This window comes from Bombina bombina, chromosome 5 (assembly GCF_027579735.1).
Source record: "Bombina bombina isolate aBomBom1 chromosome 5, aBomBom1.pri, whole genome shotgun sequence".
Classification (NCBI taxonomy): domain Eukaryota; kingdom Metazoa; phylum Chordata; class Amphibia; order Anura; family Bombinatoridae; genus Bombina; species Bombina bombina.
In genome coordinates, this window is record NC_069503.1 from 1,050,376,636 (window position 1) to 1,050,520,814 (window position 144,179).

The window sequence follows — 144,179 nt, forward strand, 5'->3', positions numbered from 1 at the left end:
TGAGGCATTAATCTCTATATTACCTCTTTTGTGTAAGAAAACTGCAGTTGGGGTCCCTGTCGGAGAGGTGTCTGATGCTCCTGTGGTGGTTCCTGTGGCTGAGAAGGTGGAGTAAGCTCAATCTAATCTTCAGGAGGTGGAACTTGCTGCATATAATGTGATAGCTGCTTCCAATGTTCTTGAAGCCCTGTTGCCCAATTCTGTGGATGATACTGTTGCTGTTCCTGGGACAGATAATTTTTCCTTCACTGAGTCATCTTGTGATCCTGCTCCTGATGCTGTTCTTGGTGAAGGGGAAAACATTGATTGGTCTGCTGTTGTATCCTCTGGTTCTGAGGAGGATATGGACACTGCAGGGAAAATTTTTGCCTCCAAGCGGAAAAAAGGTGCGGATTCTGATGGATGGGAGAGTCCTGATTTGGATCTACCAGTAGTTAAGAGTGTAGATCCAGATACGGCAAGTGATGCTGACTCTTTAATTTCAGAGTTTCCTTCTGTCTCTACTAAAGACGTTCCCTCTGACTGAAAGCCAGTGTATACTTGCTGAAGTTACTCGTGATGAGGCTGGCAAGGGGGAGCCTAGGAGGTCGGCACGTCACAGAGGCAGATTTAAAGGATCTCCTTTGAGTCCTAAGAAAAAGAAAGAAAGGAAGAAGTCCTGATGTTAATTTTTTGTTTTGTTTTTCTTTAATTAATTTTTTTGATGTTTCTGACCATTTCTCCCCTTAATGTCAGGTTTATGAAAACTATAGCAAGGAGAGCTGCAATTTTTAAGTTATTATCTGTATGTTCTGCTAATATTTTTTCTTTGCAGGAATGTGGTCTCTCTGAACATCCTAAATGTACTGACTGGGAATATGGTCCTAAAGTATGGTCTTGTTCTTCTGATAGGAATGGGGGGGTGGAAGTTTTGTTTAAGGGGTTTTGTTTTTCTATCCTTAATGTAGTTCATATTGTCCCAGGTCGGGTTCTTTTGGTTAGTTTTAGTTTTTGTGGGACTGTTTTTCATTTGTTTAATGTATATGCTTCTCCAAATAGGGTAGAACTTTTGCTTAATTTTGAAACATTAAAGTTTTTTCTGCTAGGTCGAGAGGCAACTTTTTTGGTTGGGGATTTTAATTGTATTATTAAGAATGGGGACAGAGAGGGTGGGAGTGATTGTAGGGTGGATAGCTCAGGGAAGTTTTTTTTTTTGATCTGCTTAAATCTTTCGGTTTGAAGGATGCCTTTGGGTCCGTTTCATTTTCAGGGGAGGGTTTTACTTTCTTTAGTGATAGTGGTGGGATAAAATCTTGAATTGATTTTTGTTTTTTATCTAAATTTCTATGTGTTGATGATGTTTCTTGAAAGCGGATGCCCTTTACGGATCATGCCCTTTTGATGTGTAAGGTGAATTGTGATTTGAAGATCAAGTATGGTAAGGGTGTTTGGAAACTGAATGTGGATTTGTTAGAAGAAAAGAAGATTAAGGGTCAGTTTGTTTGGATGTATGAAAGGTGGCATGAAAGAAAGTGTGATTTTAGTAATGTGCTTATGTGGTGGGAATGGTTGAAGGTGGAAATAAAGAGATTTTTAATTAAGAAAGGCTGTAAGAAAGCTAAAATGGAAAGGGAATTGTATGATAAATGGTATCTGGGGTTGTTGTATTTGTATGAATTGCGAAATTGTGGTATTGATGTGCATGAGGAAATTGCTGAAGCAAGAAAGAAAATTAAAAAGTGTATGCATGAAAAAGGAAAGAAAATTGTTTTTATGGCAATATTGGAGAAAATGGAAAAGGATAAGTCTTGTAGTAAATATTTTTTAAAGAAAGCTTTTGAAGGAAAGACTGGTTTTGTTGGTGTTTTTGATAAGGTTGAGTGTGAAATTGATGGTACGGATGGTGTTTTGCGTGAAGTTCCTGAGTTTTATAGTGAGCTGTATAAAGAAAAGACAAGATATGTTTTATTGGAAAAGGAGTTGTTGGAAGACATTGAGGTTAATTTGGAAAAATATGATAATGATTTGTTAGAAAGGGATCTAAGTTTGGATGAGATTGCAGAGGTTGTTAGGAGTTTTAAGAATGGGAAGTTACCTGGTTGTGATGGTTTGCCTGTTGAATTTTATTTTTTAACTTGTTTTTGGAATTTGATTGGGGTGGATATGTTGGATGTTTGTAAGTTTGTTTTTAGAATGAATGTTTTGCCTGTTTCAATGAGGAAAGGTTGGATTGTTTTGTTATTTAAAAAGGGTGATAAGAGAGATTTGAGGAAATGGAGGCCGATTGTTGAATGTTGACTATAAGTTTATTGCAAAGGTGCTGGCAAATAGAATACGTGGAGTGATTGGTAAGGTTGTGGGTAAAGAGCAAGTGTGTGCTGTTCCCGGGCGTCAGATTTCTGAAAGTTTGTTGTTACTACGTGATGTACTGTGGTATGTGAGGGAAAGGATGAGGTCTGTTGCTGTTGCTATTGTGGATTTTGAAAAAGCGTATGATAGGGTAGTGCATGATTTTATGTTTCATGTTTTAGAACGTTTAGGTTTTTCTGGTAAGATTATTGGATGGTTTAAATGTTTGTATTGTGATATAGTCAGTCAAGTTCAGGTTAATGGCTTTTTGACTGAGGAATTTTGTGTTAAATCTGGAGTGCGTCAAGGATGTACTTTGTCTCCTGTGTTATTTGTATGTGTCATTGAGCCATTGTTAACTAGTTTGAGGAAGGATAAATTAGTTAGAGGTGTGAGTGTTCCTGGTAGTGATGGAAGGTGTTTAAAAGTGATTGGGTATATGGATGATGTGAGTGTGGTATGTGAGACTGGTTTGAGGAGGGTGAAAACTTTAGTTGAATGTTTTTGTATGGCAAGTGGTTTCAGAGTTAATTGGAATAAGTGTAAAGTGTAAAGTTAAAGTAATGATAGGGAGATTGATTCCTGTGGATGGCCTGTGACTGACGGTGCAATTGAAGTGTTGGGTGTGAAATTTGATGTGAATTTGAAAGGCTTGGAAAGTTGGGAGAATGTTTTTGATAAAGTGAGTAGAAAACTTCAGTTTTTGTCTTTAAGAACTTTATCTTTGGAAGGAAAAATGTTAGTTATTAATGTTAGTTATTAAAAAATCGCTTTTCCGCCTCCTGAGAGGATTTTTCAGATAATTTTGAGAGTGTTGTTTTCTTTTTTTCTGGAGTTCTGGTATGGAGCGTTTGAAAAGAGATGTTGTTAAGAGTAAGAATGTTGGTGGTAAGGGTTTTCTAAATGTGGAGAGATTTTTGGCTGTGAAATATGTTAGTAGGTGTGTGGTTCTGAGTGGTAAGGATAGCATGGCTGGTTGTATGGTAAAGTATGCTTGTGGAAATGTTTTAAGACCATATGGTTTGTTTGAGATTGATAGAAAGAAACCGGTATATTTTGCTGTTCCGTGGTTTTATGTAAGGGTGGAATGTTGGATTAAAAAATATGGTTTGGAGAATGTTAGTAGGGAGATGTGGTGTGCAAACAAAATGGTGTTGAAAATGTTGGAGAAGAAGGAAGGTCTTGAGTTGATTGGGGGTTTGAATGAAAATGATAGTGTGTTGGTATGGAAAAATGTGTGTAGTAAGTATTTGATGAATAGGCAGAAAGATATTAGTTGGATGAGTGTGCATAAGTGTTTGCCGACAAGGGATTTTCGGAGAATGCTTCGTTTAGTGGCTTCAGAAGTGTGTCCTAGAGATGGTTGTTGTCAAAGCGAAAGTGTTATTCATTTGTTTTGGAATTGTGAGTATCCTAGAGATGTTTGGAGAAGTTTGAAAAAGATGATTAAGGGTCTGACTGAAGTGCAGTTTTTTACTTTTAATATGATAATGTATGGCTTGTGTGGAAGTGGTGTGGAAAATGAGAAAGCAAGATTGATATGGTTGTTGGCATGTTGTGTGAAGGAGGTGTTGTGGGATGTGCGTAATATTTTGATTTTTAAGAAAGAGGTAGTTACTTTAGGTAATTGTGTGGGCATGATCCGTGGGAAGTTGTTTTTGTATTTTTCTTTTGATAGGAGGTGATATGGGGAATTAGATTCTGAAGGCATCTGGAAGACAAAGAAGTGGAAGGATTGGATTATTTAGTTTTTAGGTTTTTTTTTCTCTTCAGTTTGTTTTTGTCTGTATTTGAAATATGTTTAGTTTTATTTTGTGTGATTATTTAAGTTTTATGTTTGCATTTTGATTTTTTTCTGATGACAAAAATTTGGGTCAATATTTCAGTTGTTTTGTAACAAGAGATATTTTGTTTGAATTTGTTATTATGATTTTATTTTGTATATATGCATATATGATTATTTTTCTAATAAAATAATTACGAAACAATAGTCTGGGGTTGTCATGTTCCTTTTTCAGAGGAAAATTGCCTGGTATTTTGGGGCTCGACTGACCTTACTTGGCGGGATCAGACTGATATACTTCAGGAAAATTTTCCTCTGTGAAATGCACACTTGTTTAAAAGAGACTGCTTCCGGGTGGTAAATCACCATAGAACTAGCTGATGAGCTGTTGTTCATTCCTGGTAGAACGCTTCTTTCTTTGAATGCAAATTAAAATGACCCTGGGGACGTCTCCCTATGGGTAATGGGGGAAACCAGACGTGGACTCCTTGCCCAGGGTGCTTAGAGGAATGTGGCTGCACCTCACTGACGAGGCCCATAGGAGACTGAAATGATCATCTGGGTTTGTCATGTTCCTTGTTCAGAGGAGAATTGCCTGGTATTTCGGGGCTGGACTGACCTTACTTGGCGGGATCAGACTGATATACTTCAGGAAAGTTTTCCTCTGTGAAAAGCACACTGGTCTAAAAGAGGCTGCTTCCGGGTGGTAAATCGCCATAGAACTAGCTGATGAGCTGTTGTTCATTCCTGTTAGAGCGCTTCTTTCTTCGAATGTTCTTTAAAGTTTACTGCCATTGATAAGGGAGATTTAAGCAATAGAGGGGGTGATGTAGACAAAATTCTACTTCAAAAAGAAGCAATGTGGATCTTTCTGCTAAAGACCAGATCTCCACTATGCCTTAATGATAAAGTAGATTATGTCTGCTTTTTATAGTTCTTAGATGAGATCTAGGATATATACTTAATTCTGTGGGTCTTTTGACATTGTAATACAATTTTTCTTATATGACATCAAAGGTAAAAAAGGTTATAATGAATGGTATCTAGTTTGAGGTGTGCGCCATAATCTATGAGAAGTTTTTAGGTTTTTCCAATTTTTGAAATAGTAGGATGTAAATATGATTTTTTTAGCATGTGAGAATCATTTTGATATGTACCTTTAATTGCAACAGGTAAAATTGCACAAAGTAGGCCGGGCCAATTAAGGTTTAAAAAGGCTGTTTTGAGTCTAGTAGATTACAGCCCTGACGAAGCCCCAGTGTGAGTCTGCCTTAGGGGTGAAACACATATGCTATTGGCAAAAAGGCTTTTTGTATCATGCTGCAATACAGATTGAGTCTGGACATCTTTTCAATGCAATACCCTAAATGTATTGGATTTGTATGAGTCGTAAATACAGAGTATGGTGATCAAGTGAAACTTCACTTTGATGCTGGTGTGAACATATACCGGGACTGTACTGGATTCGGTTTTACCCTGTTTTGGCACCCTAATGGGAGATCGCCACTTGAGAGGAAAAGAGTTTTTTTCTGTTTATTTACCTCCCACTGATCAGTGCCTCTAGAATACAAGTCGGTTTGGTGTACGTTACACCGGAGTTCTCTACATGCTGTCCAGTGACCTCAGAGAAGTAGGAGGGCTTAACAGATTAAATAAAGTTACTCATGTGTGTACAAGCTCCCATGAAAGGGAGTCCCAGGAGGGGAATATAAGCCGCTTCTAACACTTTGGTCATGTAAGCATTACAATACTGACTTTGCTAGTTCTAACACAATCTGGTTAAACCTAGAGTGCGGTGATAACCGCGGTTGTGCATACCGGAAGAAGTGGGCATCTACTTTATGATTCTGTGCATGTAAAGGCTATATTAATCATTTAACCTGGACGTTTATACACCTACCATTACTCTGCCTAATGTATTAATATAATGCAAGACACTCTGTACTATACTGTTGAATTTAGAGGCTTTTTATACGGCTCATATAAGATTGCAACATTAGGTGGTTTAATGTGAAACATTAGTTATCCTATATGTTTCTAAATACTAAGAAATGTACAAATGGGTTTGCAAGTAACTTTTTATAGAATGTGTAACAAAGAGACTTCTTTGGTTGTTTTATTGAACAATAAAATATATGATGTTTAATATAAAAGAGTGCTGAATTCCCTTTCTTTATCAAGAAGGAATTACTCATCCTTCTTATATTCTTCTTTAAAATTGTCCTATCTCTTTATTAGGGCCTGTACCATTTCCTTTTAACAAAAGTCTTTGAACACTATTTACCAGGTTGTAAGATCCTGGTTAGGGACATAAGATTTTCTCTCTCACTTTAAATTATATATATATATACACACACAAAACACAGAAGGGGACTGCACTCTCATACTGGACCGGGTATGCATCTCATGACCCTACAACATGCTCAGCACTGGGTGCTCACTGGCACTCACAGGGAGCTGTGCTGTCCCCAGAGTCACAGGTCTGGGTGCAAGAACCATAGGGAAAATTACAAAACAAATTAAAACAACACACAGAGAATATCCAGCACTCACTTACAAGCTCTCAGCTAAGATTTAAAAGCAAAAATGGAAAGGTTAGTTACCGCATCTGGCCAAATCGGACAAGCCCAGGTACCACGTCAAGGTCCTTTCCAATACCCGAGACCCTAAAACAGCCACACAATGCAAGCTCTCAAATCCAAACAAACTGGGAACAAGGCAAGGGTGCACAGGCTTATGTAATCACCCTAGACATATACAAAACACAGAAGGGGACTGCACTCTCATACCGGACCGGGTACACATCCCATGACCCTGCAACATGCTCAGCCCTGGGTGCTCACTGGCACTCACAGGAAGCTGTGCTGTCCCCAGAGTCACAGGCAGTTAACCCCAGACAGGTCTGGGTGCAAGAACCATAGGGAAAATTACAAAACAAATTAATACAACACAAAGAGAAAGTCCAGCACTCACTTACAAGCTCTCAGCTAAGACTTAAAAGCAAAAATGGAAAGGTTAGTTACCGCATCTGGCCAAATGGGACAAGTCCAGGTACCACGTCAAGGTCCTTTCCAATACCTGGGACCCTAAAACAGCCACACAATGCAAGTTCTCAAATCCAAACAAACTGGGAACAAGGGAAGGGTGCACAGACTTATGTAATCACCCTAGACATATACAAAACACAGAAGGGGACTGCACTCTCATACCCGACTGGGTACACATCCCATAACCATGCAACATGGAAAGGACCTTGACATGGTACCTGGGCTTGCCCCATTTGGCCAGATGTGGTAACTAACCTTTCCATTTTTGCTTTTAAATCTTAGCTGAGAGCTTGTAAGTGAGTGCTGGACTTTCTCTGTGTGTTGTATTAATTTGTTTTGTAATTTTCCCTATGGTTCTTGCACCAAATCTGGCCAAATGAGGCAAGCCCAGGTACCACGTCAAGGTCCTTTCCATGTTGCAGGGTCATGGGATGTGTACCCGGTCCGGTATGAAAGTGCAGTCTCCTTCTGTGTTTTTGCTTTTAAATCTTAGCTCAGAGCTTGTAAGTGAGTGCTGGACTTTCTCTGTGTTATATACAGTATATACAGTATATATATATATATATATATATATATATATATATATATACACACAAGTATGTGCAAAGGTATATGTACAAATTCTAGCATTAATAATCATTTTGAGATAGGCATATCATGATTTATAGAAATACAAATACACATTAATTTATGTGAAAATATCATATATCAGATTTTTTGTACAACAAATAAATAGAAAAATAACTTTCTATCAGATATTATGGTTTGTTCAGGTATAAATCTAGCTATTTATTGGACATTAACAGATGAAAAATAAAAGATTAGCTTTAGAGAAATGTGCTTGTTCATGGAAAGAAAATATAAATAAAGTTGGAAACAGAATATCCGCGACATTGATGAATCTTATTTAGCAACAGTCTGATGCTCATTGCGCCGTACTTGACGCGCGTGTTTTTGACAGACTTTTTAATAATTAAGGCCGTCGTATGTAGATTTGCGACAGTGATGTCTGGCGATGTCTGGTAAGCGTATTGACTCCAGAGAATGCATCGAGATTGACGCAATGATAAATCGGCCCGATAGATTTGACTTTTTATGTTTTTCTGTTCTAGAAGGACAAGGTAAGATGCATATTGGACAAATGTATTTATTTATACAATATTTTACCAGGAAGGATACATTGAGATTTCTCTCGTTTTCAAGTATGTCCTGGGTCCACAAAACATTGCATTGATACAATAGGGTAATTGATACAATAGGGTAAAATAAAATACAAAAACAATAATAATACACAATATATGCAAAAATTTAACATTGAACCGGTAGGAAATATATAATCAACCATGACAGGTCCATTCTGTTTTGAGATATGTAGAGAGGGATCTCTTAAAGTATATTTGGCTTGGGGAAGGTTTGAAAGTGTGCGGGAGGTCATTCCATAACTGTGGCACTCTGTAGGAATAGGAGGTTCGAGCTGCTTTCTTTTTGTATTGAGGCAAGCTAAATAATGTGCTGGTACTGGATCAGAGGTTGTAGGAGGTGGGAATAGCCATGGAGAGCATTCTGCTCAGGTAGGTTGGGAGCTTCCCAGAAAAGCTCTTAAACACAATGCAGGAAAGATAGAGGGTGCGTCTGGATTCTAGCGACAGACAGTTTAGTTCTTTTAGCATGTCACAACGATGGGTCCTGTAGTTACATTGTAGCACAAAGCGGCAGAACGAGTTATACAATGTATTAAGTTTATTAAGGTGAGTTTGCTGTGCAGGTGCATATACTACATCTCTATAATCCATGATTAGCAGCAGCATTTGCTGTACAATCTTTTCCTTTACTGTAGGGCTGAGGCAGGATTTGTTTCTGTACAGGGCACCTAGTTTTGGATAAAGTTTAGAGGCAAGTTTTTCTATGTGGAGGCCAAAAGATAGATTGGGGTCTAACAACATACCTAAGTATTTGAAAGAGTGGACTGCGATCAATGTGCAATTTGACAAATAATGATTTCCCTCATTTCCACAATCTAGCCTTTGATTTATGACAAGCTTGGTTTGCAACCCCAGGTGCAGAATCATATGTATATGGAGTGAGAGCAAGAAAGGCAACCACAAAAGCTACCTACGTAACATGACCCCTACCTTAAAAACCCTTAAAGGGACATGAAACCCAATTTTTTTCTGTCATGATTCAGATAGAGAATATAATTTTAAAAAACTTTCTAATTTACTTCTATTATCTAATTTGTTTAATTCTCTTGGAATCATTTGTTGAAGGAACAGCAATGCACCAATGGTTTCTAACTGAACTCATGGGTAAGCCAATCACAATCGATATATATATATATATATATATATATATATATATATATACCTAGGTTCTCTGCTGCTCCTGAGCTTGCCTAGATAAACCTTTCAATAAAGTATAATAAGAGAAGGAAGCAAATTAAATAATAGAAGTAAATTGAAAAGTTGTTTAAAATTGTATTCACTTTCTGAATCATAATAGAAAAATTTGGGGTTTCATGTCCCGCATATAATGACCCCTAAACATAGATCCCTAATGTTAGACCCTCCCCAACTAGACTCATTCCTAACCTAAGACCTCCAAAAACACATTTCGATTTTTTTTCTTTCTGAGGGCTAGTAGTAGTTTGGAATATTTTTGAATCCATGTATATCAGGGTTGGCTCTATAATTGGACCAGGCAGGACCATGGGACCCAAGCAGCATTTGAAAGTTGTGGCTTAAAAAAAAAAAAAGGAAAAAGACTTATTACTCTCATATGGGGTCCAATAGCTTGGAACCAACCTTCTCTCATGTGAAAGTTAAATCTGCTGCTTTTTAATGGCTACGGACTGTAGCGGATGATGGTTTTATTCAATGTATGAGGATGGAAAAAGATTAAAGAGAGAGTAATATATACATGTGTGTGTTTTACAAAATATTAAAGGGGCTGCACCCTATCATGAATAAACGTGTATGAAAATTGGAGTACTCAACTGTACTAGCCTAGTTAACAACACCCCCCCACGCTTCTGTCTGCAGCTCATCTGTGCCGAGAGCTTCATTTTCCTTTAGTGGGATCAGCTGCAGTTTAGTAATTTTGTTTCCTGTCTAAATGAATATAAATGTATAACCCAAAGTATTATATTTTACATGACCTTTATATTTACTCATCAGCTGCACAAACAGTACATACTTTAAATACATGCTATACAACTACAATTGTACAATTCATGAATCAGCACTGTGCTATCCCCTCAAGACTCTCCCTTTCCGGTCTAGCTAGTCTAGGCTGGTCACCTCCACCTCCCCTTTCCCCTTCCTTAGGGTCGTATCCCCTTTCCCTGAGTTGAGCGGGGTCTTTAAACCTCAAGGTAGCCCACTCTTCTCTAAGCCCCAAGGTAGTTCACTATCTAGCATTATTCTTAAAGTGTATGTAATGTTGTCCTAATGACATCTTGACGCACATCTTTTCTTTATCTTTGAGTGCGTTTTGCTCCTAGGTAATCTCTAGCTGGCCCTCCCTCTCTGACTCAGCTTGTCTGAGTTGGTCACTTCCCCTTCCCCTTTTCTCTTCCTTAGGGTCATATCCCCTGTTCCTGGGCCGGCTGGGAGCTTGTGGATGGTAAAGATCTCCTTGCTCAACCTGGGCCTGGGGGGTTCTGGCCGGCATCTGCCTCCACGGGGTAGTTCCACCTGCCTCCTTCTCTTGTGGGTAGCATTCTGGTCCTAATTTGACCGTTGCAATGGAGGGATAGGGGCTGGGTGGAACCTCTTGGCCTCACTCCTTAAGCACATGATCATTCTCGTTTTTAAGTGTAATTACTGTGCCTAACTGAAATGTGATAAACTCTGTTAGTCTAATTTAGCCATATACAGCCTTGTCTACCTAATACTCTGTTTTCAGGCTTGCTCCTTTGGTGGCCGACCGGTCACTCAGATATAACCAAACATGCCACACAACTCCAGGCGACAACCCAGGACTCCTGGGCCAGCTAAGAAAACGGTCCTAGACCATTTTACGCAACCAGTCAGGAGACCTGAAGAAGATTCGCATGAGGATCTAAGTGAATCGGAATCTGTAGACGAGAGGTCTCAACCTGATGTTGCTTCACTCTCACGATCTCAACACTACATCACAGAAGAGACCCTCAAAAAAATGTTTGCCCAGAAAACACGTTCCATTACAAAGGAAATTCAAAGGAGCCACGCTGAGCTGAAGAAGGATATTTCAGAAATAGGAGATAGGGTGGATTCCCTTGAGAGAAAGCATGATGACATCACCACGGACCAGTCCAACCTGCTAGCGTATTCTGAGTCACTGTCAGACCAATTAAGTCAACTTGAATTTAAACTAGCGGATGTTGAAGACTGTGCTCGAAGGAACAACATCAGGTTCTGAGGCATTCCGGAAGATGTCTCACCTACGGACTTACAGAATTATTTATCGGAGCTATTTGACAACTTGTTGGATTCTACTAAAGGTATGACTACCATGATGGAGAGAGCTTACAGAGATCTGCGCCCAAGAACTTTCTCACAAGACAAACCTAGAGACGTCATTGTTTGCTTTCACAGCTTCCTTTTTAAGGATAGGCTTATGCAGGCTGCTTTCCGCAAACCACCATTAGCAGAGAAGTTCCAAAATATTCAATTATTGCCGGATCTATCGGCCCACACACTGCAACATCGAAGGCGGTACCAACCAGTCACATTAGAACTTAGAAAGGAGGGCCTTAAATACCGTTGGGGCTACCCGGCCAAACTGATCATCTCAAAGGACAATCAAACTCACATAGTGTTCTCGCTGGCCCAGGGGTCCACTTTACTTGCACAGTGGGACCTTACAAAAGGTAGTCTAATGGAACCTGCTCCTGTCAAGGCAAAGTTGAGAGCCACAGCACCCGATTGGCCTCCTAAAGATCAGCGGCCTAAAAGACAAAAAACTCAGATATTGCAGGACTCTCGGGGTCCACCTATATCTCCACCTTGATCACCAGAACTTGCCTGGAGATGACTTAGCTCTCCTCATTTGAATCTCTCTTCCTCCTTCATGGAAGGCAGGTGACTCTCAACATGAGAAGACTTTACACCAGGTCTGACTGAAACCAGATTAATGATGTTTTAGGATAATCTGTTTATGTTTCTGCCTTTTTTGTTAAAGTTTGTGTTATAATAAGATGTTACACGGGGTCACTCTGGCACAGGTTGAATGATTTAGCCAAGATGGAGAGATAATGATTCTGTCATTGATGTTATGGTTATAGTTGGCTAATATTTTACTGTTATTACTTGTGTTTACATATTACTTCAATGATGGGCTTTTATTTAGATGTTTCTACTATATAGACACTTACGAGATTCATTTTATACACAAATGGAGTGAGGCCGGGCATCCTGGACCTCACTAACCTTGTTCCTCTTCTAGCTCTCCCCCCAAATAGGTAGCCCACGCCAGGGTTCTAATCAGGTGGACTACTTCCACCTCATAACCTAGAACAGCACTCAGCGACTTATAATTCATTTTGACACTCCTATTTCTACACCCCCTTGCTCCCCCCTTTCCCCCCCCTTTTTTTTCGTAATAATGGCAAATCGTCTTAGACTTCTTACCCACAATGTCAGAGGCCTTAATTCCCCCTATTTGCGAAGCCTCCTGACTCATGAACTTCGTTTCCACAACCCTGATGTAGTCTTTTTGCAAGTGACTCATTGGGCGATAGACTCACCTCAACGCTTTCATTCTTGCTCCTATTGGGTCCCTGACCACTCCCCTTTTACCAAGAAGGCTAGGGGTACGGTCATACTTCTGCATCGTAGAGTGGCCTATGAGCAAATACAGGTACTTAAAGACCTGCAGGCCAGGTACACTATTTTAATCTGTAGACTAAACCACACATTGCATACATTAGTATCTATCTACCTCCACAACTCCCGCCAGCCCGCATGCCTTCGTAGAATTCTCCAGATAGTCAATCAATACAGGCAGGGACGAGTCATACTGGCGGGTGACTTTAACATGACTTGGGACCCCACATTGGACCGCAAGACCAAGACCCCAGGCAGCAATAATCCTCAGGCAAACAGTATTTCTGCTAAGTTCCGGACTATAATGTCTCACCACGGCTACTTTGATGCATGGAGGGCCTTACATTCCAGGGAGAGAGACTACACTCACTACTCGCACCCCCATAAAGCATATTCCCGACTGGACCACATATTCTGTCATGCAGAGACTTTAGACTCGATCACATGGTCAGAGATTTCCCTAAGCTCCTGGTCAGACCATGATCTGCTTATAGCCGATCTACACCTCACTGACAGGCCATTCCCCAGAGCCAGCTGCTGCCTCCCACGTCATATCTTGGCGGACATCCCTTTTAGGGAGGAGCTAAGACGCGATTTATCTGAACTGCTTCGGCAGAATGACAATGGACAGACCCCTGATGATATTCTTTGGGGCGCCATCAAAGCGACGGTTAGGGGTCTCATTATCCGCAAACAAAGCCATTTAAGGAAGTTGGCCGGCCTAACACTGGCGCAGGCACACGCCAAACTTAGAACCATAGAAACTAGCAACTGTGCCTCTATTTCAACAGAAGTGACGGAACAAATTAAAGCTGTTAGGGATCATATTAGCTGATTGGAGTTAAAGCGTACCCAGCAAAATTTGTCTAAATTAAAACAACTCTTTTACCATAAGGGATACAGGGCCGATACTTTATTGGCCAACAAATTATGAAACAAGCATACTACTTCTCGCATTTCACAAATCCTCCATAACAATAAATTGCATTGAAACTGTCCCTAATTGGAGAAAGCTTTGCTGACTTCTACTCCAAATTATATAATATTGGTACCGTGGAGAACCCAACATATACCTCCATCCACGACATCAGACTTTACCTGTCTACCCTGAACTTACCCACACTCACGGAGGAGCAACAAAACACGCTCACCGCACCAATCTCATTGTTCGAAATCAAGCAAACCATCAAGCGCCTGAAGCCTTTTAAGGATCCTGGCCCTGACGGCTTCCCCGCCCAGTTGTTTACTCAAAGGTATTGGCTAGCCGTATTGGCAAGCTACTGCAGGGCTTAATTAGCCCTGATCAGGTGGGGTTTATCTACAACTGGGAGGGACCAGACAACATCAGATGCCTCTTAACATTATGAGCGAGTCCACCAGGATGAATAAGCCCTTCTCAGTCATCTCATTGGATGCTGAGAAGGCCTTTGACCGGGTTCGTTGGGAGTACCTGTGGGAAACACTCCAAGCATTTAATTTTCCTGATGCCACTTGCAAGGCTATCAAGGCTCTGTACTCGGCCCCAACGGCTACTGTCAGGGGCCTAGGATTCCAGACCCAGCCGTTTAGCATAGTGAATGGCATTAGGCAGGGGTGCCCACTTTCACCCATGCTATTTGCCTTAGCGATTGAACCTTTGGCTATGAAAATTCGGTCTGATGTGTCCTTACCGGGGATCAGACTATCGGGCTCTCTGCACAAAACGCACTGTTTGCGGATGATATCACCATATTCACCGCAGACCCTGTCAAAGCCATCCCTAGACTGCTGGATAACTTGAGGATATTTGGTGATCTCTCCTTCTATAAACTTAACCCACTCAAAACTGAAATATTTTGATGGGGCTACCCGCACACTTACATTCGCAAACTGAAGGATCAATTCAACTTCAAGTGGGTAACTGAGCGGATTACTCATCTAGGAGTAAAGCTGTCCAACAGTATTCCAGAAATGATTAAAGACAATTACCTCCCCTTACTAACAGAATTGCTTAATTTAAAAAACACATGGGATCATAAGTCTATATCATGGATGGGAAAAATAGCTTCTCTTAAAATGTCCTTCCTCCCTAAATTGACATACCTTTTTCGCTGCCTACCGATTAGAGTTCCCATGCACCTCCTCCTCCAAATTCAGAGCAAGATCACAAAATTCATTTGGCAAGGTAAGACCCTTCGAATTGCTCACAGAACCCTGCAACTCCCCATCCATCTGGGAGGACTTGCATCCCCGTCAGTAGTGAAATACTATGAAGGAGCTATGCTTATGCACATCTCCCAATAAGGGGGTACTCCATTCCTGTGACAGGTGGAGAAAGCTTGAACAGGCATCTTTGCCACCCAGTGTACTTCTTAGAGATGTTATTTGGACCCCACCACACTGCCGCAGAGCTCTGGGCATATGTAATCTGGTCGTGTTAGAATGCTTGTCTGTTTGGGACAAGATTAGGCATCGCCAGCTCATTGCTCCCCACTCCTCTCCCATAACCTCGGTAATTTGTTTATTCACAGGTTTGACTGATACTCACCCTAATATGTGGGCTCAGTTGCAGATTACTAAAGTCTCAGACTTTTGGTCTGCCACGCAGCCTGATGGGTTTACAAACTTAGCGCAATTAGGCCAAAATGCAGCCATACCTAAGCTCCTCTCCTTTGAAATGCTTAGGATTAAGAGTTTCCTGAAAAGCTGGGGATTCCTTCCCTCCTCCTCCCGCTCTCCTACCCCCTGGTAGTCCATTTGACAAGGAGGACGCAGGCTTGTCAGGCCACTTTCAATACACTAAAGCTTTCTAGAGGGCGTCTATCCGCCCGCATTGGCTCCACATTTAACTAGATGGGACACCCTCCTAAGCATTAATACTTCTACTGATTCTTGGCAAAGGGCCATTCTTCTGACAAAAAAAAATGAAGTGTTCTACTACATAATCATTGACCCTCTCATCTCTACATACTATTACTCACAATTTAGCTTCACACATGCTGAGATCAACTTGTCTTCTTTTTCTTTTTCTAATGAACAAGCTTGTTTTATAGGGCCAGAAGGCCCGATACTGTATTTGACTTTATCGTTGTAAAGGGGACCTGCATGTCCCCAATGGTTATGTTATTTCTCTTCAAAATCTAAATAAAAAAAATATTTCAAAAAATACCAAGCTTCAAACAGATCTGAGCAACTTTCTTGCCTATATATTCACCCAAAACTTCAATGTTAAGTCTATGGGATTTTGAACTCAAACCCCTGTTTTTTCAATCTCAAATATATCAAAAAGTAAATCCAGTTTTGTAGTGATTCCCAGTCCGAATATAACTGCCCAAATTTAGCTAGCTATATAATTCAATACTAAAGATACGGACTTCTGAAAAATCGAATTTATAATGGAAAGCCCTGACGAATTAAAACTATAGTATATATACAGTGTGTATATATATATATATATGAATATGTTATCAGTAAAGCCAGTTATTGGGTAATCCTAGAATTACCCGGGTAAAATGGATATTTCCCAAGCGACTGTGGGTAAAGCCCAATGTATGATCATAAATCCCGCTCAGAGTGCATCAAACATATATAGTATGCACTGTAATTCCCCCATCTTCACTAGCTCCCCTTGTAAACTATATTTCCCAAGGTTCACTTGGGGTTGATGCCAGAGTATCAGCGGGGTGCCTTCCTTGAACCCCCAAGACAGAGGCAAAAGAAACCACTTGGGTAATGTCTCTTTTACCCGGGTAATCCTAGGATTACCCGGATTACTTACTTTACCCGTAACATATATATATATATATATATATATATATATATACACATACATTTCCTTTATCCTTCTAGAGAATAAAACGCTGCTCTCACCAGTTTCTTGAGAATATTCCAATTTAATCACATCACATCACATGTTAATGAACAAATACCCCCAGACGTTTCGGTACCGGACTGGTACCTTTTTCAATGAGTAGTCAAACTGTATCCATATAATATATATATATATATATATATATATATATATTAGGCGATAAGCCTGCCCAGAGGGCAGTCTATGTTTAAAAAACAGTTAAAAAAAAAACAGTTAAACAGCTCTTTTACTTAAAAAAAATACCAATTATCCCCTAACATTAAAACCCGTCACCCAACCAACCCCCCCAAAATAAAAAAACCTAACACTAAAAAAAACCTAAGATATCCATTGCCCCTAAAGGGGCATTTGTATGGGCGTTGCCTTTAAAAGGGCATTCAGCTCTTTTACTGCCCTTAAAAGGGCAATCAGCTCTATTACAGCCCATTAAATCCCTAATCTTAAAAATAAAATCCCCCCAAAAATAAAAAAAATCCTAAAACTAAGCGCCAAATAGTTACTCAGCGTTCCTGAAGTCCGGCGGTGAAGGTCTTCTTCCAGGTGGCTCCATCATCTTCTATCTTCATCCGGAGTGAAGGTGGAGCAAAGCGGAGGTGCGGAGCTATCTTCCCCGATGCACGGATCCTTTAGTTTTTTTTTTTTTTTTTTAGGGTTTTTTTATTTTTAAGATTAGGGATTTAATGGGCGTGTAAAAGAGCTGAATGCCCTTTTAAGGGCAATGCCCATACAAATGCCCCTTTAGGGGCAATGGGTAGTTTAGGTTTTTTTAATGTTAGGTTTTTTTATTTTTGGGGGTTTGGTGGGTGGTTTTTTTTTTACTGTTAGGGGGACTTAGTATTTTTTAAACGTAAAAGAGCTGTTTAACTTAGGGCAATGTCCTACAAAAGGCCCTTTTAAGGGCTATTGGTAGTTTAGCATTAGATTAGGGGGTGTTTTTATTGGGGGGGGGGTTATTTTCATAGGGATTAGGTTAATTTTTTTATTTTTATTTGTTAATTTTGTTTATTTTTTTCTGTAATGTTAGACTTTTTAATTTTTTGTAATGTTAGATTATTTTTTTTGTAATTTAATGTTAGTATTTGTTATTTTAATTGTAATTTAGTAGTAATCAGGGTTAATTTAGGGGTGTTAGGTTAGGGGGCTTAGTAATTAAATTAGTTATTTGCGATGTGGGGGGTTGGTGGTTTAGGGGTTGATAGGTTAATTTGGTTTATTGCGATGTGAGGGTTTGTCGGTTTAGGGGTAAATAGTATAATTATTTAGTTGGCGTTGTAGGGTTTGTCAGTTTAGGGGTTAATATTGTAATTTATTTAGTTGGCGTTGTGGAGGTTTGTCGGTGTAAGGGTTAGGTAGTTTCTGTTGTGGGAGTCTAGCGATTTAAGGGTTTGTTTTTTTGCCAATATTTAGTACGGATGGATAGGGTTCTTTTTATACTTCGTGCGGCTGGGGTTTTTTTATACTTCGTGTGGGCGGTTAGTTTTTTTTTCGTAATACTTCGTGTGGGCGGTTCCTTTTTTTTAATTTCTTGTGGGTGGTTACGTGCTTTTTAGTTATTTCATGCTGGCGATTGCTTTTGTTTTTTTTTTTTTAAGGCTTCGTTTGGCTGCACTGCATCCAGGTGGAATCCGAAAATGGCCGGGTGGTGAAAGAATCCACCTTATCTACCTTACGCTGCATCCAGTTGGATTCTTTTGGCTGCGCACGCAGCCAACATTCCTTTGAGTATGCGTGCGCAATTGGCAACGGCTACAAATGCAATTATAGTATAGATATATATATATATATATATATATACTGTATATACACATACAAAAATAGATACATAAGCACAAAGGGCACGTGCTGCACACTACCCTCAAACACACAAACATTACTTTTAAATGATGATTTGTTCAGTTTAGGAGAATGTTATTTATACCAAATATGACAGTAAATTGATTCATAAAACTGTCTATTTATAATAAATGACCAGTGGTTAAGTCTGTCTGAGCTATTTTACTTTTAATACAAATAAAAATCTTTCCTTTTCAACTATACATTAACAAAATAAATAGAATCTTGATAATTAAGTGATGAATCATTTAAATTTAACATGGCTTGGGGCACTGTTGTGTCTAGAATGTTGAAGTCATTTTTGCATACAGTACGTTCTCTGTTTTAAAGTATCATCATATTATTAAAGTCTGTGCTATTTTTTAACCATGTATTTAGCTAAGCATATTATGTGTCATTGCTTTGGCTAAAGATCAAGCACATTTCCTAAGAACTTGCATACACTTTGATCTTATTTTAAAAGAATCTACATAAGACTTTGGTTATGACTAATAAGCAATAAAGCTATTTCAGTTTCCAAATTATGTAACGAACATTGTTACAGATATTAATGTTGCTTTTTTTGTTATAAAAATAGTTTTAAAAAGATTTATACAGTAACTTGATTAATATAATCCACCTAGAATTTATGTCTGACATTCTTCTGTAGTAATAAAATATGACAATAAGTAAAAAAAAAATAAAAAAATTTAAAGGTCAAAGTAATTTACAATTTCAACATTTTTATAAATAAAATAATCAGCCACCGAGGGACAACACATTTTTTTTTTATAGAGACAAAGGTCTGTAAAACAAAAACAAAATAATAATGTATTCTCTTTTTCTTCTGCTTTTTATGGTTGCTTTCAAATTGCAACAATTGAGAAGGTGCATCTTAAAATGTATAGCATCTTGAAATTAGGTGCAGCAAAACAGCAAATCATGGCTAATTATACTGTGCCTAGAGATACTAAAATCATAAATATATATATGTGTGTGTGTTTAACACAAAACAAACATTTTAAATATGTGGATTAGTCAGTAGGAGATGGGATGTATTTTTTTTTCCATTTCTTACATTTACAAAAAACATATATGATATACCTGTAGGTTTGCATTGTAGGGTCCGTAGTTCATTTTGAACAACTCGTAAAAAATGTCATATGGAATTGTTAAAAAGCTATAGTAAAACCATTTCCCCCCAAAGTTATATACTGTATGTATATATTTATACCTATGTATAATCATCTATGTATACAGGTATAGATTAGTGATGTTGCAAATAGTTCGCCGGTGAATAGTTCCCGGCGAACATAGCATGTTCGCGTTCGCCTCGGCGGGCGAACATATGCGATGTTCGATCCGCCCCCTATTAGTCATCATTGAGTAAACTTTGACCCTGTACCTCACAGTCAGAAGACACATTACAGCCAATCAGCAGCAAACCCTCCCTCCCAGACCCTCCCACCTCCTGGACAGCATCCATTTTAGATTCATTCGGAAGCTGCATTGTTAGTGAGAGGAGGGACAGTGTAGCTGCTGCTGATTTAATAGGGAAATCGATAGTTAGGCTAGTGTATTCAGTGTCCACTACAGTCCTGAAGGACTCATCTGATCTCTGCTGTAAGGACAGCACCCCGAAAAGCCCTTTTTAGGGATAGAACATCAGTCTGCTTTTTTTTTTTTCCCTGTGTAATCTAATTGCAGTTGCCTGCCTGCCAGCGTGTGTGTCAAGCTCACAGCGTATACTTTGCCCACTTGCCCAGTGCGACCACTCATATCTGGTGTAAGAGTAGTGTACATTTAAAAAAAAACACAACACTTTTTTGACTGTGAAATAATAGCAGACAGCTGCCAGTACCCAAGATGGCCGCCAATAAGGCAGATGGAGAGGGTTAGAGAGCTGTTTTGGGGGGGGGATCAGGGAGGTTGGGGGCTAAGGGGGATGCTACACCACAGCATATGTAAATATGCTAAAAAAAAAATTTAAACACCTTTTATTTTAGTGCTGGCAGACTTTCTGCCAGTACTTAAGATGGCGGGGACAATTGTGGGGTGGAGGGAAGGGAGCTGTTTGGGAGGGATCAGGGGGTCTGATGTGTCAGGTGGGAGGCTGATCTCTACACTAAAGCTAAAATTAACCCTGCAAGCTCCCTACAAACTACCTAATTAACCTCTTCACTGCTAGCCATAATAAACGTGTGATGCGCAGCAGCATTTAGCGGCCTTCTAATTACCAGAAAGCAACGCCAAAGTCATATATGTCTGCTATTTATGAACAAAGGGGATCCGAGAGAAGCATTTACAACCATTTGTGCCATAATTGCACAAGCTGTTTGTAAATAATTTCAGTGAGAAACCTAAAATTGCGAAAAAAAATAAGTTTTTTTTTTAAATTTGATCGCATTTGGCGGTGAAATGGTGGCATGATATATACCAAAATGGGCCTAGATCAATACTTTGGGTTCTCTACTACACTACACTTAAGCTAAAATTAACTCTACAAGCTGCCTACATGCTCCCTAATTAACCCCTTCACTGCTGGGCATAAAACACATGTGGTGCGCAGTGGCATTTAGCAGCCTTCTAATTACCAAAAAGCAACGCCAAAGCCATATAAGTCTGATATTTCTGAACAAAGGGGATCCCAAAGAAGCATTTACAACCATTTATGCCATAATTGCATAAGTTGTTTGTAAATAATTTCTGTGAGAAACCTAAAGTTTGTGAAAAAGTGAACAATTTTTTTTTATTTGATCGCATTTGGCGGTGAAATGGTGGCATGAAATATACCAAAATGGGCCTAGATCAATACTTTGGGTTGTCTACTACACTACACTTAAGCTAAAATTAACTCTACAAGCTGCGTACATGCTCCCTAATTAACCCCTTCACTGCTGGGCATAAAACACGTGTGGTGCGCACTGGCATTTAGCAGCCTTCAAATTACCAAAAAGCAACGCCAAAAGCCATATAAGTCTGCTATTTCTGAACAAAGGGGATCCCAGAGAAGCATTTACCACCATTTATGTCATAATTGCATACGTTGTTTGTAAATAATTTCTGTGAGAAACCTAAAGTTTGTGAAAAAGTGAAACTTTTTTTTTTTATTTGATCGCATTTGGCGGTGAAATGGTGGCATGAAATATATTAAAATGGGCCTAGATCAATACTTTGGGTTGTCTACTACACTACACTTAAGCTAAAATTAACTCTACAAGCTGCCTACATGCTCCCTAATTAACCCCTTCACTGCTGGGCATAAAACACGTGTGGTGCACAGTGGCATTTAGCAGCATTCTAATTACCAAAAAGCAACGCCAAAGCCATATAAGTCTGCTATAATGGCATGTCTGGCACACAGTGTTGGGGCAAGGTCCATCTGACCACTGATACCTGGTCTGCAAAGCATGGTCAGGGCAGGTATATCACCTACACTGCGCACTGTGAAGCGGGCGTAACCCTTACACATAACCCTTACATTACCTGATCGATACAACATCATACCTGATGTTTTAAAGCACGTTATTCCAAACAATTTAGGAATGTTAGGTGATTTATGCCCTTTATGGATTAAAACTATGTAATTTTCCATGGGAGTTTTGCCATGGATCCCCCTCCGGCATGCCACAGTCCAGGTGTTAGTGCCCTTGAAACAACTTATCACTATTGTGGCCAGAAAGAGTCCCTGTGGGTTTTAATATTCGCCTGCCTATTGAAGTCTATGGCGGTTCGCCCGGTTCACCCGTTCGCGAACTTTTGCGGAAATTCGCGTCCGCCGTTCGCGAACCCAAATTTTTAGGTTCACGACATCACTAGTATAGATATATATTGTACCAAAATATCATCAGATATATGTAGAAATATATATTTATGAATAAATAGAACATATTCTGCTATGTGAAGAATATTGGAATGTGAAATATTCATATTTTCATGTCAAGTTAGCGCACTTGAGAATATGCGTTTGGGTTAGTGGGCGAGTAGGGTGTTCTGCGCAAACAATAACGTTTTACTTTCAACACGCTACCCAATGCACGCAATAAGGTTACTTCTTGCACAGTTAGCACACAAGCAGGAACACAAATAGTGCTCCACACCTAATCTAGCCCTTAGTGTACTTAAATTATGATTTACGCTGTGCATATTTAATGCGATTTATTACTATGTCATATACATACAAATTTTACATTTTTGATAAAATACCATTTTTGGTGAACAATTTTGTTATGATTTTTGATGCACCTTAACAGTACAACTTGTTATTCATTTTGTATGAATTTTGCATGATTTTCATTGTACACTTTTGTAATGTATGCATCTCCTTCCCATACGAAAATTCAGTACACATCCCTTAGTGAGACACCATCTTTTCATGGTTAAAAAGTGGCTTTATAGGGAAATAGAAGTACTGGCCCACCAGCCCAGAGAGCTTTTTTAGAGTCAGGCCCTATGAGTCCTGTGTGTTAAGTTTAGGAATGGTATATGATAGTTTGAGTGGTAAGTGGTGATCTGGAATATATATGATGAGTGTGATGTTTAGTGTTTGTAGTGCAAGACTTGAAAGAAATTGGAAGAAGTAGAAATTAGGCTTTATTCTATATTTATCATTGAGTTGACTAATAACTTTTCTATCTGACTGGTGATTTGCAATATGTTTCCACCCCAGTTTGATACTGTGGGGCCGATTTATCAAAGTCTGTCGAACATGATATGCTGTAGCGTATCATGTCCGCCAGACATCGCTGAATGCCAACAGCGATTTAAAATTCCACAAGCAGTTCTAGTGAACTGCTTGTGCATTGCTGCCCCCTGCAGATTTGCGGCCAATCAGCCGCTAGCAGGGCTTGTCAATCAACCCGATCGTATAGGATTGGGCGGATTGATGCCCGCAGCCTCAGAGGCAGTGGACCAGTTAAGGAGCAGCGGTCTTAAGACCGCTGCTTCATAACTGCTGTTTCCGTTGAGCTTGAAGGCTTGCGCAGAGACGGGCATCAAGGGCCATTCGGCTTTTGATAAATCGGCTCCTGTGTGTTTACTATGTGAACCAGTGTTGTAACCATTAGGAATGTGCATTTGAGAACTTCAGGAGGAAATGAATGCTAAAAATGGTGGCTGCAAGCTGCACTCAGCAATTTTCGAAGCCGGATTTATTCTTGTCAAAGTGCAACACACTAATATCTGTGCAAATCTATATCTTAGTGTGTTGCACTTTGACAAGAATAAATCTGACTCCAAAAATTGACAAATGGGGTTTGTGTCCGCCATCTTTGGCATTTGTTTCGTCCTGTAGTTCACAAATGCACATGCCTTGTGGTATCTACATCTGAAGGAGAGACCTGTGAGGTCTTGAAAGCTTATGAAATTCAAAATTTTATTGGCCTATTAAAAGGTATCACAATCTACTAAAAAGAACCATTGAGATAGTAATCAGAGCAATATAATCTGGTATTAAAGATTTTGGATACCAACTTATGTGGGGTGTTTGATGGAAATATGTGTTCAGTAGAGTTTTGTATTTCTCCTACTGGTTTTGTGAGATGACTGTAAGAATGTTGTGTGATAACCTTAGTGTGGTATGTTGACTGCTCATTAAAAAACATTCATTAAACATAGATGAGACATCTTCATATTTAGCACAGATGTACTGGAAGTGTTGCTGAGAGCCACCAAATGCAATCTTGTGCCTTATTCACCGAGGTTTGAGTGGGTTGTATTGCTCACAGCTCAGAATATCATTTTGCATGGCACATAAGGTACTGTTTTGTCTATGAATGTAGTTTTAATACATTGAGAGAAATTGCTAGTTTTGTCTGACTAATATGTTCACCCCCCCCCCCTTTTCTTATGTTTTCCAGTCTTGCATATTCATATGTAGAATACGGTAAATTTATGTTTTTGTTTTTTTTATTAAAGAATGTGGTATCTAATATTGAGAACCATTTATTGTGTTTATTCATATAATCATAGCACTGCAATATCTAGAAGCTTTCACATACACTTTTATTCCATAGATTGTCAAAATATAACTTATATGATTCTAAAAGCGCATACGATAAAAAAATAATTAAACGGACATTTCTATAAGGCTTTGTTGAAGCAGTTATTTTTATTATGATGTGTTTGAATAATGTAATTTCCTAAATAAGCGTTTTTTTTGTTTGTTTTTTATATTTAAACTTTATCTTTTAATTCAGGTACAGCAAACAGCATAGCTACTTTTCAGGCTACTCGCCCTTAATCATGTTTATCTGTTATATATGTGAAATCTTTCTTTTAAACCGTATTAATAAACCCCTTAATTGCCATCACCTCATCATTTCTACTTACATACTGCCACCTAGTGGCTATTTATTACAATTACACGTTGTCCTATACAAATAAGATACTATAGATTCATTGACACTATATTTCTCAATTTTCTCAAATCCTCGTTTAGATATGATGATTAAACAAATGTATAAAAGTACTGTCATATCTAGCTTTCTATTAATTCCTTTGTAAACCATGGCTTCCAAATTATGAATCCAAAAATATTTTTTTTGTTTCCACAATGTCTCACTATGACCCCCTTTCCCATTAATTTCCACATTGCCAATAACCTGCTGCCACCTCAGATGACAAATGCTATGACCAGCTTAAATGAAATGGCTAGATACATGGGCCGTAATGTCCCTGCATTTAATCTTAGACCTGTGTTGACTCCTCCTCTCTCTGATTTTTTTTTTTTTTTTTTTATAGTTTTTATTGAGGTTAAAATAGCAAATAGACAACAGTCTCATCAACAGGTTACACTTTACAACATGCATTATGCTGACATGACATAACACTTTAGGCACCTCATTTTTTTTAAAATCTTATAGGTTTGCAAAGTCCTCCAACAAGCAGGTCCAATCGTGGGACCAGAAGTTAAACAAAGCAATTGAGGGCATGTTAATGTAGATAATAGTAAAAATTGCAGTTTCAGCGTATATGGGATAAATACAAATTATGAAATGCATATACAATATCAGAATAGAGAATCATAATGAAGGCACCAAGGTAACTCTGTGTAATTCGTCAGTTGAGAAAGTGAGGAGCACAACAGTCCTCAGTAGTTATTTTAATCCAATAACCCATTAACACTGAGCATTTATTAAAACATAAGCAATATTAAGACTATTATCTTGAATAAACTTCAGGAAAGCAGGAAATCGCAAACAAAATTGATGTTCCTGTATTGAAACCCTGTGAGCCATTTTACAAAAATGCAGGGAAAAACTAAGTCATGGCTCTACGGGTTGGGCAGAGACTACTAAACTCTACCAAAAGGATATGCGGAGGAAAAGAGAATCATCCCTAATAAATAAGCGTTTTTAATTAGCAAATGTGTATGTGTGTCAAACCCCCTCTTGCATCCTTTGTTAAAACCAAACTACTATCTAGATAGACTCAGTAGAGTGTACATGTCTTGAGAGCTTTATGTCAGCTGTTAGTAATAATATTATATATATATATATATATATATATATATATATATATATACTGCTCAAGAAACTTGCATGCACCTAAGCTTATCTAGATATGATTTCTACTTTTCAACGAGGTACTGAAAGAAATAGATTTAATTATAGAAGTAAACTGGAATGTTTAAAACAAAAATAAATGCTCTATCTTAACAATGAACGTTTAATAATAATATAGGGACTGGGAATAGCTGAAAATGTTAGCTCATGGATAAATAACTGGATAAAAGATAGGGAGCAACGAGTAGTAGTAAATGGATCATACTCAGATTGGACAAAGGTAATCAGTGGAGTCCCCAGGGATCAGTACTGTGCCCCGTTCTTTTTAATATTTTTATAAATGACTTAGAGCAAGGATTAAATAGTGACATCTCTATTTTTGCAGATGATACTAAGTTAAGTAAGGTCATTAGGTCAGAGCAGGATGAACTTTCATTACAAAGGGATCTGCAAAAATTAGAAGTATGGGCAAGTAAATGGAAAATAAAATTTAATACGGAAAAATGCAAAGTTCCACATTTTGGAAGTAAAAATAAGCAGGCAACGTATTTTTTAAATGGGACAAGACTTAGCCAAACAGAGGAGGAAAGGGATTTGGGACTAGTAATAGATAACAAGCTAAAGATGGGTGCACAATGCAGGGCAGCGGCTTCAAAGGCTAATAAGATACTAGCATGTATTAAAAGAGGCATTGATTCAAGGGAGGAAAGCATAATTCTGTCACTATATGCCCTGGTAAGACCTCATCTTGAGTATGGAGTGCAGTTCTGGGGACCGATCACAAAAAAAGATTTTGCAGAACTAGAAAAAGTTCAGAGAAGGGCCAAAAAGCTAATAAGGGGATTGGAGAAATTAACCTATGAGGAGAGGCTAGCCAAAATGAGTCTGTTTTCTTTAGAAAAAAGGCGCTTGAGAGGTGACATGATTATTTTATATAAATATATTCAAGGCACATATTCAGAGATGGCAGAAGCTCTGTTTATTCCTAGAAGATTGTTTCTGACAAGAGGTCACAATTTATGGTTGGAGTAAAGGAGATTTAATCTCCTGCAACGGAAACGTTTTTTCACTGTAAGAGCAATAAAATTGTGGAACTCATTACCAAAGGAGGTTGTGAATGCCAATCAGATACATTTAAAAATAGTCTGGATACATTTCTGTATTAAAACAAAATTAATGTATATGATTGCTAGTATTAAATGAGTCACCTTTTAGTGGGGTTATTTAAAGATTACTTTCCGTTATAATTTTTAAGCCAAACAACTAACATATTAAAGTTAATAAACATTAATTAAAACCTACTGACCTATATTTTCTCCAAAACGAAGTTTCACAACGTTCTAAAACTTATATCTTTTATTCGCCGATGATGTCACATTATCCTGCCCACTATTTTCAGCACTGCGTGTTCAAAATACTTAAACCAATGAAATTGTGTTTAAAGCTCCATTTTGAAACCTAGGTATTGTAAACGGATTGGTACAGAGCAAAGGATACCCGCGGAGTGGGTTTGGAAAACAATTAAATTTGCAGACAAGATTTCTGATATACGGTAGAGATATGTTAATGAAATGCTATTGATAAAAAGCCTATTTGGGGTAGTTAGTTAGTAACAGGCATAGAAAATATTTACTTACAGTGGCCCTTTAAGCTTAACTGGAGCTTTTTGTAAGTATTTTAGATTTGTATAGGTTGAACTCGATGGACTTCAGTCTTTTTTCAACCTCATCTACTATGTTACTTTCATGTCCATTTAATCTGTTTATTATTGTACTCTAGAAAGTGAAATACATTATCTAAAGGTGCTCAGAGTGGGAAGTATATAGGTGTTATGTGACAAAATTAGCCAAGCTCTGGGGTTACTACAAAAAGATAATTACATTCTGAGGTGTGTGTTGATTATAGAGGTTGTGGGGAAGTACTGTAAATAATAATATGGAACATATGACAATGTGGGAATTTATAAAGATAACCTGCACAAGGCTATACATATTTACTAGATGCATTGAACAAATTAATTGCATACCTAAGCTTACAAACAGTTGAGATGCAATTACAGATGATCCTGCATTAATGAGCTGGGGGTGTAGAAATAAGCTATCCTTTATCTCCATTTTATACCTTCTATTAAGCAAAGCTTGTTTTGCAAAAAAAAAAAAAAAGAAGAAAAATATATAATTTCCAGAATGTATTCAGTAAAATATAGTTTTTATCCACAAAGGAAATGTGCTTTAATTTTATTGAGTTGCATGACTTTGTGACACTGTGTATCTCCCATGAGAACAGAGCAATTAGCATTTTTGAGATAGCTGTACTATAAACATGTAGGGCAACTATGTCCATGTTGAGCCAAACCAACACTGGAATGTTTTGACAGCACAAAACACGCATTTACATATTGTAGCCTGTGGTGATGGCCGTCTACGGATACTAATCTGTTTATTGTTTAATTCTGTGCCTCAGGATAAGCTGCAATGCACAGGTAGAGCTTGGTTTATTGTAGTAGGTGGGCTAGAGAGCAATCAACTGCAAAATTATCCTAGGTGGGCTAGAGAGCAATCAACTTCCATTATCAAAATGTGCACAATAATTTATATGCATACTTTCTGAGGCACCATCCCCTACTAATTATGTGTCAGAGTGCTCAGTATATATACATATATGCTTTTGTAATTGGCTAATGGCTGTCATAAGGGGAAAATAGAATTCAGTTTAATATTTTTAGTTTGTAATGAAATTAAAGTTTCTTCCTTGTACTTATGAGGCTGCCACAAAGTCTTAAAGGTAATGGGCTACTGTACATGCTATTACACTTAACTGACTCATTAGAGTGTGGATAGATCCTAGCAAATATTGGGGTTTTGTAGTCTTCAATCTTGAAACTCAGAGATTTCAGGAGGGAAAATTTCTAAACAATCATATTGTAAGATAATATTAATGCTACTTTATTTGTTCCCGTTTTATTGGGATTACACTGCTCTGACCATGTGCACTGCAGATATTTTGTATAGCCTCACCCTGCTTAAAGAACTTCTTGAATGGACACTAAAGTTATACTATCATGATTCTGATAGAGGATGTAGTTTAAAGATACCAGTTTACTTTTATTATCAGTATAGTATTTGTATAGGCACACTTTCTGAGGTACTAGCTACTACTGAGCATGTGCAAAAGTTCACAGTGTATATGTACATGAACCTGTGATTGGCTAATGGCTGTCATGTGGCATAAAGAAATCTAATGCTCATTTAAAATTCAGAGTCTTCGCAGAAGCCAATGGTTACCACAGAGATAGTGCTGCATTGAATATAATGGTGATTGAATTCCAACTTGTGACTGTGAAGGGGCAGATATATATCTTTTTGGATTCTGCAATGTTTATATTGAGATGTTTTTTTATCCACAGATATTTGTTTCACAAATGGGTTTTATTAACATCATCAGTTACCAGAGTAACATAGATTAGAAAAGGTACCTTGATATAAGTGTTATGTTTTATTTTAAAAGAAGGGTTATTCCTAATCTGATAGCTATTAGCATGAACCTATATTCTATATTTAATTAAACAAGCCTAACTCATTTTTAAATGTATCTACTATGTCAACAACCACAGCTTCAGAATAAATCAAAGGCTTCACTGGCTGTTATGAGAAACACAGGTTTATTTTTGAAGTAATATATTCCTCTAGTCTTAAGATGGTGACCTCTACTCTTGAATTCATTATTAGTAAAATCAAGCAATTGGTCCTATATAGCATGCAAATACATTTAAAAAAATATATAAATATATCATTATTATTACATAGTTGATAACAATTGGGGAAAATATGTAGCATTAACCACACCCATCATAGGTTATATAGCTTCACCCACTCTGCTCTACTTCAAAACACCCAATGTAAATTGCACACAATATGCAGAAAATAAAATATAGGCCTAGATTACAAGTGGAGAACAAAAATATTAGCGCTACTGAGTGCTAACTGCATTCAAGTTAAATCAATAGTGCTCCTTGCGTTTGTATTACAAGTTTAAAATTAAGATGTTAGTGTGAGAGCAAAATCTTCAGGCATGCTGACAAGGTCAGCTGACTTCCTTTCCCTATAGACTTCTATGGGGTGTGCTACAAAAGCCTCTTCTGGCTTTAGCTCGCTTATTAACCTGAAGGTGTGCTATATATACTTTTGAGTCCTTCTCAGTCACCTTGACATATACCATATCCCTTGTAAAACTGTTTTAACACATTTATTTCAATAATACACTTATAGTTTATATTTAATATGTTTATATATCAGTATAATACTATATTTTATTATGTTCAATAATGTGTTTTGTTATGCTTTTATTCTAACCCTAACACTCTACTTCAGGACACTTTTTTAGCGTGGTAATGTGTTACGATCGAGTGATGTTTAGCATGGTTGCGATATTTGTAATATTTGTATAGTTATACCTATGGCCAACAAAGACCCCGGCGCAAGCATGGAAACCTGCGCAGCCCGTAGTTTCACCTCGCACATCTACCTATAACATATACGGCGCCGACAGTTGCTAAAGTGCTGTAAGTCGGACAAACTAGCGATGCCCAGAAATAAGCGTAAGTACAAATTTCTGGAGTTGCCAGTGACTTACGTCACTTTAGAAACTGTCGCCACCTAAAAAAAACTAACTAAAGTATAAAATCTCCCATAACTGTCTAACACGCCTCCCAAACATCATCCCGACACGTATACCCCTCTATCCGCAATCCCCCCTCTCACTCTTAATAATAAATATATTAACCCCTAAACCGCCCCCGCCACCAGCTACATTAAATGTATTACCCCCTAATCTGAGCCCCCTACACCGCCGCCACCTATATTGACTCTATTAGCCCCTAATCTGATCCCCTACACCGCCGCCAGCTATATTAAATTTATTAACCCCTAATATGATTCCCCTACACCGCCGCCACCTATATTATATTTATTACCCCCTAAACTGAGCCCCCTACACCGCCGCCACCTATATTATATGTATTACCCCCTAATGTGAGCCCCCTACCCCGCCGCCACCTACATTAACTATATTAACCCCTAATCTGATCCCCTACACCGCCGCCAGGTATATTAAATTTATTAACCCCTAATATGATTCCCCTACACCGCCGCCACCTATATTAAATTTATTACCCACTAATCTGAGCCCCCTACACCGCCGCCAGCTATATTAAATTTATTAACCCCTAATATAATTCCCCTACACCGTTGCCACCTATATTAAATTTATTACCCCCTAATCTGAGCCCCCTACACCGCCGCCACTTATATTATATGTATTACCCCCTAATGTGAGCCCCCTACCCCGCCGCCACCTACATTAACTATATTAACCCCTAATCTGAGCCCCCTACCCCGCTGCCACCTACATTAACTATATTAACCCCTAATCTGAGCCCCCTACACCGCCGCCACCTTTTTTTTTTTTTTTTTAAGTTTTCAAAAGAGCTTTATTTAAAACTTTTATAAATACAAAACATTGATTAAATGTATAAAGCGATTTGCAAAGGTTTAACATAGTATTCTTTGCTGAGAGTAACATACATACACGCTGCAGAATAATAACAGGTTATCAAACATTCACAGCGTGTCCAACTATGCCCACAGGAGACAAGATTCCTCTTTGTTTTGAGACCATGATATTATCCAATAGTGACAGTGATAAGCTGTGTTAAGTTTAACGTGAACTTTAATGGTGGGGGAGGGCCCCCTAGACTATCATACCCATTTAGATGACTTCAATCGTTGCGTATCATTGGTAGGGTAATTTTACTTTTCCTGACTAAATGAGAGAATCACCCGGTGGTTTAGTAATTGCCTAAATATATGTTTGGAGCATAGTGTTATATTAGTCCCGCATTTGCTATGAAGAGATAACTACGTTATGGCATTCCCTGTGATACATTTATGTTTACTAAAAAAGAACATTTAAAATAAGTCTTATATTGCTAGATAAATAGGTGGCATCCTATAACCAGTTAGGCCCCCTGCAGCTCCGGCCGCTAGCCGCTGGGTTTGTACCACATGGACGTAAAACTATTAGGTGACTTCTGCCCTGTTATATATGGGTTAATTAATACACTTCTGCCATGAAGACACGGAAAACAAGGTATTAAGTTAGGTATATGTCTGCTTATAGCTATAAACAATAAGATCACTCTCATGTTATCACTTATGTGTATATATATGTGAGCGGGAACTCTTGATCGCATCCTATAGCCCAAGTGCATTTATAGTGCAAGGTTAAAAATGTGTAGAAATATGTATAACTGATAAGGGGAAACAGCTGTTAAACAATAACATTCTCCAGACATTTTCCAGGATCTGATGGGGATATCAGTAAAGGGGGTACATTTCAAATACAATATACATTGCAGTCTTAATCTTGTAGAAAAATTAATAATAACTGAGTAGGACTTGCGTTAAACAAAACTTACGTGCACAACTGCTATATTTTAGAAGGAAACTAACTAATAACATTAAGTGCAGAGTTCTTATCATCCTGTATCGAGTCTTATTGTTGGTTTAAGGTTTGTTATTGAGAGGTGAGGAGAGTTCAATCGAGTCACAGCTGACAAGCCGGCAATAGCGTTATTTGGCGAAACTAACTCAAATTCACATGAGATTAATGGCGCCCAGGCATTGTGAAAGCGCATTTCTGAGGCACTGGCAGTTATCTCCGGTTGAAGTGCTCTCCCCTCGTCAGGCCCGCTATACATAAGGTGCCAGAAAACTGACATGCCGGTATCACCCTCTGTCACAGTGGTTGTTCCGGCCTCGGGGGGTACTATTGTGGCTTTAGCATTGCGGGGATACAGTTCAGGGTCTGTCGTACCTGTCTCCCGATCAGTAGCCTCCCTCTCTTCAAGCGTGGTCTCTACTGTCTCGTCCGGAATGGAGGAGGACCATGCAGACATGTCTGACAGCCACGAGGTATGTGCTCGTCTTTCAGTTGCGCCGTGACCCCTCAGTATAGTCTGTAGCGTGGGACCAGTCAAATCTTTCTTTCTGTCATAAAGATGGTAGTCGGCCTCTTTGGGGGTATTGAGTATTGCCTGATCACCCCATTGCTGCAGTTGAGCCGGTACAAAGGGAAGCCTCCCTTCCGCTGGTGCTCCTTTCTGTTCGCCATCCCCATATCCTTGTGTAGTAAGGCTCTGATCTGGTATGTCAGCGTGTGAATGACTAAGGCCAGTGTTCTCTGTGAGGACCCGGTAGGGAGGCCTTTGTAGTATCATATTAAGTATATTGTCCAGTCTGGCGAAACGCAGGTTGAGGTCTTTTTCCAGCTCCTTCTCCCAAGCGGTCGCCATTTTAGAGTAGTCTGCTATCCGGTAGGTTATGGGACACAGAGCGGACACGCTGAGATTTCTGCAGCGTTATGTCAAGCTATGGAATATTGCTTGTAAGTTCAGTAAGGCAGACTCCCGCTGCCAGCACTGGTAACCCGGAGGAGCCGGGGGGGGGGGGGGGGGTTTGCTACCTTTGGATGGGCCGCCGCCCTAGATATTAAGCTTCCGAACTGCAGCTCCGTTTTCATGAAAACAGCAAATAATATTTTGAGTATTGTCACCACAGGCTGGGCAGCAATATTTTGTCGATTTGTATGGCAGGATTTGCTGTTAAAGGCTCTGAAATCAGCGGATTAGAGAGATATCTTGCAGAGCTAACAGTAGTTGCGACTGGTTAGGTACGCTGCTCGGACACGCCCCCCCCCGCCGCCACCTATTTTAAATTTATTAACCCCTAATCTAATCCCCCTACACCGCCGCCACCTATATTAAATATATAAACCACTAAACCTAAGTCTAACCCTAACACCCCCTAACTTAATTATTATTGAAATAAATCTAAATAATATTAATATTATTAACTAAATTATTCCTATTTAAAACTAAACACTTACCTATAAAATAAACCCTAAGATAGCTACAATATAATTAATAATTACAGTGTAGCTATTTTAGGGTTTATATTTATTTTACAGGTAACTTTGTATTTATTTTAACTAGGTACAATAGCTATTAAATAGTTAATAACTATTTAATAGCTACCTAGTTAAAATAATTACCAAATTACCTGTGAAATAAATCTTAACCTAAGTTACAAATACACCTAACACTATCCTATCAATAAATTAATTAAATAAACTACAATGATCTCAACTAAAATACAATTAAATACACTAAACTATATTACAAAAAAACAAACACTAAATTACAAAAAATAAAAAAAGATTACAAGAATTTTAAGCTAATTACATCTAATCTAAGCCCCCTAATAAAATAAAAAAGCCCCCCAAAATAATAAAATTTCCCTACCATAAACTAAATTAAAAAAGTAATCAGTTCTATTATCAGCCCTTAAAAGGGCCTTTTGCGGGGTATTGCCCCAAAGTAATCAGGTCTTTTACCTGTAAATACAGAACAACCCCCCCATTACAACCCACCACCCACACACCCCTACTCTAAAACCCACCCGATCCCCCCTTAAAAAAACCTAAGTCTAACCCCCAAGTGGTCCTTACCTGTCCTGAAGACCGGCGGAGAAGGTCCTGTTCCAGGCGGAGAAGTCTTCTTCCAAGCGGTGACATCTTCTTCTTCCAGGAACCAGCCGGCACGGAGCGGAGGAGTTGAAGACCGATGACCACGGAGCTGAAGACCGTCCACTCTGGAACTGAAGACCGGTGATGCTGGAACTGAAGATCGGAGCCATGGAGCGTAGAGGATCCTCTTCATACGATCTCCGCCGTACACTGAATAGGAATTCAAGGTACGCGATTAAAAATGGCGTCCCTTGAATTCCTATTGGCTGATTTGAGCCTTCAAATTCAAATCAGCCAATCGGATGAGAGCTACTTTAATTCTATTGGCTGATTTGAATAGCCAATAGAATAAGAGCTACTGTAATTCTATTGGCTGATTACAGTGGCGGCGGTGTAGGGGGATTAGATTAGGGGTTAATAAATTTAATATAGGTGGCGGCGGTGTAGGGGGATCATATTAGGGGTATATATATTTAATAGAGGTGGCGACGGTGTAGGGGGATCATATTAGGGGTATATATATTTAATAGAGGTGGCGGCGGTGTAGGGGGATTAGATTAGGGGTTAATAAATTTAATAGAGGTGGTGGCAGTGTAGGGGGATCATATTGGGGTATATATATTTAATAGAGGTGGCGGCAGTGTAGGGGGATCATATTAGGGGTTAATAAATTTAATATAGGTGGCGGCGGTGTAGGGGGCTCAGATTAGAGGGTAATACATATAATATAGGTGGCGGCGGGGTCCGGGAGCGGCGGTTTTGGGGTTAAACACTTTATTAGGGATTGCGGTGGGAGATTGCGGTTGACAGGTAGATAGACTTTGCGGATACGTTAGGTGTTAGGTTTTATTTTGCTGGTAGTTTAGGGAGTTACGGGGCTCCAATACTCAGTGTAAGGCTTACTATGCCTGCATTTTGTGGCGAGGTGAAAATTGAGTAAGATTTCTCAATTTTCGCCACGTAAGTCCTTACGCTGTATATTGGATACCAAACTGCGCGGGTTTGGTATATCACTCTATGGGCCAAAAAACTACGGCTGAAGGGTGAAATATACCAGCGTAACTTCTATGTTACGCCGTATATAGGATACCAAACCAGTGCAAAATTTGGCATCGCCAGCTTCTGCAGGCGACGCTACATATCGGATCGGGCCCCAGGTGTTCATACTAAGCTCTTACATCAGGACAGATTTTTTAGAAAGTGTGAGAGACTAGTAGGACTATTTAATAATGGGACTGGAGACAAAAAATGAACTGTCCTGAGAAAATTGGGACAGTCAGGACAACCCCCCCAGCATTTTATAATTCAGCATAAAAAAAACACATAGTTAATTGTAATAAGCAAATGTATTTAAAATTAATTTTAAAATGTTGAGATATTATATGATACAATAAAGTAGAAAGTAGCTAAATATTTCTGTGTAGAAACATACCTTTATGACTTACACATGCATTTTATTAGATTTATTATACAATTGTACCTTATTTAGGGAAAATAAATATTGCAGGCACTATAGTAACTGCATATCCTATATAATAAAAGACCAAGTGTGTTTGTCCGAAGCTGTCATGCGCAGTAGACAGCACAGCACGAGGACAAACACACCTGGCCTTTGAGAGTCCCTAAGTCTCTGCTCTGCAGTGCGAGCAGAAGTGTGCGTGACCGAGCGTGGCCGGGGGCGTGGCCGAGCGTGAAGGGGGCGTGGCCAGACGGGCCGTGAAAGGCTGGGCAGTTTGAGAGCTCAAAACAGCTCAAAAGAGGGGAGAGAGTGGGTAGGGAAAAGATAAGAAAGGTGAGAGAGAGATCAAGAGGGGAGAGAGAGATCAAGAGGGGAGATAAAAAGAGCACAAGAGAGGGAGCAAAAGAGAGGGGGAGAGACAGCAAAAGAGAGTGGAGGGAGAGCAAAAGAAAGGGGACAGAGAGATCAAAAGAAAGGGGGGGAAGAGAAAGAGAGGGGGAGAGAGAGGGGGAGAGAGAGGGGGAGGAGGGAGAGAGAGGGGGAGAGAGAGGGGGAGGAGAGAGAGAGAGGGGGGAGGAGGAGAGAGAGAGAGGGGAGAGAGAGGGGAGGGAGAGAGAGAGGGGAGGGAGAGAGAGAGGGGGGGGAGAGAGAGAAAGAGAGGGGGAGTGAGAGAGAGAGGGGAGGGGGAGTGAGAGAGAGAGAGGGGAGGGAGATAGAGAGGGGAGGGAGAGAGAGAGGGGAGGGGGAGAGAGAGAGGGGAGGGGGAGAGAGAGAGGGGAGGGAGAGAGAGAGGGGAGGGGGAGTGAGAGAGAGAGGGGAGGGGGAGGGAGAGAGAGAGGGGAGGGAGAGAGAGAGGGGAGGGGGAGTGAGAGAGGAGGGAGAGAGAGAGAGAGAGAGAGAGAGAGAGGAGAGAGAGAGGGGAGGGGGAGAGAGAGAGGGGGGAGATAGAGAGGGGAGAGAGAGGGGGAGAGAGAGAGAGAGGGGGAGAAAGAGAGAGGGGGGAAAGAGAGAGAGAGGGGGGAGAGAGAGAGAGAGAGAGAGAGAGAGGGGGAGAAAGAGAGAGAGGGGGAGAGAGAGAGAGGGGGGAGAGAGAGAGATAGAGGGGAGAGAGAGAGATAGAGGGGAGAGAGATAGAGGGGAGAGAGAGAGAGATAGAGGGGAGAGAGAGAGAGATAGAGGGGAGAGAGAGAGAGAGAGAGAGAGGGAAGAGAGAGAGCACAAAAGAAAGGAGGGAGAGCGCAAAAGAGAGGGGTGAGAGAGCGCAAAAGAGAGGGGTGAGAGAGAGAGAGCACAAAAGAGAGGGGGAGAGAGAGCGCAAAAGAGAGGGGGAGAGAGAGAGTGCAAAAGAGGGGGGGGGAGAGAGAGAGCGCAAAAGAGGGGGGGAGAGCGCAAAAGAGGGGGGGGGAGAGAGAGCGCAAAAGAGGGGGGGAGAGAGAGCGCAAAAGAGGGGGGAGAGAGAGAGAGCGCAAAAGAGGGGGGAGAGAGAGAGCGCAAAAGAGGGGGGAGAGAGAGAGCGCAAAAGGGGGGGGAGAGAGCAAAAGAGGGGGGATAGAGAGAGCGCAAAAGAGGGGGGATAGAGAGAGCGCAAAAGAGGGGGGAGAGAGAGCGCAAAAGAGAGGGGCAGAGAGAGCGCAAAAGAGAAGGGGGAGAGAGAGCGCGCAAAAGAGAGGGGGAGAGAGAGCGCAAAAGAGAGAGGGGAGAGAGAGAGCGCAAAAGAGAGGGGGGAGAGAGAGAGGGGGGAGAGAGAGAGCGCAAAAGAGAGGGGGGAGAGAGAGCACAAAAGAGAGGGGGGAGAGAGAGAGCGCAAAAGAGAGGTGGGAGAGAGAGAGCGCAAAAGAGAGGTGGGAGAGAGAGAGCGCAAAAGAGAGGGGGGAGAGAGAGCGCAAAAGAGAGGGGGAGAGAGAGAGCGCAAAAGAGAGGGGGGAGAGAGAGAGCGCAAAAGAGAGGCAGAGAGAGAGAGCGCAAAAGAGAGGGGGGAGAGAGAGAGCGCAAAATAGAGGGGGGAGAGAGAGAGCACAAAAGAGAGGGGGGAGAGAGAGAGCTCAAAAGAGAGGGGGGGAGAGAGAGCTCAAAAGAGAGGGGGGGGAGAGAGCAAAAGAGAGGGGCAGGGAGAGAGTGCAAAGGGTGGGACCGCTGTACCCTGCAAAAAATGGCCCGTGTGAACGGGCTTTAGGACTAGTTTGAAATATTTCGCTAACACATCAAGGGCAAGATGATCTAAAGGTCTCTGGGCTGGCGAGATCATTAAAGAATGTTTTATTTCCCTGGTGGAATGATCTAAAGCCACTTTTTACCCTAAAAAGAGAGTGTCTCATTAAAGGGACAGTATACACTCATTTTCATATAACTGCATGTAATAGACACTATTATAAAGAATAAGATGCACAGATACTGATATAAAAATCCAGTATAAAATGGTTTAAAAACTTACTTAGAAGCTCTCAGTTTAGCTCTGTTGAAAAGGTAGCTGGAAAGCCCACTGCAAGTGCGAAATAAGACACTCCCCCCTCCCCCTTCTTTTGCATATGAAAAGACCCTTTACACAAACAGGAGCAAGCTGGAGAAGGTAGCTGACGGTATTCAAATAGAACTTTGGGGCTTGGTTAGGAGTCTGAAAATCAGAGCAATGTTCTTTAAAAATAAGCAAAATTATACATATTAAAAAAAAAAACTTTATGGACTTTATAAATAGATCATCTACAAAACATTTATGCAAAGAAAAAATTAGTGTATAATGGCCCTTTAAGGTGCATATACTGCATTTTCGTATGGGGAGGAGATGCATACAATAAAAAAAGTGCACAATAAGATTTGTATTTTAAAAATCTTACAAAATGAATAATTGAACCACTCACATAAAAATACACAGAAAAAAATGAATTGTTAAGGTGCATCAAAAATCATAACAAAATTCTTCACCAAAAATCGTTATTTATCAAAAAATTTAACATTTGTACAGTATGTAAATTATTCAGGAATAAATCATATTTAATATGCACAGCATAAATTGTAATTTAAGTAGACAGTATAATATAATAAGTAGAAGTAAAATATTATTCATAGCAATTTAACATAATGCATTTGACATATTAGTGTATATGCTATTTTAAGGCACTTTACTTTAACATATAAACAACATCTGCCCAAATATCTGCTTTTGTTAGGATTATGGGGGCAATTTTAAACAACTTTCTAATTTACTCCTATTGTCAATTTGTCTTCGTTCTCTTGGTATCTTTATTTGAATAAGCAAGAATGTAAGCATAGGAGCCAGCCCATTTTTGGTTCAGAACCTGGGTAGCACTTTTTGATTTGGTGTCTAAATGTAGCCACCAATCAGCAAGTGCTACCCTGGTGCTGAACTAAAAATGGGCCAGCTTCTAAGCTTCCATTCAAATAAGGACACCAAGAGAATGAAGAAAAATTGATAATAGAAGTAAATTAGAAAGTTGCTTAAAATTGCACATTCTATTTGAATCATGAAAGTTTAATTTTGACAAGACTTTTCCTTTAATATATCATTGTTGGTTGTGCAAAGCTGGGGAAAGGGTAGTAAAGGTGTTATCTATCTTTTTAAACAATAACAATTTTAGTGTAGACTGTCCCTTTAATGCTTTTACATATGGGGGTCGATTTATCAAGCTCTTCGGCAGGCTTTCGCCTGTCTACGACTGCAGGTTCTCACAAGAGAACCTGCACGCCGTATTTAACAAGCAACGGTCATCGGACTGCTGCTTACCTACCCTTTACCACCTCTTAGGTAGCAAATTTCAATCTCCCCAGTCTAGTCCAACCGAGGAGATTGACAGCTCCTGCCCACGTGTGATTGACTTGCGCGGGAAGGGGCGGGATTGCACGCAAGCTCAAAATAGTGCTTGTGTGCCGTGCTGAATTCCGCCAGGGGAATTCAGCCCACCAAAGGCGAGCTGCGGAGGACAGGGGCGCGAATGTGCGCCCCTGTCCGCCTCAGCTTGATAAATTGCCCCCATAATCCTAAAAAAAGCAGATCTTTGAGCAGATATTGTTTATATGTTAAATTAAACTGCCTAAAAATATACATATACATATACACTAATATGTTAAATGCATTATGTTAAATTGCTATGAATAATATTTTACTTCTATTTATTATAAGGTACAGTATAAAGCATAATTATTTCCCCAGTGGTTGAAACAAAATAATTATAAGTTTAACAACAACAGTATTTTATTTTCATTGCTAATTCAGTACTTAATAGAATTAGCATGACAAATGTTTTAAATGTTCTGTTAAGGATAAGAAAGTGGTAAAAAGATGTATAGGCTTAATAAATCAGTGTCAATATAATTGGACGATTCACAATTAAGAGATAAATGAATGTAAACAAATGTCACTTTAAAATAAATATTCCTGACAATGAACAGAATGTGTTTTCTTTCAAGATAAAATACTTTGGAAGCCTAGAGTGGCTAGTCTTAATAAGTTGTCTTTTGTTACAAATCGCCACTTTGAGAATTGTAGTTAAAGACGCTGATTTTGCAGTCAGCAATTATGAAGACTTTGAAAAGCCTACTGTTTTATGGATGTCTGGCTGTGCTGATGCTGTTCAGGGCGCATATCTCATGTTCCGAGGTTGAAAACCGTTCTGCTTCTGATATGTGTACAACACACACAATTTTACCAGGACCCAAAGGTAAGACTTTACAATTTATACAGCATACTTTATATAGAAAGAGCAAACAAGTGTAAAAATAAAATTCTTTAATGTATTAGATGGTGCTTTTGCTTCCAAACGACTACTGGTTTAACCCCCTGCAAAGGGGTAAACTCATAGTTAAATTCAACTCCAGTGCAGCAATACACTACTGGAACATATGTAGCATATGTGTGTATTACCAGCTAGCTACCAGTAGTGCATTACTTCTCCTGAGCCTACCTACGTATGTATTCCATTAGCAAAATGTATAGTAACTGATGGTGCAGAATACTAACAACCAGCAAAAGACTATTGTTGTTTGTAAATTTGATAGTTTTCTTGTTTCCAGAACTGATAGATGACTGAGTACAGATGATGGATTAACTAACAAAATGAAAGAGTTTAGGGTCATGATGTAATGTTAGGATTACCATATTGCCGCTTTAAAAAGGGACACATATGAAAAATACATATGTCAGGGTTCTTATACAAAACATTTATTTAAACAGCCCTGAAAACAACCCTGACATATATATTTTTCATATGTGTCCCTATTTAAAGCGGCAATAATAATAATAATAAAGCCAAGGTGTTTCTTAAAAATGTCATAAGTAGTATCTGGTTAAGAGGTGTTGAGAATTATTTTCTCCAGGTACATCTAAAATAAACTAAAATAAGCCAACAGAGGTAAAAGTAATTACATTTTAAGTTCTTCTTAAATTCTATAATGGGAGCAATAAAATATATAGTTTATTTAAACCACAATGATTCAATGATTCAATGATTCAATGATTCATAATATGTAATAAACATGCCAAAAATACATTACAACAATTCCAGATTGTCTATGTACAATTAAAAAGACATGAAAGTTCAAATTAAATTTGAATGGTTCAAATAGAGCATGCAATTTTAAGAGACTTTTTATTATCAAATATGCTTGTTCTCTTGGTATCCTATATTGAAAAGCATACCTAGGTAGTCTCAGAAGCAGCAACGCAGTACTAGGAGTTGGCTGGTGTTTGGTGCCTATATGGCTCATCAGATTGTTAAGCTAGATCCCAGTTGTGCATTGCTGCTTTGCAGATGACTAAACACATAGGGGCCGATTTAACATGCTGCAAAAGCAGCTGTTTCCACGCGAGTTGGAAACATAAGTTAAGAAGCAGCGGTTGTAAGACCGCTGCTCCTTAACTCTTCCACCTTCTCTGAGGTGGTGGACTGCAATCATCCTGATCAGATACGATCGGGATGATTGACACCCCCTTCTAGCGTATACTGTCGGCATTTAGCGATGTCGGGCGGACATGATCCGCTTGATCCTCAATTCCAATCTTCTCATTCAATATTGAATAAAACAGGATCAGCTCAGCTTGATAACTCTCACAATATCCAATCTCAATTTCCCCACAATGGCAATGATAACAACGAATAATGTCAGTCAATCATCGAAAACTGAATCAATACATTACATAATACAACTGCTGCCCAGTCGCTCTCACCTTCTGACAAGGCCTCACATGCTCATTCTGCTTGTCCAATTCTTTTTTCCTCTCCTGACAGTCTCCTCCCTCTCTGCATGTCACAAGTGTCCATGTCTTTCTGTTTTTACGTTTAATTGATGCTGATGACATATTCAATACTGTTTGATATTTGACGCAATTTGCTCATCATCAAAAAGGGCTGTCACTCTTGTTGGCATGAGCAGAGCCATCTTGTTTTTCTGGTCCAAACATGCAAAAATCTGTGGCTGATATTGTTATCTTGTGTCCATTTTGTTGTGAACATGTATCCAACAATTTATGGTCGGGTGGATTGTCAATGCTGTCCATTTACTGTATTTATGAATTTTTGGATAATCCCTCTCATATGGTCCTATAGTTTCCAATGTGATTGTTCCAATGTCACAGAAGGTATATAGATTGGAATTGACCCCATAGTTATATGAAAGCAAAAGTGCAATTATAAAACATATTTTTGTACTTTTATGTCATTAAACTCATAAACTTGAATATGTAAGTTAACTATTTAAACATGTAAATTTAGTAAACTTATTATGCCAAGTAAAAAAAGATTATAGGGTATTTTCTATTTTTTTTATGTATCTAATAATGTTTCTAACAAATTCACTATTAAATCATATTACCATTTTGTAGCTAAATCATTTGATAAACTTTTCTCAATGATATATATATATATATATATATATATATATATATATATATATATATATATATATATATATATATATATAAATCTCTGTCAGCTATAAGTTTGACATCCAGGATAGGCAATAGGCATTTAAGGATAAAACATGGCCTTTAATGGTATATCGTAAAACATCACTATTAATCCATATTGTTTCGGCTCAGAAGAAGAGTCTTTGACAAATGCAGCAATACCAGTACAATAAATAAATATACAGTACATATACAGCAATACATACCCAACACCAGAAGTGTAACTAGAAACCACAGGGCCCAGGTGCAAGAATCTAAGAAGGACCCCCCCAACCCCCCCTCCAAAAAAAGTGAATTTGATACATAGCATTATTTTTTTTACATTTAACACAGAAAAGAAATGGGAATCAGATTAAGTCTGCAAAAGGAGGTACCCTGTGCCCACAGTCTGTGAGATGGTCTGACCCCCTATTACTGTATATAGTGACACTGTTTAACCCACCAGTACTGTATATAGCGAGTCAGTGACACAGTCTGTAATCTGCCGGTGAGATGGTTGACCTAACCCTACTCGCCCCAGTACTTTATAAAGTGACCACAGTAGTCTGGGACATGGTCCAGCCCCCCCGTACTGTATATAGTGGTACTGTATAGACTCACACTGTTTACCCCCTGCCCCCATGCTGTAGTAACAAGGTCTGTAATTTGCTGGTTCCACAAACATACACACACACACATACATGCATAAATACACACACAGTCACATACACACACACATAAACACCAATGGGTAAAACAGAAACACTAACCCCTGTAGTCAGAGACACTAGTGAAGCATCATGTCACACTCACATGATATCAGTGCAGGCAGTGGCAGGTCAAAGTTTTTTGTTTTTTTTTAAGCTGGGCCCCCACCTTTGGGTACCCAGTCGCAATTGCGACCTCTGCACCACCTATAGTTTCGCTCCTGCCCAACACCTATTAGATAAATTTAAAGTAGTCTAATGAGAATGTTGCATGCTCTGCACTATCGTACCCAACCCATGTACATCGTAATTCATCACTACCGTAACAAGAAAACAACTTCCTATGCATGTGTATATGTATTGCTATGGTAACCAGGGAAAACATTTGTGAACCATGTATATTCATTCTGATGTTATAATGTCTACCTCATTTGATTTAAGGGAAGAAACATTTTATTTAAAGAAGTATATACATATTCTTACTCTGTCTTACATCTATTCTTTTTCCTATGCATTACATTGATCCAAATGAGTGATATTTCAGATAAGATTTTTTTTCCCTATGTGCACAAAAGATACAACACAAAAACATCTAATAATATCATAAGGGGATCTGCCAACTCTCCCACACTTCCTGAAGAATATATGATTGTTTTTGCCACATCCTATGGGCTGCTGTGTTTGTTAACCAATGTTCCTGTCCAGTGTTCTCTTTGTTTCTTTGATCTCAGAAAGTCTATAATTTATTGAATTTGTTTTGGATGTCCATGTCAACATATACCGAATTAACTCTTTAATTTTGCCTCATAATAATTCCAGTAAAAAGTCTCCTTACATACCCATAAATAGTGAGTTTGAAATGATAGTGCATTGTAACGCACTGTCTACATATACAAATTAACAAGACAAAATAAACAAGAGTTTAAAAAAATAGGGATGATGTAGTTTTCATTAAAATTAACAACTATCATCAACTTACCACAGTGACCACAAATATTTAGCAGACCGCAATATGTAGTATTGTACAAACCCTACATACATCGGTTTTCCACCTTAATAGCATAACATTGCATGTTATACTTAAGATATTTTGTTGAATGTACAGTAAATTGTATAAAATTCGCAACGAGATACAGGAACTTAAAAATAATATTGGGTTGTGTGGGACTTATCACACTGAGTAATTCTCTAGCACTGTCTTTTAGTCATAACCACAAATTATTTTAGAAGATTTTGTAGAACTGGCAATTCTTTGAACAAGTAATGTTAAATGATGTATATTTATCATATAGCTTTTATCAGTGCTATGGAATTTGCTGACACTCTATCTATAAATGCTAATAATAATTATGGTTATTATTATAATAATAATAATCCAGTACTGTATGCTACCAGGCTCTCTGACTTTAAAAGTGTCAAGGGAACTTTTATTAAAGGGGCATGTAAGTAAAAACGGAACTAAAAATGATTTAGAGTGTACAATTTAAAAAAAAAAAAAAAACTTTCCAAATTACAGTAGTTATCAGTCCTGAGCCTTTTTAAGTTTGATTTTATGGAAGAAAGCTAAGTTTCAACCATAAGTGAAAAAGTAAAATTAATCATAGAAATAACTGGATTTTTTTTTTAATTGTATGGTCTGAATCATGAAAGTTTAACTTAGACTTCCATGTAGCTTTAATAAATATTATAGCGCTGCGGAATCTGTTGGCGCTCTACAAATAACCGATAAAATTAATAATAATATGCTTATCCCATCCTTCACCTATTAATATAGAACGGTGTAATAATTTATCAGGGCTGCCTAGACAATTGTTTAGGAAGCCATTACAGAATTATTTTAAACAAGACAAACATATTTGTATTCCTTTGTTGCAAAAAAGGGGCTTCTTAAAATGTATTACAGTATTTTGGAGAAGGGTTGTCTCTGTGGTATTTCCACGAATAATGCAGTGGGAGTTGTACTTACCAGTAGGGATGGGCGAATGTGTTTATATCCGAATTTGAATGTTAGAAACTAATGTTATTGTAGAAATTCGATTTACATAATAGAATGTTGATAAGAACGAATATTCTTAAAAATACGATTTTTTTCGAATGTTATTTACAGTTTTCGAATGTCACATTCGAATTCGAATGTCACAATCGAATTTAAATGTCACATTCGAAATCGAATGTTACATTCAAATATCACATTCGAATTCGAATATTACATTTATAAAACACAATTGTAGACTAGAAACACTATTTCAAATGTCACATTCGAATCGAGTACCACATTCGAATTGAATGTCGCATTCAAATTCGAATATTACATTTATAAAACACAGTATTAGACTAGAAATACTATTTAGAATTCGAATGTCACATTCGAATCGAATATCACATTCAAATTGAATATCAGATTTAAAACACAGTATTAGACTAGAAATACTATTTCAAATTCGAATATGACATTCACATTCGTATGTAGCATTCAAATTCGAATATTACATTTATTAAACACAGTTGTAGACTAGAAATACTATTTCAAATTTGAATGTCACATTCGAATTCGAATGTCACATTTGAATGAATTCAAATATTACTTTTCGAAATTGAATGAATACATAGCTAAACATTCTATTATTCGAACGAATATTTTCGAATTTTATTGAAAAAATGTGAAAACGAAAATTCGAAAATAGAATATTAGAGTGTTATATAAACATTCGAAATTCAATTTGAACGAACGAATGTATCAAAATTCGTTTTAAATTTCGAATTTTTAGAAACATTCGCCCATCCCTACTTACCAGCCAGTGAGCAAACAGTTCTTGAATTTTTAATAAGGCTTTAACTTTCTGATAGCTTCCGAAAAATGCAAACATTTTTTTTTAAATGTTTAAATATCTTTTAAAAAAATATAAAAGTTAGTAATGACTGCAGGTGAACAATATATGAACATTGAAAGGCTATATTTTATTGTAAAACTTTTATTTTTGCTGTTCTAATGAACTCCCCGGCCACCTCTGTGTTAAGCTATGCTTTTTCTTATTTTAATAGGTGGGTGGTGCAGCCAATAGCAAGTGCACTACCCCCCTATGTATTCCTATAGCAGCGCACTCTCACACTGCCAATCAGATTGAATACTAATTTTATGGTTGCTCGTATAGGTCTGTGGGGTATGATGCACTAGCAGATTAAAATACTTTGTCACAAGTTGTAAACAGTGATATAGCCAGTTCACTGTTTACTTTACAGTGACATCAGATCTCATCTGAAACTGTGCATGCGCATGAGCACTGATATCAGATCCGATTGGCAAGCGGCAGTGTAAGAGTGTGCAGCTATAGAAATACATAGGGCAGGGGGTGCACTTGCTATTGACTTCACCTTTAGAATGTCAAAAATAAAAGTAAGTTTTACATTAAAATAGTTCATACCTATATTGTTCACTTGCACTCATTACTAACTTTTATATTTTAAAAATAAAAAATGTCTAAGTTGATACTATTTGGATCCTAGCTCATGATATCAAGTGTCATAATGACTAAAGCTGGGGGTCTTAATCACTGGAGATATGATATATATAAGGGATGGCCAACTCTGACCCTCTACACTAGTCTTTGTGCATCCAGGGAAAAAATTAAAACTAAGAATATGTGCCATAGTTTATGTGGCTCCAACGAATGGTAGGCTCTTTGGGTGTCCAAAATTCAAACGAGCCCTCTAAAGGGTTAAATAGAAGATGAGGGTACTTTGCAAACTTACCGAAACCCCCTATGCCAATGAAAATGTATAGGCAGTATAATATTTGTGTGTTTACTAATTATAATGTATGTGGCTTCTAAAATATTGACCTGCTGCCCCCATGTGTTAGGAAGTTGGCCATCCCTAGTATACATTATTGCCTGTCTACTTTAGAGCATGCTCTTAACTTAAAGGTATATGAAACAAAATATTATTTCATGATTCATATAGAGCATGCAATTTTAAGCAACTTTCTAATTTACTCCTATTACCAAATTTTCTTCGCTCCTATTTTACAAATAAAGATACCAAGAGAATGAAGAAAAATTGACAATAGGAGTTAATTAGAAAGTTTTTTTCTAAAAATGTTTTTGGGTGTTATATCCATTTAAGTGGGGACAATGCTAACTCCACTATTATCCCCACTCCTCAGCTTGCAATACACAGATTGTTCCAGAGCTTCCAATCTACCACATAATATGGGACTTTCATGGTTTTTGAGCTCTGCTTTTAAATGGACAGTCTACTTCAGAATTGTTATTTTTTAAAAAGATAGATAATCCCTTTATTACCCATTCCCCAGTTTTGTATAACCAACACAGTTATATTAATACACTTTTTACCTCTGTGATTACCTTGTATCTAAGCCTCTGCAGACTGCCCCCTTATTTCAGTTCTTTTGACAGACTTGCATTTTAGCCAATTAGTGCTGACTCCTATGTAGTGAGCACAATGTTATCTATATGGCACACATGAACTAGCACTGTGTAGCTGTAAAAAACTGTCAAAATGCCCTGTGATAAGAGTCGGCCTTCCAATGTTCCCTCTAATTTTTTTGAGTACTGTGCACAAAATAATTTACCTATGCAATTTAAGGCCAAGTGACCAACATGTGTGCACACTTTATTTAAGTGTAGTCAAACTTGAAAAGGTTGTAAACATACTAACTTGTACACAAACTCACACATAGATATTCACACACTCACCTTCACACACACTTTAGTTCAAACTCACACAATGTCCCTCACACTGTCTCAAAAATACACTCCCTTACATTCTCAAACACACACACTCTCTCTCTCTCCAGCTCTTATTCACACTCTCCCTCACAATTTCTCTTCGACACTCTACCTCACACATGCATTCACACTCCATACACTCACACACACTCTCCCTCACATTCTCACACACACACTTTCACCCACCCTTCCTCACACACACTCTCCCTCACACTCTCTCTCTCACACACTCCCTCACACTCTCAAACATACATGCTGCGGAACCTGTTGGCGCTCTACAAATACCTGATAATAATAATGCTCTCACTCTTTCAAACACACACAAATAGACACTGTTCCTCACAAACACTCTCTCTCACTCACACACTCCCCCTCACATAGCACTCACAGCCACTGTCCCCCTCACACTTACACCCCACACAGACACTCTCCCCCTCACACACGCAGACACTCTCCCCTTCACAAACACTCACAGACACTCTCCCCCTCACACTCACAGACACTCTCCCCCTCACAAACACTCACAGATGCTCTCACCTCACACACACAGATTCTCTCCCCCTCACAAACACTCAAAGACACTCTCCCCCTCACACACACAAAGACATTCTCCCGCTCACACACACAGACACTTTCCTCCTCTTACACACACACACAGACACTCTTCCCCACACAAACACTCACAGACACTCTCCTCCTTACAAATACTCACAGATGCTCTCCCCGTCACAAACACTCACAGACATTCTACCCCTCACAAACAGACACTCTTCCCCTCACACACACAGACACTCTCCACTCACACACACAGACACTATCCCCTCACAAATACTCACAGACACTCTCCCCCTCAAACACAGGCACTCTCCTCCTCACACACAGTCACTCTATCTCACTCACATCAAGCTAACATTTGGTCAGCAAACAATTCATTTATATAGATTGCAAAATCTAAAATGGTTAGGTTGTGTGCAAAAAAACAAAGCAACAATACGTGAGAGTGATTTATGCAGAAGGGACACAAGATATACACACAGTAACACAGAAACGGACACACACAGTGATATACTCTCGCACTCACCCTCCCTCACACTCTCAACATACACACTCTCCCTATTTCAAATACACACAGACACTCTCCCTCACACTCACACAGACACTGTCCCTTACAAACACTCTCTCACACACACACTCTCCCTCATAGAAACATAGAAACATAGATATTGACGGCAGATAAGAGCCATAGGCCCAGCAAGTCTGCCCGACCTTACCTAACAGTATAAACTTATCTAGTTCGTAGGATAGCCCTATGCTTGTCCCATGCATTTTTAAAGTCCCCCACAGTGTTTGTTGCTACTACCTCTTGAGGAAGTTTATTCCATAAATCAATCACTCTTTCTGTAAAGAAGTGCTTCCTCAAATTACTTCTGAATCTACTACCCTTTAGCTTGAGCTCATGACCCCTTGTTCTTGAATTTTCCATTTTATGTAAAATACCCACAGCCTCAGTTTTACTAAACCCTTTAATGTACTTGAAAGTTGCTATCATATCACCTCTTTCCCTTCTCTCCTCTAAGCTATACATATTTAGGTCATTGAGCCTATCCTGGTAAGTTTTATTTTTTAGACCATGTACCATTTTGGTAGCCCTCCTTTGCACAGATTCAAGTTTGTTAATATCCTTCTGAAGATATGGTCTCCAGAACTGCACACAATACTCAAGATGAGGCCTAACTAATGATCTATAAAGTGGCATAAGAACCTTACTATTTCTGCTGCAAATACCTCTACCAATACATCCAAGCATTCTGCTAGCCTTACTCGCTGCATTACTACATTGTTTACTAAGTTTTAAATCATCTGAAATAATAATTCCCAAGTCCTGTTCCTCGTCTGTAACAGTCAGTAAAGTGTCATTGAGTCTGTAATTAACATTTGGATTTTTCTTCCCTAAATGCATTATTTTACACTTTGCTGTGTTAAACTTTAGACCCCAGTCATTTGTCCAATCCTCCAATTGTTGTATATCACTTCTCATTTTGTCTACCCCCCCTGGAACATCCACTCTGTTGCAAATTTTTGTATCATCTGCAAAGAGACATACTTTCCCCTGTAGCCCTTTGCTGATATCGCAGATAAATATGTTAAACAAAACAGGCCCCAGAACTGACCCCTGAGGAACACCACTAGTAACAGCCCCCTCTGCTGAATGAACTCCATTTACTAAGACACTTTGTTTTCTGTCCTTAAGCCAGCATTCCACCCAGTTCACAATTTTTGAATCTAGACCAAGGAGATATAGTTTGTGAATAAGTTTATTGTGTGGGACGGTGTCAAATGCTTTGCTGAAATCTAGATATGCTACATCAACTGCTCCTCCCTTGTCTAATACTTTTGTTACATAATCAAAGAAGTCAATTAGATTAGTCTGACATGATCTCCCTGAAGTAAAACCATGCTGATTTTGGTCCTCTAAATTGTTTGTCTTTATGTAAGTCATAATTCTTTCTTTTAAGAGGCTTTCCATTAATTTCCCTACTACTGAAGTTAAACTAACTGGCCTGTAGTTGCCAGATTCTTCTCTACTGCCCTTTTTATGAAGGGGTATTACATTTGCTATTCTCCAATCATCTGGGACAGCTCCTGTTAATAGTGACTGATTAAACAGATCAGTTAATGGGACAGTTAGCACTGATCGAAGTTCTTTTAAAACCCTTGGATGAATATTATCAGGACCCACTGCCTTTGTAACATTTATTTTTGATAATGCTAACAAAACCTCATCCTCTGTAAAAAGATTACTGTTAAGCTTGTTTCTATTTTGCGTTGCATCCCTTAATGTAGACATTGTATCTTCACAATCTTTAGTGAAAACAGAACAGAAGTAATCATTGAGACAGTCTGCAATCTGCTTATCTCCTTCTATTATTCTACCATCAACTGATTTCAATTTTACTATTCCTACCTTATTTTTTCTTCTTTCACTGATATATCTAAAGAATGTTTTGTCCCCATGTTTTACTGACTGTGCTATCTTCTCTTCTGCATGAGCTTTAACCTTCCTAATTAACTGCTTAGTCTTTTTTTGTTGGAGTCTCCATATTTTCATATCATCATCTGCTTGTGTGTGTCTGTAATTTTTATAAGCTATCTTTTTTGTCTTTACAGCATGTGCTACTTCTTTGGAAAACCAAATTGGTTTCCGCTTTCTTTTACTTTTACAGACATGTCTAATACAGTGTGCGGTTGCATCTAAAATGGCACCTTTCACAAATTCCCACTGTTCTTGAACCCCTGTAATAAGAGTTTTCCCCTTTAAATAGTTCTTTAGGTATTCTCCCATTAATGAAAAATCTGCCATCCTAAAGTCTAAAACTTTTGTTTTAGTCTGGGTGGACAGTTCCTGAACATGAATACTAAACCAAACAGATTGATGATCACTGGATCCTAAGTTCTCACCTACAGACACATCTGAAACTGTATCACTGTTTGTAAGTATTAGATCTAATATAGCTTCCTTACGAGTTGGTTCCTTGACTAATTGTTCAAGTGATTCCCCTAGCAGAGATTCAAGAATATACCTGCTTCTAGCCGATCTAGCAGAAGGAATCTTCCAGTCTATATCTGGCAAATTAAAGTCCCCCAGTACTATAACCTTACCCTTCATGGTCATTTTGGTTATTTCATCTAATAACAGATTGTCCAGTTTTTCATCCTGCAATGGAGGCCTATATACAACCCCTATTCTAAAAACATTTTTATCTCCAATTTCCAAAGTCACCCAAATACTTTCCACCTCATCATTTGTTCCTACAATTTCAGTAACCTTTATATTTTCATTTACATACAAAGCAACTCCTCCACCTTTCTTTCCTACTCTGTTCTTTTTAAATAACCTGTATCCAGGTATGACTATGTCCCAGTCATGCAAATCATTGTACCATGTTTCTGTTATAGCTACTAAATCCAAGTTGTCCCTAGTCATTATTGAAATGAGTTCAGGTAATTTATTTCCTAAGCTGCGAGCATTTGTGCTCATGGCACGAAGAATTTTTCTACTAGAATTTCTAGAATTGTTACTTGGACTAACAGTTTTGGCATGCTGTGGGGGGCAGGTGGATATATTAATGCTACCCCCCTTTATTAGTTTAAATGATTTCTAATAAAGTATTTAAACTCCTCTCCCAGATACTCTGTTCCTTTAGCATCCAAATGCAAGCCATCTCTCCTAAATAACCTAGTATCTTTCCAAACAGAGCTATAATGGCCAATAAAACCAAATCCTCGTTCCCTGCACCACTTATCTAACCAAGAATTAAATGTTGTTATCCGCTCCATCTTTCCTGCTTCCTGGCCATTTGGTGCAGCCTTCAAAGGAAATTAGCATATGAGCCTACCTAGGTTTAGCTTTCAAAAAAGAATATCAAGAGAACAAAGCAAATTTGATTATAAAAGTAAATTGTTTAAAATTGTATGCCATATCTGAATTATGAAAGTTTAATTTTTACTAGACTGTCCCTTTAATAATGAAACTACTTTCCTTTGTATAAATAATAAATTTGGGCTAGACTGTGGCGTTCAAGTGATATCAGGTTTTTATCTGCTTTTTGCACATATTGGAAACAGCGTGTGTATTACGAGTTGAAAGTAAATATGTTTGAGTGAAATTGTGATTTACAATTGTTGGGTTAGTGTGGCTTGAAAACTTGCGTAAAGGGTGGGGGGAAGGAAAAAAGTGACATTAAACACAACATAAATATATGTAAAAGTACAGTTACACTGATATAAACACTGATAAAAAAATATTTTAAAAAATGAACAAAAAGGTTATAAAGGCTCAAAAATAGATAGTATAAGGTGTTTGAAAAAAATGGTCTGCAAGTGGCTTTAACATATATTTGCATACATAGATATGTCTAAATATGTGTATGTATGCACATATGTATGTATTAAGATTCTATTATTTCCGGCAGTAAAGGGGTTAATTAGGGAGCTTGTAAGGTTAATTTTAGCTTTAGTGTAGAGATTACCCTCCCACCTGATACCTCCCACCTCTTATCCCTCCCAAACAATTATCTTCCCTCCCTCAACCCCACTGGTCACCTCCATCTTAGGTACTGGTAGACAGTTTGCCAATAAGAAAATGTAAGGCATTTTTAGTTTTTATTAAAAAAAATGTATCCCCCTTACCCTCCAACCTCCCTGATCACTCCCAAACAGCTCTCTAACCTCCCCCTGCTAACTAGTGCCCACCATCTTAGGTACTGGTAGCACACATAGGGGCATATGTATCAAGCTCCTAATGGAGCTTGATGCCCCGTATTTCTGGCGAGCCTGCAATACGGGTTAAGGGTTTAATTAAATTATTTAAAATTATTATACATACTGTCAAAATATCAATATATTTTTATGGATTATTTATAATATTTTATAGTATATATAATAATTTTAAATAATTTTTATTAAGATTTTTTAATAGTTTAAATTTAATTTTTTAATAACGTGCATGGAAGATAGCAATCCTTCATGTGTGCTAACATTACTGTGCTAGTCCTAAATTGAGAGCCCTGATGCGTATTACACATATTTTATATTCCTATGTTCTTCACATAGAAAATAATGTACTTTTTATTATTAAATATACATTTCTATATACATATGATACTGTTCTTGTAAAATGCATATCTATACCTATATATCTATAGGAATAAATATAAAGGTATAGGTTTATACAGAAATATAGAAATATGTATTTACAATAAAAAGGGCATTGTTATGTATGTGAAGAACATTGGAATGTGAAATATTCAGAATTCATGTCGGGTTTAGCACACTTGAATTAACGCAGTTGGGTTAGCACTAGAGTATGGGTGTTTTTGTAATACGAGCGCTACCTGACGCATGCAAATAGCTTCCGTATAGCAATGTTAACGTGCGACCAGGAGTGCAAAATAACACTCCACTCGCAATCTAGCCCATAGTGAATTTAAAAGGTGCTTTCCATGAGAAAAAACAACTTCCCAAAATAAAGAAATTGAAACTACTAATAATGGAAAAAAAAGACAAAGACCAAATTCTTTGAAAACATATTATGTTAATTGAATAACAACATACCTCTAAATATGTCTCATGTCTAGACAGAAGTTACCCTGAAACACCTACACAACAGCTGCTTTATATAATATGAACTACATATTAGTAAGTATCAAATTTGACATTTTCAGGATAAAAGGACAATAAACACCTTATTATAATGTTAATGTTAATTTATGCTTAGAAAAACAACTTTCTAATATACTTTCATTATTTCTTTTGCCCCTTTTTATGTAATTTAGCTCTGAAATGTGTTTTCTAATTCCCAGAACGGAAAATGCAACCTACTAACTTCTCAAGGCTTACCCTGTTAAATATATGACTTTAACAGATAACAGCCACAAAACAATGCACTTTATACAAACTTGGCTCCTCCAAAAAAGGCAAGCGGTAGGCGGAGTTTGGCTATTGAAAAACAAATGCAGCAAATTTTTTTTATTTATGTTTAGACTTGGCTGATATGTTACTCTATAGTAAGAAACAAAAAGGTGTTTAGTAAGCATGTGCATTTGTTTCGTAACTGTAACTTTAATGCAGCGCCTTCATGCTAAGGGGTCGATTTATGAAGCAGGGGATGCTGTTTCCGACCCACTTTGCTTTAGGTCCGCCTGAAGAGGAAGTTAAGAAGCAGCGGTCGCCGCTGCTCCTTAACTTGTCCGCCACCTCTGAGGCGGCGGACAGCCATTAGCCCGATTGGATACGATCTGGTTGATTGACACCCCCTGCTAGCAGTCGATTGGTCGCAAATGTGTAGGGGGCGGCAATGCACAAGCATTTCACGAGAAATGCTTGTGCAATGATAAATGCCTACAGCGTATGCTGTCGGACAGACATTGATAAATTGGCCCCTAAGTCTCCGATTAGCGCGGTTGGGATTCTGTGAAGAAGAGGAGCTCCAGCTCGCTATAGGTAAGTGTAAAGCCACAGGTGAACTTTTTTACATGCTTTGGAACATATATGTTTGTTTATGAAAATGAACGTAAATGTTGAATGAATATTCATTCAGAATAATTTACCTGAATAATTTTTCCGAACAATGTGTCTAAACCAAGTTTTTTGCTGTGCACACCTCAAGTGTTTAGTATTCCTTTAAAGGGACATAAAATCCAAAACATTTCAGATGAGTGTAAAATGTTAGAAAACGTTCCAAGTTACTTCTAATATCAAATTGACTTTGTTCCTTTTGTATACTTTGTTGGAAAGCAGTTAAGAAGGTGTAGGAGCATTCACATGAGTGGACTAATATATACCAGTGTTTCCTGTCAAGTAGTGCTCCAGAAATCTGCACACTACCTATCTAGATATCGCTAAAACAAAGAATACTATGAAAACAAAGTAAATTTGATAATAAAAGCATTTTTTTTTATTATATAATCTGTCTGAATCACCAAAGAATAAATTTAGGTTTAAAGTCCCTTTAATTAGGTAATATCTATCAAATGTATAGTTATATATTTTATTTACGAAATATATGATTTCAGTTTTTTAGACACCCCAATGTTTAATCGCTTTTTTTATGATTGTTGTTAGTAAATACAATTCGTTCTGTGATAATACTTTCATATTTAGTTGGCATTGTAAATGTGCTGAGGTATAACATTACACTTTTTTACAGGTGATATTGGTGAAAAAGGAGATATTGGAGAACTAGGAAAGCAAGGAAAAGAAGGGCCAAGGGGTCTTAAAGGTAATGTAAAGAAAATATTATCTGCTTTCTATCAAATAGAATGCAAACTCTCTTAGCCAGTTTAAAGGGATAGTCTAGTCAAAATTAAACTTTCATGATTCAGACAGAGCATGCAATTTTAAGCAACTTTCTAATTTACTCCTATTATAATTTTTTCCTCATTCTTTTGTTATCTTTATTTGAAAAAGCAAGAATGTAAGCTTAGAAGCTGGTGTTCTAAAATAAGTCTTGACGAAGCATGCAGGACCTGCGTCACTTCCGGTGACGTGACATCAGCTGTTGGAGGTGTGTGACGCTCACTGCGCATGCGCAAGTGGCCCAACCTCTCAAAATCATCTGTTTCAGTAGCAGCAAAGGGTCGAGGAATTATATGGAGATTAGCCTTTATTGCGTATTTGCACGGTGACGTAAATGGGGGTGAAAAAAAAACATACAATTTGAAATAATATGAAAAATAGATGAATCACAAATGATCAACACTAAAAGTATAGGGCGGATTCCATTAAAAAACTTCATGTATAGTGTTACGTGGCCCCACAAAATCTAACGGTTGTGTCTGCATTGAGTGATCGGACCTAAGGTTTATGGAATGAACGTGGGGCCACGTGACACAAATGGGCTGGCTCCTAAGATTGCATTCTTGCTTTTTCAAATAAAGATACCAAGTAACAAAGAAAAACTGATAATAGGAGTAAATGAGAAAGTTGCTTAAAATTGCTTGCTCTCTCTGAATGATGAAGTTTAATTTTGACTAGACTATTCCTTTAAATATGTTTGTCTTGAGAAAGCCATTCTAATACAGTCCAATTGGCTGGACTTATGCAATGTCACAACGAGGGGAGTGGCTTGGCAATAGTGTTGGATTTAAATAGGATGGCATGTAGATGAGACCATGTTAGTCTAATTTAGTATACAAACTGTTTTGCACTTAGCGAGCACCTATAATTGTAGCCTATTAACTTCTATTTGCTGAAATGTTATTACACTATGCTAGCTCTTGTTTAGTTCAAGCTTACATTGTCCTATAAATGAATACGGTAGGTTTAGGAGTTTGACAACTATATGGCAGAAGTATTTGCAACAATGTTCTAATAATCTAAAACATACACTGTTAAAGTCACGTGTACACTCTGGCCTCTAGTTATGAAAGTCTGGCGGACCTGGCCAGACTTCGCTAAATACGGCGAGCAATATGCTCGCCGTATTCATCATTGCACCAGCAGCTCACAAGAGCAGCAAAAACTGTAAGTGGATCATCAGGGGGTAAGTGTTAGGCTTTTTTTTTTTTTTTTTTTTCAATTTTCAAAGCTTTATTAAGATTCAATGAAAAGAACAGTACATACATCAGAAAAGAGATGATAGATTACATAATGTTAGACTGATCTTCCACCACATTGTCTACAACAGAGTCATAAAGTCATGAAAGTTCTTGAGTGGAATGGAAGAGGCGGATAGGGCGGATACTGCTCCACCCTTTTGCTTATGCATACATTGACGTATAACCAAGAAAAGAAATGTCACAACTGTTCTACAATTTGTAACCCGGTTATGTTCAGGTTATGTAAGTAAGAGAGATGAGAATTCCCGGAACGGCAACAAGGGAACTCTCAAAGAGAAAGGAGAGCAAGAGAAGAGGGAAAGAGAGAGAAGAAAAAAAAAAAAAAAAAAAAAAAAAAGGGGGGGAGGGGGGGGGAGGGGGAAGGAAGAGGAGGTTGTCCCCGCCGGCCACAGAAAAACAAATTAGAACGCAGTATCAGGTAATCAGGGACGTCCCTATGCACTTGTACCTGAGACAGAAGACGCCTGTTTCCAGCGGTCGAGCATATATTCGTAAGTATCTGCCCTATCATCTCTCAAGAATCTGTATCTCTCAAGTGAGAGATATCTTTCAACTTGTGTGGTCCACTCCCGGACTGTGGGGGTGTCGACATTCTTCCATTTCCTCGGGACGAGGGATTTAGCGCTATTAATCATTATGAGAAACAGCTGCTTTGTTGGTTTATCTCTAAATATGGGGAGCCCGTGATACAATAATAGGTTGGGTGTTCTAGGGACGGGGGATCCGATTATTGTCTCTATTTTATCCAACACTGAGTGCCAATATTGTTCAATGTACCTACAACCCCACCAGATGTGTATGAGGGTGCCCCTCTCCCCACACCCGCGCCAGCATTTCCCATCTGTCTGTTTATAAATTTTCTGTAACCTGTCAGGCGTAAGATACCACCTGGACAGGTATTTGTAGCTTGATTCTAGAACTTTGGCCGAGACAGAGGCCTTCGCATGCGCCCTGAATATCTTATTCCATTCTTTAGCGGAGGGAGGTGGAACGAGTTCTTTGTTCCACTGCTGCGTGTACCCGGGGAGCGGCGCATCCCCATGTGAGAGGAGCAGACGGTAAGTTATTGAAATCATGTGCCTAGGTGTGTGTGGTAGTAAGCATAGGGATTCAAGTGCTGTTAGTTGTCTAGTTATCTGACTAGTGCCTCTATTGGTCGATAAAAAGTGTTGGAGCTGTGTATGGAAGTACCACGAGAGCTCCAACCCAGAGCGTTCCAAGTCAGCTCTACTCCTGAGTTTCCTGTCTGCAAGAAGTCGTTGGAAGGTCACTAGTGATATCAGAGTTTTGTCAGTCCGAGTCTTTTGTGTGCAAGTGAAGGGCAAATCTGGATTGTCTAAAAATGGAGTGAGTGGGGACGGATTCGAGGTTATATGAGGGCATTCAATTATGGTACGGTCCCAGCTTGCGAAAAATTCCCGGAGGAATGGGTACCTGTTTATCAGTAATGGCCTAAGTTTATGAGGGATCCATCCCAAGGTTCCCATATTTTGTGTTCCCAGGATTGTTTTACAGATTTGGACCCAGGTCTTATCTTTTGAGTCATGACACCACTCCACCTGGTGCTGGAGGGTGATTGCTTTTTTGTATGCAACCAGATTGGGGACTCCAAGACCTCCTCTGTCCCTAGGTAGATAGAGAGTTTTTCGAGCAATGCGCGGTCTCATTCCCTTCCATATAAACTCTTCCAACACGCTCTGCAGTTTATTCAAGTAGTGAGTGGGAAGGGGTATCGGGAGGGTCTGGAGAAAATATAATATTCTAGGCAGGATGTTCATTTTAACGATACCTATTCTACCAAGCCAAGAAATCGGCTTGTTTCTCCATGAAGAGAGATCTCCTGTGACTGTGGTTAGTAGGTTTATGTAATTTACTTCGTAAAGTGCGTCAGCAGATGGAGTGAGGTATATCCCCAGATATTTGAGGGAGCGGGTCTGGATACGCAGAGGGCTCAGTAAAGAGAGCTGGCCCAGTTCTTGCTGCGAAAGATTAATGTTCAAAAGTTCAGACTTAGATTTGTTTAAGAGAAAGTTTGAGAACCCACCATACACCTCAAACTCCCTCAGCACTTCTGGAAGTGACGTCAAAGGACTAGACAAGGAGAGCAAAACGTCATCCGCGTACATGGATAACTTGTGTTCCCGGTCTCCTATGCGGATACCGGAGATGCTTTCATTATCTCTAATTCTCTGGGCTAAGACTTCCATGACCAGGGCAAACAGCAGTGGCGACAGGGGACACCCCTGTCTAGTGCCGTTTGAAATACTAAATGGGTCAGAAAGGATGTTATTTACCCTGATCTGTGCTGAAGGGGCTGCATAAAGGGAGAAAACTCTGTGAACAAAGGTTAAACCAAACCCCATCTTCGACAGGACCGCCTTCAGAAAATTCCAGCTGATCCTGTCGAAGGCTTTCTCCGCGTCTGTAGACACGAGGACCGCCGGGATTCCCTGGATTTGTGCAAAAGTACTGAGAAGGGTGGCCTTTATGGTGTTGTCCCTGGCCTCACGGCCAGGCACAAAACCCACCTGAGGTAACAATTTGTTTAGTCTATTGGAGAGAATTTTGGCAAATATCTTTACGTCCACATTAAGGAGAGAAATTGGTCTGAAATTCTCCGGTTTATTAGGTGGTTTGACTGGTTTTGGAATGGTGGTAATATGGGCCAGAAGCATGGAAGGGGGAAATCCCTGGGAAGTGTCCAGTGAGTTGAACAAGCGGGCAAGATGGGGCGACAATATTGTTTTATAACGTTTATAATATTTGGCACTAAAGCCGTCAGGGCCAGGGCTCTTTCCTATTGGAAGGTCGTCAATTACACTTGATACTTCTTCTGAAGTGATCATGGCATCAAGCGTCTCCCTCTCCATCTGTGAGAGGGATGGTAAAGTAATGGAGTCCAAGTAAGAACCTAGATCTGGGGGAGATAGGTCTCCATCTCCCTTCAGTGGGGGATGAGAAATATTCTGTATATTGTAAAGATCGTGGTAGTATGTGCGTAGAGTCTCAGCGATATCTGGACTATTTGTATGTGCTGTGTTAAGCCTGTCCCTTATTGAATGGATGTGGGTTTTTAGTGATTTTCTCTTGATGGCTCTTGCTAATAATTTCCCAGGTTTGTTTCCAAACTCATAGTACTTCTGCTGGTTTCTCAGTGCCATCTTTTGGTACTCAATAGTGTGCATGTTTTGAATTTCCCCTCTAGCCTGCTGTAGCTCTACAAGAATGTGGGTGTCTAGTGGTGTTTTTTTGTGTTTTTTTTCTAGGTCACAAATAGTGGTTAACAGTGAAGAAAATTTGGTTCTGGTCTGTTTTGCCAAGATGGCTTTGTGTTTGATCAGTTCTCCTCTCAGTACGCACTTATGTGCTTCCCAAATAGTGTGTTTTGGAAGTTCTGCTCTGTCGTTTAAATGGAAATAGTCGGTAAGCACAGTCTCTATCTTGCCCTGGATTATCTGGTTGTTGAGCATATGTTCATCAAATTTCCATAAAAAGGGGCGGTCCGGAGTCGTAGGCCAATATATTTTACAAAGAACTGGGGCATGGTCAGACCAGGTCATGGGGAGAATTTGTGTTTGTGCCACATGCGCTAGTGTTATTTGGTCAGTGAATATGTAGTCAATTCTCGTGTATAAGTCGTGGGGGTGTGAGAAAAAGGTGTAGTCACGTCTCGTAGGGTACAGGGTCCTCCATACATCGTGCACCGCTAACTCTTCCAACCTAGCATTGCATTGTTTGATGATTCTTTTAGGTATAGAGGCTACTCCCCTTGAGGTGTCGAGTTGAGGGTCTAGGGGCATGTTAAAGTCTCCTGCCAGGAGCAAAGCTCCCTTCTGCAGTTCCAAGATTTTATTTGCTAATTTTGTCATAAATTTATTTTGATTTTGATTAGGGAAATATGCATTAACCAAAGTTACTGGTTTGTTGTGCAGTGAGCCCACTATTATCAAATAGCGACCCTCTGGGTCCCTCTCTTCATGTATCACCTCAAAGGCTGTTGAGTGTTTAATTTGAATTCCCACCCCATTTCTTTTGGTAGGGCCGGATGCAAAGAACATCAGTGGGAATTTGGTAGAGAGCCAGCGGGGTTCCCTCCCTTTCTTAAAATGGGTCTCTTGTAAATATATGATGTCGCCGTGCAGTCTGGTAACATCCCGTATTAAGTTAGACCTCTTTTCCGGTGTGTTAATACCCTTGACATTAAGCGTCATAATATTTAAGTTATGCGTGCCCTGGAGTGCCATCTTGTATAGTGGTTATATAGTAAAGGGACCGGAAGGGACACTGGTGAAGAGGGGAGCGGGTGAAGAGGCGAGGGAGGAGAGAGAAAAAAAAAAAAAAAGAAGTAGAAAGTAAAAACAAAAAAACAAAAGAGAAAATAGGAAAGAAGAGATGAAGAAAAAGGAGAGTTAAAGATAAGTGGAAGAAAGAGAAGCAGAGATCAGGTATATGACAATAAACTGTCAGTAATACTGAAGAAGTGTAGAGAAAGCAAAAAACACTTATACTGTACCTCCCGGCTACAACAAGGGGAGACAGGAAAGGACAGCAAAGTAAGCGTGGGGTCAGTATCCACACGCCCGGTCAAAAAATGAAAAAGAGAAAAAACGGAGATTGTCTGAGCTTTAGGGAACGGATAACATAACATAAAAAGTGCCGAAAGCAACAGGAGCAATCACATTTAATAAAAAAGGAAAACAAAAACAGGATATAACCCAACAAACAAGATCTAGCAATTAGGTTCTTAACTTCTGGTAGGCATCATTTTTGAACTTGCCTTCCCGTCTGTACTGATCAACAACAATAATTTTTATGCCCCTCTATTAGAGTTGTGTTTTGTATAGTTGGGGATTATACAGTGCTATTCCCACCTCCCTCCAATTGTGACTAAGTTACTAATTACGTTGTAGGGTGGGCCGGTAGGTTAAGGGATACTTGAAGCTGTTTGTACTATATTGTATATATAGGGGAAGCTTAATACTATTGAGGGCCATGCGTGGTTTATCTACCGCATTAGCGTCCCGATAGACTATGTTGAACAGCTTAGGGCTCCATCTCACAAGGGATGCTGTGACAGTAGGTTTGTGAGGTGGTGGAGGACATATCTATGTATTCAAGATCTGGGCGGGATATAGACCCATTGCCCACCGGCCCCGCAGCATAATCTATGTGTTAGGAGCTACTTATTTAAGATACCTCAACTAACAGGTTCCATCTAGAGAGCTATATCCAGCATTCATGTCATTTAGGAGTTTTAGAATGAGAGGTAGTTAAAGTTAAACAAGTGAGACCCATGGGTAAAACATAATAAACAAGCGTGAGCATAAAACATAACATAGCATAATATTCTAGAGTTTGATCAACAATAACAGTACATGGCCCCACCTGTGGAGGTCAATATCTCTGTATAGAGAAAACGTCACTAAGGGTACTGTGAAAAGGGAACAATTATACTTATCAAAGTCCTCCAGTGTGTCCCAAGGCTGCAAAGAGGGAATGGCGGCCATACTTCAGGTGTCCATCGCCCGAGCAGCGTCCCCAGTGTTCCTTGCTGGGGTATTATGTAAAGGGTGCTCACGGTGTTCAGGGTGTTGGATATCAATCCCAAGTATTCTGCAAAATTCTGGAAGATCGGATGGCATTCTGTAGAATGCCTGTGCTCCATTTTTAGTTGCCACTATGCACACCGGGAAACCCCACTTGTATTGTATTCCATGTGCTTGAAGTTCGGTTGTTATGAATTTTAGGTCTCTTCTCTTCTGGAGGGTGATCAAGCTTAGATCAGAAAAAACCTGTAAGGGGATCCCTGCGTGCGTTATATTCTTGAGGATTCTTGCCTTCTGAGTTATTGACTCCTTATCCTTGTAACTAAGGAATTTGACAATGATGTCTCTCGGCGGAGCCTTAGGGGGAGGCCTAGGTCTCAGGGCCCTATGAGCCCTTTCGATGGGGATATTGGCAGACTCTGGTGTTCCCTTTAAGGTGCGGAATAAGTCCTGAAGATACCCCTCCAGTGCCGCGTTAGATACAGATTCCGGCACCCCCCTAATCCTAATGTTATTCCGTCTCCCCCTATTGTCTAAGTCCTCCATTCTGGAAAGTAGAAATTGTATCTGTTCTTCATGTTCTTGGATCTGTTGGGAGTTATTTGTGACTGTACCCCGAAGGGTCTCGTGTCTGGTTTCAAGCACCTGTACTTGTTGCGTGACCTGTGTGATATCCTTTTTCAGATCCCCAAATAAGGACCTCATTTCTAAAAGGACTTTGTCAATGTCTTCTTTTGAGGAGATGGTGTTAAGGTCTCTCCTTGTTAGGAAATCTTGCTGTTGCAGGTGGTCAGGCATTGTCATGTCTACTGTGCAATTGGCAGGAGATGGGGGCCCTGTGTCTGATAAGTCAGTAGAAGGTATAGTGGCTTTGAGATAATTTGTCAGACTTGTTGACTTATGCCCTTTCTCAAGTTTATTATTTTTCCTTTGTGACATGCTGTTAGAGTAGAAAGACAGCAAAAGTCTTTAGGGAGGTTGGATCTTTATTATCAAGTGTTTATATGTACAGAGGATCCCTGGGAGGTAGAGCTGCAGGCAGTAAGGGATGTGAGATGCACGTTGTAGGCTTTAGCAATAGGAAGTCCCCAATGCACACCGGATGAAATGTGAGACTAATACACCCCAGACCAGGGTTAATAATACTGTAATGTGCCTGTCCCCTGTCGCGATTTACTGGTATGCACTAAACAGGGCCCCCCTCTGTCTGTTCGCAGTATCTGTCAATGGGAGCTTATAACAAGAGCAGTGTCTCCCCGGGGATAGTAGCCACGTGGGTAAGTTCAGTGCGGCCTGCAGAGATTCCCCGTTGTAGAGAGGCACCTATCCTCAGTTCACCGCCCACCCGTGATGAGTGTTCAGTTCAGGAGTATGTACTCACCGGGTGTCAGAGCAGCGTATGCAGTTTTATCTGCCACTCTCGATGTGCCCTCTCACTGCTGCTAATCTCTTAAGCGCTCCCTCGGCTCGACCACGCCGGTGTCAGGAGCCGGAAAGATAGTCGGGCAAAATGTGTTGCAGCTTATCCTTCTGCCCGCTATACAGACAGGCGTGTTGCGCTGGCCTCAATTGTGTGGAGTCGGGCAGGCGGCAGATTGAAGGAGACCCGTATCAGCACGGGCGGCGGTAACAGTCAGAGGCGCGGTGATCAGCGCTCCTTCTAGGCCTCTGAGATATGGCCAGTTGAATTCTCTTTGAGGTGGTGTCAGTTTTCCCCTTTATGTCAATCACGGCAGTGGCAGGGCAGTGTGCCAAGATCACTCCTGCAGCCCCGGGGCTAAATTTAAGCTGATAATCCCTATTATAGATACTTTGACCGGGCGTGAGGCATCAGAGCCAAATTTTATTCAGCCATCACCCTGCGTGGCTAGGCTCCGCCCCCCAGTGTTAGGCTTTTTAAGGGTTTATTGGGTGGGTTTTATTTTTTAGTTTGGGGTCTGGGCAGTAAAAGAGCTAAATGCCCTTTTAAGGGCAATGCCCATACAAATGCCCTTTTCAGGCCAATGTGGAGCTTAGGTTTATTAAGATTGGGTTTTATTTGGGGGGTTTGGTTGTGTGGGTTTTACTGTTGGGGGGGTTATTGTGCTTCTTTTACAGGTAAAAGAGCTGATATCTTTGGGGGAATGCCCCACAAAAGGCCCTTTTAAGGGCCATTGGTAGTTTATTGTAGGCTAGGTTTTTTTTTTTTTTTTTGGTGGCCTTTTTTATTTTGATAGGGTTGTTAGATTAGGTGTAATTCTTTTTTAATTTAAATGATTTCGTTTTTTATTTTGTGTAATGTATATTTTTAGGGGGTGTTTATTTTTTGTAGGGCAATGCCCTAAAAAAGGCCCTTTTATGGGCCCTCAAAAGACCCTTTCAAGGGCCCTTAGTAGTTTGGGGGGTGGGGGTTTGTATTTTTTTGGAGCAAAAGAGCTGTTTACAAAAGGCCATTTTAAGGGTCCCCAAAGGCCATTTAAGGGCCCTTGGTAGTTTATTCTAGATTAGGCTTTTTTTTTTCTTTTTTCTTTTAAAGGTATTAGAATAGAAATAATCTTTATTTATTTTTTTGGATAATTTTTTTTTTTTTTTTTTTTTGTAATGGTAGCTTTCTTTATTTTTTGTAATGTTAGGTTTTAGTGTAAGGCAGGTAAGGTTTTATTTGACAGGTAAGTTTGTATTTATTTTAACTAGGTAGTTAGTAAATAGTTAATAACTATTTAATAACTATTCTATCTACGGTAGTTAAAATAAATACAAACTTACCTGTGAAATAAAAATAAAACCTAAGCTAGCTACAATATAACTATTAGTTATATTGTAGCTAGCTTAGGTTTTATTTCACAAGTAAGTATTTAGTTTTAACTAGGTATTATCTAGTTAATAACTGTAAATTAAATTTAGATCTATTTTAATTATTTTAAAGTTAGGGGGTGTTAGGGTTAGGTTTAGGGTTAGGGGTTAATAGTTTTATTTAGATTGTCGCAATGTGGGGGGCTGGTGGTTTAGGGGTTAATAGGTTTATTTAGTTAATAATTGTAAGTTTAATTTAGATCTAGTTTAATTATGTTAAAGTTAGGAGGTGTTAGGGTTACTTTAGGGTTAGGGGTTCATAGTTTAATTTAGGTTGTTGTGATGTGGGGTGGCTGGCGGTTTAGGGGTTAATAGGTTTATTTAGTGGTAGTGATGTGGGAGGCCAGAGGTTTAGGGGTTAATAGCTTTATTTAGGTGGCGGCAATATCGGGAGCGGCGGAATAGGGGTTAATAACTTAAATATAGGTGTGGCAGTGTTGGGGTGCGGCAGAATAGGGGTTAATAGCTTTAGTATAGTGGCGGTGATATCGGGAGCGGCAGATTAGGGGTTAATACCTTTATTTAGGTGGTGGCAATATCAGGAGTGGCAGATTAGGGGTTAATAACTGTAGGCAGGTGTCGGCGATGTCGGGGGCAGCAGATTAGGGGTGTTTAGATGTATGGTTTATGGTAGCGTGTTAGGTTTAAACGTTATTTTCTTTTTCCCCATAGACATCAATGGGGCTGCAATACTGAGCTTTTGTTTCTGTGATCGCAGGTGTTAGACTTTTTTTTGCCGGCTCTCCCCATTGATGTTTATGGGGGAAGCGTGCACGAGCACGTAAAAACACTGCTGCTTTAGTGTGCGGTATGCAGCTCAACGCAGCCATATCGCCCGCACAAGCCAAGTTTTTTTAAAACTTGTAATGGCAGCGCTATAGGGGGTTAAATAACGTAACTTTTGTGGCATTCTTTACTTTACATATAGCGCTCAAAACTCGTAATCTAGGTGAATGTATTTAGTCCTACATCATATACAATCATTCTTATCAACCCTTACCCACATAAAACAACTCCATATACCCTATATTCCTAAACACATTAAACCCTCAATCTGCACCTACTCACCTCTTACACATACCTTAACCTTGCACTACCTTAAAGGGACATTAAACCCCAAAAAATTATTTCATGATTCAGGTAGAGAATACAATTTTAAACAACATTCCAATTTACTTATATTATCTAATTTGCTTAATTCTTTAGACATACTTTGTTGAAGAAATAGCAATGCACATGGGGGAGCCAATCACAAGAGGCATCTATGTGCAGCCACCAATCAGCAGCTACTGATCATATCTAGATATGCTTTCAGCAAAGGATATCAAGAGAATGAAGCAAATTAGACAATAGAAGTAAATTGGAATGTTGTTTAAAATTGTATTCTCTATCTGAATCTGAAAGAAAATGTTGGGGTTTAATGTATGTTGGGGTTTAATGTCCCTTTAAAGGGACAGTCAACACCAGAATTTTTGTTGTTTAAAAAGATAGATAATCCCTTTATTACCCATTCCCCAGTTTTGCATAACCAACTCAATATACTTTTTACCACTGTGATTACCTTGTATCTAAGCCTCTACAAACTGCCCCCTTATTTCAGTCCTTTTGACAGACTAGCATTTTAGTCAGTCAGTGCTGACTCCTAGGTAACTTCACATGCGTGAGCTCAATGTTATCTATAGGACACACATGAACTAATACCCTCTAGTGGTGAAAAACGGTCAAAACGCATTCAGGTAAGAGGTGGCCTTCAAGTTCTAAGAAATTAGCATATGGGCCTCCTAGGTTTAGCTTTCAACTAAGAATACCAAGAGAAAAAAGCAAAATTGGTGATAAAAGTAAATTGGAAAGTTGTTAAAATGACATGCCCTATTTGAATCCTGAAAGTTTATTTTGGACTCAACTGTCCCTTTAATTCAACCAAGTATAAAAAAATAATAATAACACATTATATATATATATATATATATATATATATATATATATATATATATATATATATATATATATATATTAAAGGGACAGTAAAGTTAAAATTAAACTTAAATTGCCATAAAACATGTTGAGATCTGTGCATAGGGCTTATTAAGGGCTTATTAAGTAAAAATTAGTTTGCATAAAAAAAATTGTTTAAAAATTGCTGACAACTATTTTATTATATTATTTCAAAAATAAGTTACATATCCATGCTGTCTGGAGTAGTCTGATCCACCCCTCCTTATCAGTGTTTAAAATCGGAAACACAGGCATTGTATTTCACAGCAGCTTATTTGCTTCTAGGCATGCTCCATCAGATAGTGAGGGGGATATTTATCAAAGCCTTAACTATGCAGCATTCGCCGGGACCAATACGCTCACCTAACATCGCCTAACATCGCGGCCGCGGACCTGAATACGCTCTCCATATTTATAAAAAAAGCAGTCAAAAAGCCGAGCACCAAGTACAGGGCAATGAGTATCGGACTGTTATTAACTAACAGTCATCGATCTCGCTGCTATTCGGCTTTTTACCAACTTTATTTATACCCTGTCACTAAGCGCCGCCACTATACTAAAATGTTTAACCCCTATCCAGCCGCTCTGGTACCCCGCCGCAACTAAATAGAGTTTTTAACCCCTATACCACAGCTCCCGGACCCCGCCGCCACTAAATAAATGTATTAACCCCTATCCCGCCGCTCCCGGACCCCTCCACCACCTAAATAAATGTATTAACCCCTAAACCTCTGGCCTCCCACATCACTACCATTAACTAAACCTATTAACCCCTAAACCGCAAGCCTCCCACATCGCCATAAACTAAATTAAGCTATTAACCCCTAAACCTAACAAACCGCTAACTTTACCTTAAAATTACAACATCCCTATCTTATAATAAATTAAAACTTACCTGTAGAATTAAAATAAACTATATTACACAATTAATTAACCTACCCTAACTATTATGCTAAAATTACATTAAACTAGCAATTAAATTAACTACATTACATATTAAAAAACCCTAACCCCTCCAGGGTGGCGAATTAAAAACCAGGTACGCTGGGACGGAATAGCCGCGAGCGTACCGGTTAACTATTTGATAACTTTGAAAAAGTGTCAAATAGTGCCGAATCTGTATTCGGAACATCTGTAATGAAGTAAGCATCGATCTATTTCAGATTGAGACCAGCAGATCGTATGTTACGTCACAGATTTCAACTTTTGCCGGTCTGTAGGCTTTGATAACTAGGTCGAATCAAGCTCACCACAATTACGCTGCGGAATTCTAGCGTATTTGCGGCTGACGGCTTGATAAATATCCCCCTGAGTGTCTACTTCTGCATTCTACGAAAAGCAAAGGTGGTTATAGATACAGCCATAGAAGGAATTGTGTGGGGGAGTTAGGGCTGTACAATTCGTAAACTTAAAAGAAAGGGTTAATGGTGAGGCACTGCAGTATCAATTTGCAGGTAAAGTAATTAAAGTACATGTTATTACATTTTGTCTCTATCCTAACTTGTTTTATGTCCCTTTAAAGGTATTGGATAGGACAAGAAATTTCCAATTTAATTCTATTATCAATTTTGCTTAGTTGCCTTGATATCCGTTGTTAAAGGGACATTAAACACTTTAAGATGGTAATAGAAAATTATACATTTTTATATATAAATAAACTGCAATATACTTTCATTATTTATTTTCTTCCCTTTTCCTGTAATTCCGTTCTGAAATTGTGAGCTTTCGGTTCTTGTTAGAAATGGAAGTGCAGAACTCTGTTATATTCCACACAGCCATTGGCTGCACACTCTAGTGACCTATTTATAACTGTTCCTAATTGGCCACAGCAGACCTTAGTTTCAACATGGCAGCTCCCATTGTTTTATAGACACTAAAACTTTACACTTATTTTGTAAATATTTAAACAACTAATGAAACTTTATTTTTTTAATGCATCTACATGTTATTCTCAGACTAATCTTTTATTTAAATGCTTCATTCTATCTAGCATTTATCTAGTTTGTAATGTCCCTTTAAAGAGTAATCCTAGGTGAGCTCGGGAGCGTAAATCTTTAGCCTTTTGGCAGCAGTGTTGGCAACAATGTTTAAAGGGACATAAAAACCCCTAATTATTCTTTCATGGTTCAGATATTGAGCATTCAATTTTAAACAACTTTCCTATTTACTCCTATTATCACATTTTCTTTGTTTTCTGGTTATCCTTTACTGAAAAGCAGGAAAGTAAGTTCAGTAGTGTGCACGTGTCTACAGCATTATATGGCAGAAGTTTTGCAACAATGTTATACATTAGCAGAGCACTAGATGACAGCACTATTTCCTGTCATGCAGTGCTCCATACATGTGCACGCTACCTATCAAGATATCTCTTTAACAAAGTGTAACAAAAGAGCAAAGAAAATTTGATTATAGAAGTAAATTGGAAACTTTTTTAAATTGTATTCTCTATCTGAATCTTGAAAGAAAAATGTTGTCTTTCATGTCCCTTTAAAGCAACCTTATACAAAGTTGCAAACACTGCTGTCATAGAATGCTAAAGATATGTGCACGCTCCTAAGTACCTATAAGCCTACCTAGATTTTTTCTTCAGTCATGGATACCAAAGGAACAAAGTCAATTTCATAATAGAAGTAAATTGGAGAGTTGTTTAAAAATGCTTGTTCAATCTGAATAATGCATGTTTAAATTTGACTTTAATGTCCCTTTAATTATGCAGTTATGTAAATATAGTAAACAAAGCAATAGGTTCATGTTTTGTTAATGATTAAAGATTACACACTTGGTAGAACTGACTCATTTATTTCAAAGAAACAATAAAACAAGATTTTAATAACTCTACATTCCTGTTATTGTTGTGTCTTTTTGACAGGAGTTAAAGGAGAAAAGGGTAATGCTGGTGGACAAGGGTTCATGGGTAAAATTGGTCCAATTGGTCCAAAAGGTAGGTTGAGTACATTTTACTGTTTTATTATAAAATCTATTATACAAATTATGTTAAGCAAAGCAAGTAGTCATTCCCAAAAAAGCAGTATGGGGTTGATTCTACACAGTCGTGTGCACATGACCATTATAAAATATTTAAAAGTCAAAGTTATATATATGCTGTAAATTGTACAGTTCCATCACAATATAGATACAGATTTGTAGAGAGAATCCCTCTTCCAGCTTTGTGGTGACTTTTTGTCTTAAAATAGTTTACGCTAGAAGAGTGACGTTTTCCGCAAAGAGTTTTTGATAATTGGCTCTATTAATGTTTCCTTAAAACCTCACAGTTTCCTCAGTCCTTATGTTGAAAATCGTCATAACACAATTCAGCCACATTTAGGCCTAGATTGAGTTTGGCGGTAGAAGGGCTGTTAACGCTCCGTGGGCTTTTTTCTGGCCGCACCATAAATTTAACTCTGGTATCGAGAGTTCAAACAAATGCTGCGTTAGGCTCCAAAAAAGGAGCGTAGAGCATTTTTACCGCAAATGCAACTCTCGATACCAGAGTTGCTTACGGACGCGGCCAGCCTCAAAAACGTGCTCGTGCACGATTCTCCCATAGGAAACAATGGGGCTGTTTGAGCTGAAAAAAAACCTAACACCTGCAAAAAAGCAGCGTTCAGCTCCTAACGCAGCCCCATTGTTGTCTATGGGGAAACACTTCCTACGTCTGCACCTAACACCCTAACATGTACCCCGAGTCTAAACACCCCTAACCTTACACTTATTAACCCCTAATCTGTCGCCCCCGCTATCGCTGACCCCTGCATATTTTTTTTAACCCCTAATCTGCCGCTCCGTAAACCGCCGCAACCTACGTTATCCCTATGTACCCCTAATCTGCTGCCCTAACATCGCCGACCCCTATATTATATTTATTAACCCCTAATCTGCCCCCCACAACGTCGCCTCCACCTGCCTACACTTATTAACCCCTAATCTGCCGACCGGACCGCACCGCTACTATAATAAAGTTATTAACCCCTAATCCGCCTCACTAACCCTATCATAAATAGTATTAACCCCTAATCTGCCCTCCCTAACATCGCCGACACCTACCTTCAATTATTAACCCCTAATCTGACGACCGGAGCTCATCGCTACTATAATAAATGGATTAACCCCTAAAGCTAAGTCTAACCCTAACACTAACACCCCCCTAACTTAAATATAATTTACATCTAACGAAATAAATTAACTCTTATTAAATAAATGATTCCTATTTAAAGCTAAATACTTACCTGTAAAATAAATCCTAATATAGCTACAATATAAATTATAATTATATTATAGCTATTTTAGGATTAATATTTATTTTACAGGCAACTTTGTAATTATTTTAACCAGGTACAATAGCTATTAAATAGTTAAGAACTATTTAATAGTTACCTAGTTAAAATAATAACAAATTTACCTGAAAAATAAATCCTAACCTAAGATATAATTAAACCTAACACTACCCTATCAATAAATTAATTAAATAAACTACCTACAATTACCTACAATTAACCTAACACTACACTATCAATAAATTAATTAAACACAATTCCTACAAATAAATACAATTAAATAAACTAGCTAAAGTACAAAAAATAAAAAAGAACTAAGTTACAAAAAATAAAAAAATATTTACAAACATAAGAAAAATATTACAACAATTTTAAACTAATTACACCTACTCTAAGCCCCCTAATAAAATAACAAAGCCCCCCAAAATAAAAAATTCCCTACCCTATTCTAAATTAAAAAAGTTACAAGCTCTTTTACCTTACCAGCCCTGAACAGGGCCCTTTGCGGGGCATGCCCCAAGAATTTCAGCTCTTTTGCCTGTATAAAAAACCATACAATACCCCCCCCCCCAACATTACAACCCACCACCCACATACCCCTAATCTAACCCAAACCCCCCTTAAAGAAACCTAACACTAAGCCACTGAAGATCTTCCTACCTTGTCTTCACCATCCAGGTATCACCGATCCGTCCTGGCTCCAACATCTTCATCCAACCCAAGCGGGGGTTGGCGATCCATCATCCGGTGGCTGAAGAGGTCCAGAAGAGGCTCCAAAGTCTTCCTCCTATCCGGCAAGAAGAGGACATCCGGACCGGCAAACATCTTCTCCAAGCGGCATCTTCGATCTTCCATCCAGTGCGGAGCGGGTCCATCTTGAAGCAGGCGACGCGGATCTATCCTCTTCTTCCGTTGTCTCCCGACTAATGACGGTTCCTTTAAGGGACGTCATCCAAGAAAGCGTCCCTCGAATTCCGATTGGCTGATAGGATTCTATCAGCCAATCGGAATTAAGGTAGGAATTTTCTGATTGGCTGATGGAATCAGCCAATCAGAATCAAGTTCAATCCGATTGGCTGATCCAATCAGCCAATCAGATTGAGCTCGCATTCTATTGGCTGATCGGAACAGCCAATAGAATGCGAGCTCAATCTGATTGGCTGATTGGATCAGCCAATCGGATTGAACTTGATTCTGATTGGCTGATTCCATCAGCCAATCAGAAAATTCCTACCTTAATTCCGATTGGCTGATAGAATCCTATCAGCCAATCGGAATTCGAGGGACGCCATCTTGGATGACGTCCCTTAAAGGAACCGTCATTAGTCGGGAGACAACGGAAGAAGAGGATGGATCCGCGTCGCCTGCTTCAAGATGGACCCGCTCCACACCGGATGGAAGAAGATCGAAGATGCCGCTTGGAGAAGATGTTTGCCGGTCCGGATGTCCTCTTCTTGCCGGATAGGAGGAAGACTTTGGAGCCTCTTCTGGACCTCTTCAGCCACCGGATGATGGATCGCCAACCCCCGCTTGGGTTGGATAAAGATGTTGGAGCCAGGACGGATCGGTGATACCTGGATGGTGAAGACAAGGTAGGAAGATCTTCAGGGGCTTAGTGTTAGGTTTCTTTAAGGGGGGTTTGGGTTAGATTAGGGGTATGTGGGTGGTGGGTTGTAATGTTGGGGGGGGGGGGTATTGTATGTTTTTTTTTACAGGCAAAAGAGCTGAAATTCTTGGGGCATGCCCCGCAAAGGGCCCTGTTCAGGGCTGGTAAGGTAAAAGAGCTTGTAACTTTTTTAATTTAGAATAGGGTAGGGAATTTTTTATTTTGGGGGGCTTTGTTATTTTATTAGGGGGCTTAGAGTAGGTGTAATTAGTTTAAAATTGTTGTAATATTTTTCTTATGTTTGTAAATATTTTTTTATTTTTTGTAACTTAGTTCTTTTTATTTTTTTGTACTTTAGCTAGTTTATTTAATTGTATTTATTTGTAGGAATTGTGTTTAATTAATTTATTGATAGTGTAGTGTTAGGTTAATTGTAGGTAATTGTAGGTAGTTTATTTAATTAATTTATTGATAGGGTAGTGTTAGGTTTAATTATATCTTAGGTTAGGATTTATTTTACAGGTAAATTTGTTATTATTTTAACTAGGTAACTATTAAATAGTTCTTAACTATTTAATAGCTATTGTACCTGGTTAAAATAATTACAAAGTTGCCTGTAAAATAAATATTAATCCTAAAATAGCTATAATATAATTATAATTTATATTGTAGCTATATTAGGATTTATTTTACAGGTAAGTATTTAGCTTTAAATAGGAATCATTTATTTAATAAGAGTTAATTTATTTTGTTAGATGTAAATTATATTTAAGTTAGGGGGGTGTTAGTGTTAGGGTTAGACTTAGCTTTAGGGGTTAATCCATTTATTATAGTAGCGATGAGCTCCGGTCATCAGATTAGGGGTTAATAATTGAAGGTAGGTGTCGGCGATGTTAGGGAGGACAGATTAGGGGTTAATACTATTTATGATAGGGTTAGTGAGGCGGGTTAGGGGTTAATAACTTTACTATAGTAGCGGTGCGGTCCGGTCGGCAGATTAGGGGTTAATAAGTGTAGGCAGGTGGAGGCGACGTTGAGGGGGGCAGATTAGGGGTTAATAAATATAATATAGGGGTCGGCGGTGTTAGGGGCAGCAGATTAGGGGTACATAGGGATAACGTAGGTGGCGGCGCTTTGCGGTCGGCAGATTAGGGGTTAATTATTTTAAGTAGCTGGCGGCGACGTTGTGGGGGGCAGGTTAGGGGTTAATAAATGTAATACAGGGGTCGGCGGGGTTAGGGGCAGCAGATTAGGGGTACATAAGTATAACGTAGGTGGCGGTCGGCAGATTAGGGGTTAAAATATTTTAATCGAGTGGCGGCGATGTGGGGGGAGCTCGGTTTAGGGGTACATAGGTAGTTTATGGGTGTTAGTGTACTTTAGGGTACAGTAGTTAAGAGCTTTATGAACCGGCGTTAGCCAGAAAGCTCTTAACTCCTGCTATTTTCAGGCGGCTGGAGTTTTGTCGTTAGAGCTCTAACGCTCACTTCAGAAACGACTCTAAATACCGGCGTTAGGAAGATCCCATTGAAAAGATAGGATACGCAAATGGCGTAGGGGGATCTGCGGTATGGAAAAGTCGCGGCTGAAAAGTGAGCGTTAGACCCTTTAATCACTGACTCCAAATACCAGCGGGCGGCCAAAACCAGCGTTAGGAGCCTCTAACGCTGGTTTTGACGGCTACCGCCGAACTCCAAATCTAGGCCTCAGTGATTTACTGTGGGATTGATAGTTTTGGGAGATGATCGTTTTACATTTAAGATAAACATTTCAGTATTGCATTTACCAGACTAGAGAATGTTCTACCAGATCATTGTTGTATTTTTCTCAATCATTAGGGCAAAATCCAGGCACAAGGCTTTTGTTAGGGAAGATATTTAACAAATGCTTTCTCAATGACCAATGGCATCTTTGGTTATTAACTTGCTAGCTTTGATGTTCATTTTAAGAAAATAACTTCTTTAACTACTGCATGATGGTACCAGTCTTGTTTTTTTTTTTTTTTTTTTAAAGATGTAATTGTTTGCTTCAGGGAATGCTAAACTATTGGGGAATGCTTTGAGAAAGTTCCTTGGTCTGCAATGATTGCTTGTCTCTGACATCATTTTGTGTCTTCCACAATTAGGTATATTTGACATGAGGTGGGATGACTCTTTAACTGTAGACATGGACTAACTAACGGCTAGATTACGTCGGTAAGGCTGTGCGGTGCTAACGCTCCTTTTTTTTCTCACCGCTCACTTAAGACAGCGCTGGTATTACGAGTTTTCTGAAAGCCGGCGTTAGCCTCAGAAAAGTGAGCGTTGAGCAAAATTTTGCTCCACATCTCACCTCAATACCAGCGCTGCTTACGGTAGCGGTAAACTGGCTAAACGTGCTCGTGCACGATTTCCCCATAGGAAACAATGGGGCTGAGCCGGCTGAAAAAAACCTAACACCTGCAAAAAAGCAGCGTTCAGCTTCTAACGCAGCCCCATTGATTCCTATGGGAAAATACATTTTATGTCTACACCTAACACCCTAACATGAACCCTGAGTCTAAACACCCCTAATATTACACTTATTAACCCCTAATCTGCTGCCCCCGACATGGTCACCACCTGCATTATATTATTAACCCCTAATCTGCCCTCAGGACACCGCCGCCACCTACATTATACTTATGAACCCCTAATCTGCTGCCCCCAACATCTCCGAACCCTACATTTTATTTATTAACCCCTAATCTGCCGCCCCCAACGCCGCCGCAACTATAATTAAGTTATTAACCCCTAAACCTAAGTCTAACCCTAACACCCCCCCTAATTTAAATATAATTTAAAATAATCTAAATTAAATTACTACAATTAAATAAATTATTCGTATTTAAAACTAAATACTTACCTATAAAATAAACCCTAAGCTAGCTACAATATAACTAATAGTTACATTGTAGCTAGCTTAGGGTTTATTTTTATTTTACAGGCAACTTTGTATTTATTTTAAATAGGTAGAATAGTTATTAAATAGTTATTAACTATTTAATAACTACCTAGTTAAAATAAAAACAAATTTACCTGCAAAATAAAACCTAAACTAAGTTACAATTACACCTAACACTACACTATAATTAAATTAAATCCCTAAACTAAATACAATTAAATACAATTAAATAAAATAAACTAAAGTACAAAAAAAACAAAACACTAAATTACAGAAAATAAAAAAATAATTACAAGTTTTTAAAACTAATTACACCTAATCTAATCCCCCTAATAAAATAAAATTATAAAAAAAAATTATAAAAATCCCTACCCTATACTAAATTACAAATAGCCCTTAAAAGGGCTTTGTGCGGGGCATTGCCCCAAAGTAATCAGCTCTTTTGCCTGTAAAAAAAAAAATACAATACCCCCCAACATTAAAACCCACAACCCACACACCCAACCCTACTCTAAAACCCACCCAATCCTCCCTTAATAAAACCTAACACTAACCCCTTGAAGATCACCCTACCTTGAGACGTCTTCACCCAACCAGGCACAAGTGGTCCTCCAGACGGCAGAAGTCTTCATCCTATCCGGGCAGAAGAGGACCTCCAGACGGGCAGAAGTCTTCAACCAGGCGGCATCTTCTATCTTCATCCATCCGGAGCGGAGCGGGTCCATCTTGAAGCCAACCGACGCGGAGCATCCTCTTCTTCCGACGACTCCCGACGAATGAAGCTTCCTTTAAATGACGTCATCCAAGATGGCATCCCTTGAATTCCGATTGGCTGATAGGATTCTATCAGCCAATCGGAATTAAGGTAGGAAAAATCCTATTGGCTGATGCAATCAGACAATAGATTTGAAGTTCAATCCTATTGGCTGATCCAATCAGTAAATATGATTGAGCTTGCATTCTATTGGCTGTTCCAATCAGCCAATAGAATGCGAGCTCAACTCTCTTGGCTGATTGCATCAGCCAATAGGATTTTTCCTACCTTAATTCCAATTGGGTGATAGAATCCTATCAGCCAATCAGAATTCAAGGGATGCCATCTTTGATAACGTCATTTAAAGGAACCTTCATTCGTCGGGAGTTGTCGGAAGAAGAGGATGCTCCGCGTCGGTTGGCTTCAAGATGGACCCGCTCCGGATGGATGAAGATAGAAGATGCCGCCTGGATGAAGACTTCTGCATATCTGGAGGTCCTCTTCTTCACAGATAGGATGAAGACTTCTGCCCGTCTGGAGGACCACTTGTGACCGGTTGGGTGAAGACGTCTCAAGGTAGGGTGATCTTCAAGGGGTTAGTGTTAGGTTTTATTAAGGGGGATTGGGTGGGTTTTAGAGTAGGGTTGGGTGTGTGGGTGGTGGGTTTTAATGTTGGGGGGGTATTGTATTTTTTTTTACAGGTAAAAGAGCTAATTACTTTGGGGCAATGCCCCGCAAAAAGCCCTTTTAAGGGCTATTTGTAATTTAGTATAGGGTAGGGATTTTTTTTTTTTTTTTTATTTTATTAGGGGGATTAGATTAGGTGTAATTAGTTTAAAAAACTTGTAATTATTTTATTATTTTCTGTAATTTAGTGTTTTTTTATCTTTCGTACTTTAGTTTATTTAATTTAATTGTAATTAATTGTAGTTAATTTAGGTAATTAATTCATTTAATTATAGTGTAGTGTTAGGTGTAATTGTAACTTAGGTTAGGTTTTATTTTACAGGTAAATTTGTACTTATTTTAACTAGAAAGTTATTAAATAGTTAATAACTATGTAATAACTATTCTACCTAGTTACAATAAATACAAAGTTGCCTGTAAAATAAAAATAAACCCTAAGATGGCTACAATGTAACTATTAGTTATATTGTAGCTAGCTTAGGGTTTATTTTATAGGTAAGTATTTAGTTTTAAATAGGAACAATTTATTTAATTGTAGTAATTTTATTTAGATTTATTTCAATTATATTTAAGTTAGGGGGGTGTTAGGGTTAGGGTTTGACTTAGATTTAGGGGTTAATACATTTAATATAGTGGCTGCGACGTTGGGGGGGGCAGATTAGGGGTTGATAAATGTAGTGGAGGTGTCGGCGATGTTAGGGATGACAGATTAGGGGTTAATAATATTTAACTAGTGTTTGCGAGGCGGGAGTGCGGTGGTTTAAGGGTTAATATATTTATTAAAGTGGCTGCGATGTCCGGTTGGCAGATTAGGGGTTAAACATTTTATTGAAGTGTTTGCGATGTGGGGGGGGCTCGGCTTAGGGGTTAATAGGTAGTTTATGGGTGTTAGTGTACTTTTTAGCACTTTAGTTAAGAGTCATGTTACGGCGTTAGCCCATAAAACTCTTAACTACTGACTTTTAAATGCGGTAGGAGTCTTGACAGGAGAGGGTGTACCGCTCTCTTTTTAAGACTCGTAATACTGGCGTTAGGAAAATCCCATTGAAAAGATAGGATATGCAATTGACGTAAGTGGATTTGCGGTATGCTCGAGTCGCGGAAAAAAAGTGAGTGGTACACCTGTACCTGCCAGACTCGTAATACCAGCGGGCGTTAAAAAACAGTGTTGGGACCCCTCAACGCTGCTTTTTAAGGCTAACGCAAGACTCGTAATCTAGGCGTAAGTTAACTAGTTGTGTCTCAGCATAAGTGGGTTTTTTTTCAATTCACCCTTAAAGGACCAGAGTATTTAGCAGGTCAAAGACAAAAGTTTTAGTTTGGTCATTGACATCCTTTGTAATGTTACAAACTCCTTGAGAGCTAGGGATGGGCGAATGTTTCTAAAATTTTAAAATTTAAAATGAATTTTGATACATTTGTTCATTCAAATCGAATTTCAAATGTTTATATATTCTAACACTCAATTTTCAAATTTTAATTTTTGAATTTTTCAATAATATTAGAAAATATTTGTTCGAATAATAGAATGTTTAGCTACGTATTTTATATCATATTAAATTTCGAAATGTAATATTCGAATGTGACATTCGAATTCAAAATAGTATTTCTATTCTAAAACTGTGTTTTTTAAATGTGATATTCAAATTCGAATGTCACATTCGAATGTGACATTCAAATTCAAAATAGTATTTCTAGTCTACAACTGTGACATTCAAATTTGAATGTAACATTCTAATTCGAAATAATATTTCTAGTCTACAACTGTGTTTTATAAATGTAATATTCGAATGTAGCATTCGAATTCCAAATAGTATTTCTAGTCTACAACTGTGTTTTATAAAAGTAATATTCAAATTTGAATGTGACATTCGAATTTGAAAGTGACATTCGAATTCGAAAGTGACATTCGAAAACTGTAAATAACATTCGATATTTGAATAGAATTTTTAAGAATATTCGTTCTTATCAACATTCGATTATGTAAATTGAATTTCTACAATAACATTCGTACTCACATTTGAATTTGAATATAAACACATTCTTCCATCCCTATTGAGAGCCCACTGGTTCCCTTAAAGGGACATGAAACCCATTTTTTTTCATGATTTAGAAAGAGCATGCAATTTTAAACAAATTTCTAATTTACTTCTATTATCTATTTTGCTTCATTCTCTTGATATCCTTTGCTGAAAAGCATATCTAGTTAGGCTTAGTAGCTGCTGATTGGTGGCTGCACATATATGCCTCTTGTGATTGGCTCACCCATGTGCTTTGCTATTTCTTCCGCAAATAATATCTAAAGAATGAAGCAAATTAGATAATAGAACTAAATTGGAAAGTTGTTTCAAATTGTATTTTCTACCGGAATCATGAAAGAAAAATGTTGGGTTTAGTGTCCCTTTAAGACAGTGGGTGAGATTACATATACGGCGTAGGTTTCAGCGCAACTGCTGAAACCCACACCGCCCGTAAGTTCACCTCTCACATCGGATAAATCACATATATGGCGCCGGCAGATCATATACTGCCGTAAATCGGATAAACTGGCAAGTTTTAGAAATGTGCGGAAATACACATTTCTGGAGTCGCCAGTGACTTACGGCAGTATATGAACTGTCAGCCCCTAAGTACTAATAAAAAAAATGTTTAATCTCCTGTAAAAATCGAACCCGCCTCCAAAAAATGAACCCGACACGTCAAAACCACTATATCCACCCATAAAAAGGCAATCAACTCTGTTAGAATGTATAACCAATCTGTCTCCATCTTGTCACTTTTGCATTTTGTATCTTGTCAGTATTTCTAAGCTAACACTAAACTATTGTTCTCAATATATTTGCTTTTGTTATTCTCAACCTTAGTATAGTGACATTTGTTCTTGCTTGTTAGTATTAAACATGGTTTCACTATATTTTTTTTATCGTATATCAAGGCCGAATGTCTACAGGTTTCTTGCCTTTTGCATAAACAATTATTTGTCTGTGGTTATTTTCAACTGAGTATGGTATGATAAGAGGGCGTTTATGAAGACCCTCTGTGTCAATTTACGATGTATGTGATGTAACTACAGTATATAACCGCATTGTTGGAGGGCAATAAACAGAACAATTGTTATACTTTCATTGGTGTGGGCTGACAGTTTGTTTCCAAGATCTCGTGTCAGGTGTATAATTCTACTCCAGCTGAGGTTAGGATACTGTGGGTGATATGTTGTATCCAGCCTTGGTAACTTCCCCTAACAAGCTCTTTTAGTGCATAATTTTTGAGATGTCTGTTTATTGAAAAAACCTGTGCAACTGATCTTGGTGGCCAATAAACAGGACGAAACATCAATATACCCTCTTCAGCTCTGGGATTTAGTGTAAATCTGCCTTGGCACATGTGCGTAGACCTTACATCCAAAAACATCCAAAAACTCTAAGGGGCCTTGCACATGGTGTTATTCCATGCCACAGTTCATACAGTGTTTTATCAGTAGCTTTGGTTGGCAGCCTATTTGTAGGTGTTCTCACTTAAAATATCATCACTGGATGTGCCAATATTACAATGAACCAAATGATTAACAGAATGAATTTTTAATATAATCACTAATTACAACCGGTGCAAACTGATGTAGCTCAAAGTTACACAATTCTCAATCTAGTTCAAATTCTTTAGTTTGTTCAAATAACGGCAGCTAACTTCTTCAATCCCTCATTTGGCAATGGGTATATGAATCTGAAATAACATAAAAAAAGAAGGTGCTGCAATGGTGTGTTATTGTTAATACTCAGCAAAAACTCCACCCTATAACACCATACAGTTATTTTTGTTGATCTCTGTGCTGTTTTGGGAAGGTCCTCCGATGCTTTCTCTTCAGGCTGTGCTGTCTCTCTCCCTCTTGGGGATGGATGTTATGAATCTTGGATGCCTGAACAAGGTTTAGACAAAAAACCTTGACTATGGCCCCAGAATTCCATTAGATCACCAAGTACCACCCACGGTCAGCCCCTAGTCTCAGTTTCAGGCTGCGCTGGGATGGTGTACTTGACTTGTAAAGTAGCTGTCTGTCTGCAAAGCTAAAGGACTGGGTAAATAAGTCTCACTGGATAGAATGGGAACCATCTCAGTGAGTGCAGTGAGGAGGATGAGGAGGATAGTTCCAAACTCTCTACTTACCTCTTTCAACATCCATCCACAAGAGAGAGAAAGAGAGACAGCACATAGCCTGAAGAGGAAGACTCTCCAGTGAACTCATTTATTTTTCCTTTGGAAGTTTTGTTTTGTGTGCATTTCTGCAGTAAGGAGGATTGTACTAAACTCTCTACTTAGCTTTTTCAACATCCATACCCAAGAGAGAGAGAGATAGCACATAGCCTGAGGAGGAAGCATAGGTGGACCTTCCCAAAACACAGTGGAGATCAACAAATTTACCGGAGGTTAAGCCATCTCAAAGGCTCCTAATGGTTCAGGAGGCACATTTAGCACTTTGCTAATCTGTTTGTGAGAATGCTGTTATTGGGGGAAGTTTTTTGTGAGTGTTAATGAAATCGCAACATTGCTGCGCCTTCTTTTTTTATGTAATTTTTTATTTTGTAGGTATGTGGCTATCAGCACAGATTCCTGCATCTAGAAGCATGCATCTCACAATATCCATCAGTGATCTGTTCTTTCTTTCTGCAACTCCATTTTGTTCTGGTGTATATGCAATTGTGAGCCTGTGTTATCTTCTCTGTTCTCTCAGGTATGCCTTTGTGTGTTGTGAGAGGTACTCACCACCTTTGTCACTCTGAATTGCTTGGGGTTTCCTGTTGAATTTGTTTCCCACCTTTGCATACAACATAATCTCTGAGCATTTGCAGTGGTTGGGCTTTCTCCTTCAGCAAGTAGGTAACAGAGTATCTAGAGAAATCATCTATAAAAGTGAATAAATAACTATTTCTCCCAGTTGTTGCTAGTCAGTATGGATTAGCTCAAGAGACTTTCTTGAATGCCTTCTACGTTGTTTGGGAATTGAGGGCCAAGTTGCATTCCCTTTTATGCATGTTATGCAGTTTTCTCCATGAGTAGCACACTCCTGTATATTAATGTTCTTTACAAGAATTTTCTTTATCAGATCTTGTATGGCATTTGAGTCAGGGGTAGATTTATCATACCCTGGGCAGACATGATTCGCTATAGCGAATCATGATGTCCGCCCTGCATTGCTAAATGCAGACAGCATAAGCTGTCGGCATTTAATATTGAACAAGCAATTCTGATGCAAAATATTTTTGGGCCCCATAAAGGTATATTTTAATAATGTACATGCTGAATTGTATAATAATTTTAAGGATAGATAGATTAAATAGAAATAATAAAAGCTCCCCTGTACACATTCTGCACATGCCTATGTATAGACTGGCTGCTATGGACCACCTCCAGCACTTAGGCCACTGCACCTGCTGCACCAATAGTAGTTCCACCCCTGGTGCAGTTGTTAAGCTGGTACACAATTCTTGTTAAATCCTGGGCCCATATCCCTTCTGTTGGAATATTTAATCTGTTAAAACCAAATACAGCAGAGCAATGTTTTTTGCTTTGAAAATTTTACCACACACAGCAAGGAGAGTTGCAGACCTTAGTATATTTCTTCAAGATAACAGGCTTACTTTATTTTCCCTTTTAAACAAGTCATCTGTTAAACTACATGATGTAAGCATAGGTTATTGTGAAATAAAGTTATAACACAGCAGGCATCTTCAGTCAGGGCATTGGGAGAACTTTCTAGTATCTAATAAAAGAACAAGAAGGGAGTTAAGAAAAGGTCAGCAGAGCATAGACACACAGGAGCAGAAGGAATACAATAAGAACAAGATACATTATCTTTATCACCCCCTAGTGTCCGGAAGCAAGCAGTGTTTTTGGTAAATAATGTTTTTTTAACTTTGGACATAATTCTTTCCACTAATCACAATTTTAAAATTCTTCTGCTGTTAATATCCTTGATGCTTAAAATCCGTACCTGCAAAAACAACATTAAATAATTGTGTGTGTTGCTAAGCTTTAGATTTTGTAATCCAAAAAATGTAGCAGTGCTGGATGCTGCTATGCTAAATAATATAGCTTACTTAGAAGTAGTATTTTCCATAATATGAAGTATTTTCTAAGTGAAGAACCTTGCAGGGAGGATGCCTTACGCTACTCTACTTATTGATTTTAACAAGAGCAGCCTATCACCTAGATTACAAGTTTTGCGTTCGTTTTTTAACGCTAAAAAATTGGTCATTTCAGTGTTAAAACAGCACCGGAGCCATTTCAAGTCTTGTTGGTATAGCTGTACCGCAAGCCTTTTAGCCTGTAACGCAACGTCAGTCCTGCACTCGTAAAAATTACTTTTTTTCATGGGACTTCCATAGCGCAGCCATTACATGTTTTGTGTTCTGGCTAAAAAGCTTGCGTTACCCTATAACGACAAGATTCGTTACACCATCTGAAAGCAGTAGTTATAACTAAAGTGTTACAAAGTACACTAAACACCCATAAACTACCTATTAACCCCTAAACCAGGCCCTCCCGCATCACAAATACTATATTAAAGTTATTAACCTCTAATCTGCCGCTCCCGACCGCCGTCACTAATAAAAATTATTAACCCCATTCCGCCGCTCCCCGACATCGTCGCCACTATACTAAAGTTATAAACCCCTAAACCGCCGCCCTCCCACATTGCAAACACTATTTAAATATTATTAACCCCTAATATGCCATCCGCCCACATTGCCCCACTATACTAAAGTTATTAACCCCTAATTCCGCCGACACTATAATAAACCTATTAACCCCTAAACCTAAAGCCCGCCACATTGCAATAAACAAATTTAAACTAGTAACCCCTAAACCTAACACCCCCTAACTTTATATTAAAATTACAATTTCCCTATCTTAAATTAAATTAAAACTTACCTGTCAAATAAAAAAAAACTAATTTTAAACTAACAATTAAACTAATATAACTAATAAACTAAAATTAAACTAACTACCAATTAAATAAACTATATTACACATTAAAAAAATTCTAACACTACTCTAAAGATTACAAACTATCTAATTACAAAAAATAAAAAAGACTAAATTACAAAAAATAACAAACACTAAATTACGAAAAATAACAAACAAAATTATCAAAAATAAAAAAGAATTACACCTATTCTAATAGCCCTATAAAAATAAAAAAGCCCACCCAAAATAAAAAAAACCCTAGCCTACAATAGACTACCAATAGGTAGTTAAACCTTAAAAGGGCCTTTTGTAGGGCATTGCCCTAAGTTAAACAGCCCTTTTACCTGTAAAAAATACAAAGACCCCCCAACAGTAAAACCCACCACCCAACCAACCCCCAAAATAAAAAACCTAACTCAGAGCAGGTCCATCCTGAAGACATCCGGTGCAGAGCATCCTCTTCATATGGTCGCCGCCGTATACTGAATCTTCAATGCAAGGTACGCAATTTAAAATGGCGTCCGTTGCATTCCTATTGGCTGATTTGATTTTGGAAATTCAAATCAGCCAATCGGATGAGAGCTACGTAAATCCTATTGGCTGTAGACTTGTGCAGCTTCAAAAAATTTGGTTTGGATCGATTCGAATTTCGGTTCGGATCGATTCGAATTCGGAAGAAATCGAATGAATTCATTTCTGATTCATTCGGATTCTTTCGGATTTGTGAAAAATTCGATTCGGTTCGATTCGGTTTGAATCGATTCGGAATTTTGGATTTTCGGTAAGTGTTAGGTGGGATGTGCTGTGTATTACACTTGTATTATGTACTGTATATTATGTTTAACCCATAGCAGAGTGATAAACCTAATATACTGTACAATACACGGGCATCCGAATCTACCGAATAAATTCGAATCGATTCGGATTTATTCTGTAGATTCGGCACTACCGCAATTTGGAAATTCGAATTGATCCGAATCTCCGAATTCGACAAATTCGTCCGAATTTCTATTCGGACCGAATCAAATCGCACATGCCTAATTGGCTGATTTGTCTTCAGGATAGATCCGCTCTGCTCTGCCGGGATGAAGATAGAAGACGCCGCCAGGATGAAGATAGAAGATGCCGTCTGGATGAAGATGGAGCCACCTGGATAAAGATGGAGACGCCTGAATGAAGATGGAGCCGCCGGGATGAAGATCCTTCAAGCGGGACTTCAGCAACTGTAAGTGGATCTTCAGGGGTTAGTGTTAGGATTTTTGAAGGTTTTTTGGGTGTTATTTTTTTTTTAGTTTAGGGTTTGAGCATTTCGTAAAAAAGCTAAATGCCCTTTTAAGGGCAATGCCCATACAAATGCCATTTTCAGGGGTAGCTTAGGTTTTTTAGATCGTTTTTTTTTTATTTTGTGGATTTGGGGGGGTGGGGATTTGTAATGTTAGTGGGTCTTTGTAATTTTTTTCAGGTAAAAGAGCTGTTTAACTTAGGGCAATGCCCTACAAAAGGCCCTTTTAAGGGCTATTGGTAGTTTATTCTAGATTAGGTTTTTTATTTTGAGGTGTTTTTTTTAATGGGTGTTAGAATATGAATAATTTTTATTATTTTTGATAATTAATTTTTTATTTTGTGTAATATTTTTATTTCGTTTTGGGGTGGGTTTTTATTTTTAGATTAGGGGCTGGGCATTTCATAAAAGAGCTGAATGCCCTTTTAAGGGCAATGCCCATACAAACGCCCTTTTCATGGAAATGGGTAGATTAGGGTTAACTTTATTTTTATTTTGTGGGTTTGGGGGTTGGGGTTTGTATACTGTTAGGGGGTGTTTGTTTTGTTTTGTAGCAAAAGAGCTGTCAACTTTAGGGCAATGCCCTACTAATTGGTCTACAAACCAATTACCTGTGAGATAAAAATAAAACCTAAGCTAGCTGCAATATAACTATTAGTTATATTGTAGCTAGCTTAGGTTTTATTTCACAGGTACATTTGTCTTTAGCTTTAAATAGATATTATTTAGTTAATAATTGTAACTTTAATTTAGCTCTATTTTATTATGTTAAAGTTAGGGGCTGTTAGGGCTAGGGTTACGTTAGGGTTACATTAGGTTTAGGGTTAGGTTTAGGGGTTAATAGTTTAATTTAGGTTGTTGCAATGTGGGGTGCTGGCGGTTTAGGGGTTAATAGGTTTATTTAGTGGTAGTGATGTGGTAGGCTAGAGGATTAGGGGTTAATAACTTTATTTAGTGGCAGCGATGTTGTGTACGGCGGCATAGGGGTTAATAGATTTTTTATAGCAAGGGCGATGTTGGGGTGCAGGGGAATAGGGGTTAATAACTGTAGTATAGTGGCGGCGATATCTTTATTTAGGTGGCGGTGATATCGGGAGCAGCAGATTAGGAGTTAATAACATTGAGTAGGTGTTGGCGATGTCGGGGGCTGCAGATTAGGGGTGTTTAGACTTAGGGTTTATGTTAGGGTGTTAGGTTTAAACATATCTTTTTTTTCCCCATAGACATCAATGGGGCTGCATTACGGAGCTTTTCATTCCGTGCTTCAGGTGTTAGGTATTTTTCTGACACCTTCACCCTATTAATGTCTTTGGGGAAAGCGTGCACGAGCATGTCAAAACAGAGATTGAATTGTATGCGGTATGGAGCTTAAAACCACCATATCGACGCACAAGCCGGCTATTTCAAAACTTGTAATGGTTGCGCTATAGAGAGTTAAATAATGCAACTTTTGTTGCGTTCGTTAAATTCCCTATAACACAGGGGGGGCGGAGCTAGCAATCAAAGCAGCAGGACGTATCTCTTTAGAGCTCCTGCCATATGCACAAATAAATCAGTATTTTAAGCAAATTAGGGAATCCTAAACTCAAGCATTTTCTCTTATTTACACTCTGGAGAGCAGTTCAAATAATATTGGTCATTTTGCGGGGTAAAAGCCTATCCTAACAGCGATACAGTCTGGAGGCTACTGGATTTGACGGAGCAGTCTGGGTATAACTCTGGCTAACACTTCTGAGGAGCCCCTTCCTTGATCCCACTAGAATGGACCTGGAGGTCGCCTTGCACAAATTTGAGGATCGTTTTGGCGGAGCATTGGATGCTCACTTTACAGAGATGAGCCTTTTATTTTTAAAGCTTAGCGAACAGTTCCCTGCGCCACATGACATGCAAGATGGCGGAGACAACCCAGGAACCTCAAGCTCTGTTAGCGTGCAAACCTCATACGCTACCGAAATCTCTGTGTCCCAGAAAGCAGCCTCTGTTTCCACTGGAGGCCCCAGGCAACGCTACCACCAAGGCAGCGAGAACCCGACAGACAGACTGAGAACATCAGTCCCCGGATCAACTGTCACTAGCTCAGTTAAAATTATGGAGCTGTGCACCTACCTGATGGATTCTATGAGAGCACCATCGCACAACATGAACTCTGGAGCTGCCTCAGGTTTCTCGCCCTCCAGACTGTTAGATACCTTCGATCCTCCAACCTTACCTAACGGAAGCTCTAGGCGGAACATGTCATCATGGCCCTGCGGTCCTCTCTTGCCAGGCAGACATCTAGGGGCCTATGTGGTAGCAGTGGCGGGCATTGGCTAGAGGAACATCTCTAAGCACACCAAACACAGCCTATATACATATATAGGTATCCTCACCAACTGACCTTTACTGAAACTTCTGCTCCTGTTATCACGACCATGTCAAGCAACCAATACCTCTGCAGATATCGAGGGTCCTGGAAGACATTTATGATGGCTACAACGCCGGATACCTTAATCCTCCTAGACTACTTGAGCCTTTTTTTTTTGTGTGTCAGATTCTGCACTAATTTAGGAATAAACGCTATGCCTATGTAAACGGTCAACTGGGCAGTATTCTCTAGCCAATCATATCTGGGTTGTTCAATAACTAGTTTGCTGCAGCTAAAATACTACATCATACGTATACAGCTTTAATTGTACATATGTATAGGGTAACACACATGTCTTGTCTTTAGCTAACAATTGTTGCTGACCATCAAAGAGGATCTGTAATACACTACCATGTTCTCACCATATTTTTCATAGTATGTATACCATCTACACTTTCTAGTTAACTCTAAGCTGTAAGTTTCTAACATTTTGCTCATAGCATTGTTCATTATTATATATCTGTTCGGTTATAACCTTTTTTTGGCCTATTTATTTTGACTCACATAAGTGAATATCTCAGTGTCACACTCTTTCTCTATACTGTGCTGTCCCCTGGAGATTGATCTCCTCTGTCCTAATATATCTGCAGATATATTCTAGGTCATGTCCTCTGTCTACAGTTTAATTCTATATGGATACCTGAACGCCAGTTTATTTTGCTTTCTGTTATAGGGTATAAAGTTATGTCTGTGACCACTGTATGCATTACTTATGTAATAGAACTCTCTTAACTACATATGCATGCTTGATATCTCTTGGAACATGACTTCTTGCTCCCATATCGAGCACACACTTATTGTACTGTAAATTCAGCATCTTAATGTTTGTTGCTCATGGCTGGTCTACTCAGAGATATTCAGTCCTTGTCCCATATGTTTATCTTAGCGTGAAGCTTGCTATTATGACTTAAATTACCTCAAGGGAAAATTCTCAAGTGTGCTCTCACTCTGTTTATTGCTCCCATCTCTTACTAATTATGGATATATATGTGAGATATATTATAAGTTTTGCTATAAGGGCAATAGTATACCACATACTCTCCCAAGTATTGCTATATATTTTATTCCCATACTAACCTTCTTTAAACTTGCACATTCAGGATATAACTTTCTCAGATACCTCCCATCTCTATCTGACCCCTCTCCTCCCTTTCCCGCCGGCGATTAATACCTGCGGGTCATATCCCTCCTCCTTTTACCCTCATTGCCTATAGTTGGCACCTTCCCAGGAGAGGGGCTCATGTAGTTATCCTTTACCTTTTGCATCTATACAAATGTCCCCCCCCCCGTTAGTATCTGCTCCAGCAATCTACCCTTACTTCCACATGCCCTAGTTTTAATCTACGAGAGACGCTATGTAGGAGTGCACTCAAAAGCCCTGAGATTCAATTCCATTTCACTTGAAATAGCCCTGTAGTTTGTAGCTTCAGAATAATTCATCTAGCTCCGCCCCCCACCCCCTTTCCCTCTCCCCTTCATTATGAGCGGCTCTTGCCCGCTGCGTTTCCCATTACCCCATACACTCAGGCCTACGGGGGGCCTGATAAAAGCGAGTTCCCTATCTCTCACTATTCTCAGATTATAGAACACCTCTTTTCTGGGAGTAAGGACCATTTGTTACCTTTATTATTAAAAAATCGAGGCTTCATTCCTATAAGTCCCAGCTACACATGTTTTGTTTACACTATTTCCATTTCATATTTAAGGTCCTAAAGGTGGTGCTATAACTAAGGTCATTTGTTTTCCCTATGTTTTCATTCTAGATATCCCCTATGTTATAGACTCCTATTCTTAATTAAATATTGAACTTCTATTGACTAGATATTTCTATAACAAATACTACATTAGCACACCAATGTATTAATCCTTATATACCTTCCATATGTGAAATGCATCAGTTATTTTTATTGTATTTGTTTCACCCTGGGACTTACTTTCTTTTCTGTTATTTCCATTTAATGTCTCAATAAAAATTTATTTAAAAAAAAAAAAAAAAAATTCCCTATAACACGCGTAACTTGCAATCTACCTGTCTGTGAGGTCTATGAGCTGCTTGATTACAGACAGCTGATTTTTTTTTTACATTTAAGTCAACGTGGCAACAACATATCTTTAAAGATATTCACCTTTAGATTTTTGTTTTTGTAACAATGATATTTAAATTTCAAATGTCTTTTTAATATCCTAAATAATTATTTTTACACTGTTTTACTGCTCTGTATTCTGCTCTTTATCCCTTAGTTTTCTTTACTATCCAGTAGGTGGTGCACAAGAATTGCAAAGTATATTTTATTTTTTTATCTTTTATTTATGAAAAGATTTTAACAAATAGCAAAGAAATACAATAGTTTTGCATAATAACACCAGTAATGATTTACATAATTAAATAAATCCAAAGGAATTTGCCAAAGAAAAATATCTCAGTGTAACAATTACATACAATGGGGCCTATCTATCAAGGTCCGGATAGAGCTTGAGGCCCCGTGTTTCTGGCAACCGCTGCTCCATAACCTGTCCGCCTGCTCTGAGCAGGCGGACAGACATCGCCGCAATTCAACCCGATCAAGTACGATCGGGTTGATTGACACCCCCTGCTGGCGGCCGATTGGCTGCGATTCTGCAGGGGGCGGCGTTGCACCAGCAGCTCTTGTGAGCTGCTGGTGCAATGCTGAATACGGAGAGCGTATTGGTCTCCGTATTCAGCTAGGTCTGGCGGACCTGATCCGCACTGTCAGATCAGGGCCGCCAGACTTTGATAAATAGAGGCCACAGTCACCATTGGTTGTTGGCACATCACAAACACCTATATAAATTTAAATAAATGTTTATCAATATGGTGCCAACTATCTCTGTTGATTACATTTTAAAACAGGGAAGCCCTGTGGTGACACAATTGTTAAATAACTTACGCCTAGATTTAGAGTTTTGTCGGTAACGACCCGCGTAACTAACGCATGTTTTTTTTCTCCCGCACCTTTTAAATACCGCTGGTATTTAGAGTTCACAGAATGGCTGTGTTAGGCTCCAAAAAAGGAGCGTAGAGCATAATTTACCGCCACTGCAACTCTCAATACCAGCGGTGCTTACGGATGCGGCCAGCTTCAAAAACGTGCTCGTGCACGATTCCCCCATAGGAAACAATGGGGCAGTTTGAGCTGAAAAAAAACCAAACACCTGCAAAAAAGCAGCGTTCAGCTCCTAACGCAGCCCCATTGTTTCCTATGGGGAAACACTTCCTATGTCTGCACCTAACACCCTAACATGTACCCCGAGTCTAAACACCCCTAACCTTACACTTATTAACCCCTAATCTGCCGCCCCCGCTATCGCTGACCCCTGCATATTATTATTAACCCCTAATCTGCCGCTCCCTACACCGCCGCAACCTACATTATACCTATGTACTCCTAATCTGCTGCCCCTAACACCACCGACCCCTATATTATATTTATTAACCCCTAATCTGCCCCCACAACGTCGCCACCAGATACCTACAATTATTAACCCCTAATCTGCCGACCGGACCTCACCGCTACTCTAATAAATGTATTAACCCCTAAAGCTAAGTCTAACCCTAACACTAACACCCCCCTAAGTTAAATATAATTTAAATCTAACAAAATAAATTAACTCTTATTAAATAAATTAATCCTATTTAAAGCTAAATACTTACCTGTAAAATAAACCCTAATATATCTACAATATAAATTATAATTATATTGTAGCTATTTTAGGATTTATTGATAGTGTAGTGTTAGGTTTAATTGTAACTTAGGTTAGGATTTATTTTACAGGTAATTTTGTAATCATTTTAACTATTTAATTTTAACTATTTAATAGCTATTTAATAGCTATTGTACCTAGTTAAAATAAATACAAATTTGCCTGTAAAATAAATATTAATCCTAAAATAGCTACACTATAATTATAATTTATATTGTAGCTATATTAGGGTTTATTTTACAGGTAAGTATTTAGCTTTAAATAGGAATAATTTATTTAATAAGAGTTAATTTATTTTGTTAGATTTAAATTATATTTAATTTAGGGGGGTGTTAGGGTTAAGGTTAGACTTAGCTTTAGGGGTTAATAAATGTATTAGAGTAGCGGTGAGGTCCGGTCGGCAGATTAGGGGTTAATACTTGAAGTTAGGTGTCGGTGATGTTAGGGAGGGCAGATTAGGGGTTAATACTATTTATTATAGGGTTATTGAGGCGGGAGTGAGGCGGATTAGGGGTTAATACATTTATTATAGTAGCGGTGAGGTCCGGTCGGCAGATTAGGGGTTAATAATTGTAGGTAGGTGTAGGTGACGTTGGGGGCGGCAGATTAGGGGTTAATAAAAATAATATAGGGGTCGGCGGTGTTAGGGGCAGCAGATTAGAGGTTCATAGGGATAACGTAGGTTGCGGCGGTGTACGGAGCGGCAGATTAGGGGTTAAAAAATTTTAATAGAGTGGCGGCGATGTGGGGGGGCTTCGGTTTAGGGGTACATAGGTAGTTTATGGGTGTTAGTGTATGTTAGAGCACAATAGTTAAGAGCTTTATAAACCGGCGTTAGCCCAAAAAGCTCTTAACTACTGATTTTTTTCTGCGGCTGGAGTTTTGTCGTTAGATTTCTAACGCTCACTTCAGCCACGACTCTAAATACTGGCGTTAGAAAGATCCCATTGAAAAGATAGGATACTCAAATGGCGTAGGGGGATCTGCGGTATGGAAAAGTCGCGGCTGCAAAGTGAGCGTTAGACCCTTTCCTGACTGACTCTAAATACCAGCGGTAGCCAAAAAACAAGGTGTTAGGAGCCTCTAACACTGGTTTTGACGGCTAACGCCAAACTCTAAATCTAGCCGTCTCACTTTAAATAACTTGATAAATAATTTATACTAAGTAGAAAAAACTCATGAAGATATGTGAATAAATGTTCTTTATTACAAACAACCGGGACAATATACTGTCGAATTTTGTCTAATAAATAAAATACATTTTTTCAGTTAGTTTTGTTTGCTCTTTAGAAAGGCGGCTTGTCTGCTGAAACCGGTTGAGCTTTTTATAGTATAAAAGAGCTTTTATGTTATTTTATTAAACTGGAAATTCAACTGTATTTTTTTTCCGGTTGTTTGAAATAAAGAACATTTATTCTTTATTTAGTAGCCGGCCCATTTTTGGTTCAGCACCTGGGTAGCACATGAAACGTGTGTCTAGTTTAGTTATTTTAAAGTTGTTTTAAAAAAAAGTTCAGTGTTTCACCAAACAAAAAATGTGCTCATCAAAGTCATGTCCTTCCAGGTTCCTGCTTTCTCTCTGATTGGCATTCATTTTAGTTCTTCCAGAGATGGCTGGGATGAGGTTTGCAAGGGAAATACATGTGTACACACAAAGTAAAATAGTCCTTGCAATTAAAGGTGTTTGTGAAACATTGTGTTTTAGGATAAGCCCAATTACTTTATATACCAATAGTATGTGCAGTCTGTTTATCTATGTTGGTGTCTGTATGTCAATTTATGGTCAGCAGGTCAGATTACAAATAAAAATGTCACTACTATGATGTAAAAATGTAACCATGGGTGTCCATCCTCAGGCCCAAAGGCAACCATTCAGCCCTTCATTGGTTTTAATTTGATTTCATTAACCAGAGTGTATAGATTATATACATATAAGTACAGTGTGTGTGTATAAAAAAAAATATTAATTGTAAGGGGGCTGGAAGTCTTAGTGAGTTCCCACACCTTTTTTTTTTGGAGGGCGTCACCGTATTGCACTATGTTTGGTCTTTTCATTTGAGCTTGAACTACGCTGAGGGGACACCGGTGTAAACATTACCTTTCCTGAGGGTCAAAGTCTTCACTTTCACAGGGGGTCTGCGCCGCCATACAAAGATCAAATTGATACATTGGGGTATATTTATTAAGCAGCGGATGCTCAATTTTCCATTCCAGGATTTAAGAAGCAGCGGTTTTAAGACTGCTGCTCCTTAACTGACTTCAATCATCCCGATCAGATACGATTGGGATAGTTGACACCCCTTACTAGCAGCCAATTGCCCGCGAATGTGCAGGGGGCGGCATTGCACAGGCATTTAATTATACATTTTTGTGCAACGTTAAATGCCCACAGTGTATGCTGTCAGCATTTAGCAATGCAGGGCAGACATGATTTGCTATAGCGAACCATGTCCGCCCGGGGTATGATAGATCTACCCCTAGTGTAGAGTTTTTATCCAAGTGGGCAGAAAGATGTTTAATCGGCTGCTTCTTATATGTTATTTTTATTATTTTTTTATTTTTAATTCTGTGGCAATAAAAAAATAAGCATTATTCCTATACATACTTTATTTAAACATGCTTACTGCATGCTTTTTTTTTTTTTTTGCCCGTGTCTTATGGCTTTGAAGTTTGCCTAATTTTTTTTAAATGTAGACAGTTATATAATATTAAAATTTTGTCAGTCCTATCTCATATATTGGGATAGAAGACAATCCAAGGTTTATATGGCAATATTGTTTAGTTAAATATTTTAAGATAAACTTATAAATTAGTACAATCACAGTGTTATTAATGGGATCAGTGACATACTCATTTTGCACTATACTTCATTATCTAGCAAAAAGCCTGTATCCAAGCGAAACTGAAAAGACTGCTCAAAAACCCTAACAAAGCAGCAAAACAGCACATGCTACAAATCTCTATACTGCCAGCACTGGTCTAGATTACAATTGTAGTTTATAGATTTGGCAGGGTGCACTATCAATATCACTAGACCGCACAAGGATTAGTGTGCAATCTGTATTACTAGTCCATAGCAAAGAATTACCAGAGAATGTTTAGAATGACCAACATCAATTTATCAAGCCTTATACTTTCGTGGATATTGTGGCTGTGCTAATATTTTTACGTTCCACGGTCTCTTCTCATCCAGCACCTCTTTAACTAGTAACATTACAGTATTATACTACTACACTACATTAAAAGCATAATCTTTACAAAACACCTCTATGGGTATATACATCTCCTAAAATAAATATATTGGGGTCGATTTATCAACCCGTCAATGTATCTGTTTCCGTTCGAGCCTTCAGGCTTGCCGGAAACAGGAGTTAAGAAGCAACGGTCTTAAGACTGCTGCTTCTTAACTTGTCCAGCTGCGGACAGCAATCAGCCTGATTGAATTCGATCGTGTTGATTGACACCCCCTGCTAGCGGGGCCACAGATGTGCAGGGGGCGGCATTGCACAAGCATTTAACTAGAAATGCTTGTGCAATGATAAATGCCGACAGCGTATGCTGTCGGCATTTATCAATGTGCGGCGGACATGATCCGCTACAGCGGGTCATGTCCACCTGCACATTAGAAAATCTTCCCCATTAAGTTGAAATATATGGACAGTAGATTTCACATTACACGTTATGACATTATTTCTTCCTGTTTTATTTTTTAATTTTGCTTTTCTTTAGGTGATATGGGCTACACAGGCTTATCTGGGAACCCAGGAGGAAAAGGAAAAACAGGTACTGTAGCTTATCACTTTAATAGAAGGAAAACATATAGAAAGTTCTTGTTTTTATTGTATTCATGCAGTGAAATAGCTTTAATTCAAGTTGAAAATATATAATTTATTTCCAAAAATCCCCTTTGACATGAAACAGTTTGAGATTGTATTAGAAAATGCTTAATTATGAGTAGAAAAAAAAATTGTTCCTAACTATTCAACAGGGGGATTCGATAAGATAATACAAAACTATGTAATGTTTACTAACAAAATGACAGTGGCAATTCTTGTCTACTCCAGTAACAAAGTTAAAAAATATAATTAAAGCTCAGCATACACCATATTCTAGGAGATTGTTAAAAAAATAAATAGCCACGGCTGTAGCTCTTCAATTGTTCCACAGTCAAAATTATTGCTGCACTAGCACAAAAAGGTTAAAAAAACTCTTAATTTCATATTTAATATGTCTATGTACAATACTTGCAATTAGGTTTGCCAACCTTCTTGTATTTCCCGGGTTCTCCTGTAATTCAATTTAAAAAAATAGCTGTCTCCTGGCTAATGTATTATACTGTGTAATAGTGCACAATTTCCCATGCACACACAGCCAAGGAACGAACAGCAGGTTTTTTTAAATAATTTTTTATTGAGGTATAAATTAAAGGCATACAGAAAATTCACATTAGTTATTCCAGCTAGGTAGAATATCCAATAAGCATATGGAGGCATAAAGATACAATACATATGAGTCATGCCTAAGACCAATAAACCTTCCAGGATAGGTATGATTCTGCTCTTGGACCTCAGATTAACATATAGTATAAATATAGGAAGGCATCGTGAAGTAGAGGAGACCACTTATGGATCTCATATGAAAAACCTCTTTTATTTTTAATATTATGTTTTAAACAATGCATGGAATATAGTTTTTAGGCCCATCTCATACCCTAAGAGAGTGAACAATATCAACTGATAGTTGGGAACTAAAGATAAGTCAATGCAAAGTATAAATGGTACATACGTTACATTATGTTGTACTGTAAGAATTACTAATGAAGAATATAATGAGAGTGCGGTATAGACAAGATAAACCGTGTAGTTAACCCTCCTAAGCTAGGAGGTTTATTATATGGGAGGGGGGGAGGTGGTCATCTAAGTATGAGAAACAGCAACTATCACAGAAAACATGTCACTCCAGAAAAAAGGTAAGCTATTGCTTCTTAACTCGGGGCAAACAAACTTTTATAAAACAAAGTGACAAATCCATTCGGAAAGTCTCAAGAGCCCATGGGTTACTAGTAGATACATGAAAGAGAGCTAATTGCATGCTGGACTTAAAGCATTCCTGGCATAATAGAGCCTAAAGATTTAAGCTGATAAATTTGACGTGATGCGTGCAGCTCAATTATGGCATTATAAGTAGAGAGACCATGCAGAGTAACAATAGTACAGGTCCGGCCTACACTAAAAACATATCAAAAACTTAGAGGGGAAGCTGTGCATCACAAGGCAGAAGTGGTCATGGCCTCAGGTTACGAGTTTAACACACTTTGTCACCTACAAAAAATGGAGAATCTGGAATATGTTTACATATATGCTGTCTGTTCTTCTACCATGCTTTCAAAACAACCATGGCATCACATTGGACTGTAGTAGTACACAAATACCTTGAGCTATCTAATAAAGGGAGAAACGCATACCCAATATTGAGTGGCAAAACTCCCTAGGAGGCTAAGAAGTCTACAATCCTTGTGTATGTTACCTATTTTATCTATCAATAAAGAAGTGGGAAGGCTCAGACATCTCGGCCGCAGACATCCAAGCCCTCAGGAACATTTAGTAGTAAAAGCACCCCATGAGTAGATAGCCAGATATACAAGGTCAAATATCTTTGTAGGAGGCAGTGTCTATTATCCGTGTGTAGAGAGATAAATACAAATAGGAGACAAGCACAAGTAGAAAAATTGATAGGCAGTTAGCTACATCAAAGGAGATACTACTCGACACAATTTGGGGGGAGGTGAAAAATATGGAGCCATATCCAAGAGGGCTAATATCTTGAAACATTAGGATGTTAAAATAGATATATAATAACAGAAGTAGCATTCTTTAAGGAATAAGGACTTATATATAGCAACAGCTAAATATAACTTGCAGGACAATGTTATATTTACGCTAGCGGTAGAGAATATATATTATATTTGTGAGTGTGTAGCTCTTGATAATTACCTGCTAAACCTCCCTTAGCTACTTGAATTATATTGTTAATGCCCATTGTGTAGGAGAGATAGTCTGAGAGCTAACCTATTTAACAAATTATGGGGATATGATTCTAACCACATTACTAAGTATCCGCTGATGTATCAGACACCCCAGAAATCTTATATTAATTCTTAATTCCTGTGGAGAGATAATAATTAAAAGGCACAACAAATAAGCTTACAAATAACCTGTAAGCTTAGCAAACATATATAACTTACGCATCTCTATAGTTAAAGTTACAACAAATGACAAAAAAAATATTTAACCAACTCAAAAAATAAAGTGGAGAGCTAGTTTAGACCTTGGGGTAGCTTATAGTTATGTAACGGTCTGTTAAAGGATACATGCAATGTATTATCTAAGTGCAAAACAATAGTGATCATATCAGTGTAGTTTCAACTTTAACAAACATGCCAATCAACAGTAGTAAAGGATATTTGGTCTATGTAAAACGCAAGTGCAGAGTAGCTCATCCAATAGGTTGAAACTATTTATGTCTGAAGTCTGACTAGTGCTCTGTGCCTCTGTCTAATGTCTATTGCCTTCTCTGCCATAGAGTCTATGATGGCTGATATTTTATTATAGGGCTGGGAGTAATGAGGATGTCTCCAAGGGTCCCACTCTTAATATGCCCCCCAGGGTCCCAACTCACGATCGCCATATTCACTCCCTTAAGTTCCATGGGTTACTGATTGAATGATAAGCCAGACAGGACCAACAGCCATGTATATTCTGGGTGTCGAGTATAAAAGCCTTCCTGAATCTTCATCCATTTGAGCACCATAGCTTTCTGAATTATCCCGAAAAATGATAGCTAAGAGATAGTGAGGCCGTGGCAAATATGGGCTGCCAATTCGCTGGTCCGCAATTGCAAATGCGAGTCCCCAACCGGAGATCCCATGTATACGGGCCACAAGCACTGGGGCTCCTGAGCACAACCACTCCCGGACTCCACTGGAACATGGTCAGGATCTATAGTGTGCACAGTGATTTGGGTTTCTTTGCACTTAAATGCCTTGCACAGAGTTTCTGTAAGTGCTGCATGATGCTTATCAAGCAGGCAGCGCATCTCGCCAATATTTAACAAGCAAGTCGTCACGGCTTCCATGTTGGCTTTCCGATATAGGTATGCCCTGGGCTAGAAGAAAGCTCTCAGTCTGGTTGTTGTATAGAGGTTTAACGGCTGTCCGCACACTCTCCCTCGCTGGAGTAGGTAGGGAAACAGTAGGAAGGTTTCTTTTTTCAAAATTATAACAGGGCCTGCGGGAATATTTCAAAAGTGCTGCACCCTTGTTCCAAAATGGCTCTTGCCGAACTTCACAAACTGTTTGTGGATAAATCAGTGTCCCAGAGGAAGCTGAAAAAGGTTTACACTGTCCCATAGTGAGTGTAGATAGTTGCTCCAACTTTGTAGTCAGTTATCATTCATATTTCAATGAAAGTAAGCCATATTTGCTGCCTGTAGATGAGGAGCGGCTCAAACATGTGACTGCTCCATAGATAGCTTGCTCCACCCTCCCAACAGCAGGGTTTTTTATATTATTAAGGGATTTTTTTTTTAAATGGTACAGTGCTATTTAGCGGCCAAAGTGTAGGAAGCAGGGAATGTTGCAAACTTTAAAAACTTTAGTTATAAGCTCAGAAGCTCTGCGGCAACCCTCTTTCCTGCACGTCAGTCTGCGGCTTGTGAGTTACATGCAGACTGTAGAGCAAGGGTCAGCAATCTTGGCACCCCAGTTGTTTTGGGACTACATTTCCCATGATGCTCAGACTCTCTTTAGGCTGGCTGAGTATCATGATGGGAAATGTAGTTCCAAAACATCTGGGGTGCCAATAAAAAAAATAGCTGTCTCCTGGCTCACATATTATACTGTGTTATAGTACTTAATCTCCCATGCACACACAGCCAAGGAATGAACAGTAGGGTTTTTTTTATTATTAAGGGAATTTTTTTTTTTTTAAATGTTACAGTGCTATTTAGCGGCCAATGTGTAGGAAGCAGGAAATGTTGCAAACTTTAAAAACTTTCGTTATAAGCTCAGAAGCTCTGCCGCCACCCTCTTTCCTGCACATCAGTCTGCGGCTTGTGAGTTACATGCAGACTGTAGGGCAAGGGTCAGCAATCTAGGCACCCCAGATGTTTTGGAACTACATTTCCCATGATGGTCAGACTCTCTTTAGGCTGACTGAGTATCATGATGGAAAATGTAGTTCCAAAACATCTGGGGTGCCAAGGTTGCTGACCCCTGCTGTAGAGGATGGCATTGGGGATTTCCAGTTTATAAAGTAAATCAACCGTAGTACAAAATTGACTTATCTCTCATATGTGGGGGGCTGCTGAGCTCTCCGAGCAAGATGCGCACACAGATGAAAGTACCTGGTAATGTGCAACAGCCTTTTCCCCTTCACAGATGCATTGCTTATATATTTTATTGCCTCACATCTCTCACTTTATGCTGGGGGACACCTAATAGTAGAAGATGTGAAAGTAGCAGTACTGTTATAACCTCCTTTGGAACAAGGTTGAATTATTTATGCCCTAAATTAAAAACTGATTGTAACCAGAGGTACAGAGTCAGCAAGCTCCTCCAAAAAACATTATAGACTTGCAGAGATTGCATCAAGGAACTGGCCGTGCAGAGTTACTCATGCCACCGCAAAGAATCTAGTAGTGGATAGAACCTGCTCAATAATCTACTGAAAGAAAACACATTTACCATTCATCCTAAAGAAAATACCATACTGTACTGTACTGCAAATGTGATACTGGCGCCATCTATGGTTAAACAGCAGGTAATGCCATACACCGTGCTAAAAATGCAACAAGTATTTATATCAACTTTAAAAAATGTTATTGAAGTGTTTACCATCCCATTAATGTTCTTATCAATAAGCAAGCCAGTCATGAGTGTACAGTGTATAGTTTCTGCAAGGAGCGAGTGTAAGGGTCAGCACAAGACTAGAGTGTCTTTGTTTAATATCGGTAGTTATACAATTAGTTTTCCTGATGCTTATATATTGTCTATCATAGATACACATTTTATACTATTTTTATACCAGGAAGCCATTGCTGCTCTGTGTATGGAAACATTATATACATGATGTGACCTGTTTATTTATTTATTTATATATATATATATATATATATATATATATATATATATATCATTATTATCATTTATTTGTATAGCGCCGCCAAATTTCGTAGCGCTGGGTGCAATGACAGGGGTATACAATGTATATATATATATATATATATATATATATATATATATATAACTATTATATACTTTGTTGATTTCCTTCATGAAATGTTGTAAATTCCTAAGTGATTAAGATAGAATATGCAATTTTAAATAACTTTCCAATTTAATTCTATTATCTAATTTGCTTCATTCTCTTGGTATCCTTTGTTGAAGAAAAAGCAATGCACATGGATCAGTCAAAAACAGGAGGAACATATATGAAGCCACCAATCAGCAGCTCATGAGCCTTCCTATGTATCATTTTCAACAAAGGATAACAAAAGAACAAAAATTAGATAATAGAAGTAAATTGGAAAGTTGTTTAAAATTGCATGCTCTGTATGAATCATAAAATAAAAAAATGGGTTTCATGTCCCTTTAAGGCATGTCCTTTTAATTAAAAATTTTGAAAATAAAAGATATGCTTTTCAAATTAAATAGAATCTCTAATTTTGTTTATAACCTAAAAGTCTCATATTATGGTGGTTTTGTCCCAAGTCATTTTTGTGCATACGATAAATGCAAGTTTAGAATGTTGGTGATACATTTATTTAATTCTCTGGAATTCCAACCTACCAAAATGAATGTCTCTTTTTTTATACAATTAGTATGATTTTTGGAAGGTAGTTTACCTTACCAATGCAATTATTTGATTTCACAGTTAAAGGGCAACTTCCATAATTTATTTTGCTTCATTTTTTAAATATACTTATTTGAAGAAAAAGCAATGCACATGGTGAGCCAATCACATGATGCTTCTATGTGCAGCAACCAATCAGCAGCTAGTGAGCATATCTAGATATGCTTTTCATCAAAGAATATCAAGAGAATAAAACAAATTAGATAATAGAATTAAATTAGAAAGATGTTTAAAATTGCATTCTCTTTCTAAATCATAAAAGAAAAAATCTGGGTGGCATGTCCCTTTAAGAAAAGTATCCAAATCACTATTTTAAGATGCTTAGGTACAAGGTAATCACAGAGGTAAAAAGTGTATTAATATAACAGTGTTGGTTATGCAAAACTGGGGAATGGGTAATAAAGGGGTTATCTAATAGACAAACCTTTTAAAATAATGATGTGAGCCATGCAAACATGTATTATAACCCTACCTATATGTTATTATTGCATTTAATGCTATATATTAATTATATGATTAATTTGCTGGAAAACCATGCCACTGAAACCTAATTATATTGAATGGCTTTCATTGTTTAGCTTTTTTTAATTAAAAGTTTATTTTCTTTTGTTACTAGGCAGCTTTTGTGACTGTGGAAGATACCGTAAAGTAGTGGGACAGTTGGACCTCAGTGTTGCCCGTCTCAAATCATCTTTACAATTTGTTAAAAATGGTTTGTATTCATGATCAACAGCTCTAGCATTTTGGTGTAGATGGAAATGGTTAATAAAATAACATAACTTTAAAAGGTTGCAGACCCTACTAATTAGAATTATCCACCTACATACTGACATAGTAGCAGTAAAGTTAGAAAAGACAAGGCCCCAAATATTGCAGTAAACAATGGATACACACAGACATCACATTTATTTGCTTGTCTGTCTGTCTCTCTGTCATTTAATCTCAGCCCCATCCTCTTCAACATCTACATGGACCCCTCGCCGCCATCGTCCGACAACACAACCTCAACATCGTCTCCCACGCTGACGACACCCAGTTAATCATCTCACTTACCCGAAACCCCGCCACGAAGGACTTACAGCAATCGCCACCTGGATGAACAACAACTGTCTCAAAGTCAACACTGAAAAGACCGAAATCCTCCTCCTCAGACCCACCAAATCTGCATGGGATGACTCCTGGTGGCCCACAGCCCTCGGACACCCTCCAACTCCAACACACCACGCACAAAATCTAGGCGTCATCCTCGACTCATCACTTTCCATGGGCCGCCAAGTCAACGCCGTCTCTTCGAATTGTTTTCACATACTCCACCTACTGTGAAAAATCTTCAAGTGGATCCCCACCAAAACTAGAAAATCTGTCACCCACGCCCTCGTCAGTAGTCGACTGGACTACGGCAATGCACTCTACGCCGGGTCCACCATCAAGCTCCAGAAACGACTCCAACGCATCCAGAACACCTCGGTCAGACTCATCCTCGACATCCCTCGCCAAAACCATATCACCGAACACCTAAGGAACCTACACTGACTCCCCGTCAACAAGAGAATCACCTTCAAGCTCCTAACCCATGCATTCAAGGCCCTCCACAACATTGGTCCTGAATACATCAACCACTGTGTCAATTTCTACACCACCTCCAGACAACTCCGCTCTGCCAACCAAGCACTCGCAGTCATCCCCCGCATCAAGAAAAAACAGCTGGAGGAAAATCCTTCTCCTATATGGCAGCAAGGTCATGGAACTCCCTCCCGCTGCACCTCAGACAATCCACCTCCCTTACAAACTTAAGGAAGGACCTCAAGACCTGGCTCTTCGACTGAATTGTCTTCCCTTAGGCCCCCTCTCCCTCCCTCCCATAGCACCTTGAGACCCTCACGGGTGATTCATTTGCGCTTTACAAGTACCCAATAGAATAGAATAGAATAGAAGTACTTCCCTTTACATTTATGTAAATAATTAGAGTATATAGAGTGCTGTCTGGAAGTAGGTGTTATTTAAAGAGACACTGTACTTTAAATATTTTTCCCCTTAATGCTTTCCAAATGACTTGTTATACCTACTGCAGAGTATTAAATGTATGGGAAATTGTTCCCTCATGTTTATTTTTGTATTGAAATACTTGTTTTTTCTCAATAAAACAATCACCTAGGACATGTCGGTAACAATGGGCTAAGCCAGCAAGTGTTTGTGTTAGGTATTAAAAAACTAATTATAGCTGGCGGGGGTTGAATAAATAAGCAGCTATTTAACATACAACATCTCTCTCTACCTCAAACACCCCACTGGGACAATAATCAGAGCTCCTGTTCCCATAGCTTTTCTACAGAGAAAACATTTGTTAGTCATATTTTCAGTGTAGGTGGGGTTACAACATGCAAAAGTAGCTATTTCAAATAACAAATAAAAATAAATTAGCAGTTTACAAACAATAAAATACACTCCAGCAAGTAATATGGACCATTGGAAACACATTAAAGGGGAGGAAATGTCCCTTTAAATACGCATATATTACAGGCATAAATAAGCAAATACACTGAGGCCTATTCATGATGCTGCGAGCGGACATGATCCGATATTGCGGATCATGTCCGCTACACATCGATAAATGCCGACAGCATATGCTCTTGGCATTTATCATTGCACCAGCAGTTCTTGTAAACTGCTGGTGCAATGCCGCCCCTTGCAGATTAGCGGCCGCTAGCAGGGGGTGTCAATCAACCCGATCGTATTTGATCTGGTTGATTTCTGCCGATTTCAGTCCGCGGCCTCAGAGCAGGCGGACAGTTTATGGAGCAGCGGACTATGGAGCATGATAAATATGCCCGACTGTGTTTTCCTGCTGCTTTGGGTTTCCTTATGCTTAGAGCGCTTGACAGGGCATAGGACGTACACCCAGGTCAGTCGTGAGTGCAGTTTATCACTATGTCTTTTAATTATTTTTTTGATCTGTAAGCAGTGTTTAAATCCAGCAAGGAAGTTAGGCCCCAAATACTATAGAAGCCTCCATTTTATATGTTTTTATGTATTTGATGTAAATTGTCCATGTGTGAGTATCAGCTAAGTGATTATTTACATATGTTGTTAATCCCTAGTAGATTTTGCACCCAGTCTGCTCTGGGTTAATTAACCATGTCAGGGGATATGCATGGATATTCTCAGTGCTTCTGCCCATATTACTGCATCCAATTTAGTTTGAAGACTAGTTCCCGGATATGGGAAGTGCGCCCATTCCAGTTTGTGAGTGCAGTTATAAATATATACAGTATAGCAAGGGAAAATATATAATCATATGATGATTTATATAGTAGTTATATAAGTGTCAAGTGAATCACATAGCTTGGAAAGAAAGGTTATATAATCCAGCAATATGCCCCATTGACTCCTGTAATAAAAGCGCAGATAGACATTGAGAGCGTTCTTCCTTGTATTCCTCTTTAAGAATGTGTTACTTATTAGATAAAATTCATCCTTTCACAAACATGCCATTCTGAAAATGTCATCTTATTGTTATTCATTATACATTTTCCCATGGTTTGGCAATGCAGTACGAAAACATATTCTGACCTTTTATTTTTTATTTTGTTTTTAAGATACGGGACCAGATTACAAGTGGAGTGCTATTTAGCGCTTTCACTTGCGAGCTAACTGTGCTTGAAGTAAACTTTTAGTGCACTTCGGTTTCCACTCAAGTTGAAAGTAAAAAGTTATCGCTCACGCGCTACCATGATACATATAAAAAGCCAAAGTTAGAATATTGCGCACGATAACCTACTCCCCTATAGAAGTCAATGGAGAAAAAAAATAGAAAAAACACCACACTCGTGCGCAACCGATAACACTGCTAACATTCTTTCATCCAATATCGTTTTATGTCTGGCATTAAAATAATTAATTAACAGTTGTAATATTGAATAAAATAAACAAATGTATCATTTTTAGCTATATTATAGTTTCATGAAGGTTAAAAAATAAGCTGTTCCATAACAATAAAAATAAATAATTAAAAAAGTAATAAAAAGTAAAAAAAAAAAAAAATGCATCTCTAAAATGTCATATGTTCAGAAAAGTATCTTACCCCTTTTCACCTAGCTGCTACATATATGGACTGTATGGCCCCTATTTCACAAAGGTCTGTCGGACCTCACTTAATGCGGAGAGCAATACGCTCTCCGTATTCAGCATTGCAACAGCAGCTCTTGTGAGCTGCTGGTGCAACGCCTCCCCCTGCATATTCGCGGCCAATCGACCACCAGCAGGGGGGTGTCAATCAACCTGATCATACACGATAGGGTTGAATTGCGGCAATGTCTGTCCGCCTGCTCAGAGCAGGCCGACAGGGTTATGGAGCATCGGTCTTTAGACCGCTGCTTCATAACTGGTGTTTCTGGCGAGTCTGCAGGCTTGCCAGAAACACGGGCGCTCAAGCTCCATCCAGAGCTTGATAAATGGGCCCCTTAATCTCCCAACATTCACAAATCTATATCTGGGACTAAGAGGTTGAGGACAAAATGTGGGTGGTCATGGGATGTGCGTGGAGGACACAAAGAAGGAGTATATGGTTATGGTATAGGTACAGAGTAGTGGCGGTCCATGGTTGAGATTGGGCAATTCTGAAACAGAGTAAGGTGGTCTTTGGGTTTGTTTAAAGGGGCAGTAAACTTACAAACTAATGTTATATAATTCTGCACTATGTGCAGAATTATATAACATTAGCTTACCGGCAGATGTATACATTAAAGTATTGCAGAAAATGTTTATGTTTTACCAGAACGTCGCTCCTTGCTCTACTGAGCGGGTCTGGTTTTTACACAGTGCATCTCAGCAACACTGTCTAGTCATAGTGTGCCCGGTCGCGCCATTAAACTGAATGTAACTCGCTCCCGCTCTGGTCTAGTAAAAATAAATTACAAAGTACAGTTACACTCATAATAACACCATCTAATACAAATTATTCAAAAAAATAGCACACAAAAGTTGTAAAGACTCAAAGTTGTAAAGACTCAGATGTTCTAAAAAAACAGCAGGCAAAGGGCTGTAACATAGAGATACATACATATACATGTCTAATGATGTGTGTATATATATATATATATATATATATATATGTTTATATATGTATTTACAGATATACTGTATATACACATATAAAGACATAAATACATATGTACACATACAGTATACAGACATATATATAAGTGCATTGGAGCCATTTGCAGTTAAATAGATGAAAACGTGTACATTTTAATAAAGTGTTATTCTGTATATGTACTGAAAATGTTTCACATTCCAATGTTCTGCACATAGCAGAATATGTTCTATGTATTTGTAAATAGATATTCCTATATATATATATATGTAGGTATAGATATTTATTTTACCAAAAAAACATGACATATATATAGAAACGTATTTATGAATAAATAGAACATATTGTTGTATTGCGCAGAACATTGGAATGATAAATATTCCTATTTTCATGATGATTCAGTGCTATTGGGAATATGCTATCGGGTTTATGCACGAGTAGAGTTTTTTCCTTTTTGTTTTGCTTCTTTGACTTCTATGCAGGAATAGGTTATCGCAAGTGCAATATCCCAAGTTCGACTTTTTGCACTCGTCGTGTTAGCGCCTTCAACTCTTAATACGAGCGCAACCCGACGCGCGCAAAAAGCTTTCTTCTAGTGCAGTTAACACTCAAGCAGGAGCAATAAATAGCGCTCCACTTGTATTCTGGCCCTTAATTAGACAGTTTAATCAGCTGTATAACATAAACAATAACAATATGCTTAATATAAATGAACTAGATCTGTATGGCTGATAAATTAATTTTATTGCTGGAAAAGCATTACCTCTTCAGGCTCATGAAAAAGGGAGGGTTTGGTATCTTTTAAAAATCAGTTATACTGTGCACACATAACTTACATTTGCAACATATAGAACGTCTCCAAAAAAGAATCAGGGTGGGCTAAAACTTCACTAACAGATAATACTGTCTACATATTTCTAAGGAAATAGAGATAGATAAATAAAGCCTAAATTCCCCACCCCCACAAACTTTTTGGGTGGCTTCCAGGATAACACTTAACTTCTGTAATAATTTAGATAATATGTTACAACTATTCCTTTTGGTGTCTGATAGCCACTTCTCTAATAGTATTTATATTGGTGTGTTTCCTATATCAAAATAAATAGGACATAACTAAAATCCCATACACTCTGATAAATAGGAATTTAATGTAGTTGTATGTAAATACATTATCATACAAATAACGATAATGGGGAGTACATGATAACAGTTGCAAGAAAAACATGGAATGTAAAAAGACTCTCAGAGCTAGCTACAGGTTAATCTTATGTGCGCAAAATGAAATGAGTAACAGACTATAAGTTGGATATGCGTACCCCTTCTGGGCTAGTAAAGTGAATATCAGACATGGAATCGTAATAGTATAGCAGTTAGGTAAAGCGGATTGCAAACTGTGATAGTACCTTAAATTGTGCAGCAGCCCGATCAATGTCCGTGAGCGAGTGTAGAGGAGAACACGGAAGTGAGGAAGATCAGCTGTCGGTGACGTCACCCGCCTAACAGCTAGCTGAGAGCTGGATCGGAACGCTGTCTTCATGGCGTGCAGGTTGCAATTTAGTTAAATCCTGTTTGAGGTGAGGATTAGTGGTAAGCTCCCTTCCCATTCAGGAGAAGTAAAGTGTGAGCGGAGGACTTGTTAGAAACAAGAGGTTTCGTATCCAAATTACCAGGAGGGCTTGTAACCGCAGGTTATACCTTTAATACCAAGCAAAGATTAGTTGCAAGGGTGTGCCTTATAAAGGGAAAAGGGTTTGAAAAAGAGGCTGGAATGAATAACCCTTAAAGGTACAGAGAGTGTTACAGAGGTCCCCCCCAAAATGAACCACTCCGGGGTTCAGGGATGAGGACGGTCTTGGTTCCGTCGGTGGAAGAGAGAAACCAGGCGTGGGGCCGACAAATTAACAGAAGGCTCCCAGGAGTCATCCTCAGACGGGTACCCCTTCCAGTGCACTAGGTACTGCAAGCGGCCAGAAATTTTCCTGGAATCCAAAATTCTTTCCACTTCAAATTCGGTCTCGGGAGAGATAGGAACCTGAAGGTTAGAAGATGTCGCCCTCAATTCTTTGTATGGCTTAAGTAGGCTTACATGGAAGGTGGGATGAATTCTGAATTTATCAGGAAGATCCAGAGTAACTGCGTTGGAGTTGATAACTGCCTTATTGGAAACAGTCCAATGAAAAATTTGCTAAGTTTCCTAGATGGAGTGCTGAGACGCAAGTTTCTCGTGGACAGCCAGACCAGGTCTCCAACCATATAGAGAGAAAAAATATGCTAAAAACATACAATAGGGTGCGCAAATATAATATTAGGTGCACAAAAAATGGGAGAGGGGGGGGGGTTGGGGGTTATCACTCTGTGTAGTGATTGTGAGTGCTGGAATAACTAAGTGTTCAAATAGTGTTCATGGTATGGTATGAGTGTTGTATAAGAAAAAAGATATGTGTTAGAAAGAGGTCGTATCCTTAGTTTAAGAAGAGTTTTGAGTGTCGTGACAAAATGTGAACTCAAAGAGTGATATTTTCATACGCCACTTGGAAAGTACAAATCTATATTTGTATTAATATTAATATCAAGCTATACAAAAAAGTCCAGACAAAACAAATAAATGAATAAACGTTGAGTAGAGTCGCTGTTACAATCAGCAAATGTGGCAGGCAGCTTCACTCCAAGCCGGTGGTAAGTCGGATAATCTGTAATATTAGAAGTGAAAGAGAGAGCGCCTAATGGTGTGATATTGTTTAAGACCAGATAGATATGATTACTATACACATCCGCCAAATGGATACTCACAAAAGAGTCGGCACTCACAAGTAGTGCATACAGGCAGGCTGACCTTTGTACAGCAGTCAGTACGCTGAATCTGTCAGATTAGTGTTGTGGATCTGTTGTAATAGAAGAGGGAGAGAGCGCCTAATAGTGCAATATCGTCTGTACCAAAAGCAACACACAGAAAACAAGGGGGGCAATCAGGTGGATACTCACAAAAAAGTTGGCACTAGCAAGTAGTGCATTTGAGCAGGCTAACCTTTAGACAGCAGTCAGTACGCTGAACTACTAGGATTTGTATCCCTCTGGCAAGTAGTATGATCGTTTGCGGATTTTTGTAGATCTTGCTTGTCTTTGCCACCCAAATTTTCTGCACGATAAACGTCTGTGGCACAGTGGTTCTGTGTTAACCAATGATCCTAGGAGAATAATGGAAGTACTCCAAAGAATACACCTGAAGCTGTGTGGTGGCTCAGAGTGTATATGGAACAATTTTCAGTCCATTGAATTCATAATATAAAAACAAAGGAGAAGTCAGCGAACAAATGCTAGGTGATTTATATTATAAAAGTATTTATTTAAAGCTAAATACAACGCGTTTCTTGGCCGTAGTGCTCACTGGCTGTTTCCTCAGGTAAGTATAACTTACCTGAGGAAACGGCCAGTGAGCATTACGGCCGAGAAACGCGTTGTATTTAGCTTTAAATAAATACTTTTATAATATAAATCACCTAGCATTTGTTCGCTGACTTCTCCTTTGTTTTTATATTATGAATTCAATGGACTGAAAATTGTTCCATATACACTCTGAGCCACCACACAGCTTCAGGTGTATTCTTTGGAGTACTTCCATTATTCTCCAACCATATAATTTGGTGCAGGTCTCCTCCTAAGATTGTAATAAACTTTTTGTCTGTCTTGAGCATTTTTGATGTTTTCGGCCAATATGGAGAATGTTTCAGCGATAACATTGGTAGTGTCGTTAACTGCAGGACAGTGACTTTCTTGTTGAGGGTTTACATGAAACACTGGGTGATAACCATAGTTTGCAAAAAATGGTGTAGATTTGATTGATTCTTCATTAAAAATCAATCCTAAATTGTCTTGGAAGCTGCCTTCTGGAATTATGGTTCCATATTGTGTGGGCACGTTAGGTTTTTCTGGGAGTCTTGAGAGGATATCAGCTTTAATATTCTTTGAGGCTGGTCTGTAAGTGATATTAAATAGGAATCTCGAGAAAAATAAACTCCACCTTACTTGTCTTGCAGTTAAAGTACGGTGAGTCTTGAGATATTGGAGATTCCTATGATCTGTATAAATTTGTATAGGTATTTCTGTACTTTCTAGGAGGTGTCTCCAATGTTCTAAAGCAGATTTCATTGCAAGCAACTCCTTTTTTCCGATATGATAATTAAGTTCAGAGGTAGTTATCACCCGGGAGTAATAGGCTATGGGGTGTAAGGGTTCTTGTGGAGAGGGACGTTGGGATAGAATTGTACCGATGGCATACTGAGAGGCGTCCACCTCTAGAATGTATTGGAGTTCTGGTTTTGGGTAGGAAAGTATAGGTGCTGTTGTGAAACAATTTTTTAGATAATTAAAGACTTCATTAGTATTCTTTGTCCAAAAGAATGGTGTTTTGCCTTTTGTCAATTCAGTGAGGGGTTTAGTGATTTTACCGAAATTCCTTATAAATTTACGGTAGAAATTCGAAAAACCAAGGAATTTCTGTACATCTTTTTTAGTTTTAGGAATAGGCCAATTCAGTATAGTGGAAACTTTGTCAGATTCCATGGATATCCCATGAGGTGTAATGTGATATCCTAAGAATGTTATATCCTGGGTGTGGAAAATACTTTTTTCCAATTTCACATATAAACGGTGTGCCTGTAGTCTAGATAGCACTGCTCTTACGTGTTTTATGTGCTCTTGGATGTTGGAGGAGTAAACCAATATGTCATCTAGATAGATGACCATGGATGTATCCAGTAAATCCCTGAAAATATCGTTTATAAACCTTTGAAAGGTGGCTGGGGCGTTACAAAGCCCAAATGGCATCACGGTGTATTCATACAATCCATAGCGAGTTCTGAAGGCTGTGAGCCATTCATCACCAGGTCTTATGCGTATCAGATTGTATGCTCCCCTTAAATCTAGTTTAGTAAAGATAGTTGCGCCTCTTAACCTTTCAATAAGCTCTGGGATTAGGGGAAGAGGATATCGTTTTTTTATGGTCCTCTTGTTTAATTCCCTATAGTCCACAATGGGACGTAAGGTATGGTCTTTGTTCCTAACAAAAAATATTCCTGCACCTGCTGGTGAGGTTGATGGTCGTATGAACCCTTTGTGTAGGTTTTCATTGATGTATGTTTTTAGATCAGCTAATTCTGCTTCAGACAATGGAAAAATGTGGCCGTAGGGTATGTCAGACCCAGGTAATAGGTCTATAGGACAGTCAAATGGCCTGTGTGGGGGAAGAGTTTCTGCCTCTTTTTTACAAAAACTTGTTCAAAGTCTAAGTACTGTGTGGGTATCTTAGTTTCTGTTAGTGCCATTAGGGGTATGTGTGGAAAACAGGTGGTTTTACAGTAAGATGAGGTAAATTGTATTCTATTATCTGCCCAGTGTATAGTGGGTTGGTGCAATCTTAACCATTGTAGACCTAGAACAATTGAGAAAATGGGTGAGGAGAGCACATCAAATGTTATATATTCATGATGTTCATCTTGTGTAGTCACCAACAGTGGTACTGTTTGGTGTGTGATAGGTCCGGACTCTAGTTGTTGTCCGTCAATAAGACGCACCATAACAGGTTTTTGTTTTTTAATTAGTGGTACTTCATTTAACTTAACAAGTGCTAAATCAATATAACAAGAAAATGCCCCGGAATCAATTACTGCTTCAGAGCGGTGGCGATGGTGATCCCACTGTAGAGAAATAGGAATTAAAAAGTTTGTTACTTGTGTGTTAGTTAATGTAATAGTAGCCTCTTTGAAATTTTTCTTACCCCTTTTTGTTCTTTTTAGTATAGGACAAGTGGAGACTTCATGATCTTTTGAGGCGCAGTACATACAGAGATGGTTTGCTTTACGTCTCACTTTCTCTTCAGAGGTTAGAGGTCCTCTGATGGCCGCTATGTCCATGGGTTTATCTGTCCCTTTTGTAGTTAGCGGGGTAGATTTTGATTCTGCATATCTGATGTTGCTGTCATGGGAAAACTTTTCCTGTTTTCTTTCTCTGAGTCTATGGTCTATTTTTATACTCAACTGCATTAAAGCCTCTAAGTCATCTGGCAGGTCAAGTCTGGCAAATTCATCTTTAATGGCTTCTGACAAGCCCAGCCGAAATTTGCTTTTTAAGGAAACTTGATTCCAACCTGAATCCATTTGCCAAATCTTGAACTCAGATATATAATCCTTTACTGCCTTTTTGTTTTGTTTTAAATTTCTAAGTCTATTTTCTGCAGTCTGTTGTCTATGGGGGTCTTCATACAGGGAGGATAGGGCTGTAAGGAATTTGTCTAAGGAAGTTAAAATTGGATTATTTTGTTCATATAGCGAATCCGCCCATACTCTGGGTTCTCCACGTAAATATGAAATTATAGTCAGGACCTTAATTTTATTGGTGGGAAAGGTCTTGGGTTTTAGGGTGATAAACAATGTGCATGGGTTTATAAACTGCCTAAATTGTTTCCTGTCACCATTAAATTTGTCGGGGGGACACACAGGGGGTTCTGGGTGTGAATCAGTGTGAGGTGGTGTGGAACTAATGCCTTCCTTAATTATAGTCCTTAAGATTTGGTTCTCCACCTGCAATTCTCATAGACCCAGATTCAGCTGATCCACCTTTTGTCCGAGTGTAGCCACATAATTAGATAGCTCAACAGGATCCATCTTGATCCCTTATTTTTGTTTTATTTTTTCAGGCTTGGTATTCTGTAATAATTTAGATAATATGTTACAATTATTCCTTTTGGTGTCTGATAACCACTTCTCTAATAGTATTTATATTGGTGTGTTTCCTATATCAAAATAAATAGGACATAACTAAAATCCCATACACTCTGATAAATAGGAATTTTATGTAGTTGTATGTAAACACATTATCATACAAATAACGATAATGGGGAGTACATGATAACAGTTGCAAGAAAAACATGGAATGTAAAAAGACTCTCAGAGCTAGCTACAGGTTAATCTTATGTGCGCAAAATGAAATGAGTAACAGACTATAAGTTGGATATGCGTACCCCTTCTGGGCTAGTAAAGTGAATATCAGACATGGAATCGTAATAGTACAGCAGTTAGGTTAAGCGAATTGCAAACTGTGATAGTACCTTAAATTGTGCAGCTGCCCGATCAATGTCCGTGAGCGAGTGTAGAGGAGAACACGGAAGTGAGGAAGATCAGCTGTCGGTGACGTCACCCGCCTAACAGCTGAGAGCTGGATCGGAATGCTGTCTTCGTGGCGTGCAGGTTGCAATTTAGTTAAATCCTGTTTGAGGTGAGGATTAGTGGTAAGCTCCCTTCCCATTCAGGAGAAGTAAAGTGTGAGCGGAGGACTTGTTAGAAACAAGAGGTTTCGTATCCAAATTACCAGGAGGGCTTGTAACCGCAGGTTATTCCTTCAATACCAAGCAAAGATTAGTTGCAAGGGTGTGCCTTATAAAGGGAAAAGGGTTTGAAAAAGAGGCTGGAATGAATAACCCTTAAAGGTACAGAGAGCGTTACAACTTCCCACTCACAAGCTACATATGTGTAAACTTAGTAGGTAGCTATTTATTTTTTAAAGATACATTTAAAATTAGTTATAATGTGCACATATACCTTGGTTGTGTTTGGCACCTATAAAGTACATTATGAAAAAGAGAGGCTTGGCTGGTGAGCTTACATGCTTTGGCCAAAATTTGGTGCTAATCCCCACTGTTTCATACAAGTTTTTACTATTACTTGGGCACTTTCACCACAGGCCTGATGCAACATTGATTTTAATAATTTGTAGACACAGTTTAACTTGTTTTTAACTAATATGCCACATTTTCTAGATCATTTTCTGGGTTTTTTGTTTTTCCACCTTTTATCTCCCAATAAATCATTTTTTCAAAATTGTTTTACTTATCTTTTAACCATCTGTAAGTCTGCATGCCAGGCATATCAACAGTTCAAGTTAAAGAATGACTAGGAGTTAAAAGGAATAACAAGATAAAGGGGCATATTTATCAAGCTCCGAATGGAGCTTGATGCCCCGTTGATGCAGTTATGAAGCAGCGGTCACAAAGACCACTGCTCCATAACCTGCCCGCCTGCTCTGAGCAGGCGGACAGACATCTCCGGAAATCAACCCGATCAAGTACGATCGGGTTGATTGACACCCCCTGCTGGCGGCCTATTGGCCGCGAGTCTGCAGGGGGCGGTGTTGTTGATCTATAAGAAGGGGTATTGAAAGGTGTATTATTATATTACATATGCTTTAACAGATAATAGTTACATAAGATATGCAACCGTTAAGATATTATTACCCAAAAAGTTATATGATTGTGTTACACACTGTGTCTGTCGATTTCATATTGCTATTAATGGACCAGTCAACACAGTAGATTTGCATAATCAACAAATGCAAGAAAACAAGACAATGCAATAGCACTTAGTCTGAACTTCAAATGAGTAGTAGATTTTTTTTCTGACAATTTTAAAAGGTATGTCTTTTTCCACTCCCCCTGTACCATGTGACAGCCATCAGCCAATCACAAATGCATACACGTACCATGTGACAGTCATCAGCCATTCACAAATGCATACACACTTATTCATGCACATGCTCAGTAGGGGTGACTCAAAAAGTTTAAATATTAAAACATTGTGCACATTTTGTTAATGGAAGTAAATTGGAAAGTTGTTTAAAATAGCATGCTCTATCTGAATAATGAAAGTTTATTTTTGATTGAGTGTCCCTTTAAATGTTACCTTTAAAGAAGTAGTTGGTAAAGGAGAATATGTACATTATAAACTCTTAATCTATATGAAGATAGGTGGTTATGTATTTGAAAAGAACTTATTTTTCAAAATAACTTATTTTTCAATATATTGTATCATTAGAAGGATCCATATCCATCCTGTTCATTCAAACCTTGTGGTGTGATAGTGTTTAACCAGAAGATCTACCTACATTCTGCTTGTAATAGCATTGTTTCTACATTTCCACCTCTTATGCCTGGTTTAATAACCTGGAAGAATGATACTTTCAAATCTGGTTTAGTTCCGTGTTTACTCAAGTAATGTCGGGCAACAGGGCTTAGATTTTTATCTTTTTTCCTGTCAGCTTCACAATTCATAATGCTGTTTATATGTTCACCCAATCTTATTCGGAGTTCACATGTAGTGATCCCTATGTCTCCACATACTCTCCCTCCCGCCCCCTTAGCTCTGCTCATGATCTCCTACTCTCCTCCTCTCTTGTTACCTCCTCACATTCCTGTCTACAAGATTTCTCTAGACTGGCTCCCATCTTATGGAACTCTCTGCCTCGCTCCACAAGAATCTTCCCTAGTTTTAAAAGCTTCAAGTGCTCCCTGAAGACTCTACTATTCAGGGACGCTTACAACCTACACTAACCTTCCTATCTACACTGCTATCGCCTAAAACCCCATAGCATGTAAGCCTATGAGCCCAGCTGTTCGTAGTTCACCTTCATAAGAGCTGACTACAACAGTGCAACTCTCTGCAGGACCCTCTCTTCCCATTTGATCCCTGTAATCGTTTTTATATACCACCTAAGTCCATAGCGCTGCGGAACCTGTTGGTGCTCTACAAATAGCTGATAATAAATAATAATAAAAATCTTGTCTTGAGGTCATGTCTCGCTATTTCAAAACTTACAAAGTTTATTTTTTTATTTTTTAATACTCTTTTTTTTCTCATTGCAATTAGATTTTTTTTAATTTATTTTTTTAGCTGTTTTTGTAATGTTCATATCCTTGACAGTGGATATACATCAGTGTTTTTCAGCTCCAGTGATCAAGGCACACCAATGGACCAGATCTTCATGGTATCTGAACCAGAGCACAGGTGAACTGATAGTTGAGGATGTTGATGGTTACTGATCAGCTGATTATTTAACCTGTTCTGTAGTTCAGATACCATGAAAATCTGGCCAGTTGTTGTCCCCTAAAGACTGCAGTTGAAAACCATTGATAAAGATAATGCTAGCTTGCAACTAGTGGTTGGAATGAACAGCGGGTACAAGTCTTAATGAATTCCAGAATTGTCCAGTTGGGATGTTGTGGTGACTTTTTCTGTGACATTGTTTTAAAAAAAGGTTTTATGGAATCCAGGTTAATAAGATTTCAGTATTTACAGACTTACTTTGTAATACAAAACAACAACACTTTTTTGCCTATCTACTATTGATTTCTTTTAATAATAAAATAATGTATGTCTATAAATGGATGTTTATGCTGCTGATCTTTGTGAATTCCGCAAATTTTGAGTGACTGTTGCAGAAAGTTTTTTTCCATGTAATATTAGTTTCACAAGTTTAATTGAATCTAGGCTAATGAGGTTTTAGTCCTTACAGACTTGCCTTGTTATTAAAAAAAACAGAACACTCTTTATCTGTCTGCTATTGATTTATTCTTCTAAAAGATAATTATATAATCAGAATTATTCTTTCTGTTCTGTTTTTACAACTTTATCAGAGACCCAAGACTATAGCTCAAACAACTAAATGATCGGAGCTTCCATAATAAGTTTTATTTTATAAATACTCTGGATTGCAATAACAAATGGTTGAAATTAGGTAATTTATTTGTATTTTGCAATCACTGCAAAAGTGGAAAATGTAACTTAAAACAGTGTAGCAGTTTATGTTATTTTAAGTTCTTTTTTTTTTTTTTCAAAATTAGCACTGACTTTATATTATATTATTAATATCAAAATACATAAAATTAGAAAATAACAGTGCATAACAGAGTCAAAATAGCCACCATTTCTTTCAGTCTGTGCGAACAGTAAATAATATGTACTGTATTTGTTTATATATTAAAGGAATATAAAACAGTCTGTTTGTTGTTATATAAAAACATGGAGTTATAGTTATTAGAAATCACAGCAATATGTATTATTCATCATTTTAAAATGATTTTACCTTGTATTTCTTTCTTTTAACTTTATTTGTAAAATTTCCATTACTTCCTGTCACAACCCTACAAGGGGATTGGGTCTATGCAGGAAGTCCTATCTAGCTTGATGTCATAAAACCCTAGAGTAACATGAGCTGCATTACTATTCATTGAACACTAGATAAATAGGGAGTTAGTTTTGCCCATGCTCAGAAAAGGACTTGTGGGATAGTCTAGTACTTGCAAACATTTGCATGTCAGATAGCGTGGATGCGCTAAATCTCTCAATAGATTTCTATTTGGGAAAAAAGTAAAACTCATTTTGGATATTGCTACAGCACTTCAATGGTCACAAGTAGTGGAGTTCTCCATGCAGTTCAGTGCTATAATATTAATAATTAGGATCTTCATAAGCTCTTAAAAAGTTTTACAGTAGTATTTTGTGTTGCACTCGAGTGCATACTTAACTCACTATATCACCACCATCACTGACAAGATAAATATCACCAACAGCTCTCTGAACTGGTATGAGCTGTCATTGCTGGAGGTGCACATAGCATATCGACAGATGCTTGAAATGTTGTAAGCACAGTAGAACCTATCAGTAATCACTATCATTATGCTAATGAATCTGCATTACACAAATACCTCTAATTAAAATTAAATAAACGTACTTAAAGAGACATAAAACGATAAAAATGATAAATTGTATTTTTTTTTAAACTCTGCAATATACTTTTATTATTTATTTTGTCACCCTTTCATGTAATTCCATTCAGATCCTGTTACAAATAGAAGTGAAGAACACTGTTCTATTCCACACTGCCATTGGTTGCACACTCTAGTGAACTATTTAAAACTGTCCCTAATTGGCCACAGCAGAGAAGAAAACCTAAGTTACAACATGGCATTTCCCATTGTTTTATAAACACTAAACGTTTACACTTATTTTATCAACATTTAAACAGCTAATTAAACTTTAAAACATACATCTACCTGTACATGTTATTCTCAGACTAATCTTTTCTATGAATGCATCATTCTATCTAGCGTTGATTTTAAGTGTTTTAGTTTTAATTGTCCCTTTAACTAATATGTATCTCAGACAATGCAAAGCTGCAGAATCCAACAATGTAAATAACATATAATTTTACTCTTTTTTTTTCTTTCTTTTTTCTAGTGATTGCCGGCATCAGGGAAACAGATGATAAATACTACTATATCGTGAAAGAGGAACATAATTACCGTGATGCTCAGACCCAGTGCAGAATCAGAGGAGGGACGTTGGCAATGCCAAAAGATCAGGCCACCAACTCTCTGATTGCGGACTACATCTCAAACATGGGTCTGTTCAGGGTTTTTATAGGAATAAATGACCTGGAGAAAGAAAAGCAATTTATGTATATAGACAATACACCTTTACAAGGATTCAGCAGCTGGAAAGATGGTGAACCGAATGATGCTTCAGGATTTGAGGACTGTGTTGAAATGCTTAGTACTGGGGTTTGGAATGACGTAGAATGTAATCTGACAATCTATTTTGTTTGCGAGTTTATAAAAAAAGACAAAATATCAAAGATTAACTGAAAAAAGGTATAAACGTGTCCTCTGTGCTTTATAACATCATGACGGTTTCCAGTTATTCCATATATAATTGTAATCAGTTTAGGAAAATCATATTTAATCCATAGAGCTATAACCGTGTGTATCAGAATATGACAATAAAAGAAGATTAAAATATGCCAGTGTCGGAAAAAAATGCAATGAATCTAAATCACTCACCTTTTGGTTCTAAATGCAGAGCCTTATGTTTTTACTTGCAACATCGGATATAGATTAAATACAATTTGGATAGAAACATATTTACAAAACTACATATATTGGCAATAATGCTTCTAGCAAAAGTTATCACTATTTAAACGTTGGCCTTTTCCTCTGTACGTGCATGTAAAGCTTAGCTACATATTCCCAGTGCACCTGTATTTTAAATACTGCAGCTGCTCAGAGGACCATTAGGGTTTGTATCATGTCAGCAATTAACAAATTGAGTCATTACCAGAGGATACAAGCATCTTAGGCTCTCTGAGCGAGTGCTGTGTTTTAAATGCTGGTGCATAGAGTATGCTTAAAGGGACACAGAACCCAATTTTTTTATTTCGTGATTCAGATAGGGCATGCAATTTTAAGCAACTTTCTTATTTACTCCTATTATCAAATTTTCTTCGCTCTCTTGCTATCTTTATTTTAAAAAGAAGTAATCTAAGCTAAGGAGCCAGCACATTTTTGGTTAAGTACCATGGACAGCACTTTTTTATTGGTGCTGTCCAATCAGCAAGGACAACCCAGGTTGTTCACCAAAAATGGGCCGGCATCTATACTTACATTTTTGCTTTTCAAATAAACATACCAAAAGAATGAAGAAAATTTGATAATAGGAGTAAATTAGAAAGTTGCTCTATCTGAATCACAAAAGAAAAAATTTGGGTTCAGTGTCCCTTTAAGTAAATTCTTAAAACAGCAATGGCTTTTACTAGACATGCGCAACGCTAAAAATTTTGCTTTGTTTTGTTTTGTTTTCAGTAGTTAAATAAATAATTTCGTATAGGCAAATTAGTTTACTTAAGTTTAAAAAAAAAATTGTTTCAGCAAATTAGTTATGTTAAGTTAAATAGTTTTTATGATCCGTTCATTATTTCAAATCTATTCTTTATTCATATTCATTATTCTATTCTGAAGTTTAAAATAAAATAATGCATATGAATAAAGAATGGATCCGATAAAAATGAAAGGATCCGAAAAAACAATTGAACTTAACATAACTAATTTGCCGCCGATTGCCGAAACAAAATTATCTAAAACTGCTGCCGCCACCCACATCGCCGACACTAAATTAAGCTATTAACCCCTAAATCACCGTGCCCCCACATCGCCAACACTAACTAAACCTAATAACCCCTAAACCACCATTCCCCCACATCGCCGACACTTACTAAACCTATTAACCCCTAAACTGCAGTTCCCTGACATCACTGACACTAACTAAACCTAGTAACCCCTAAATCGCAGTTCCCCGACATCGCCGACACTAACTAAACCTATTGAGCCCTAAACCGCAGTTCCAAACATCGCAGACACTAACTAAAACACTAAATAAACCTATTAACCCCTAAACCGCCATTCCCAAACATCGCTAACACTAACTAAACTTATTATCCCCTAAACTGCAGTTCCCCGACATCGGCAACACTAACTAAACCTATTAACCCCTAAACCACAGTTCCCCGACATCGCCGACACTAACTAAACCTATTAACTCATAAACCACAGTTCTCCGACATCGCTGACACTAACAAAACCTATTAACCCTAAACCGCAGTTCCTCGACATCGCTGACACTAACTAAACCTAATAACCCCTAAACCCCTGTACACCCACATCGCTTAAACTAACTAAAACACTAAATAAACCTATTAACCCCTAAACCGCCGTACACCCACAAGGCCAACACTAACTAAACCTATTAACCCCTAAACTGCCGTCCCCCACATTGCAACATCCTAAATTAAACTACAAAAAATAACAAACAAAATTATCCGAAACAATAAAAATTATTCCTATTCTAATACCCCTTTTTTTAAAAAAATAACACTCCAAAATAAATAAAACCCTAATCTATAATAAACTACCAAGGGCCCTTAAAAGGGCCTTTTGTAGGGCATTGCCCTAAAGTTAATTACTCTTTGCAAAAAAAAAAAAACAACAACACCCCTAACATTACAAACCCCCACCCCCCCAAACCCACAAAATAAAAATAAACCTAATCTACCCATTGCCCTGAAAAGGGCATTTGTATGGGCATTGCCCTTCAAAGGGCATTCAGCTCTTTTTCAGTCCATTAAAAAAAAAAAAAAATAGGGCTTTTGTAGGGCATTGCTCTAAAGTTAACAGCTCTTTTGCTAAAAAATTACAACAAACACCCCCTAACATTACAAACCCCCACCTCCCCCAGCCCACAAAATAAAAAAAACTAACTTAAAAAACCTATTCTACCCATTGCCCTGAAAAGGGCATTTTTGGGCATTGCCCTTAAAAGGGCATTCAGTTCTTTTACTGCCCTAAAAAGGGCATTCAGCTCTTTTTGGGCCCATTAAAATAAAAAAAAGCCCTAATCTAAAAAAAAAAAACCCAAAAAACAAGAAAAATACCTAACACTAACCCCAAAATTGGTACTCACAGTTGCTGAAGTCCGGAAAAAGATCTTCATCCCAGCGGCGAAGCATCTTCATCTAGGCAGCTCCATCTTCATCCATCACGGGACCGGCATCTTCTATCTTCTTCATCCCTGCGGAGGCTGATCGGTCGGTGGATGTGCGGAAGTCCAGGCGGATTTCCATTGAAGTGGAGATCCGGCGCACACTGAAGATTGAATGTAAGGTACCCCTTTTATATTGAGGTACTGTTGCATTCTTATTGGCTGAAAAATTTAAATCAGCCAATAGGAATTAGAGCTGCTTAAATATTATTGGCTGATTTGAACAGCCAATAGGATTTAAGCAGCTCTCATTCCTATTAACTGATTTGAATTTTTCAGCCAATAGGAATGCAACAGTTCCCCAGTATAAAAGGGGTACCTTGCATTCAATCTTCAGTGTGCGGCAGTCTATCGCATGAAGAGGACCTCCACATCGGACCGATGGAACTCCGCCTGGACCTCCGCCTCCATGCATCCACTGACCGCTCCGCTTCCGCAGGGCTGAAGAAGATAGAAGATGCCGGTCCCACGATGGATGAAGATGGAGTCGCCTGAATGAAGATGCTTCGCTGCTGGGGTGAAGATCTTTCACCGGACTTCAGCAACTGTGAGTACCGATTTTGGGGTTAGTGTTAGGTATTTTTTGGGGGTGTCTCTTTTAAGGGCAGTAAAAGAGCTGAATGTCCTTTTAAGGACAATGCCTATACAAATTTTTCAGGGCATACGGTTGATTAGGTTTTTTTAGGTTAGGTTTTTTTTATTTTGTGGGTTTGGGGGGGGTTTGTAATGTTAGGGGGTGTTTGTTGTTATTTTTTTGCAAAAGAGCTGTTAAATTTAGAGCAATGCCCTACAAAAGGCCCTTTTAAGGGCCCTTGGTAGTTTATAATAGACTAGTCCTAAAGCCCGTATACTCTTTTTCTACCCCCTCTCTTTTGCTCTCTCTCTCCCCCTCTTTTTTGCTCTCTCTCTCCCCCCTCTCTTTTGCTCTCTCTTTCTCCCCCCTCTTTTTTGCTCTCTCTCTTTCCCCTCTCTTTTGCTCTCTCTCTCTCTCCCCCTCTCTTTTGCTCTCTCTCTCTCCCCCCTTTCTTTTGCTCTCTCTCCCCCTCTTTTGCTGTCTCTCTCCCTCTCTTTTGCTCTCTCTCTCCCCTCTTTTGCTGTCTCTCTCCCTCTCTTTTGCTCTCTCTCTTCCCCCCTCTTGTTTGCTCTCTCTCCTCTTGTTTGCTCTCTTTCTCTCCTCTAGTTTGCTCTCTCTCTCTCCTCTCTTTTGCTGTCTCTCTCCCTCTCTTTTGCTCTCTCTCCCCCTCTCTTTTGCCCTCTCTCCCCCTCCCTTTTGTGCTCTCTCCCCCTCTCATTTGTGCTCTCTCCCCCTCTCTTTTGCGCACTCTCCCCTCTCTTTTGCGCACTCTCCCCCTCTCTTTTGCGCTCTCTCCTCCTCTCTTTTGCGTTCTCTCTCCCTCTCTTTTGTGCTCTCTCCCCCGTCTCTTTTGTGCTCTCCCCCCCTCTCTTTTGTGCTCTCTCCCCCCTCTCTTTTGTGCTCTCTCCCCCTTCTCTTTTGTGCGCTCTCCCCCTCTCTTTTGTGCTCTCTCCCCTTCTCTTTTGTGCTTTCTCCCCCCCTTTCTTTTGTGCTCTCTCCCCCTCTCTCTTTTGTGCTCTCTCCCCCCTCTCTTTTGTACTCTCTCCCCCTCTCTTTTGTGCTCTCTCCTCCTCTCTTTTGTGCACTCTCCTCCCTCTCTTTAGTGCTCTCTCCCCCTCTCTTTTGTACTCTCTCCCCCTCTCTTTTGTGCTCTATCCCCCCTCTCTTTTGCTCTCTCTTTCTCTCTCCCCCTCTCTTTTGCTCTCTCTCCCCCCTTTCTTTTGCTCTCTCTCCCACTCTTTTGCTGTCTCTCTCCCTCTCTTTTGCTCTCTCCCCTCTTTTGCTGTCTCTCTCCTTCTCTTTTGCTCTCTCTCTTCCCCCCTCTTGTTTGCTCTCTCTCCCCTTGTTTGCTCTCTTTCTCTCCTCTAGTTTGCTCTCTCTCTCCTCTCTTTTGCTGTCTCTTTCCCTCTCTTTTGCTCTCTCCCCCCCTCTCTTTTGTACTCTCTCCCCCTCTCTTTTGCGCTCTCTCCCCCTCTCTTTTGTGCTCTCTCCCCCTCTCATTTGTGCTCTCTGTCCCTCTATTTTGTGCACTCTCCCCCTCTCTTTTGCACACTCTCCCCCTCTCTTTTGCGCTCTCTCCTCCTCTCTTTTGTGCTCTCTCCCCCTCTCTTTTGTGCTCTCTCCCCCTCTCTTTTGTGCTCTCTCCCCCCTCTCTTTTGTGCTCTCTCCCCCTCTCTTTTGTGCTCTCTCCCCTTCTCTTTTGTGCTCTCTCCCCCCTTTTTTTGTGCTCTCTCCCCCTCTCTCTTTTGTGCTCTCTCCCCCCTCTCTTTTGTGCTCTCTCCTCCTCTCTTTTGTGCACTCTCCCCCCTCTCTTTAGTGCTCTCTCCCCCTCTCTTTTGTGCTCTCTCCCCCTCTCTTTTGTGCTCTCTCCCCCCTCTCTTTTGTGCTCTCTACCCCCTCTCTTTTGTGCTCTCTCCCCCTCTCTTTTGTGCTCTCTCCCCCCTCTCTTTTGTGCTCTCTCCCCCCTCTCTTTTGTGCTCTCTACCCCCTCTCTTTTGTGCTCTCTCCCCCTCTCTTTTGTGCTCTCTCCCCCCTCTCTTTTGTGCTCTCTCCCCCCTCTCTTTTGTGCTCTCTCCCCCTCTCTTTTGTGCTCTCTCCCCCCTCTCTTTTGTGCTCTCTCCACTCTCTGTTTTGTGCTCTCTCCCCCTCTCTTTTGTGCTCTCTCCCCCTCTCTTTTGTGCTCTCTCCCCCTCTCTTTTGTGCTCTCTCCCCCCTCTCTTTTGTGCTCTATCCCCCTCTCTCTTTTGTGCTCTCTCCCCCCTCTCTTTTGTGCTCTCTCTCCCTCTCTTTTGTGCTCTCTCCCCCTCTCTTTTATGCTCTCTTCCTCCTCTCTTTTGTGCTCTCTCCACCTCTCTCTTTTGTGCTCTCTCCCCCCTCTCTTTTGTGCTCTCTCCCCCTCTCTTTTGTGCTCTCTCCCCCCTCTCATTTGTGCTCTCTCTCCCTCCCCCTCTCTTTTGCTCTCTCTCTCCCCCTCTCTTTTGCTCTCTCTCTCTCTCTCCCTCTCTTTTGCTCTCTCTCTCTCTCTCCCCTCTCTCTTTTGCTCTCTCTCTTCTTCGCTTTTGCTGTCTCTCTTCCTCTCTTTTGCACTCCCCCCCCCCCGCTCTTTTGCTGTCTCTCTCCCTCTCTTTATCCCCCCTCTTCTGCTCTCTCTATCCCCCCTCTTTAGAGCTCTCTGTCTCTCACGGCAGTTGTAATTCTAGTGTTTATTATTTTTTGCAATTGTAGTTTTAATTTTTTAGTAATCAGGTTTTTTTATTTTTAGTAATCTTAGGTTTTATTGGTTTAAGCTTAGGTAGTTAATAAATAGTTATATTGTAGCTAACTTCGGTTTTATTTTTTTTCACTGGTAAGTTTGTATTTATTTTTAAATAGGTAGTTAGTTAATAATTGTAACTTTAATTTAGGTCTATTTTAATTATGTTAAAGTTAGGGGGTGTTAGGTTTAGAGGTTAATATAGTTTAATTTAGGTTGTTGTGATGTGGGGGGTGACGGTTTTAAGGGCTAATAGGTTTAGTTAGTGTTGGGGATGTGGGTGTATGGTGGTTTAGGGGTTAATAGGTTTATTTAGTGTTTTAGTTAGTGTTGGCGATGTGGGTGTACAGCGGTTTAGGGGTTAATAGGTTTAGTTAGTGTCAGCGATGTCGGGGAACTGCGGTTTAGGGGTTAATATGTTTAGTTAGTGTTGGCGATGTTTGTGAATGGCGGTTTAGGGGTTAATAGGTTTAGTTAGTGTTGGCGATGTTTGGGAATGGTGGTTTGGGGGTTAATAGGTTTATTTAGTGTTGGGGATGTTTGGGAACGGTGGTTTAGGGATTAATAGGTTTATTTAGTGTTTTAGTTAGTGTCAGTGATTTTGGGGAACTGCGGTTCAGGGGTTAATAGGTTTAGTTAGTGTTGGCGATGTTTGGGAGCTTTGCTTTAGGGGTTAATAGGTTTAGTTATTGTTGGCGATGTTTGGGAATGGCAGTTTAGGGGTTAATAGGTTTATTTAGTGTGAGGAATGTCGGAGAACTGCGGTTTAGGGGTAATAGGTTTAGTTAGTGTCTGCGATGCCAGAGAACTGAGGTTTAGGGGTTAATAGGTTTAGTTTAGAAGTTATAACAATAAAAAATTCTGAATATGAATAAAGAATGGATCCAAAAATTCGGCAAACTGATTTATTCATTTTCAGAATTTTTCGGGATTTTAGTTATGGTGCCGATTAGGAAATTCGGATTCATTCGAATCTCCGAATTGGCCAAAATTTGGCCGAAACAAATTGCACGTGTCTAGCTTTTACTAGAAGCATTTTTTGCTAATACATGTATATTGCAAAACTGCTTCTGTTTAACCCTTTGAGTGCTAAGCACTTTCCCACCTGGGTGCTAAGCTGTTCAAAGGGTTTTTTTATTTTTTATTTTTTTAGCTTTTTTATTTTCTTTTTCCAGATCCCCAAGACTAGAAATGTTGGAAAGGTTAGGCGATTACCTTTCCAACGGTGGGTCTTGGGGGTCTGTAGCTGCTTAGATGCCTGAGATACAGGCTTCTAAGCAGCATGCCCCCTTTTCCTATACTTAACATTGTTAAGTTTAAATAAAGTTGCGCGGTGACGTCATCACGTCATAGCGCATGATGTCACTGCGTATAACATGAAGCCCCCGCAATACCTGTCACTATACAGGCCCGATCCCTGGGGTAGGAGCGAGTGGGAGCCCTCAGATCTCCCTCAAGGTGGGAGAGTGCTAACGACGGCTCTGAGCCATCGTTAGCACCTGAGTGGGAAACTCTGCAACGGCTCAAAGCCGTCATTAACACTCAAGGGGTTTAAAACTGAAATGCACCTGCTTGCATGATAATTGTGACTGGAATGTCCTTTTAATATGTTGAATGTGATTTTTATTGACTCATAGATGACTATCTTAAAAGAACGAATGTATATGATCATTTTATTATTGCTCTGTTGTTTACATATAACAAAGAGCAGCAATTTACCACTAAGACCTCTCTTAACGCATCTGGTAAGCCAATAAGAAGGCATACGTGTGTAGCTACCAATCACCATCTCCAAACACTGAACTGCTGTTCCTGCACACACCTAGGTATGCTTTTCAACAAAGGATACCTAGAAACGAAGTACATTTAAAAAAATAAGGAACTTGTCTCTTACAATTGCATGCTCTTTTTGAACCGTGAAAGATTATTTTAATAATAGCATTATACTGAAACTCAAATTTTTATAACCTGATAATCTGTCAACAATCACCCAAAATTGTATAGATGTAATTGTCAGGATAGGTCTATGAGCATCCCAGAAACATTTTCATTTAATGTGATACCATACAATGTGTCAGTGCAACCATTTGAGAATACATTTAAAAGGATACTAAACCCAATTTTTTTCCCCCATAGAGCTATTATAAATTTTTCTTTGTTCTCTTGGTATCTTTATTTTAAAAAAGGGGAATGTAAGCTTTGTTACAAAAACAATAAATAATACAACTAAGGGGCTAGATTACATATACGGCGTAGGCTTCAGCACAACTGCTGAAACCCACACCGCCTGTAAGTTCACCTCGCACATCGGGTGAAACACATACATGGTACCGTCAGATACTAAACTGCCGTAAGTCTGATAAACTGGTGATGTTCAGAAATGTGCAGAAATACACATTTCTGGAGTCACCAGTGACTTACGGCAGTTTATTATCTGCCGGCGCTTAATAAAAAAACATAAAAATGTTGTATCGCACGTAACAGTCTAACCCGCTTCCCAAAAATAAACCTAACACGTCAAAACGCCTACATATAACTAATAATAAAGTGTAATAACCTCTAAACCGCCATCCCCCACATTGCAACTACTAACAAAATTATTAACCCCTAATCTGCCAACCTCCACATTGCAATCTACCTAATACAGTTATTAACCACTAAACCGCAAACTCCCCACATCACAATCTACCTAATATAGTTATTAACCACTAAACTGGCAATCCCCCACAACGCAATCTACCTAATAAAGGGATTAACCCCTAATCCACCATTCACCCACAAAGCAATAAACCTAATTAAACTATTAACCCTTAAACCGCCATCCCCAGAATGCAATAAACCTAATTATACTATTAACCCCTAAACCGCCATCCCCCACAACGCAATAAACCTGATATACTATTAACCCCTAATCTGCCATCCCCACAACGCAATCTACCTAATTAACCCCTAAATCACCATCCCCCACAGCACAAAAAAATAATCTAATCACTAAGCCCAATAACCTAACACGCTCTAACTAAACCACAATTACAAAAATATGAAAAAGACTACCTTACTAATAAATGAATTAAAAATTACCAGAAGAAAAAAATCCTAACTTAAAATTCAAATAAAAAATCCTAACATTATACAAAAAAAACAAGATTAAATTAAAATAAAAAACATCTAATATTGCAAAAATAAAAAAAATCTAAAATTACAGAATAAAAGAAACAAAATTATCCAAAATAAAAAATGTGAACCTAATCTAATACCCCTATAAAAATAACAAAGCCACCCCAAAATAAAAACACCCCTAATCTAAAAATAAACTACCAATAGCCCTTAAAGGGCCTTTGTAGGGCAATGCCCTAAAGCGATCAACTCTTTAACCTAAATAAAGTACAAATTACCCCCTAAAAGTAAAAAGCCCCACACACCCAACAAAACAGGCCTCAGAACTGACCCCTGAGGAACACCTCTAGTAACAGCCCCCTCTGCTAAATGTACTCAATTTACTAAGACACTTTGTTTTCTGTCCTTAAGCCAGCATTCCACCAAGTTCACAATTTTTTAGTCTAGACCAAGGAGATACAGTTTGTGAATTAGTTTGTTGTGTGAGACAATGTCAAATGCTTTGCTGAAATTTAGATATGCTACATCAACTGCTCCACCCTGCTCTAATAGTTTTGTTACATAATCAAATATGTCAATTAGATTAGTCTGACATGATCTCCCTGAAGTAAGACCATGCTGATTTTGGTCCTCTAAATTTTATCTTTATGTATGTAAGTCGTAATACTTTTTAACATTTATTTTTGATAATGCTAACAAATCCTCATCCTCTGTAAAAAGATTAGTGTTAAGCTGGTTTCTATTTTTCGCAGCATCCCTTAATGTAGACATTCTATCTTCACAATCTTTTGTGAAAACAGAACAAAAGTAATCATTAAGACAGTCTGTAATTTGCTTATCTCCTTCTCCATTTATATGGACCAACGTATATGTGATAGCAATATCTGACTAAAAACAGCCGACGCAGGCTTTTGCAGACAATGCCGCATGTGTAATCTCGTCCTAGGTGAGAATAAAAATGTAGCTAAGAAGTATTATGAGGCCCTGTTAATAAACCTCTGGTGACACCACATGGCACCTAATCTGAATACAAAGAAGGATGCTATTATATATATGTACTGATTTTCTGTAACCATTTAAAACTAAATAATGCATTTAAATAAGTCAGGAAACTTGTATGCAGCTAAGCCATTCCCCCACAGTGGTAGGGAGAGTAAAGTTAAAACTGAACTTTCATGATTCAGATAGAGCGTACCATGTTAAACAACTTCCAGTTTACTTCTATTATTTTATTTGCTTTGTTCCCTTGGCATCCTTTGTTATAAAGCAGAAACTGCTGGGTTTAGGAGCAGCAAGACACTGCTGGAAGCTAGCTGCTGATTGGTTGATGCACATATGCATCTTGTCATTGGCTCACCAGCTACCTCCCAATAATGCATTTCTGCTCCTAAATAATCAATCACATTTGATAAGTTATGCTCTATTTGAATTGTGATAAAAACATTTTTGGGTTTCATGTCTCTTTAATCCTTTTGGAATCACATTTAAAAAAACAAACGGCTAGATTAAGAGTTTTTCGTTTTGACCTGTGCAGTGCTAACAAGCAGTTTTGTCGCACCGCTCACTTTCCTACAGCGCTGGTATTACGGGTTTTTACAAACCCGGTGTTAAAAGACAAGAAGTGAGCGTATAGCAAAGTTTTGCTCCTTAACGCACTCCAATACCAGCGCTGCTTAAGTCAGCGGTGAGCTGGTCGTACATGCTCGTGCACGATTTCCCCATAGGAATCAACGGGGAGAGCCGGCTGAGAAAAAGTCTAACACCTGCAAAAAAGCACCGCAAAGCTCCCTAACGCAGCCCCATTGATTCCTATGGGGAAATAAAATGTATGTCTACACCTAACACCCTAACATGAACCCCCGAGTCTAAACACCCCTAACATTGAGCTTGCATTCTATTGGCTGTTCCAATCAGCCAATAGAATGCGAGCTCAATCCTATTGGCTGATTGGCATCAGCCAATAGGATTTTTTCTACCTTAATTCCGATTGGCTGATAGAATTCTGTCAGCCAATCGGAATCTAAGGGATGCCATCTTGGATGACGTCACTTAAAGGAACCTTCATTCGTCGGGTAGTCGTCGGAAGAAGAGGATGCTCCGCGTCGGATGTCTTGAAGATGGACCCGCTCTGCGCCGAATGGATGAAGATAGAAGATGCCATCTGGATGAAGACTTCTGCCCGTCTGGAGGACCACTTCACCTGGCTTAGATGAAGACTTTTCCCGGCTTCGTTGAGGACTTCGGCCCAGTTGTATGAAGACTTCTGCCGCTTCCTTGAGGATGGATGTCCGGTCTTCAGAACTGTAAGTCGATCTTCAGGGGGTTAGTGTTAGGTTTTTTTAAGGGTGTATTGGGTGGGTTTTATTTTTTAGATTAGTGTTTGGGCCGCAAAAGAGCTAACTGCCCTTTAAAGAGCAATGCCCATCCAAATGCCCTTTTCAGGGCAATGGGGAGCTTAGGTTTTTTTAGATAGTATTTTATTTGGGGGGTTGTTTGTGTGGGTGGTGGGTTTTACTGCTGGGGGGGGTTGTTTGTATTTTTTTTTACAGGTAAAAGAGCTGATTACTTTGGGGTAATGCTCCGCAAAAGGCCCTTTTAAGGGCTATTGATAGTTTAGTTTAGGCTAGGTTTTTTTTTATTTTGGGGGGGCTTTTTTATTTTGATAGGGCTATTAGATTAGGTGTAATTAGTTTAAATATCTTGTAATTTGTTTATTATTTTCTGTAATTTAGTGGGGGGGGTTGTACTTTATCTAATTTAATTTAATTTATTTATAAATGTTGTTAAATTAGTTAATTTATGTAATTATAGTGTAGTGTTAGGTGTTATTGTAACTTAGGTTAGGTTTTATTTTACAGGCACTTTTGTATTTATTTTAGCTAGGTAGTTATTAAATAGTTAATATAGTTAATAACTATTTAATAACTATTCTACCTAGTTAAAATAAATACAAACTTGCCTGTAAAATAAAAATAAACCCTAAGATAGCTACATTGTAAATATTAGTTATATTGTAGCTAGCTTAGGGTTTATTTTACAGGTAAGTATTTAGTTTTAATTACGAATTATTTAGTTAATGATAGGAATTTTTAGTTAGATTTATTTTAATTATATTTCAATTAGGGGGTGTTAGGGTTAGACTTAGGTTTAGGGGTTAATACATTTAGTATAGTGTTGGGGGTGGCATATTAGGGGTTAATAAATGTAGGTAGGTGGCGGCGATGTTAGGGACGGCAGATTAGGGGTTAATAAAATGTAACTATTGTTTGCAAGGCGGGAGTGCGGAGGTTTAGGGGTTAATATGTTTATTATAGTGGTGGCGACGTTGGGGCAGCAGATTAGGGGTTAATAAATGTAGGTAGGTTGCGGCGACATTGGGGGATGGCAGATTAGGGGTTAATAAATATAATGTAGGTGTCAGCGATGTTGGGGGCAGCAGATTAGGGGTTCATAAATATAATGTAGGTGGAGGCGGTGTCCGGAGTGGCAGATTAGGGGTTAAAATTTTTATTTTAGTGTCTCGGTTTAGGGGTTAATAGGTAGTTTATGGGTGTTAGTGTACTTTTTAGCACTTTAGTTATGAGTTTTATGTTACAGCGTTGTACCATAAAACTCTTAACTACCGACTTTTAAATGCGTTAGGACTCTTGACGGGGTAGGGTGTACTGCTCACTTTTTGGCCTCCCAGGACAGACTCGTAATATCAGCACTATGGAAGTCCCATAGAAAAAAGACTTTACAAAGTTTACGTAAGTCGTTTTGTGGTAAGGCCAAAGAAGTGTGCGGTGCCCCTATACCTGCAAGACTCGTAATACCAGCGGGCGTAAAAAAGCAGCGTTAGGACCTCTTAACGCTGCTTTTTTACCTTAACACACAACATTTTCTTTTACTGGAAAAAACCCGCACAAATCATACCTTGTTTTTCTTATAATAAAGTTTAATTTGCAGAAATACACATCAATTGCAAAAAGGCACCATACAGAATGCAAAAGTATTTGTATGTCACTTTCTATAGCATACATCACTTCGCACCATCATGCAATGCAGAAAATCAATAGGAATAAAATATCCAGGCATAAAATGTTAGCTACATTTTAAACTAACCACAATTCTGATTAACCAAAAGATTGATGGTTAATGAAGCCCAAACCAAGATGGCCAACCACTAATCTGTCACCTGACTTGCCTTGACTACCGACAAATCTGAACACCCAATTACCAGACCTTTTGCACAAGCTAAGCACAGTGGTCATGTACCCCCCTTAGACGAGGGAGAATGATAGGGCTAAACTCCATTTACATAAAAGGGCTCCTTTATTTTCTGACAGGAGTCACTGACAATTTATGGGACTCAACGTACACTGTTGAATTAACAGCTCTATAGTTTAAAAGTTGTCATTTATTTGATTTAAAAAACAACAACAAACCCCCCCCACCCCCACCTAATTTATACCTATAAATAGAACTTGGGGTGTGGGCCATAACTTAATGGCACCTTTGCAGGTATTGGAGTTGTGATGATAGTTCACTTTGCACAAGTAATGCCCTATATGTATCCCCACTATAATGCACCATAGTGGTCTCCATATATATGGGTTTTATGACTGGATGGGGTTTGGAACACAAACACTATTTATATTTTTGCTGTTAACACTTAACAACTATTTGTAGAAATTATTTAAAATAGTATAAATAACTGAATAGTTGTTTTCTTCATTAAAACCAATGATACCACAATGTTTATATCAATGTTATTGAGAGACAAACAAAATGGTTACAATATGATAACACTTATCACAGAAAGATACAGATGTTTCTATGATGTTCATCATATTCAGTAGTGTACATTTTAAAATGTTATGCTGATATGCTTATAACAAGTATTGATACTAGTACAAGTTGCAGATGGTTAAAAATAAAGTCAGATGAATTGAAAAGGTTATGATTAGTAGTTACCGATTGTATCAATCTCTTCTTATGTGACCTGTACAGACAGCATGGAGGTTGTTTCATTCAGTGACATTTAGAACAGCAGTATTCAACATCTCTTGAGAGGTTTCCCCTAATACCCCAGGTATAGCAGGCCTCTGTACTGATCTTCTGAAAACACAAACACATGCACACCTTAAAGGGGACGTAGAGATAATTACCTCCCTGTAAAAACTCGTACTCTGGGAACCAATGGGAAATGATTCACCATGGCTCCAGACAAAATAGTATTAACAATTAGGATGTGTCTTCTTCTTCAAAAAAGTGAGCTGATCCATTTTCTTTGTAGTTTGTACTTGCAATATATGTTTTAAACTTCTTATTTTATTGTGCATTGTACTGAAATGTATGTGCCTCTCCTTCACATATGGAATGTAGGGTATCTCCCCTCAGCTGAATATACAGTTCTCCATGTTAAAAGTTTATTTACAGAACCTTGTGAAGGACCTTGTAGCTTTTATGGATCTCTTTTAGATAATCAAGCATAGGCAGAGAGCTTTATAGAATAAGTTAAACACACAACTACCAGTTAAACACACTACTTATACAGTGAAGGGCTTATGGATATAGAATATTCCTAGGCTTCATCAATGACAAACACATGTCCACCTTTATTGGAAGTGAATAACAGCTTCTTGCTGCACTGGATCTGTTACAGGAATTATGCGATATACAAAACTGGTTATTTCATCCACATGAATATGGCAACTAGGGGTTGCTATGTATTCGTTTGGATTTTGCACTGTGAATTGTAAATTTTGTATAAGCAATGAATTATCATCATCTACGTCTATTAATAATTTATGATTTTTGAAATTAATGATTTATGAACTTTTAAATTAATTATTATCTACAGGAGTGATGGCCAACTGACAGTAGTTTGTGCTGCTTCTATGGGGAAAAAAAATAACTAAGGCCTAGTTTTCATCACTTTTGTAAGCTGGGTAAACTGGTGCTAACTTAAAGCATCTTCATCTAACTTGTTGTTAAAAGCAGTTTACATAGATTACAACAGCGATGGAAACAAAGCCTAAGCGTTCATGTAGAGTTGCCAGGCGTCCAGTTTTAAATCAGACAGTCGTACTATAGCAGGCTGTCCTTAAATGTCCAGTATTTTTAAAGTCCTCTAAGTGTCAGCTAAATGTAAAATACATCTATGCTTTACAAATACAGCCTAAAAATAAGTGACACTGTGAATGTCCTATTGTACACAATGGGCTGTTAAATTATTGTTTGTGTGTGTGCCCCTGGCAGTCAAGGGGTCAAATCACTATTACATACATATCACTGTTGACAAAAAAAAATTAAATTATTGAAGTGTATGTTACTGGCAACCAACGGGATACAATGACAGTTGTGAAGTGGTGGGACAAAGGGTGGACCCTATGGTTGAGCTTTTGGGAGGACATTGTGTGACTCCTCCTACTACCCATGCCCTATTACTTGTGGTATTTCTATGAAGAAAATCTGGCAACCCTACGTGCATGCCATTTGTTTTTTTAGTTCAGGAAAAAGTGGAACTAAATTTGTGTGCTTTCTGGCAGGAGTGGGGCACAACTCCAAGAGCACCCCTGGTGAGGAGAACAACAGACAGATGGTATAACCCTATATCCTTATCTAAATCTGGCCTTACACCATTGGACATCTTTAGGTAATATATTATTATATTATTATTATTATTATTATTATTATTATTATATATTATTAAGATTTCTAGAATATTGATCTGCAGCCCCACATGTTTTTGCACATTGTCCATCACTGGTCTGCAGCATAAACTTTAAAATGTATCCCAGTGGGTGCTTTAAAGTAGGAACGATAGTATTAAAGGTATGTAAAAGTCAAAATTAAACTATTATGATTGAGGTAGAGAGGAGAGTTTTAGAAATGTGCTCTCTCCTGAGCCCAGCTACATTTATTCTTTAACTAAGGATACCAAGATAACAGAAATAAATTGCATGTGCTATATTTATATATGAATTGTTAAAATGTATTTTTTACTTTCACATCCCTTTGAATTTAAAGGGATACTGAACCCAAATATTTTTATTTTATGATTCAGATAGAGCATGCAATTATAAGCAACTGTCTAATTTACTCCTATTATAATTTTTTCTTCATTATCTTGGTATCTTTATTTGAAAAAGCAGGAATATAAGCCTAGGAGTCGGACCATTTTTGGTTCAGCACCTTGGGTAGCGCTTGCTAATTGGTGACTACATTTAGCCACCAATCACCAAATGCTACCCAGATTCTGAACCAAAAATGGGCCAGCTCGTTAGCTTACATTACTTCTTTTTCAAATAAAGATGCCAAGAAAACGAAGAAAAAAATGATAAGAGGCGTAAATGAGAAAGTTGCTTTAAATTACATGCTCTATCTGAATAATGAAATAAAAAAAATTGGGTTCAGTGTCCCTTTAACAGGATTGTTTTCTATCAACTCGTGTTCTTCTCAGGATCTACGATTAATATGTATTACCTATTTATGGCCAGCAGGGGTCTATGTTTGCTCTCATATAATTTCCATAGTAATGCTAGGTGTGCACACATTATTTTACACATCAATGGACAAATGCCATTTTATAATTACTTTAGAATACTTATATGCTGTGTACATTATCTATATATAGGTCTAATCTTATTTATATCCAATATCAGGGATTATTAGTTATGTTATAGAAATCTGAGTAGCACATGCACAACTAATTGTTAGTGTTTGTATGGTTTATAATTAACACATAGTGTACTTATGTTGGGTGGCTTGTTATTAATTATGAGGTATTTGTTGTGCCTGTGATGGAATATAATCCCTATCTGTAATTTAATATCTGAAGCATCTGTCCTTGAAGAATGTTGGAAAAGTATTTTTAATTTGTTCAGATGCTTTTTTACTTCTGTAACTGAAGGGAACTGGACACGTAAATGGAAATACCTTCTTAGTGCAGTATGTTATTTTGTGTATAAACCTAGTCAGCAATTATATTACAATGATATATTGTTCCCCCGTACTTGATACACGCAAATTATGAGGTTCTATAAATCAGGGTGGGGGTTATATCCCTATCTGTGTTTCTTCTAGATTTGTTATATAAGCCAGGAATAAATCCCACAATTAACAGTTATTAAATCACAAGTATTCACTGCATTTGTAAAATAGGATCAATATTTATTTGTCATTTTTGTCTCTATGAAATGTTAATATATTTCTTCTTTTTTGTGTACTGTAATATTATTGAGAAAAGAAGTACAGAGCATAATTGGTAAATCAACATTTGATGCTGAAACTGATTGTTATGGCCGGTGTCAGCGAGACTAGGCGCAATATCAATAGGTACACTAAGTGACATTGGGCCAGATTACGAGTGGAGCGATATCGTTAGCGCAAGGAGCATAAACGAGAGCACAAGATTGCAATGTTCTTTACGCTCAAATCCATATTACAAGTGGCAAGCTGTTAAAATGACAGCGAGTTTGTGCAAACTGTGGGCTATGTGGTGGTCTAGGGGTTAATAGGGTAGTGTGGCCTTTGTAATGGACTATGTGGTGGTTTAGGGGTTAATAGTGTAGTGTGGCTACTATGTGGTGGTTTAGGGGTTAATAGGGTGTGGCCTTTGTGGTGGACTATGTGGTGGTTTAGGGGTTAATAGCGTGTGGCCTTTGTGATGGACTATGTGGAGGTTTAGGGTATAATAGGGTAGTGTGGACTTTGCTGTGGGCTATGTGGTGGTTTAGGGGTTATTAGATTAGGGCTTTATGGGGAAAGGGTTTGCGTGTTAGTAGGGTGTTAGTTTTTTTTCCCCATTTTTTCTCCATTGACTTTTTACTTTCAACTCGTATACCAGCACAACCCAACGAGAATAAAAAGCTTACCGCTAGCGCAATTAGCGCTCTAGCGAAAGCACTAATTATCACTTCATTTGCAATCTAATCCATAATGGGCTAGATTCATAGTCCCTCATTATGCTGCCAATGGCTCTCGTTGTTCAAGTGAGATCGTGTTCGAAATTGATTGAGGGTGGCCCAATGCTTTATATCTCACACAGGAAATGTGAACTGCTAGAAATGTGGCAAAACAATAAATGCAACAGCAACACTTTAAAAATCCGTTTGCAAGATGAGATCTGTATATGTGACTGTAAATGTTAAATATTTGCATGTTGGTTTGTTATTTTAAATAGACGCTTAAATCAAAATGAAACTTTCATGGTTCTGCTAAAACAGGCAGTTTTAAACAACTTTGTAAAAAAAAAACCCTCAAAATACAACTTGAAAACATCCAAAGAAATAAAAAAAATAAAAAAATACACCTCCCCTCTGAAATGAGACATGACCTCAAGAAGAGACACTTCACAGGGGCAAGAGAGTCGTTATAAATTCCGCTTGCTGAGACAAGGTGTAAGGGAAAAATCCTGAATTCGCCTCTAGCCCCTGGAGACACCATAAACCGTTTCCCATACTGTATGTGCGGCACTTGTAATTATTGTATATGTTACTAGTCATTCAGATTTAATGTGCAAGATATCCTATACTGGGCACCGTGTGCCACTATAAACATTAAAGGGACAATAAAGTCAAAATTAAACTTTTATGATTAAGATAGAGCCTGCAATGGTAAGCAACGTTCCGATTTACTTTTGTTATCAAATTTGCTTAGTTCTCTTGGCATCTTTTATTGAATAGTAAAACTAGGTTAGCTCATAAGAGCTCAGGAGTGTGCACGTGTCTTTAGTACTCTATGGCAGCAGTGTTTTGCAACATTATTTGTAGCTTTATTATACAATGTTGCAAAACACTGCTGCCTTAGGCCTAGATTTGGAGTTTTGTCGGTAACGACCCGTGTAGCTAACGCCGGCTTTTTTCTGGCTGCACCATAAAAATAACTCTGGTATTGAGAGTCCACATAAAGGCTGCGTTAGGCTCCAAAAAAGGAGCGTAGAGCATTTTTAACGCAGCTTCAACTCTCGATACCAGAGTTGCTTACGCAAGCGGCCAGCCTCAAAAACGTGCTCGTGCACGATTCTCCCATAGAAAACAATGGGGCTGTTTGAGCTGAAAAAAAATCTAACACCTGCAAAAAAGCCGCGTTCAGCTCCTAACGCAGCCCCATTGTTTGCTATGGGGAAACACTTCCTACGTCTGCACCTAACACCCTAACATGTACCCCGAGTCTAAACACCACTAACCTTACACTTATTAACCCCTAATCTGCCGTCCCCGCTATCGCTGACCCCTGCATATTATTATTAACCCCTAATCTGCCGCTCCGTAAACCGCCGCTACTTACATTATCCCTATGTACCCCTAATCTGCTGCCCTAACATCGCCGACCCCTATATTATATTTATTAACCCCTAATCTGCCCCCCACAACGTCGCCTCCACCTGCCTACACTTATTAACCCCTAATCTGCCGACCGGACCTGAGCGCTACTATAATAAAGTTATTAACCCCTAATCCGCCTCACTAACCCTATAATAAATAGTATTAACCCCTAATCTGCCCTCCCTAACATCGCCGACACCTAACTTCAATTATTAACCCCTAATCTGCCGACTGGAGCTCACCGCTATTCTAATAAATGGATTAACCCCTAAAGCTAAGTCTAACCCTAACACTAACACCCCCCTAAGTTAAATATAATTTACATCTAACAAAATTAATAATCTCTTATTAAATAAATTATTCCTATTTAAAGCTAAATACTTACCTGTAAAATAAATCCTAATATAGCTACAATATAAATTATAATTATATTATAGCTATTTTAGGATTAATATTTATTTGACAGGCAACTTTGTAATTATTTTAACCAGGTACAATAGCTATTAAATAGTTAAGAACTATTTAATAGCTACCTAGTTAAAATAATTACAAAATTACCTGTAAAATAAATCCTAACCTAAGTTACAATTAAACCTAACACTATACTATCATTAAATTAATTAAATAAAATACCTACAATTACCTACAATTAAACCTAACACTACACTATCAATAAATTAATTAAATACAATTCCTACAAATAACTACAATGAAATAAACTAACTAAAGTACAAAAAATAAAAAAGAACTAAGTTACAAAAAATAAAAAAATATTTACAAACATAAGAAAAATATTACAACAATTTTAAACTAATTACACCAACTCTAAGCCCCCTAATAAAATAACAAAGACCCCCCAAAATAAAAAATGCCCTACCCTATTCTAAATTACTAAAGTTCAAAGCTCTTTTACCTTACCAGCCCTGAACAGGGCCCTTTGCGGGGCATGCCCCAAGAAGTTCAGCTCTTTTGCCTGTAAAAAAAAACATACAATACCCCCCCCCAACATTACAACCCACCACCCACATACCCCTAATCTAACCCAAACCCCCCTTAAATAAACCTAACACTAAGCCCCTGAAGATCTTCCTACCTTATCTTCACCATACCAGGTTCACTGATCCGTCCTGAAGAGCTCCTCCGATGTCCTGATCCAAGCCCAAGCGGGGGGCTGAAGAGGTCCATGATCCGGCTGAAGTCTTCATCCAAGCGGGAGCTGAAGAGGTCCATGATCCGGATGAAGTCTTCATCCAAGCGGGAGCTGAAGAGGTCCATGATCCGGATGAAGTCTTCTATCAACGGCATCTTCAATCTTCTTTTTTCGGGAGCCATCATCTTCCATCCATCCATCCAATCAGATTGAGCTCGCATTCTATTGGCTGTTCCGATCAGCCAATAGAATGCGAGCTCAATCTGATTGGCTGATTGGATCAGCCAATCAGATTGAACTTGATTCTGATTGGCTGATTCCATCAGCCAATCAGAATATTCCTACCTTAATTCCGATTGGCTGATAGAATCCTATCAGCCAATCGGAATTCGAGGGACGCGATCTTGGATGACGTCCCTTAAAGGAACCGTCATTCGGCTAGTAGGCGTCGGGAGAATAGGATGTTCCGCGTCGGATGGAAGATGATGGCTCCCGAAGAAAGAAGATTGAAGATGCCATTGATAGAAGACTTCATCCGGATCATGGACCTCTTCAGCTTCCGATTGGATGAAGACTTCATCCGGATCATGGACCTCTTCAGCTCCCGCTTGGATGAAGACTTCAGCCGGATCATGGACCTCTTCAGCCCCCCGCTTGGGCTTGGATCAGGACATCGGAGGAGCTCTTCAGGACGGATTGGTGAACCTGGTATGGTGAAGATAAGGTAGGAAGATCTTCAGGGGCTTAGTGTTAGGTTTATTTAAGGGAGGTTTGGGTTAGATTAGGGGTATGTGGGTGGTGGGTTGTAATGTTGGGGGGGGGGTATTGTATGTTTTTTTTTTTACAGGCAAAAGAGCTGAACTTCTTGGGGCATGCCCCGCAAAGGGCCCTGTTCAGGGCTGGTAAGGTAAAAGAGCTTGGACTTTAGTAATTTAGAATAGGGTAGGGCATTTTTTATTTTGGGGGTCTTTGTTATTTTATTAGGGGGCTTAGAGTAGGTGTAATTAGTTTAAAATTGTTGCAATATTTTTCTTATGTTTGTAAATATTTTTTTATTTTTTGTAACTTAGTTCTTTTTTATTTTTTGTACTTTAGTTTATTTCATTGTAGTTATTTGTAGGAATTGTATTTAATTTAATTAATTATAGGAATAATTTATTTAATAAGAGTTAATTAATTTCGTTAGTTTAAAATTATATTTAACTTAGGGAGGTGTTAGTGTTAGGGTTAGACTTAGCTTTAGGGGTTAATACATTTATTAGAATAGCGGTGAGCTCCGGTCAGCAGATTAGGGGTTAATAAGTGTAGGCAGGTGGAGGCGACGTTGTGGGGGGCAGATTAGGGGTTAATAAATATAATATAGGGGTCGGCGGTGTTAGGGGCAGCAGATTAGGGGTACATAAGGATAACGTAGGTGGCAGCGCTTTGCGGTCGTCAGATTAGGGGTTAATAAGTGTAGGTAGCTGGCTGCGACGTTGTGGGGGGCAGATTAGGGGTTAATAAATATAATATAGGGGTCGGCGGTGTTAGGGGCAGCAGATTAGGGGTACATAAGGATAACGTAGGTGGCGGCGCTTTGCGGTCGGCAGATTAGAGGTTAAGAAGTGTAGGTAGGTGGAGGGGACGTTGTGGGGGGCAGGTTAGGGGTTAATAAATATAATACAGGGGTCGGCGGTGTTAGGGGCAGCAGATTAGGGGTACATAAGTATAACGTAGGTGGCGGTCGGCAGATTAGGGGTTAAAAAATTTAATCGAGTGGCGGCGATGTGGGGGGACCTCGGTTTAGGAGTACAAAGGTAGTTTATGGGTGTTAGTGTACTTTAGAGCACAGTAGTTAAGAGCTTTATAAACCGGCGTTAGCCCAGAAAGCTCTTAACTACTGACTTTTTTCCTGCGGCTGGAGTTTTGTCGTTAGATGTCTAACGCTCACTTCAGACACGACTCTAAATACCGGAATTAGAAAGATCCCATTGAAAAGATAGGATACGCAATTTACGTAAGGGGATCTGCGGTATGGAAAAGTCACGGCTGAAAAGTGAGCGTTAGACCCTATTTTGAGTGACTCCAAATACCGGAGGTAGCCTAAAACCAGCGTTAGGAGCCTCTAACGCTGGTTTTCACGGCTAACGCCAAACTCCAAATCTAGGCCATAGAGTACAAAAGATATGTGCACACTCCTGAGTTCCCTACCTAGTTTTACTCTTCAATAAAAAATAATAAAGAGAACAAAGCAAATTCGATAACAGAAGTAAATTAGAAAGTTGTTTAAAAATTGCCTGCTCTATCTGAATCATGGAAGTATAATTTTGACTTTACTGTCCCTTTAAGGGCTGGAATGTCCACTGAAAAATATAAGTGAAGCGATGCTTAAAACATTTTAAATATTATTTCTCCTTTACAACAAAGTCCTTGTCAGCCTCATGCACATCTATGAATCTAGCTCATTGTTTATGGATATTGAAGAGCTTTCTTAAAGGGACACTAAAGGAAAATTAAACGTTCATGATTCAGATAGAGCTAATCAGTATACAGGATTTAAAAGACGCAGTTGTTTTCTCCTTTTATTTTTTTTTTTTTCCCAAGTTTTCTATTTTGCACATGTTAAAGTGGATTGCTATATAGAAGCTGATGTTTTGTTTTTTTTTCTAATTTGTAATAATTTCTTTTCTAATGTTTTTTAAAAAAATTTCATGATGCCAGTATTCTTCAGAGCGGAAGTGCTTCTATGCTGCAGGAAGTTAGCAGTAGAGACATACAAGCAGTTCCATTGTTTTCAGCGGAACGGATCTCCCCCACTCGCTGTTCTGAATTTCTGTGAATCTCATCCTTTTGCAGCATTTTTTTTTTCAGAGAGATATTAGTTTCACAGATTTTATTGAATATAAATCAATGAAAGGATCGGACTTCACATGTTTCTCATACATATTTTAATTCCATGGAGAGCAAAATACTGATCCGTTCGTCTTAAAGGGACATTAAACACTAAATAAATGCTAGATAGAATGATGCATTCAAAGAAAAAATTAGTCTGAAAATAACATGTAGATGTAGTTTTTAAAGTTTCATTAGCTGCTTACATATAGACAAAATAAGTGTAAATTTTTAGTGCTAGATTACAAGTGGAGCGCTAATTTATAGTGCTCACGTAAACTGGCATATTTGCCTGTTTACTGATGCGTGATAAATAACCAGCCATTACAAGTGCTCACAGTAGCTTTTAACTCTCAAAAAATTAGCCAGAAGTCAGACCTCTGGTTAATTTTTAAAATGTGCCCAACTGCCCCCCAAAAATGTGTGTAGAACTGCCCCCCAAAAAATGTGCACTATGCAGTTTTTAGAGGTTAAAAGTGAGGGGTGTTAGAAAAAAAATGGCACTGAAAAATAGCTTTACATTGCAGTATATGGGGACTGTGTGTTTGATATATACATACTATTGGGAAAGCTTGCC

General features: G+C 38.6%; 1 protein-coding gene across 1 annotated transcript; it reads left to right on the plus strand.

Moving 5' to 3' along the window:
• The first annotated feature begins 24,289 nt into the window (after window positions 1-24,289).
• Window positions 24,290-120,233, plus strand: COLEC10 (collectin subfamily member 10). The gene is made up of 7 exons (XM_053713200.1): window positions 24,290-24,380; window positions 40,694-40,844; window positions 56,230-56,301; window positions 70,883-70,954; window positions 96,358-96,411; window positions 103,156-103,251; window positions 119,694-120,233. Exons 1-7 carry the CDS (start codon window positions 24,369-24,371, stop codon window positions 120,098-120,100), a joined length of 864 nt encoding a protein of 287 aa, XP_053569175.1. The 5' UTR covers window positions 24,290-24,368; the 3' UTR covers window positions 120,101-120,233.
• Window positions 120,234-144,179: the final 23,946 nt, after the last annotated feature.

Bases quoted from the DNA above. Each gene is read 5' to 3' on its own strand.
- COLEC10 (XM_053713200.1), top strand. The intron at 70,955-96,357 runs GTAGGTTGAGTA...GCTTTTCTTTAG, and splicing joins TGGTCCAATTGGTCCAAAAG to GTGATATGGGCTACACAGGC. The intron at 103,252-119,693 runs GTTTGTATTCAT...TCTTTTTTCTAG, and splicing joins TTTACAATTTGTTAAAAATG to TGATTGCCGGCATCAGGGAA.